Source organism: Artemia franciscana, chromosome 18 (genome assembly GCF_032884065.1).
Source record: "Artemia franciscana chromosome 18, ASM3288406v1, whole genome shotgun sequence".
Classification (NCBI taxonomy): Eukaryota; Metazoa; Arthropoda; class Branchiopoda; order Anostraca; family Artemiidae; genus Artemia; species Artemia franciscana.
Window position 1 is genome coordinate 25,310,774 of NC_088880.1, and position 144,179 is coordinate 25,454,952.

The 144,179-nt window shown below is 34.9% G+C and overlaps 9 protein-coding genes across 9 annotated transcripts; 5 read left to right on the forward strand and 4 right to left on the reverse strand.

The window, feature by feature from the left end:
* Nucleotides 1-12,327: 12,327 nt before the first annotated feature.
* On the forward strand, nucleotides 12,328-70,709 carry LOC136038802 (probable ATP-dependent RNA helicase DDX27). The gene is made up of 15 exons (XM_065722185.1): nucleotides 12,328-12,418; nucleotides 21,147-21,262; nucleotides 23,905-24,102; nucleotides 25,467-25,536; nucleotides 26,881-27,041; nucleotides 30,619-30,797; nucleotides 34,600-34,723; nucleotides 39,351-39,676; nucleotides 43,540-43,684; nucleotides 46,039-46,173; nucleotides 50,067-50,244; nucleotides 61,567-61,773; nucleotides 63,519-63,791; nucleotides 67,690-67,768; nucleotides 70,539-70,709. The coding sequence occupies exons 2-15, from the start codon at nucleotides 21,173-21,175 to the stop codon at nucleotides 70,669-70,671; spliced, it is 2,298 nt and encodes a 765-aa protein (XP_065578257.1). The 5' UTR covers nucleotides 12,328-12,418; nucleotides 21,147-21,172; the 3' UTR covers nucleotides 70,672-70,709.
* A 10,127-nt stretch (nucleotides 70,710-80,836) lies between these two features.
* On the reverse strand, nucleotides 80,837-81,397 carry LOC136038407 (uncharacterized). The gene has a single exon (XM_065721480.1). It carries the CDS (start codon nucleotides 81,395-81,397, stop codon nucleotides 80,837-80,839), a length of 561 nt encoding a protein of 186 aa, XP_065577552.1.
* Nucleotides 81,398-84,700: 3,303 nt separating this feature from the next.
* LOC136038408 (serine/threonine-protein phosphatase 6 regulatory ankyrin repeat subunit B-like) lies at nucleotides 84,701-86,317 on the reverse strand. The gene has a single exon (XM_065721481.1). The coding sequence runs from the start codon at nucleotides 86,315-86,317 to the stop codon at nucleotides 84,701-84,703; it is 1,617 nt and encodes a 538-aa protein (XP_065577553.1).
* A 1,417-nt stretch (nucleotides 86,318-87,734) lies between these two features.
* On the forward strand, nucleotides 87,735-89,300 carry LOC136038409 (serine/threonine-protein phosphatase 6 regulatory ankyrin repeat subunit B-like). Its single transcript, XM_065721482.1, has one exon. The coding sequence runs from the start codon at nucleotides 87,735-87,737 to the stop codon at nucleotides 89,298-89,300; it is 1,566 nt and encodes a 521-aa protein (XP_065577554.1).
* Nucleotides 89,301-97,308: 8,008 nt separating this feature from the next.
* Nucleotides 97,309-97,656, forward strand: LOC136038410 (uncharacterized). Its single transcript, XM_065721483.1, has one exon. The coding sequence runs from the start codon at nucleotides 97,309-97,311 to the stop codon at nucleotides 97,654-97,656; it is 348 nt and encodes a 115-aa protein (XP_065577555.1).
* Nucleotides 97,657-126,956: 29,300 nt separating this feature from the next.
* On the reverse strand, nucleotides 126,957-127,466 carry LOC136038411 (cysteine--tRNA ligase, cytoplasmic-like). Its single transcript, XM_065721484.1, has one exon. The coding sequence runs from the start codon at nucleotides 127,464-127,466 to the stop codon at nucleotides 126,957-126,959; it is 510 nt and encodes a 169-aa protein (XP_065577556.1).
* An 81-nt stretch (nucleotides 127,467-127,547) lies between these two features.
* LOC136038412 (uncharacterized) lies at nucleotides 127,548-128,105 on the reverse strand. Its single transcript, XM_065721486.1, has one exon. The coding sequence runs from the start codon at nucleotides 128,103-128,105 to the stop codon at nucleotides 127,548-127,550; it is 558 nt and encodes a 185-aa protein (XP_065577558.1).
* A 10,512-nt stretch (nucleotides 128,106-138,617) lies between these two features.
* LOC136038413 (uncharacterized) lies at nucleotides 138,618-139,175 on the forward strand. Its single transcript, XM_065721487.1, has one exon. It carries the CDS (start codon nucleotides 138,618-138,620, stop codon nucleotides 139,173-139,175), a length of 558 nt encoding a protein of 185 aa, XP_065577559.1.
* An 81-nt stretch (nucleotides 139,176-139,256) lies between these two features.
* LOC136038414 (cysteine--tRNA ligase, cytoplasmic-like) lies at nucleotides 139,257-139,766 on the forward strand. The gene has a single exon (XM_065721488.1). It carries the CDS (start codon nucleotides 139,257-139,259, stop codon nucleotides 139,764-139,766), a length of 510 nt encoding a protein of 169 aa, XP_065577560.1.
* Nucleotides 139,767-144,179: the final 4,413 nt, after the last annotated feature.

Sequence of the window (144,179 nt, forward strand, 5' to 3'; positions counted from 1 at the left end):
TAGTGCTATAATCCTCTATGGATTACTTTAATCCACAGAGCTTATGTTTTGGTACATCTGTGATTGGTAGGGTGGTGAAAATAAGGTTTTAAGGATATAAGAAGAATTAGGGAGTTGTAATTAATATAGGCCTGTCTTTACACAATAGAAGAAGCGAGGTGAAAAATTGATTCTATACTATAGAAATTTGCGTGACGACAAAGTTTTGCCAAAGACGTATCTGTTGATGCAAACAAGGAACTCAGTTGGGGGGAGGGGGTAAAAAAGTCTCCGTGGACCTCTGAACGTCCACGGAATATCTCGTATTCCAAATAGTTGGCTCAAATACTGAAGCGAAACTCGATGCTCTATCATGGACAAATAAAATGATCAGAAACTGCAAACTTGCCAGTTGTAGATCGGTAAAACTAAATTTGGTCCTTCGGTACCTGGGTAAGACCTCTTTGGATCTAAAAGGCTGTCTCCTTCTCAACACCCCGCTCTTTACGCTAAAATTTGATTCTTTCTTACAACTCTACTTTTTGAAACAATATAAACTTTAGCATAAAGAGTGGGGTGTTGAGGAGAGGACAGCCCTTTTCATATACGGAATAATTTCTTTCAAACAGTTCGTGGTAACGAACTGTAGTAAGGAGCGACCCGGCTCAATAGTAACCAAAACTCTAAAAAATTTTTATATCAATAGCTACATCAAAAGAACCGCATTTTAATGCTGATTTTAAATATATAAGTTTCATCAAGTTTAGTCTTACCCATCAAAAGTTACGAGCCTGAGAAAATTTGCCTTATTTAAGAAAATAGTGGGAAACACCCCCCAAAGTCATCTTGACGAAAATGACACCATCAGATTCAGCGTATCAGAGAACTCTACTGTAGAAGTTTCAAGCTCCTATCTACAAAAATGTGGGATTTTGTATTTTTTGCCAGAAGACAAATCACGGGTGCGTGTTTATTTGTTGTTTTTTTTGTTTTTTTCCCAGGGGTCATCGTATCGACCAAGTGGTTCTAGAATGTCGAAAGAGGGCTCATTCTAACGGAAATGAAAAGTTCTAGTGCCCTTTTTAAGTGACCAAAAAAATTGGAGGGTATCTAGGCCCCCTCCCAAGCTCATTTTTTCCCGAAGTCAACGGATCAGAATTGTGAGATAGCCATTTTGTTCAACATAGTCGAAAACCATAATAACTATGTCTTTGGGGATGACTTACTCCCAAACAATCCCTGGGGGAGGGGCTGCAAGTTACAAACTTTGACCAGTGTTTACATATAGTAATGGTTATTGGGAAGTGAACAGACGTTTTCAGGGGGATTTTATTTTGTTTGGGGGTGGGGCTGAGGGGAGGGGCTATGTTGGAGGATCTTTCCTTGGAGGAATCTGTCATGGGGGAAGAAAAATTCAATGAAAAGGGTGCAGGATTTTCTAGCATTACCATAAGAAAACAATGAAAAATAAACATGAAAACGTTTTTTCAAATGAAAGGAAGGAGTAGCATTAAAGCTTAAAACGAACAGAGATTAATACGCATATGAGGGATTCTAAAAATACTTTAGCATAAAGAGCGAGGTATTTAGGAGGAGATATATACCTCGCTCTTTATGCTAAAGTATTTTTTGTAATTTCAACTATATATTCGACGGCCTTTCTGATTCAGGGGTCATTCTTAAAGAATTGGGACAAAACTTACGATTTAGTATAAAGAGCGAGGTATTAACGAGGGTACAAACCCCCTCGTATACATAATAAAAATATAAGATTATGAAAGTTTGTTATGTAAGTTAATTCTTAAGTTACGTATATTTTTTACTAATAAAAACGATCGTTAAAAATTAAAAGTTCTAGTTGCCTTTTTACGTAACCGAAAAATTGGAGGGCAACTAGACCTCCTTCTCCACCCCTTATTTCTCAAAATCATCTGATCAAAACTAAGAGAAAGCCATTTAGCCGAAAAAAGAATTAATATACAAATTTCATTTTAATAGTTTATGTGCGGAGAGCCAAAACCGAACATGCATTACTTCAAAAACGTTCAGAAATTAAATAAAAAAAACTAATTTTTTTAGCTGAAAGTAAGGAGCGACATCAAAACTTAAAACGAACAGAAATTACTCCGTATATGAAATGGGTTGTCCCCTCCGCAATCCTTCGCTCTTTACGCTAAAGTTTGACTCTTTGCCACAATTCTAATTTTTAAAACAATTAAAAACTTTAGCGCAAAGAGCGAGGGATTGCGGAGGGGACAACCCATTTCATATACGGAGTAATTTCTGTTCGTTTTAAGTTTTAATGTCGCTCCTTACTTTCAGCAAAAAAATTAGTGTTTTTTTATTTAATTCATTTAAGTTTTAATGTCGCTCCTTACTTTCAGTTAAAAAACTTGTTTTTTTTATTTAATTTCTTAATGTTTTTGAATTAATGCAGGTTTTAATTTCGGCTCACCGTAAATGAATAATTAAAACAATAATTGCATATTAATTCTACTTTTTTTGCTAAATGGCTTTCTCAAAGTTTTGATCGGACGATTTTGAGAAACAATGGGAGGGGGAGGAGGACTAATTCCCCTCTATTTTCCTGTTACTTAAAAAAGCCACTGGAACTTTTGATTTTATTTACGAACGTTTTTATTAGTAATAAATACGCATATATTACAAATTAGCTTACGTAACAAACTTCTATATTCGTATATTTTTATTACGTGTATGAGGGGATTCGCCCCCTCGTCAATATCTCGCTTTTTACACTAAAGTTCGAATTTTGTTCCAATTCTTTAAGAATGACCCCTGAATCACAAAGGCCTTTTAATCAGAATAAATAGCTCTTTTGAAAATAATACAATACCTTAGTGTAAAGAGTGAGGTACTGAGGAGGGGATGAATTCCCTCATATACGTAGTAATTTCTATTCGCTTTAATTTTTAATGTTGCTCCTTATTTTCAGTTGAAAAAACTTGTTTTTTTTTATTTAATTTCTGAACATTTTTGAATTAATGCATGTTTTAATTTTGGGTCACCATACATGAATAATTAAACGAAATATACATATTAATTTTAATTTTTTGCTAAATGACTTTTTCAAAGTTTCTATCGGATGATTTGAAAAAAAAAGGTCGGGGGAGAGCGCCTAGTTGTCCCCCTATTTTTTGTTACTTAAAAAAGCCACTGGAACTTTTGATGTTATTCAAGAACGTTTTTATTAGTAATAAATATACTTAACTTACAAATTAACTTACGTAACGAACTTCTATATTTGTATATTTTCATTACGTATATGAGGGGGTTTGCCCCCCTCCATCAATAGCTCACTCTTTACACTAAAGTTTGAATTGCATCCCAACTCTTTCAGAATGACCCCTAAACCACAAAGGCCGTTTAATTAAAATAAATAGTTCTTTTGAAATTAATAAAAATACTTTAGCGTAAAGAGCGAGGTATTGAGGAGGGGACTAGCCCCCTCATATATGTTATAATTGTATTAATTTTAAGTTTTGACGCTGCTCTTTATTTTCAGTTGAAAAAACATGTTTTTTTAAAAAAAATTTAATGTTTTTTTTTAATAAGATGGTGGTTTTAGGCTCTAGTTATAGTCTGTTTTTAGCTTATAAAACTAATAATTCCAAAAGGTTAAATCTCAAACTCAATGTGTTAAGTTGTGATCTAGTTTCTCTAAACAAGCCATAAAAAACGGGATTTGTTAATATTTTCGCATTTTTATGGCACTTGGTATTAACCAAGTGACATAATAGTAATCGTAAATTCTGTCGGTCTTTCGGTCTGTCTGTCGATCTGTCTGTCCCAGTTTTGCTAGTTTAGGTACTTCCAGATAAGCTAGGACGATGAAATTTGACAGGCATATCAGGGAACAGATCTGATTAGATTAGAAATAGTTGCTTCCCTGATTTGACCATCTGGGCGGGAGTGGGGGGACGGTTAATTCGGAAAAATTGGAAAAAATAAGGTATTTTTAACTTACGAATGGATGATCGGATCTTAATAAAATTTAATATTTAGAAGTATACCGTGTCTCAGAGCTCTTATTTTAAATCTCGACCGGATCAGGTGATATTGGGGGGGGGGGTTGGAGGGGGAAACCTAAAATATTGGAAAACGCTTAAAGTGGAGAGATCGGGATCAAACTTGGTGAGAAAAATAAAAACAAGTCCTAGATACGTGATTAACATAATCGGAACGGATCCGCTCTCTTTGGGAGAGTTGGGGAGGGTTAATTCTGAACAATTAGAAAAAAATGAGGTATTTTTAACTTACGAAGGAGTGATCTTAATGAAATTTCATATTTAGAAGGACCTCGTAACTCAGATCTCTTATTTTAAATCCCGACCGAATCCACTGATATTGGGGGGAGTTGGGTTGGGGGAACCGAAAATCTTGGAAAATGCTTAGAGCGGAGAGATCAGAATGAAACTTGGTGGGAAGAATAAGCACAAGTCCAAGATACTTGTATAACATAAACACACTGGATCCGCTTTCTTTGGGGGAGCTGGGGGTGGGGGGTAATTTCGAAAAATTAGAAAAAAATGAGGTATAAGTATAAGATCAGATCTTATTGAACTTTCACATTTAAAAAGATCTTGTGTTTCAGAGCTCTTATTCTAAATCCCGACTAGATCCGGTGACATTGGGGGGAGTTGGAAGGGGCAACCGGAAATCTTGGAAAACACTTAGAGTGGAGAGATTGGGATGAAACTTGGTGGGTAGAATAAGCAAATGTTGTAGATACGTGATCGACGTAACCGGACTGGATCCGCTCTCTTTGGGGGAGTCAGAAGGGTCCAGTGCCTTGGCGAGTTTGGTGCTTCTGTACGTGCTAGGACGATGAAAATTGGCTGGCGTATCAGGGACCTGCACAGATTGACTTGATAAACCGTTTTCCCCGATTAGACCACCTGGGGGACTGAAGGGAAAAGAAAATTTAAAAAAAGGTATTTTTAACTTACGAGTGAGTGATCGGGTTTTAATGAATTTTGATATTTAGAAGGACCTCGTGTCTCAGAGCTCTTATTTTAAATCCAGACTGGCATTAAGCCTCTGATTTTCCTTTTAAACCAATCTATTGATTCTTAAAATTTTACTAGAGCTATTGCCATATGAGCTCTTAGCTCTTGTTTAAATTTCATATTTTCATTTATAGTTTCAAAACAATATAAAACCCATATCAAACCGAAGCTTGAGCGCGCAGGAAGAGGTATAACGGTACCAGCTGGCCTGTGGACCTTAAACTGCGGGGAACAAGCAGTTCGAGTACTTGAACTTTTTACAAGCCAATCAAATTATGTATTATGTCTTGAATTGTATTTTAATGTTGCATTATATATTTTGTACAAGGTATTTTGAATGTGAGAAAGTGCCGTAGGAAGCCGAAAGGAGCCCGTTTAGGATTCCAGGTGTTCTCTTAAAAAAAAGAAGAAACCCTGCTACTCTCCTAGATTGTCTGCTCATCTACATGTGAGGCATTTTAAAATTAACCAGTGAAAATACTCTATTCAGTCAGAACATAGAGCAATAAGAATAATGAGCCAGCAATAAAAATTGATTAGTCATATTAATTTTTACTGCATGTGCTTGAAAATCATTGCCTGGAAATACAATTTAATTGGTCTTGGCAGCAATTTTGAGTGTTTTTGTCGTTATTCTCCCAATCATTAAATCAGCCTCTCCAATTGTGGGGCACTTTGTGACGATATTTACATGCATTTTTCTCATTTAAAGAAAACGACGGTCTTATAAGATTAGTAAGTTGTCGCTGATCTTCAAAGAAAACAAAGATCTTACATTTGCATGAGCAAAATAGCTTTAATCATCAGCAAATATATTTAAACTGAATATATATATCTAGACAAGGTAGACCTAATTGAAAGTAAGAAACAGATTCAAGTGAAATGATTTTTGAGCTCTTATCACCTGCTCTGAGTTCAAAATTTAAACTTTACAGACTTCAATTCCATTTGAATAGACATATTAGGCAGTCTCGTCCAGAAATGTTATAGGCTCAGCCCCATTGGCTTGAAACATATTTATTGTGCAATTTTATATTTGTTTTCCAGGGCCAGAAAACTATTTATCCACGCATCACTTTAAAGCTCATCAGGAAGCAGAAAATTTCAAATATTTGAATAACTGTGTAACTTATGCTGACGTGCAATATGTTGATTGACGTGAATTTATCTTTCTGTCTCTTTGGGGGTGCACTTTGGGGCAATAGTTATGTACACGGCCATCAACTGCCATCTTCGGGAGGCAAGTGCTTTCCACTGCCACACCATCTTGGGAAAAATTAAGATAGACACTCTTTGGAAAAGAAGTGAAGAGTTCTTATCACCTACTATGAGTACAAATTGATTAAACAACAATATCAGACTTAAATTCTATAGGGTTGGGTCCTTGGTGCCCAGGTCGATTCAGTTTTTATTCAAAGTCAGCGCAGCACTTTGCTAATTTCGATACTTAAGAAATATACATATTTTTTAAAATCGGGGAAGCAGATCACTATCTTTTAGTGCTTAGGCAAATCAATAAGGTAATGTAGATGGCACGTTTCAAATTAATCTGGAGTTTTCCACTGTCTAAAACAGGCATCAAATGGGGAATCCCTCTCCAATAATAGCACTCACAAAGACTGATATAGTATTCTAGATGGCATGATGTCAATTTTGTGTTTAGGTGCCAGAAACATGTACCTATTCATTAGTTGACACATCACCTCCACCTTCCCCACCAGGAGTCAAAACATAAGGCTATAAACTAAAAAAAAGAAGGGGATGTATTAGAGTGACACAGGCATTTTAGACGGACACAAACCTTTATTTTGTCACTAGTTTCTAATTATTCAAAACAAGAAGTTCCATAGTCGACACAGATAATAAATACAAAATGCCTATTTAAAAAGGCTAATATCTAAAGGTCCCTTGAGACAAATACATGTGGATGAACAGCAATTTATTATTTGATTAGATCCTAGCTCACAAAAAAAAAACACTTAAAGTCTAAACACTAGCTATTATGCAAGGAGACGCAACTGTACCTTCCATTTTTTTTTTCTTGGATTCTGGAATTAGCAAGTCGTTTTGGGTCGAAATCGGCAATAATCTAACTACTAAATCAAACAATTCGTGGTAACGAACTGTAGTAAGGAGCGACTCGGCTCAATAGTAAACGAAAATCTAAAAAACAGAATTTCGATGCTAAAAGATACATCAAAAGAATTGGATTTTTATGCTGATTTTAAATATATAAGTTTCATCAAATTTAGTCTTTGTCATCAAAAGTTACAAGCCTGAGAAAATTTGCCTTATTTTTGAAAATAGGAGGAAACACCCCCTAAAAGTCATAAGATCTTAGCGAAAATCACACAATCGTATTCAGCGTATCAGAGAACCCTACTGAAAAAATTTCAAGGTCCAATCTATAAAAATGTGGAATTTCGTATTTTTTGCCAGAAGACAGATCACGGGTGCGTGTTTATTTGTTTGTTTGTTTTTGTTTTTTTTCCAGGGTCATCGTATCGACCAAGTAGTCCTAGAGTTTTGCGAGAGGGCTCATTCTAAAAGAAATGAAAAGTTCTAGTGCCCTTTTTAAGTGACCAAAAAAATTGGAGGACACCTAGGCCCCCTCCCACGCTCAGTTTTTTCCCAAAGTCAACGGATCAAAATTTTGAGATAGCCATTTTGTTCCGCATAGTCGAAATCCACAATAACTATGTCTTTGGGGATGACTTACTCCCCCACAGTTTCTGGTGGAGGGGCTGCAAGTTATAAACTTTGACCAATGTTTACATACAGTAATGGTTATTGAGAAGTGTACCGACGTTTTCAGGGGGATTTTTTTTGGTTTGGGTGTGGGTTGAGGGGAGGGGGTTATGTGGGAGGATCATTCCTTTGAGGAATATTTCATGGGGGAACAGAAATTCAATGAAAAGGGCGCAGGATTTTCTAGCATTACTATTAAAAAAACAATGAAAATATAAACATGAATAAGTATTTCAATTGAAAGTAAAGAGTAGCATTAAAACTTAACACGAACAGAGATTATTATGCATATGAGGGGTTCTAAAAATACTTTAGAATAAAGAGCGAGGTATTTCGGAGGAGATTAATACTTCGCTCTTTATGCTAAAGTATTTTTAGTAATTTCAACTATTTATTCTACGTCCTTTCTGATTCAGGGGTCATTCTTAAAGAATTGGGACAAAACTTAAGATTTAGTGGGAAGACCGAGGTATTAACGAGGGGACAAACCTCCTCATATATATAATTAAAAATATAAGAATATAAAAGTTTGTTACGTAAGTTAATTCTTAAGTTACGTATATTTTTTACTAATAAAAACGTTCGTTAAAAATTAAAAGTTCTAGTTGCCTTTTCAAGTAACCGAAAAATTGGAGGGCAACTAGGCCTCCTTCCCCCCCCCCCTTATTTCTCAAAATCGTCTGATCAAAACTAAGAGAAAGCCATTTAGCCAAAAAAAGAATTAATATGCAAATTTCATTTTAATAATTTATGTACGGAGAGCAAAAATCAAACTTGCATTAATTCAAAAACGTTCAGGAATTAAATTAAAAAAACTAGTTTTTTTAACTGAAAGTAAGGAGCGACATTAAAACTTAAAACGAACAGAAATTACTTCGTATATGAAATGGATTGTCCCCTCCGCAATCCCTCGCTCTTTACGCTAAAGTTTGACTCTTTGCCACAATTCTAATTTTTAAAACAATTAAAAATTTTAGCGTAAAGAGCGAGGGATTGCGGAGGGGATAACCCATTTCATATACGGAGTAATTTCTCTTCGTTTTAAGTTTTAATGTCACTCCTTACTTTCAGTTAAATAAACTAGTTTTTTTTATTTAGTTTTTATACAGTGAGCATTAGAAAGCTTCTGCCTTGACTAGTGGTGTCTAGGGTTTGTTTAAAGCTGAAATTTCGGAAGAACAATTACCTCCCTGGAAGTTATGATGTTGGTAGACTCCAGGATGAGAATTTGAGAGATATTTTCCATGAACAGTTTAATATTAGACTTGATGGTTTAAAATTTTACAATGCGGAATATGGTTGGAATAATTTCTGAAAAACTATTTGTGAAGTTGCTGATGGTGTCTTAGGGAAAAAAGTTAAGATTGCAGCTAGGAATATTAAATAAAATGTTTCATGTTTAATAAAGAGGAGAAGGGGTTTGTACAAGAATTTTATGAGTGAAAGATCATATGAAAACAAAATAAATGCAAAGAAAGTGAAAGCTGTGTTGGCCTCAGACGGCTTGGTGCTGCGTTAAGTTGTTAGTAGTTGCAGTACTAGTATCTTGACTCTAGATGACGTTAGTACATAAAATTAAGAATAAACAAAATACTGCATTACACAAAGGGAGACGCACTTTTTTGGGTACTTCAATTATCAAGTTTCTATCAGGAATTTTGAATCTTTCGGGGTCCTGGAATTTACAATGATTCAACTTCTGGTGAGACGATGTCTTTTTTCCCTAGGGCACTGAAATTAGCAAGCTACTACCCTGACCTTAGACTCGTTTGGACCTCGAAATTAGTAAATTTTTAATCCGATTTCAGATGTAACAGAACATTGAACCGGGTATCGGAAGCTTGATTTTAATGAGAATCTCTTTTCTGTTTGGAGATACACCTTGTACAATCTCATTCAGAATGTCCTAGGTTGTGCACCTGTGGCATGATCCCTATTTATTATATCCCTATCTATATAATAATCCCTACGCTCAAGTCTTGGGGCAAATAGTTTCTACACTCTTCCAGTGCTTCAAGTTGCTCCTGGTGAAAAAAAAAATATTGGGTGCCAAAGTTACTGAACAATACATTTTTTGGTCCAAACTTGAAGTTTAAGGGATATACAAACCGTAACAAACCTCTCCAAATGGGGTGGGAGGATTTCGCGAGGAAAGATTTAGGGGAAAGTGTAAGTCCTTGGGAGGTTGTAAAGACGAAGACTTTAAATAGATTGGAATGGAAGAGGAGCGTGCGCAGCTCCGTTGGTCTCAAGTGGCTTAGCGCTACAGTAAGTTGTTAGTAGTAGTGGTAGTAGTAAGAAACATAGCTTGAGCATTACTGAGTTGATTTTTTTTTTACCATAATTGCTCTTGAAAACCTTAAAAAATAGATGGATGTATTCAACCTCAAGAAGCGTCTTCTGGCTTTATAATTATTCAAAAAAAATATGTGGCTGAGTTAGATTAAATGACCCTCTGACTTAAGTTAAGATTATATGATGACTAAAAACATAACTGCGAAGCTAGCTATTGAAGCGCTTTATAGGCTAGGATGTTTTCATCGCCTTATCCGTCTTTTTCCTGTATGTGATTAAATTTGTTTCTTTTGTATTACTTTTGCTGTTTTTCTTTTGTATTTTACTCCACTTAACCTCTGTTTTGTGAAGTGGGTGATAAATAAATTATTATTATTATTATTATTATAGCATTAACAATAAAGACTAATTTAGACATAGTTGCACGAGCAATGGCACATGTGTCAATGTGTATATTTGCACTATCATAAGTAATTGTGCATACGACAGAAAGAGAGATGCACTGGCACTAGAATTGAAGCCACTGATTTAATTCCAATGGATTCAGGAGATAGTAGCCAATGCATGTGTAACAGCAGCATACGTTTGTTGTTTTACGAAATTCCTTAGAATCCACTTCAATAAAATCTTTCTTTTAGATACCATCTCAACTCTGTAATGTCGAAAATATTGAGAAATTTAGGCATTCTTAGGAAACTCAAACATGTTTTCCGAGAATCAGTTCTAAGAAAAGTTTTGATCCGTTTATTGAGTCTTGTTTATTATGTTGTGCTATTATTTACTTCTCTATCTTTCCTTCGAAAATTGCTGGAAGGCGTCCACCAAAAAAAATTCAAAGCAAGGTAAAAACTTCTGAATCGTTTTAGTATGAAGCTGTTTTTAAATCTTCAATCGATAAATTTTCTTTCTTCTGTTTTGACCCTTTTCAAGTACTTGTGGGGCTATTATCCATTAATTTTTTCTATTTCAGCTGTCTTTTCTCATAGTGATGTTGCTATAAATTTCTTTTACTTCTGCTGTATAATATGGGTACGATCCCATTCAGGCCAAGATTAAAATGTATATATCCTTGAATCCAAAATACACCATTTCATGTCCATGGCATAATTAAAAGGCTTCTTATTGATCTTCATTAAGATGCGATGAATTTCAAGCCTTAGGTTTATATTATCTGCTTATAAATTTGAACATTGAAATTTAGTATTGCATTAGTTTGTACTTTCAATAATATATGCTATATTGATCCTTAATTATTCATGTAATCACACTTATCATTTTGTTTTTATGTCTGATGCAGCTACTCAAAATAATTTCTGTTTGTCTTGGGTTCCATTTAGTCTTTTTTTTTGTAATTTGTGCTCCACGTTTTTGGTAAAATCAAGTTTCTATAGGTTTTAACTTTTAACCGAACCTAGTGCAGAAAAAGGGTGTTTGAAACATTGTTCGAGTTCTTGCCTCTACTTCCAATATACGAGTGTAAATAAAGAAGTCACTATTTAATTTTGTTTTGAGAGCTGAGTGCTCCTATTTTTTTTATCTTTTCTTCTATTGTATTGCTCCATCATTCTCATTTTTTGTATGAGCGGACAAAACTAAAATTATTATCATTATTATACAAATTAGTTTTTGCTTATTTTTTGCTTTAATCTACCTTTGTATTTCTTTGAAAAACTATTTTTGGGGATGTCATATATTTGTTTCATAGCTGATATTGTTTTATCATTGGTTAGCTGCAAGAACTTCTGAATTTTTTTTTCTAATTGAGATTTTTGATAAAATTAGGAAATTCATTTAAAATGTCTAATCGGCTGTAGATTTGTATAATATTTTTGGTAAAGGTATCACAGTTCACAGAAAAAATGTATTATTATTTTTTTCGAACGACTGAGAAAACGGCGCTTAGAAAATGTATTATTATTTCTCGAAAACGACCGATAGCTCATACTTCAATTAAAAATTCGTCGTTTTTAAGAGCTCAAAAAGTGCTTAGATTTGAAGTTACAATAGAAGCGATTATTATATTCGCAAAGAGCATAAGAAAAGGCATCGATTGGTATGTTCACTTTATTGGTAAGTCAATAGTATGAACTGTGATACGTTTTCTATATTTTTTTTTCAATTTTGTCATCTGTGAGTTCTTTATCCACGAGGTAACAAAAAATTGATCGTAAACAGTGTTATCTAATAATACCACAATTCCTGCGTTCACATTGTTGATTTGCCTTTTGGTTTATCCGCCAAATCATGACGGGGCTTTAGTTACCCATCAAGAGTATTCCGCAAATGCCTTTATCCGCAAACGCTTAAGAAAGAAGAAGAAGAAAGACAGAAATAACGTGCATTTATCGCAGAAAATTGAAACTGAAAGAGTATTGACATTACTGTTCTTGTTTGCAATTCTTATGTCCAGTTTTTTGGTAGAAGTCTAGATTTCGTACTTTCACTATTGTTCCAGAAATTTACTGTTGTTAAATACAAGTCAAATCACTCATACACAGGCCTAGTACAGTGTAAAACACAAATATTAGGTTAATTACATCCTTTTATTACCTTAAATCACACTTCCAAGCAATAAAGGGTAAAATTCTAGTTAATTGACTTCTTGCTATTTCAGAAAGGGTTTAGGCTAGGAAAATCAAACTTTCAGGGATGGGTCTATAGGCTAAAGTATGTCCCAGAAAGAAATTTTTATGTACCCACATCTATGCCTTCTCTCTCTAGAGGGCCCTAAAATTTGTCTACATGACAGGTCTATGTCTATTGAAATTTTGACAAAACAACATTTTACCTTAATTTTCAGTTACTAGTTGCTTTTTCTCTACCTTTAGTTCTGAAAATGCAATTTCTGTTATTTGAGTAGAATTTTGAGCCATATAAATGTTTTGTTTCAAAATTTAGGAAATGTATTTGCATATCTGTAAAACTTTATAAAATGAAATTGAGCAAAGTTATGAAGTTGAAAACGATTTTGTTGTACTTCAATTAAGCAGAAGATCTATTTAGCAAGGTTTTATTATTATTATTTAAGAATTAACAATGCTTCTTGACTACTAAGGTCCCTGCGTCAGCCCTGCAGTGCATTCCTGCAGCATGATTCAATCTCTGGGTCCCATATTATCAAGCTAAGGTCAAATCTACTGTGCCACTAAGACAAAGCAAGATTTCACTTTTATAACATGCATGTTTTTAAAGGTCATCAAAAGACAGGGCCCTCTAGAGTAAGAAGGAGTAGAGGTAGTTACTTCAAAATACCTTCCATGGAGATACTTTCTGAAAGTTTCATTTTTCCTAACCTAAACCCTTTCCAAGATAGCAAGAAGTCAATTAACTAGAATTTTACCCAATAAAGTGATCTTGCTGTTATCAGCTATTGAAGGTAGTGTGCAACTGCAGGGCTCCTGGTTTTTCAATTTCCACAGTCCTACCACCCAATTACAAAAGAGTTTGCTGCTCAACTGCATGTTGGCATGCTTCTTGAAAATTCTTGGTAAATTTGAAGCTGTTTGAATTACTAGCTTGGGAATAAGGTGAAAACACCACTTAATACATTTATTGATGTTCTATTTAAATATAAACAATGGCTTTACTTACAGGTAGAATTTTAAGCCCATTATAGACCCTTGAACATGATGTCCTTTTCTCCTATTTTTAGTTGTTCTATATAAAAGGGTTAAGAAACAGTTTCTATTTCATCATATATAGTGTAATTATAGTTAATACATTTCAATTGCAGTTCCACTATGCTTCCCCCCCCCCACCACATGCAAATATATTATCCAAGTTATGTTGTTTTCTGGTTCTTAGTTTTGTCACAGTCAATTCCATTACTGGTAAACTGGTTAAAACAAGAGGAAAAATAACAGTAGGACTAGTATCATAGGCATCCAAAAGGAGGCAGCTGCCCCCCCCCCCCTAGAACTTCAAATTCAACCTAGATAGGGCTGAAAAACAGTTGAAAAAAGGTAGATGGCTAAGAAAGCAGTTGGTAAAAGGTAGATGGCTGAAAAAGCAGTTGGTAAAAGGTAGATGGCTGAAAAGGCTAGACACAAATTGGTAGAATGACAATAGAAAGTCAAACCAGAAGCAATTTTCCATAATGTCTTTGAAAGATTTAGCTCTAATTCAAGAAGATTAATACTGAAGCTTATTGATGATTTATGATTTTTTGTTGATTACTTACTAATAAAGATCTCATAAGTACAATAGAACTTGCTGGTAATGATAGGTTTTGTGTCTTCAGCCCCCCCCCTCCTAGAAAAAAAAAACTACAAATGTACATGAGTAGTATACAAGCTTTATCCAAAATAAGAGTAAAAGGTATCATCTTTGACATTATAGTAAAGGTTTAAAATTAAATTTCCAAGAAAATCAATTACTGTATTTTGAAAGAGCATAAAAAAGGTATCAAGCAGTATATTCACCTTATTCCTAGGTTAGTAATTCCAAGTGCTCCAAGTTTACAAAAGTCAATGATAATGTCCACTTTTTCTTAAAGAATTATCTAGTTGAAAGATCTTTAAGATAAGCTGTTTGTGGTTGATCAACTTGAATGTCATAATCATATATTATCTCTTGTAGCAATAAGTCATTTTGGGTAAATTCAATTTTTAAGCTGCAAGAGGTAAGGAATATCATAAATACCTTTTATGTATTTTGTTATATTCCTCTGATCTGATTAATTGGGCTGGCAATTCACATAACAAACTCTAGCTTAGGTGTAATTGAACTTTTTAAAAGCTTAGAAACAATTGATGAGGAATGACTATTGAAAGTTCTCTCAGTTATACCAAGAGTAAGAGTAATTATAATGCAATTTTCTTAATTATATACAGGAAATTATATTTTGAAATCAAGGTTATATAAAAAATTTGATAAATATCTTGTGGTTTGCTTCCAAAGGAAACATGTTAGACAAACAAAAGTAGTATCATTAGATTCCTTATTTCATGCTATCTCAAAATATTATGGTCACTTTTCTATCAAAATACCCTATCCCCCTGATGTTCCCAGATATAACCCTAATAATATATGTGTCTGTTAATTGAAGCACATGATTACCTTACCTTAAATTACAGCTTGGAGTGATATAAGGATTTTTCATCCTTGTGATGTTCCAGTGAAAAAAAAAAGATATTTTTGAATATCATATATATGAAAAAAAAAAAAAAAATGATATATGTAAGTTCTTTGTTTATTTGGGTTTCTACAGTCTTGACTAGATAAAATTTAGTTTTGTCTGATTGATCCAGTATTAGATAAAAATTAATGTTTAAAATGACTTTAAATAATAATGGAAGAAAACATTATAATGTGATTAATAGAAACATGCTGCATATTTTAAAGTAAGAGTGAGAAGGGGTGATGCTATGTCAGAAAAGTGACCACAACATTAGGAAATATCAAAGAATGAGGAATCTAGTGATACTCATTTATTTTTTTAGCATGTTTCTTCAAATATGGCCAACCACTAAATATTTAGCAAAAATTTCCAATTCCTCTTTAGTTTGTTGTAATTATTTTCTAATAAAGCAGTACAAATATTGGCACAGGTAATTGCAAATAAATAATTATGGGATTCCATAAAATTGAGGGTTCTAATTTTATCATTGACAGAGTTCTAGTTGAGGCACCTCTTGCTATGTTGGAAAATAGTTGACTTTAGTGAATCTAGATCCTAAAATATGGCTCAGGTAGGTACAGTCAATCTGCTTTCTCTACCCTTTCCTTATTTTTAAAGCTTAGGAGATTGCATTGAACATATCCATATCTGTCTAACTTTGACAACACATGTTCTACCTTAGTTTTGAGTTTTTGTTCTCTTTTTTACTGGCTCTATTTTGGAAATGAAATTCCAAGCATTTCAGTTGGATATTAAGCTATATTAAGGGTCTTCTCTAAATTTCAAAAATAGATTTAAAGATTTTCAATACCTTATAAGTCAAGATTGCTCAAAAGGTATAAGGCTTTCACTGTGTTTGTCTTGAGCAGTAAATTTATTGGTCAAGGTTTCACTGGTAGCACAGGTGAAGGTATAGCACAAAGGTAAAAGTTCTATGCCCTTTAGAGGGTAGAGGTAGGGATTTTGAAATATATTCATGGGGGATCATTAAGGCTGTGGATTCATTCCAGAAAGTTTTCTCTCACATGGTTCAGCTAGGCTACTTTTCAAGATAGACAGAAGCTCCTTATAGATTCATCCAAGGTCACCTGTCGAAAAAAGATCAAGAAAATTCTGCTTTGTTTAATTAAAAAAAAAAAAATGAAATTATCTCTATCTAATAATTTGTTTATCATTTATTTATTTATTTGAAAACCCATTATACAAAACCAAGAAGACAAAGCAGCAAGAGAAAACAAAATAAAAAGCAATAAAGACAACAATTAGACACCTCACAAAATACAAGACAAGCAAATATACAAAAGAAACCAGAAGAAAAGAAAAGACTTGTAAGAAAACGCAACATTTACTGTCTAATGTGCCTATTATCTTACCACTGCAAGATATGGCTCCATTTGTGGGACAAACTAATCATTAAAATTCACAGTACTTGTTAAAATGGCAGTATATGAATCAGTTATTCTATAGCAAATAAACACAAACGATTTTTGGGTCCAAGCTGGGAGCTGAAAGAAATAATTTAAGAAACAATAATAGCACCATCTAATTTACATAATATATGTGCAAAAAAGATTGTCAAAATGGTATGACCTAATACATATGCTACAGAACAGTAACATTAAACAATCATGCAAGAATTAAATTATTATTATTAAAAAATATTGAAAACCCCCATCACAATTAAAACACAACAAGACAGAGCATTGGAAAAAAACACAATACATTGCTGCTTAAGAATGTGGGACCAATCATTTAAGTTCCCATCAATTTTGATTATGTTTTGCTATCCTTCTAGCAACTGTAACATCTGGGTCAGCAACCATGAATTTTGTAATAGTGAGCAAATTTCTATGCTACAGAGGTAGATGAAGTAGGTACTTGGTTAAATGAAAGAACATGGATTGGATTCTACTCTTGTTAGTTTTAGTTAAGGGTTTCCGGAAGTGTGTGGTGTAGAGAATATGGGGAAGGGCAATAACATTATATAGATTTGCTAGAAAATGACAGATTAAATCAAAGTTTACATGATTCAATGGAAGCAGAAGCTGCTGAGATTCTATATCTGATTTGTTCAAGAAGGAGTTTTGGGTGTGACAGATAGAAGAAGAAATGGGCAAACCTAAATACATAAGGTGATGTATAGTTTGGACAGAGCTAGATCCAAGCATGATGGAAGAGGCAGAGGAATTTGTTTTCCAGTTAAATCAGATTTGGAGGAGTTGAATACAAGCCCAACTTTCTGACATTCTGTCTCAAGGATTCCAAGAATTATGCCAATACATTGAAGAGTTTAGGATGTCATCAGCATAACATATCAAGGAAAGGTTTACAGGAAACAAAATCAATGAAGGATGGCACAAACTTTGTGCTTCAAAAACATAAAAGAGGTGACAGACTCCTTTCTTGACTGGGATTATTTGTCTATGTGAATTAGGGAATTCCTTTATCTGGGGGTAGTTTCAGGTGGATATGAAGTCTTGAATATAAATGTCAAAGAGAACAAATAATGACCAGATTCAGTCCAAATTTACCAGCTTTCAAAAGTATTGCTGCATGGATAAGAAAGTCAAATGCATGTCTGACATTGTGTACCCCCAAAAAAACTTTCTCCAGGTGATTCCTCACCGATCAGGGCATTCACAACAGTGGATAAAGCATCAACACTCCCAGTACCTCACTTGAATCCAAACTGGTATGGAGGGGTATAGCAGACTTTCGAATTCCCTAATAAATAGTAACTCAGAGCTTGCAAAGGGATGTAGCTACAGTAATAGCGTGGAATGATGTACAATGGACTTCAAATTTTCCTTTTTTAGAAATAGGAGTCAGGTCTCCAATACAAACGGAAGAAGGGAAATACCCTGAGTTAAAATTATCTGCATAAGCAGAGACAGATGAGCCATAGGAAGTTTTCCCCTGTATTTCAAATGAATAGCACTAACTTGGTCAATACCAGATGAACATTTTGATTTTAGTTTTTGGATGGCATCTTCAACAGAACATGCACTGACCAAAAAATCTCCATCAGGTTGAGCATCCAGAAACTGAACCAGAGTTACTTCATAAGATTGCTTTATGATGGGATCAGGGGCAGAAAACTCTAAGATTCATAATACAAATATCATTCAGCTTCTGGAATATAAGTTTTATTAACACTGAATATCTGGCACAAACAAGAGAAACTGAAGGGGTCCTCTAAGATTTGGGGGAAAGTAGTTGTCAGCTTTTAGTTTTCAGTAATCCATCTTGATCTATTATCTAAGTTATGGCTAGACTGTATAACCAGTTTTAAATAGTATGGCCACACAAATTAAAAAGTTTTCAAAGGATAAGATAGGTTGATCCTGTAAGGTATTGAATCACCTTAAATAGAATCCCCAGTGACTCGTTCCTGCTTATAATTGTAATTCATGCATACTAAAATATGAAAGATATCTGAAAATTTCATCAAGTGTGGAGAAACATAGGTTTCATGATACAACTTTTATTTAGTTGAGCTGAGAAAAATGAAATCTTCATGTTCATTCAATAAGGACCCTCATACAGTCATCTAGAATAATTGTTTAATATTGTTTGATATTCATTGTTTATCCTATTGTTTAATATTCAGTCAGTCAAGCAAGACCCTAAAATTATCAATAGACAGTTCTATCGGAAAACATTTAACGGATCTTATCAGCCTTCTAAATTACGTTGCTACACTTTATCACTGTCATGACCACTACTTATTTTGCAGAATTGTCTTATTTTTTCTATTGTCAAAAAATACCCTGTATCTTGGGGTAATATACTTTTTGCATCTTTACTGTATGCATCATCTTTACTACTAATTACTGCCCTGGTAGGTGAAGCAATCAACTTTATCAATCTTCTTGCTAACCAAAATTTCCTTTTCAGTTTCATTAATTCTTTGTCTAAGTAACTTAGTCTTCTTTGCATTAATTTTCAAACCTGTCCCTGCACCCTGAACTCTTGAAATTTCTATAATTTTATTCATTTCACCAACATTTTGCTGAAAAATCCCTAGTCATCTGGATACTATAAACCCAGGAGATTTTTGCTTTCATACTTGATAGGAAAGTCCATATTCCATAGGATAAAATTATTAAAAATAATCTATATATATAGGGAGAAGAAACAACCATGCTTAACTTCTGAGTCTACACTAAACCACCTACTAACCCCACATCAATATTATTTTCACTTTAATGAACATGCATGTCATACTATATAAGTATATGACCGTTACTAAAGCTTTTTATTAAAGCTCTATCAGCTTCTAAAGGCCTTTCTCTATCAGCTTTTCTATCAGGCCTTTCTATAATCTTTAAAGTTGAGGTGTAGAGGGATATGATGATTCAGGCCTTTCTCAAGTGTTAGTTTCAAAGTGAAAATTTAACTTAAGCATCTACTCTTCTTCCTAAAAGCACACTGCTCCTCTCTAAAAGCTTTATCTGCAGTATCATCACTAGTCTAAAAGTATCATCGAAGTAATTTACTTCCTCCTTAAACCTGGCTAATGCCTTTTTAATTACCACATTCAAAATATATAATCTTTTCATAAAGGGTTTGGGTATTTATCTCTTATAACCACCTCACTCAAGAAGTGAACTTAGGTCAATTCTAATAAAATGTACCCAAATATCATGAAAATAAAATACTTTAGTGACAGAATAATGGAAATTACAACAGAGAATTATGAAAATTAGGTGCCCTGGAACACATTACATTAAATGGTTTCTATCCTAACCTAATCAAAATGTCAACTAAAATATTTGATCAAAATATAAATACATTGTAGTTTATCCCTCTCTTGCTAAGCTGATTATCTCCAAGAGCTTGGAGTGTGGTGGTTGTAAGAGATAAGTACCAGGGTTCAATTTTGGTTTTCCTGAAGTCACTATATTTTTCCCCTTTTAAAAAATTGGATGCATAATCTTCAACAATTCATCTCTAATTTTGCAACCACCATATTTTAAAATCTCATATATTATGCTATCCCTGCTGAAGCCCTATTCCTTTCAATTATTTTAATGAATAACTCCTTCCAAATTCCTGACAGATTTTTCATTCTTTTCTGCATAATTTATTCTCACCTTACTTTCCTATTATTCTCAAAAGATCTATCACTGACACAATTCTTTTATAGACCTGTTCTCTTGTCAACCAATGTTGAGGGGTTCTTGCTAATTTTCTTAGCTGTATTTTGACTTTTCTCCCTCAACCATCTTTTGCTATTTCCCAAACCATTTTTATAAAAGAATTCCATTCATCTTCTATATTTTGTTCTCAGTACTTTTTATGTTTTATGTTGTGCTTTCTTATTTGTTTGCTTATTTGTCTTTTCTCTCTCTTTTATTTGCACTCGACAGTTTTATGTGTCTGTTTGGGAAATAAATGCATCATCATTGTTATTAAATTCTAGACTGTGCAGTTTCATACCCTACTGTTTTTTGAAAAAATTATCAAAATCCAATCCTTGAGTCTGTCAATGTCATAACTACAATCCATGGAAGGTAGTTACCCTTCCTATTTTTTACCCTTTCTAAGTTACCCTACCTAATTTAAACTGACTCTAGACACAGGTGCATGTTAAATTTTACTTTTAGAATTAACAGCAATACCCATGTTTGCAATGGTGTAATCAACAAGCTGGTTGTCTTACTATCATGTTAGTACCATGTTAACTTATTGGCCTACTAACCACCTTGAATTTCTTTATGGTTTTTTGTATGCTTTTAGACACAAACTTGGCATTCTTTGCTTGTGATACTTGTTTGCAAATAAAAAATTTATTGCCCCTTTTTAATTGCCCATATATTCCCTCTAATGGCCCCTGTAATTCCCATCCCCAAAGTGCAGTACACAAGGAAGCACTCATTTTGTCATTGCCAATTTTGGGCGGTTTTGTATTTTCTTGTAATTCTATGAACTAAAAATCTAGTGATTTATGTTTTATTTGTGTATTTTAATTTCAGAACATATTGTTTTGTAAGTCATTGTGATGCCTTTACCAGTAAAAGACCCATTTCTAATTCCAACCCTGTCTAGTGATGAAGAAGCTGCCAATGAAGATTCTCATTCTGATGAAGAGGTATTTCTTGTTTCTTCATATCTCCCACATTTTATGAAACTTCTCTTAGTAAAAAAGGAAAAAAAAAACACATTTCCAGGTTACTGGTATCATCAAAAGTGTATCAGGTGGTTATCCTTTGAGTAACATCAGAACAAGAGGGACAGGGGGGGGGTAATTGCCCCCTATATCTTGATTAATACTTTATTGATATTATTATTCAAAAGTAGAAAAATGGAAAATGGAATCCCCCCCCTACATTTTGAAGAATACCTTCTTTTTATCCTCAAAAAAAAAAAAAAAAAAAATAGAAAGAAAATCTTTGCATCCCCCGTACTTTTTTGTGAATTAGCACCACTGCTCAAGAAGTATTCACATTTGCGATTCTTATGAAGGGATGGGCATTCTTATATTTCCAGAATAGGGAGGTTGAAATGACAAAAAAAAATCCCTTCCTTTTCATCAATGTTTGGGGGTGTCTGCAACTCCAATTAAAAACTGTGAATCAATTATTGTAATATTTATTTGCTATTAGGATTTTACGAGTTTCATTGAACTTCCTGGATTGGGAAATATCTTCTATTTTTAATTTTATTTCTTTAATTTTTGGTCAGTGATGCTGCCAGTGACTGTATGTGAGGCTCCAGCAGCATCTGGCACGTAGTCTGGCACGTACTGCTATAGATGAACAGATAAACCTTAAAATGGTTAGAAATTAAAATGAATAATTAAGTAAAACTGAACACAAAGAGGGCTTTGGAGTCAGTTATAAGTTATGACTAACTCCAAACATTTCACTCTTGTTTATGATAGTTTCTATTCATATAAGTTTGACTTTATTATTCGTTTTAATATCTGTTTGTTTTAAAATTATTTATTCATCTATAGCATTTTTGATGTTATTGTTCTGTTCACGTTTTGTTCGTTTTGTTTATTTATTCATTGTAATTTTTGTTTTTATTAAGTTTAAACTGTTGTAGTGTTTTATTTCTCCTTGTCTTAATTTTAATGTGATTCTTTATTTTTGGTTTGAAAACTTTGTTTTTCAAAGGAATTTCTGTTCGTTTTTCTATTGACAGTGCTTTATTTATTATTGGCTAACATTAGGAATATTTGTGAAGTTTTTCATTCTTTTGCATAAGAAGTAAAATGAGAAATAAGAAACAATAAGCAATTTAAATTTTGGATGAAATGCTCAAAGGGACTTGAAGTTCCAAAGTCTAAAACAGATTCAAGACCAGAATCTTTGGACCCTTCCCTCTGCCTCCTCACTCCAGTCAAGATTCGATGTATACCTCCCCCCAATACTCCCTGAAAATTTCAACTTGATCTTGAAAGCCGTTTCTTGACCATCTGTTAGCATAAAGCGTCATCTGATTTACCTTGCTACTTAATCATGAATTTGATTATGCTTTATGGAATGTTTAAGACAAAACGTTTAGATAAATTAGGGAAAACTTTTTTAGCCCTTCTTGCCCTCTCCTCCAGTCCACAATTAAAGGTCCAACCGACCTCCCCCCCCAAGTCTTGATTTGATACTCCAGGAATTCCCGAGATATTGCGTATATGCTGTTCTGATAACATGGCAACACATAGTCTTTTTAGTTTATTAGTTTTAGTGTATTCAGTTTTACCTTGGTACTTAATCCTTTATAAATTATAGGTGCTAAAATGAGCTTATGGTGTGAAAACGTTTTGGTGAATTGGAAATAAAATGACTTTAACCCCTTTCCCCAAAACAGACTTCGAAGTCCTTTTGTATAATCCCACCCTCTTCCTCCATCTCATAGCAGTACCCAAAACTTTCAACTCCACCCTCCAATTCGTTCGCGAGATATTGTTGATATATTTTAATGAACTAAATACACTTAGTCTATAATGATGTTCCCTTAGCTCCTTCACCATGCCGAAATTTGAGGTCTACTTGCGCTCCTTCTGCCTTCAACGCATCCTGAAAGCTTCAATTTGATCCCCCAAGAGATAAAACATGCCCATCTTCTTTGCTGAGACATATATCTAAACAATGGATTGAATACATAATATAGAGTCATTGTCCCTGAGGTTTGGAGTAGTGATGTTAGTCTTGGAAGTATACTTATTAGATCAATCGACTCTTCTGGGCAAAATTACTATCTCAAAGTTTTGACCCGGTACTATAGAGGTTAATAGGGCTAGGTAGCAGAAAAGGGCATGGAAGGAGGATGGTTGCCCTTCTATCTATTTGTGCCCTTAAAAAATCACTAGATCTTTCAATTTCTGATCGAAGGAGCCGCTTCTAAGTTGCTACGACCATTTCCTCCATAGGAAGTGGCCAGGAAAATAAATAATAATTTGAAGGCACATGGCTCTTTACTAAAGACCAGGCAAATATTGTTGCCTCTGACATTGTTGTGCGGAGCTTTGGGACTTTCCTCATTTGGTTGCGATTTGCCAAATATCAGTCAAGGTTGGAAGAAGCAAGCAGACCAGTCGTTACAAATATTTGCCCCCTCCCCTCCTAAAGTTTTGATTGCGATGCCTCAGAGCTATATTTAACGAAAAGAAACTGGAATTTAGTACCTGACATAATTTTGGTTTTAGCATTTTTATTAAATAATTGTAGGAGTATATTTATTTTTCAGGTTTTCTTTCGTTTGAAACTAAATTGAAAATTTTATTTCTAGCTACAACCTAAGAAGAAAAAGGTGAAGTCAATGAAAAAGCATAAAGACTTTGATGATGACTTCACGTTTGTTGACTCTGTTTCAGAATACAATGCTGATCCGTGGGATGACATTAGTAAATATATTAAGCGAAACGTTTCAACTCGAACTGGGGATGCCATTGCAAAAATTCGGAGTGAGAAAAAGTTGGGAAACGAAGTAAGACTGCTTAATTTTTACCCTGTCATTGATTATTTTTTTGAACAAACAGCTAAAAAGAGCGACAAAAGAGATTAGTTGCTTTGGAATATAATATTAGATATAATACTAATATTATATAACATTAATATAAATTATAACATTATAATATTATAACGTATCATTAGAGGAATTAATATTATTATATATTGTGTGTGAGTAGGGATATTGTGGTTTTTCAAACACCAAATTTAGTGTTCAGTGGCCCAGTGTGTTAATGCATGGTCACCATTGATCATATGTGTTTGGCCAAAGGAGACACTTCTAATGGTCGTCTTCTGTCAATTCAATTCTGTTGTATGTCTCTTCAAGGTATTATTTTTTGTTACGACACATTTGTTTTGGTTGTAAACAATCTCAGGGCCAGGCAAGATCCTAGACGCTGAACACTAAAGAGAACCCTTTAAAAGTAGAGTTAAAGTGTTAGTATCAAGTTAGGGTTGTTTAATCATTAAAATTGTCTGTTCCAAGATGCTGCCTAGTTTGCCTTTATCTCTCAGTATTATCTAATAAATCCTCTCATTTTTTAATGATTTCTGTTGGATTCTACTATAGGACTATATATAGGAAAGAACAGAAATATATTACCGTGACACCGGTTAGGTAGGGGCTCCCATAGTTTATTCAAGCCCTTTGTTCCCTTGGAAAACCAACTTTCAGAGTTTTTTTTCTGTGTCTGAGCATTGAGGAGGGATTTGCGAAAGTCCTTCCGAAATATCGGGTTTTGTTTTTTCGCTTCCTTTATTCAACTGGCTGAAAATCACCCTTGTTCTCTTGGTTTTCTTAGTTATTTTATATATATTTTTTTTTGCCCAAAAAAAATTTCGGGATCAACAGGCTAAAATGTGTTTTATTTCACGCGATTCACTGATTTTACTTTAGCAAGTTAAGTAAAGTAAAATAGATCCAACAGTAATGGCAAAATATTCCGTATCTTTAGGCAAAGAGTTTTCTACTCAGAGATTTTCTGAACTAACTTACCCGATTGAAAAACAGTGGCATTCAAATCCACTTATTTATGGTTTGATCCCCCCCCCCTAAAAATATTGCAAACTTATTTCTTAGGGGAATAATGGCGGGTCGTATTGGTGTATGACTGAAAATTTCTTTCAATGTGTCCTTGAACCTTCTATGTATTTTGTAAGCTTTTGTGGCATTTATGACAATTTTTTCCCTTCAAAAATTCAAGTTAAACTTATGTCATTATAAAGTCAATTGACCCTGAAAATTATTAATCGGCTTCCGAGATTTAAAAGGAGGATGGTTTCTTTAACAGTATATTTATATTCCATTTCAATCCTTAATTTCTCTTTAATACCTTGTAGACTGCAAGAGAAAGCACTGCTTCAGGCGAGAAAGACTATGAAGATGATGAAAATGAGGATCTTAAAAAAGGTAAAGTAAGATCTCTATATATTAAAAAAAAAAATGCTGACGGTGTTTATGCCTGGTTCCAGGGCTACTACAATAGAAAGTGCTCAAGTCTTAAGTCTGAGTCTTCTGAATTTTTATAATTTCAACTTTTTCTGACGCAAAATAACTCAAGCATAATGTATACAGCACAATGTGGACTTTGTATCTAGGGCGAAATCGTTTTTGAAGCTCGAAAGACTCGAACTAACTGTTTACCGAATTTGCGTGGTTTTGTGCCGTTTACTGAAAATGTATAACTTTAGTAAATTTAGCCTGCCTATCATCGGGTTTTGATTATTTTAAGAGGGAGGCCATATTGAAGCGGTGATTCCGTTATGAAAACTTTAGCATATATACTGACGCATTACTTGACCGTGGTATTTCTTTTTTTTTTGTTCTTGGTGGTTATTTCTTGGTAAGGCCTCTTGTTGAACCGCTTTTGATAATATGCCAGCCCTATCGCGGGATTTCATTTGAACGATAATATGCATTGCGTGGTCCAGTTATGTAATGTTAATTTTTTCTTTTATAGTATATAAATATATATACTAGCATACCTGTCGTGGCTTGCTGCGATCATTGCTAGTGCATAGTTTCAGTTGAGGGTCTTTTTTTACAGGAACAAGTAGCAACCATGTGGACCAGCCTTGCAGTAAGGTACTGGAAACCTTACGGGATTTATTAGTTAATCTCAGGCTAACTTTACTAATTCAGGATTCTAGAATATACCTGGATGCAATGATGTCCTCTGTTTGAAAACCCACCCGTCTATCATACAAGAAAATTAAACAAAATTAATTTCTGCGGTTGAAAAAGGTTTTATAGGATTCCTTTTCGGAAACTTTTGTCTCTTTACTGTTTGTTTCTCTTTTGGAAGCTTTTTCAGTATTTTGTCAAAATACAGTAATTAAATGACAGTTTCTGGAATTACCGATATTCGACGGAAAACACAGTTAATATGACCTACCGTCAGTACTACCGTTAGAGTTGTGATGATACAGCAAAATATTTTGCTTAATAGAATCTATCAACAATGGAGTATCTTATTCCAAGTTTCACAGCTTCTAGTTTGGTTATCATAACATATTTAGTACCAACCCTTTCCTGTACGAAAACTCTTAGTTTTGAAATAAAATCCACTAAGCCCTTTTCTTTTCATGAAAGGCTTATTTTTCATGAAAAAAAGATGAATCGATAAATGTCTACAACGTGGTCCGATATTCATTTTTGATATCGATACTGGCCCTGCTATACCTATAGTGAATGTTATGTATCGCTGACCGGTTAACACAGTCCTACTCTTCAGCTTTGTATTTATATTTATAGATATAATAAGGACAAAAGAGAACATCCTGAAAAGAGCCAAAAAGAAAACCTCAAATGAAGACGAAGAGTTGGGTGATGAAGGTTTCTTTGATGAAGAAAACGCTTTTTTTGATCTGAATTTGACCTTTGAGCAAATGAGCCTCTCTCGGCCTCTTATGAAGGTAATTTTTTTTTGTTTAGGGGCATCCGTATTATGGTTTGGGCCCCCTTTGATATAATCTGGAAATATTTTACGAATTCCAATTTTCTCTTTATTTATTTAGACAGTGCATATTGAAATACGTCATGGTAAGTTAAATAGAATATTTCTGAGCTGTGTAATATCAATAAGAGTTTATAAACAAGCCTAAACTCTTTTAACAACCCAGCATTAAAAAAACACATTTTTAATTGCAATATTATAGATTTGCTTGATTTGTTGAACTTCATCCTCCTATTGGTGAATCTGTAGCCTAAACCAAATTTGGAAACCAGAATAATGAAGAATGAACCCATCTCAAAAATGTACGAAATACAAATATGTGTTGTTGTGTTTGGTTTTACCACTTAATGCCAGACGAAAAATTGTAAAAAAAAAGGATTTGGTCTTATATTTTGGAATATGCTGTTGATAATTAGTTACTTTCTTAAATTGTAGTACCCCGTTTTTCTTTTCATATGAAGAACCATTTCCAGAGGTTCATCATATATTTTGTTGCATTTGAAATATTAATGTAGATTTATACAGAAATAATAGGCAATAGTCCACTTGACAAAATCACATTCCAGTTGATGTTTTAAAGGTGAAGACAATAATATTCAAAATATTTTTAGTCTATTATTATTGGTAACGTTTGAAATAATTAATTATAACAAGGAAAAAAAATTATATCTGTGGTGATAAGCAAAAACTAAGTGGACCAACTGTTTTCCGCGAGGTCACTTTCTCTTGTTATCTCTTTCTTTTCCCTTTTCATTTTCTCTTTCTTTTTTCAAACTTTTTCTCCAAAACTAATTCATTTTTCTATTAAGATTTTATGTGTATGTTCCATTATTAGCTTCTTCTTTACGATCATTATCGGCATACCTGACCACATAGGAAGGGGGATAGGAGGATTTTCTTCTGAGATTGCTTTGATGCATACCTCCTGAAAAATAGTTATCAAATCTGCTTTTTTTTGTGTTTTGACCTCCTCCCCAGGGAAAATTCTGCTCATGTGTGTAAGTTCCATTATTAGCTTCTTCTTTACGATCATTCTCGGTATACCTTACTGCATCTAGAAATTACACCTCTGTGCAGCTACGATCCCCACAGGAATTATGCCTCTGTACATTCCCACAGGAGATCAGAAATTGTGGAATGTTTATGCAACGGAATGCTTGTTGCAAATTTCATTAGCTTCACATTTTGTCAAAGTCTATGTAAGCAATTGAAGATCCTGAATGTTTCATGACTGCCAAAAAAAAGGTTTAAACTTTCGTCAAATTTTAGGATAAACTCTCACTTTATATAACTCTTAAATATCCGCAACACTTATCATCTAATAGCCAGTCGCGAGATTACGACCCAATGCTATATGATGGGTAACACTTTCCTCGGAGATCAGAGTAATTTGGTCTTTGGATCCTAACAAAGGGGTATGCGCTTTTTTTTCTCCTTTATCCGGGGCAATCGACTATATATCATTGTGGAGGTTGCACGAACTTGGTAGGTTCCATCCAAAGGGATGAATCTTATATACAGCTTGGTAAGTGTGCCTTGTTCTGTCTCACGATTCTGGGATCGAGTTGAAACTTAAAAAAGTGTTTTTTGGTGGTGGGAGGGGTGGTGTTAAGGGGACTCAGAACTTTGGGGGAAGGAGATGCAATAGTTTTTTCTAGTTGTCACAAACCAGTAACGCTACTGTTGTTTTTCTCTTTTTTATGACCATCGTTCGACTGGCTCTATGGCTAGTTGTGTAGTACTGAACGCTGTTAAAGCACCATCTTTCTTGAATTAAGCAAGAATAATGTTAGGTGGTGCTAGAAAAGTCTTCTCATGTGGACTATTTATTTACTAGCAATTCTTTTGTGATTCTTTAATAACTAGTAATTAGGAAAATAAACATAAATTTTTCACAAAAAGAAAATGCTTCAAGCTGTCTGTAGAATTGTAACTGTTAAATTGTTTAGTGATGGCACTTCTTCTGTCAAAATAAAAAGAAGCTGAAATCGTGAAGGTAGATTAATGCGGGGCCGCATTATAGCACACTGGTTACAAAAATGGAAATTAAGTAGGACAGCCGTGCCTGTCACTTTTCCGTCCGCAACTTCTCGAGTTGAACAACGTTTGAATTTCAAGAATAAAATTTGTGACTGATCAGTCAGAGTTAAGATTTAATACATAGTTTTTTTTTGTATTAAAGAAAATACAATCTTCGAAGAGCAATTTTTCTATCATTATGATGAATCTGCCAAAAAAAGATTGAAGACATAGTATTAGTACAATGCATGGGAACAAATTAGTGTATGTATAAACTTTTCAGATAAATTTTGCTATTTCAATATTTTACTTGTCTAACGTTAAAATAAAGAAAATTAATGCCATTCAAAAATCTTAGTTTTTATTAATTTGTGTGACTACGGCGTAGCTCAAACGTAATATGACTAACCATGACGTAATGAATATGATGTAGAATAGAGAAGTATTTTTAATAGTCCATAATTTTGAGTATCCCTTTGGCAGTACTAAGTTGATAGTCAGTCAAGGACTTTGCCAGTAAAATATTGAGAGGGTATACAAGATACACTCTCATAGGCATGGCTCAGACACGGTATCTTTTAGTCAATCAATTAGTTATAAAATAAAAAAATACTATAAAAATACAGTCACCACAAGACAAATTCATCAACGAGTGCAAAAGTTATGCGCGCATTTGTCAAAGCACACGAGCAAAGAATTTTGAAAAAATGAACAAAACTTGGCACAAAGCTTCGAGAATAACGCTGTGGCCTGGAGTAAACTTGTGTCAGTTTTGGGAATTTCATAGCCGCTTCTCTGGAGGGTGAGGATCTAAGAGGGACAAAGGGAGGCGGGAGGGGCTTTTTTTACAACTTCAAAAAGGCGTACTCGCGTTGGCGTCCAATTGGCTATCATTAAATGCTGAATAACTAATCACCTGCTGAACTGCTCATTTGAAGCTAATTACTGATTTCTGAGAAAAGTGTTTATTATGATTTTTGGTTTCGATTGCAACCAAAATCAAAATAAATAATGGGAAAAAAGCTCTTCCTGTCCGTTAACATTTCCCAGGGAGTACTTCCCTAGTTAAGCATTTGATGCATTATGTATTATCATGTCTACAGCAATATTCTGCTTTTATTATCTGTATAGTTTTATTATTTTATTTATGTTTATTCTATGATTTGACCTATTAGATATTGTTTTATTTGAAAGTACAGTCTGGTTCATCAAAATTTAGAACGAACGAAGGTTACTGGTTCGCGGTTTATGCAACATATTTTGAAAATACTGTTTGAAACAAACTAGCTCGGTGATATTTCCTTTTAATTTCTTAATTCTGAAAAAAATAGGGCTTTTCTGGAAACTAAGCTTTCTTGAGTGTTTTAGGGAGTTAAAATTGTTTCGTAATATTTAGTGATTTCATGCCCGGCAAAAGATTTATTTTCTTGTTTCTATACCTGTTTTATTGCGTCGATTTTGTGTTTTCATTAAAGCGCTAGTTTTTCAGAATTCTATTATCCATTTTTTTCTATTAGGCCATTGGCACTATGAACTATGCCCACCCCACTCCAATTCAAGCTGCCACGGTGCCGGTTGCGCTTCAAGGTCGTGACATATGTGGTTGTGCCGCAACAGGAACTGGTAAAACTGCCGCATTCATGCTTCCTGTGCTTGAGAGACTTTTTTACAGACCCAGACAAGAGACTGCCACAAGGTTCGTTGGCTTTATACTACTAAGCGCACTTCTAATTTATTGCGATATAGGCCTGCGTTATGACAGTTATCAAAGACTAGATAGTCAGTTTAAGAGTCGGCAATGTTTTGATAGTAATTTCGCGTAAAATACTTGGCATGGTTTTCAGTGAATTTTACAATATGTGCTTTTTTTACTTTAAATGCATTTTTGCATTTCTTTTATACTAAGTGAGCCATGGGTGCCAATTCACGAAAATGTTAAGGGGAGCAAACTGTAGGCTACTTTTTAAAATCTTGGGCGGGTTGGGGGGTAGTTTTGTTGTTTTTAAGTTTTTTTTTAAAATGAAAATGGCACAAAGTTTTTTTGTGTAAATGCGTAAAATACTTTGCATGATTTTCAGTGAACTTTTCAATATGTGCTTTTTTTTTACTTTTAGATGCATTTTTTGCATTTCCTTCATGCTAACAGAGCCATGGGTGCCAACTCACGAAAATGTAAAGGAGAGCAAACCGTAGGCTACTTTTAAAAATCTTGGGCGGGTTGGGGGGTATTTTGTTGTTTTTATTTTTTTTTATGAAAATGGCAAAAAGTTTTTTTTTTGTGTAAATGCGTAAGATACTTTGCTTGATTTTCAGTGAATTTTACAATATGTGCTTTTTTTATTTTTAAATGCATTTTTGTATTTCTTTTATACTAACAGAGCCATGGGTGCCAATTCACGAAAATGTAAAGGGGAGCAAACTATTGGCTACTTTTAAAATCTTGGGTGGGTTGGGGGGTAATTTTTGTTGTTTTTAGTTTCTTTTTAATGAAAATGGCGCAAAGTTTTTATTGTGTAAATGCAAAAAAAAAAGGTTTTTTTTTTAAATTTGGGGTGAAGGGCAAAAAATATAGGAAGGTGTCTCCCTCACCCCATCCCTGGCAGTCGCCCTCGGATAGATCAAAGTTAAAGGAATCGGCAAAAATTATCTTCACTGTTTAATTAGTAAAATATATTAAACACCGTAATAAGTCTCATTAGCTAAAATTCTTTGTTTATTAGTTTCTTATTAGTAAAATCCTGACCCTATTGCGTTTGATTAATAAAAATCATTGAACGTTGTGTAAGTTTCTATGGACCCTATTTGATCTGTAGTTTACAGTTTTAGCGGGAAATTCAAATAAAACAGATAATTTGATTGGGAAGGACTCAAAGGGAAAACTTGGACAAGGAGATGATACCTGCAATAATTTGAATCATAGAAAAGTTAATAATAGTTTCCTATGTATTAATAATAGATTAAGCATTTATTTTTGTTTTTGACTCCTGTTTAGATAAAGTAAAAATATTAAAAATATTTTTATTTTATCTATTTTATGTCTATAATATATATATTATTTTTTTTATTTTATTTAATATTGAATTTTTATTTATGTGAAAATTGAAATTCAGCTTCACTGAACAACCCAATTCTCTACTTTCCCAATTTATTTAAATTAGCTAATTTATTAATAATATAAATGATTTTCATAAAAGATGAAAAAATAATAATGCACTTTCAGGCAACTATTTCCCGGTTGCTTTATTCTGCTAAAGTTACTTCATCAAATTATTTTCATCAATTTTACATTAGGCTTGTCTAAACCTTCTACTCCCATTCGAACTCACCAGAATTTTATACCTGACTTGGGAAGATGATAATTAACTAATTAAACGATTACGGAAATTTTGATTAGTAAAAGCTTGATTAGTTAGAAAATTTGTAAGATTCGTAAATTAGTAGATTAGTAAGTAAGTCTATTGTAAATTAGTGAGAAAATTTGATTTGTAAGAACCTCGACTCTTTATATATCAACATATTATCACATAAACATCATTTTCTGGGGTGGTCACTTTTTGTGTGATGACAAAAAAGTCACCTTTTAGGGCCGCTTTAAGGGCTCAACATAGAATTTGCAATGGAATGAATTAGTATATTATTCTGAGGTAATAAGAAAATGGGGAAAGGGATTTACCGCTTGTATAGACACTTAACACAAAAATAATAAAGCTAAGAGGACCGTATATATAAGTATGTATATGTTTATTTCCCGTCATATTGCAAAAAAAAAAAAAAAAAAAATACAAAACTGACAGAGTAATACGAGAAAAAACAAAAGAAAAAAAAAACACTTCTAAAAATGAAATCAAACTCAGCATTTATAACATGAAAAAACTATCTGAAAACACTTTTACTGCCCAGGCGTGTTATATAACGCTCATTTCGCTTTTCTACTGTACGCACTGGACTAGCTACTCCGTAACATTACATATATTTGTTATATTTTTCTGTATTTATATTTATTCTGAATATTTGTTACAGATTTTGTGTAATCTATAATACTGCTGAAATTCTATCTTCTTCGTAATCAACATTAGTTGGTTATTATTAGCTTGTTTGTTATTAAAATTGTTCCTGCGCTCCATCACTGTTTCAGTGTTTTCATCTTCTAGCATATAATTATTTTTCTCACAAAAACTAATGTTTAATTTCTCTCTTTTCTTTCTCGTTCGCTTCTTCACAGCTCGCCTTCTCTTGCCCTTTTCTCTAGCCCTTTGCCTTATTTTAACATAAAGAGGAAAACTGATAAAACTAGCTTTTTTCTTTGTTTCAAACCTCTTTTCAGAAAGTGCGAAGAAAGCTCTCAGAAATGTACATTTTGCCCCGGTACATTGCTAAACTGAAGTACCAAATAATTTTTTAGAGCAATCACGAATAACAGGATTTTTATATTGAAGGTATGATTAAGCATAGTTACTCTGCACAATAATAACTATAAAGAATAAATATTTGTTGTTTTTTTTTCTTGCTAATTTAAAAGGAAAGAAAGTAAGCCAAGATTACAAAGAGGGAGAAAGAAGGTAGTTGAGCAAAACATGGTGGCTTGGACTTTATTTTAAATTGAAAAAAATCCTTAAACCTTTAAATTTTGCTTTACACTTCAGCAAGGTAAATTTTAAACACTTGATATCTCTGTAAAAAGCCCTCGATTAAAAAAAAAATCGATTAAAAAAGTCCATCGAAAGATGGACTTTCTGTCCATCTTAAGTTCTCTTGATTCTGACTTTGACTCCATAATATTAAAATTGAATTAAAACAAAACGCCCCTTAAAGGTACTTCAGACCCAGACCCAGACGGGAAAACCGTTTGTACGCCTAGTGGACACCTTCTCGATCGCAAGGTGTGAAGTTTTTCACAACACAAAACTAATTACGGTGGTATGTCACCGATAGTTTCCCGATCCTAATTACTTACTGTTAATTAAGATCAAATAGAAACCCTCAGGCTAGTATTGGGTTAAGCTTGCTTACAGGTTTTCTTGGAAACCCATGCTTTCAGGTAAGCATGTTAAGATCTTGAGTTGATGTTAAGAAATATTTCAATAGATGATCACTTAACCTTATGTTCAAAATCTTGCCGATAATCAGTCGTAAATAAATTAAATATTAAAATAAATGTCTCTGGTGCATAACTTTATTTGAAGTAATTAGAAATCTCAATGTGTGGATAAGCATTAGGGTGTCTTGTAGCAAAGCGTCTCCGTAATAATCCAGACAAGAAGAAGAAGAAGCATTAGGGCCTCGTTTTCACGTGGATGAGAGCTGGATGGAAGTCATCCATCCACGCGATCCGTGTCTCTTCGCGCTGGATTTGTTCAACGAATGTATGTTTTGCTTCCGTATTGCTCTCATCCATCAAGCATTAAACCTGACGAAGAGCTCTAGTTCAACTCTTGAGATTTTGGGTAGCTTTTCTATGTAACTATCAGAATCTGTATTCTAAGTGATTTTTGTTTCAGGGTATTAATATTAATTCCAACGAGAGAACTCGGTGTACAAGTTTACCAAGTTGCTAAGCAGTTATCTCAATTTACGGATATAGATGTTGCGCTCTCTGTTGGAGGTTTAGATTTGAAAGCTCAGGTAAGCATAAAGCTCTTGCGAGTCGTTTATATTTAATGTTATAGACATGCTCTTATTTGAATTTTATTATTAATTCCTGGAACACTGCACAATTGTTTATGGCCAAACTAGAAAGAACTTGCGTATGTTTCTCTCAAGCAACCAAACTTTCAAATTTCACTTAAAAGTGAAAATGAAAATGAAAATGAAAATGAAAATGTAAATGTTTGACTCCATAAAATGAAAATAAAAAGAGCTTTCTTAAAAATGAAAGCTCAGCTAACTCGTCAGAATTCATAGTTCAGAAGTAAAGTTGATTAACTGTCCTTTTTTTAAGATTATTGTATACAATCACCCGAAAAACTATGTTCGTGAGAACATGCCCCACCCCTCAAATAAGAATAAATGCCACACAAATTACACGACTGTCGAATGTTATCTTTTTGGAAGTCAGTTTGCTAAGTTTATACTAAGTTAATGAACGTACCCTCACATTGCTATTTATATACTAATATGAAATATTCACGGTATTAGTATCAAAATCAGTAATGCACCCTCTGTTTAAATTTTATCTATTCTTTGTTTATGGAGTCAATAAATATTTTAAGCGGGAAAAACAAACAAAAAATGCGAACTCGGCCATAAAGACGCAACTACAACCCTATTAATCCCAGGCGTAAAAATATCTCTTGTTTGCGTGCATTTAGTTAATTTTATCATAGAAATTAGCTGCCAATATTCCAAATATGTTGACATTTTTAGGGAGCTTTTTTTAAAAGCCTTCTCCTGAAACTAAGCGAGCCCTCGATTGGTCTAGTCCCTTTCCTTCGGTTTTATTTTTTATGAGTTCTTTTTTTTATTATCCAAAATATGCTATTTCACTATTTCTTACTCATGCAAATAATCATAAAACCTAGATTTTTATGTCAAAATATGTGTGAATGAAAAACTGATCTTGTACAAACGATCAGTCCTTCATAGCAGAAATATTTGCTTTATTTGACATTTTTAAATCTCAAAATGTTGATATTAGATATAATTTGGGAAGCCGACTTTGTAGTCCCTCTCTCGACACACGTAGGCTCCGTTATTGGTCGATAGGTTTTTTTTGCCGTTGTTTGTTTTTTTTGCCGTTTCTTACTCATATAAATAATTATGAAATGGAGATTTGTTGTGAACTTTATTGCAAATTCCTCCTTCGGCTTCCTAGATGGCACCGAAATAAAAAAAAAATTGCTCGATTTGGTTTAATGGATGTGCCTTCTCGGATTCGGTCTTCCGGTGATGATTTTTTTAAAAGACTATCAACTTTATTCACGTTTACGACCCTCTGCAGCTTTTTTTCCATATTGATACTGGTTAGTTTGAATTTTTTTTCTTTACTGTTTATCGTTTTTGTTTTTGTTTATTTATAGTACTCCGTACTTTGTGTTTTTTATACTTTTACGGGTAATAAAGTTCATTCATTCATTCATTCTTGTGAAATGTGTAATTTTTTGGGAAGCTTTTTTTGCACTCCTCCCCTCAAACTAAGCAGGCTCTGTTGATTGGTATAGTCGCTTTCCCTAGGGACTATTTTATGTATTTTATCAATTCTTATTCATGGAAATCATTATGAATTGGAGATTTTTATCAAAGTAATTTATTTTATTTTGGATGCATAAAAAACGATCTTGCAGAAACCACTGGTCCTTGTTAGCAGTAAAAAGTTTTCCCATCATTTTAAATGTTATGTATCATTGTGTCTTCTGCGCTACCCTAGCCGAAAAGTCAACAATCCGACGATGATGATGAAATTAATAAGATTAAGAAGAAAAATTAATAAAATTTATTTATAAATAAAGTACTAGAAAATAATAAAACTAATAAGGGATTAACAAGAAAAAATGAAAGAGCTCAAAACGGCATAAGTTAAATGCTAGCCAAAGACTCAGTAGATACTCCAGACCGTAGTTCAAAGTCCTTATTCATTATTACAAAAAGAAAACTGAGAACAAGAGAATATGATGAACAAAACTGCCTACGTAAAAGAACAAGAAAAGTTAAGAGATTTAAAAGTAAATAATTAAAATGAAGGCCAATAAACCAAGAAAGTTTGGAAATTGGTTTTAATTGTAAGTTTACAAATTTCCAAACGAGTCGACCGACCTTATTCCTGGGTAGAAAATTATGAATTTACGAAAATTATTATAGAAATTGAAACAATTTCTATTATCATATATAGAAATTATAAATGTTATTAATTTAGAAATTATCTAACAATTCCAGGGTAGAAGTTATAGAAAATTATGTCTCCCTTAGAAATAATCTGAAACGCTAATGAAATTGGAATTTTGGAAAATTTGGAATGTTAATTGGTAATTTTAAAGCGATCATTTCAAAAAAGTTAACCAGAGTGCTCACTCTCTCGTTAACTCAAAAAATGAATTAAGTGAAGGGCTAATTAATTAAATCAGTATTAAGAGCCATTAGCTTTCAGTAAGTATGGTAAGGAGATGGCTGAAGTCTCCTTATTGAATTCTTATTTAATATTTCATTCTACTTATACTAATAAGGAGATGCGAAACGGGTCCAAATTATCCAACAGCCTTCGTTGATATCAACTTCATGGGTACCAAAATCTCTGCTTTCCTGAGATGCATTTATTAGGTTCAGGAGGGCTGTCAAGGAGTCAGTTGTCCTTATTCAAATTTCTCATACTAACACCTTTTGTTGTGTAATTTTAAACTTAGAGTTTTTTTTTTATATACAGAATGAAGTTGATATCAACGAAGGCTGTTGGTCCAAATTATCCAACAGCCTTCGTTGATATCAACTTCATGGGTACCAAAATCTCTGCTTTCCTGGGATGCATTTATTAGGTTCAGGAGGGCTGTCAAGGAGTCAGTTGTCCTTATTCGCTTATTAGCCTTACACAAAACTAGCGTCAATAGCGGTTTAGTTTGACCCTCTTCCCCAGTTCATCACCATCATCAACAGTTGCAAATATTTATAGTAAAATTTCACAACCTGTGAGAAAAGAAATGAGAAAAGGAATAGGTGTTTTCTTTTAGGAAACGTTTATTATTCTGCTTTGCACGTTTAATATTTTTTTTTGGTCGTATAATTTGATTACAGAGGTTGTGTAGTCAATTTTGAGCTAGGGGGGGGGGGATGTTGACAGTACTAATAGTGGTTAATCTATCTATGGGCGCTGGACTGGACTGGGCTGCGTGGGCAGTAGAATAGCCAAGTTTTACTTGGGAATTGTGCTTAAGAGACTCTAAGAAACGCAACAAAAATTTAGACACAATCACAAACTAAACAAATCCTATTAGTAATTAATTAAAAAAAAGTTAATTACCCGAAGAAGAAATAAATTGAGCAAAGAAACAGTAAGAAAAAAGAAGAACGGTAAAACGAAAAACAGTGGGGAGGCAGGAGGCGCCCTTTAGGGTCGGGAAAGGGAGAGTCATGACAGGTCTCTATTTTTGTCCAGGGTGATCGAATGAGTAATTTTTTTTCGGGGAACGAATGAGTGGATATTATATGACGGAGTAGTTTTTTGAGGATAAAGAATTTGAGAAGGTTGATTCGTTGGGTTGTGGTGTATTAACTCCATTCTTTCTTGCTTAGTTGTTAATTGGAAGTGGGGGTGTATTTTGTTACTTATTTCCTTTCTTGAAATCCGAAAAAAAATTCTGTGAACAAAATTAAAGAAAATGTGTTTCATTTGAATTTGATTTTTGTACTTGTTAGTTTTTTCTATCTGTTATATTCTATCTGTTATATTTTTCTATCTGTTATGTACCATAAGCAGTCTGTTATCACTAATCATAAGCAGCCTAAGGGTTAGTTTTAAACGACGTTCCTGTCATCTGCGACCATAGAGAGGACCTATTTGGTCTCTTATCAAATTTAGTAAGGATTCGTAGCTAAAGAAAATGGTACACCTTCAGAGGATTCAAGTCTGATCCAATGGAGTTGGACAGATGAATTGTTAGAGTGACACTTCATGGATTTCTTTCTTTTTCTGCTGGAAATAGCGTATGGATCTCTACAGAGTAAAAAGTAATAGTTTCTTTAAGCTCTTTCTAAAGCAATTAGAGAAGTAATGCAATGGTGGTACTGATAGTACAATGATTTGAAACATTTTAATACGTTTTTTGGCTAAAAGGGGGTGTCAAGTTAGAAACATGACGATTTTTATTTCTTGGTTGTAGTGGCAACGCTGGTCTCAAGCGAAATTTGATGACCTCCCCTTTTTTTAAGCCTACCGAGCAAAAATAAGATTTTGCCTTTAGACAAATTGGAAATGATTTTATTTTTGATCTTGTCGTAAAAATTAAAGATTTGGTCAACCCACTCCTCTCCTGGCTTCTGCTTAATAATGTAACTTAAGTGTAAGTTATTAGCTTTAAATACAGGAGTATTAATTGTAAAAGAAAGTCTGTCTCTCAAATGAAGATTGTTTTTACCCAAGATTTGCCGAATCATTTCACTAATCTATGAAAACCTTTTTTTTTACACGGTTTATACAGACAGAATTTATCAACATGATACAACGATTTGTAGTCTTTTTAGGAATTTCAGGCAGTAATTCTTGGATTTCTACCATTTTCGAAGTCCAAAAATTGTCATTTAGTTTGAATAATACCATTTTTTATAGGAAAGAGCCTTGCTTGGCAACCCCGACATCGTTATAGCAACTCCAGGTCGTCTGATTGACCATTTGCAAAATACTCCTAGCTTTAGTCTTGATTCTGTTGAAATTCTTATATTGGACGAAGCTGATAGAATGTTGGACGAATTTTTTGGTGATCAAGTTAAGGAAATCGTCAAACAATGTCCTAAAAAACGTCAAACAATGCTGTTTTCTGCCACTATGACGGAGAAAGTTATTGACTTGGCAATGGTGTCTCTGAAGAAGCCTCTCAAAATATTTGTCAATAATAACAAAGACGTGGCATTCAATTTGCGGCAGGAATTCATCAGGTATTTTCTTCTTCTTTGTTCTTTTTTTGCTTTTTTAATGGCTGAACTCAAATTTTCTTTTTCACACACAGAAATTTTTTTCTGAAAATAGAGCAGAAAAGTCGTCCTAATATAAGAAGACGATTTGTTAGATGAAGTCTACGTGCTTGTAGCATCCCACAGGTCATTAATGGCCATAGTTGACACGTTATTTCAGAATAAAGCTACGCCCCAAAAACAATGAACGTGTTTAACGCTTTCTTAAAAAGAGAAACTTGGTCTTAAGTAGTCCCATCGAGGGACTTTATCCTCATGAAAGGCCAGGAAAATCTCGTAATTAAGATCTGACAGTCTCTTCTGTCACTTATCCTAATGACAAGAATATAGGAATCCCCCTGCCATATCCCCAATAGAGGTTGAATTGTGTCCTGAGAGCTCAAACGCAAAACTGGGTCGCTAGCTCTTGTTGTTTGTCAAGTTTTGTTGAGGTATGACAATACTTTCTGGTATATATGCAAATGTCAGTTTACTGGAAACCGGCCTCTTTTCCCCCTACCATGAATCGCATTTTGAATTGCACTTTGACTTGCTGGAGTCTACCCTTGGGTTCGAGTTTTATATTCCTGCTAGATTTCATAAAATTTGATCACTAACGAAAATTTAAAACAACGTTCGGTATTTGGGGTTTCTTGACTGGTCTTTACAGAATTATTTCCTAGAAATTTAGAACATTTGCAGAATTTTCAGTCTGAAGGCTCCAAGACATTATTTTATACTCTGCGTCAGTCCGACGTTAAATAATCCTAAATAACTTCACTTTTGGAGTTAGAGCAGCATCTTTCTGCTTATTGTTTACTATCCATTAGGCTAAAAAAAAAAAAATTATATTAGTTTTCCTGAAGTGTTATTGTAAATTTTGCCAACTTTAGCGAAACTGTTCTTCCGTTTTCTTCCTACTGGGATTTTTTTTTCTCAATTTAGCTAAGCTCTGATAGAAAATTGGGCTCTGATAGAAAAATATAAAAATTCAGTGATTGGCCACTTCTGAAGGAAACATGCTAATAAAATTTCTGAAGGAAACATGCTAAACAAATAAAAGTAGTACCTTAAGATTCCTTATTTTTCGCTCTTTTCAAACATTATGGTTGCTTTTCTGACAATGCACACCGCAGCATCATCCCTCCCCCAACCTCCTGGTTGTTCCAGATATAGTCCTAATATTACGTTCCTTCGTTAATTAAATCCCATGATGCTTCATAGGTTTGTTAAAATGGGTTTCTGCAGTCCCAACTTGAGGAAACTTGGTTTTGCCTGAGTTAGAACAATAGACCTGTAAATATAAATATTATTGGACATTAAAAAAATGAATAACAATGGAAGAAAACATGATAATTTGATAAATAGAAACATGCTGTATATTGTAAAGTAAGAATTCCACTGGTTTAATTTCTTCTGGTTTTTGTATATTCCTAAGGCTATATCTGGGAGCCTTAGCGGGGTGGGAAATAACGCATTGTCAGAAGAGCGATGATGACATTTGGAAATAGCATAAAATAAGGAATATAGTAGTACTACTTTTATCTGTTTAGTATGTTTCCTTCGGAAATAGCCAACCACTACATATTCACCGAAAATTGCAAATTTTGTTGAACAACAATGACTTGAACATGGTCGTTAAGAAAATCTGGAATTTATTTCTAATTGGAAGCTATGTCATCTTAAGTGTTCCTAGAAAATTATCTCTACTAAAAGGTAGCCATTCCAAGTACATATAGTGCGTGGAAGATGTTATTTATGTCAAACACAATTTCACTGTGCAGAGAAGAGAATTTTTTTTTTTCTTTGATCCGAATCTGATAGATTTGCACAATGGTTACAGAATTTTTACAGAAAAATAAATACATCCTCTTTACGCTTAATCAAACCGAATTCCGCATTAAGAATTGAAATCAATCTGTAGTAGCTTTTAGTTAATCAGTTTTCCTTTTCGTTCAGTTAACTATGTTTTCATGCGTATACTCGGGACCTCGTCAAATTGGAGCGGTTCGTGCTGCTGATAGGCTTCTTGGCACGAAATCGTTCCAGGCAATTCAGGTATACCGATTTTGCAAAAGTAAGCGAAATTATGAGGACGCTTTCTTCCTTTATCCCAAGTGTAACAAAATACACCCCCCACTTCCAATTAACAACTAAGCAAGAAAGAATGGAGTTAATACACCACAACCGAACGAATCAACCTTCTCAAATTTTTTATCCTCAAAAAACTACTCCGTCATATAATATCCACTCATTCGTTCCCCGAAAAAATTTACTCATTCGATCACCCTGGACAAAAATAGAGACCCGTCATGACTCTCCCCACCCTAAAGGGCGCCTCCTGCCTCCCCACTGTTTTTCGTTTTACCGTTCTCTGTTCCTTTGCTCAATTTATTTCTTCTTCAGGTAATTAACTTTTTTGAATTAATTATTAATAGGATTTGTTTAGTTTGTGATTGTGTCTAAATTTTTGTTGCGCTTCTTAGAGTCTCTTAAGCACAATTTATTATCCTACAAGGCTAAATTCAACCAATCGCACTTTCTTTAATTTAGGAGTTCCTAAATTAACCTACTTGGTTCCTCCCAAGTCGGTTGGCACATACAGTATCGTCCTCTTTGCCCTCCTCTATAGCTGTGAATGCTGGAAACTGAACCAACAGCAAGAAAAGAGGGTTCTCGCTTTCGAGAACAACTGTCCTCGCAGGATACTGAACATTAACCGGAGGGACCACATAACTAACCAGACAGTTCGCTCTATCCGGCATCAACCACTGGTGACAGATGTCATACACCAACGAAGATGGTGCTACTGGGAACACATTATCCGTATGGCGGAAGATAGACTCCCCACAACGGTACTCGAGTAGCAACCAGAGGGAATTCGAAGAAGAGGGAATCCAAAAGTACACTTCGTCGTACATACCAGCGGGACCCGAAGTTTATCAATTTGACAGTCCAATCCCTATTGGAAGACGTCTGGGCAGCAGCACAAATGAGGCATGATTTGTGGCTCTTTCTGGATGCCCTTAGTGGTTCTGGTGGCATAGGAGGAGCTAAGGTCTAAGGTAATGCCTCTCCGCTGCGACCCCTGCAGAGCTTGAGGCACAGGTCTTTGACAGCTGGTCCCACCAGTGTAGCATCCCTCTTCAGCCTGCGGCAAAGCGTTGCTCTCTGCTGTCCACGTCTTCTAATGCCGGGGGGAACCCAGCACCAGACATCATGGGGGATCCTGTAATTGCCCCTAAGGACAATGTAGCACCAGTGCCGCTATCTACTACATAGGATTTTCTAAATTATCAACGCTTGTTTTGTTTTTTGTCTTATTTACGAGTTCGTAATTCTTTCAGACCAGTTAATATCCGATAAACCAGACGCACTTATTTTCGAAACTTTGTAATTGCTACTAAAGCTGTTATATCAATGCCCTTGCCATGTATCCGTACATGACTTGAGAAATGGCATAGCTATTAAAGAATCCTAGCTGGTGCTTTAAGAACTATGCAAAGTTATTCCAGACTTCGTATTTTGCCTGTATAAGCCTGGCTTGTATAAGCAATGTCTGTTGTACTTTTTGCTTTTGACAGTATTCATTCAAAATTACTTTCATTATTGCTTGTTTATTTCACTTGCGCTCTGTCGTACCTTTCAGACTTTACAGAAATAGCTGGGAGCTATAAGAGAAAAATAATCTAATTATGCTCAATTCTTTCTTTACTGTTATAGGAAATGGGCTAAAAGTGCAGGATTTTGTCGCCATTTTTTCTCTTTTTTCTTGTAAGATACAGGTATATAATTAAACGCCTATCTTTTAAAATTCTATTTTAATAATTGTTTTTTTTCCTTAAAAGGATCCGACCGGAACATGAGAGTGACAGAGAGGCTATCCTTGCTGCGCTGGTTTGTCGAACATTCCAGGATCATGTTATGATTTTCGTTCAGACGAAGAAGCAATGCCATAGACTTCAAATTCAACTTGGTGTACTTGGTCTCAAGGTAAGACAAATTTAATTGTAGGACCTGTTTATAATCATTTTTTTTCGCGGGTGTCGAGTTTCCTTTTCTTCTTCTTTTATTTTTATTTAGCAAAAGTTGAAACTATATATTTTACAAAGATATGAAACTTACCAAAAATAATTATCAATCGGCTTTACCATTTTGGGGCACTAATACTCTAGTATCCATCGAGAAAACCGGTAAGGCAGAAAACCTATGCTTCTATATTTTTTTCTTAATAATCTAATTTGTTTTTAATAAAATTTACGTGGAAATTACCCTCTCTGGCTAAAAATCAACTGCCTTACCTTTTTCTTTCCTCTCAAGGTTTATGCTCTCTGTTTTGGCATATTATTTTCTACAGTTCTATAGTTTCTGTGTTCCAACGTAAGACAATAATTTTACTGTCATTAACTACTGTGATTCAGTTTCACCCATCTACCGCTTTAGATTTTGAACCTTTTTTTGCGTATTTTATATGTTTTGTTGTTGGGTTTTTTTTTTTTTTTTTATTGAATAATATTTTGCGACATATAGGAAGTATAGATCTTTCCCAAAGAGAAACTGTAAGTAATATTGTAATTGTGGTTCGTTGAACCACAAATAAATTTTTTTTTTTGTTAGATTTAAAAAAATGCATAAGAATTTGGAACTTTTTTTTTTTTTTTTTTTTTTTTTTTTTTTTTTTTTTTTTTTTTTTTTTTTTTTTTTTTTTTTTTTTTTTTTTTTTTTTTTTTTTTTTATAGCAAGTATAGACCTAGGATATTGTCTTGGTAATACAGAAGTTGCGGTTATTGAATGGATAGAACTGAAACTGATGAATCCAGTGGCATAAGTATCTTGTCTTTGCAGTGTAAGTATCAGTACGACCTAAAGCTGTAGGCTTTGTAGGACAAAATGCCAGAGATCAATTTTTAGGTGTTGTATACTCTCTTTTTTCGCAAAAGGAGAGTGGATCTTTTGATCCACTTTTGATCCTTTTAAGATCATTAGGATATTTAGAGGAAGTTTTAAAAAGCTAGATTTTGCCGAAGCTTTGTTTTGTTTTTTTGTTTTTTTAATTATGTCTTAGAAATCTAATATTGGCGTGGATCGCTCTTTACTTACAGTTCATTACCGCAAGCTGTTTGATAAGGTTAATTATTCTTTTAGAAGATGGGTCAATCCGTCTTCTAAGAACGGGAACGCTAATAGTATTTTTCTTTTATTTTCATTTTTTATTTGTGTTTTCTTAATTTATTTATTTCATTTTTATTATTTTTCATTTTATTTCGAAGTCCGATATTGCAGAACACTAATGGTACTTTCCTTTTGTTCTTATTGCCTTTTTTATTCTTTTTTCTTACTATAATTTCCTTCATTTCCTCTTAATTGTTTTCCTTTCATTTTTAAATTATTTAATACTACAGAACATGAATGGCATTTTTCCTTTCATCTTTGTTTAATTTTTTCCTTAATTTTATTTTTGTTATTTTCCCTTTTTTCTACGTTATTCAATATTACTCAAATGGTATTTTTACTATTATTTTTATTTCCTCTTTTATTAATTTTTTTTACTTATATTTTTAAGTCATTTAATTTTACAGAACATTAATGATATTTTTCATTCTATCTTTATTTCCTTTTCTTTGCCTCTTTTTTTGTTAAGTTCCTTTTATTTTCCTTTTTTTCAGTCACTCAATTTTATAGAACATAAATGCTATATTTTCCCTCGAGTATTTTGGAATACAAACAAATTGCCAAAATTTTTAGTTTTATACCTTTATCAGACAGGCAGTTTTTTTTTTCGAATTCGGTATTTGGCTGAAGATTCATAAATAAAATGATAGATCCCAATAAATTAAGTAGATATATAGCAATGTCATTTACAATACAATCTATTTTGACATAATCCAAGCTTTTCCATTTTTTCAGATTTCACAATTATATCGACTGTTCAAAAATTGAAAGTGAGAGTTTTCTGGTCTATTTCACTGACAAACCGAATTTAAAAATCAGAAATCTGGATTTTAATTCTGCCATTGCACTGATATTCCTGATCATAAAAATACTATTCCACTGACAACCGTGAGTTCGTATCGATCTGGAGTCCATAATCTAGATTGTGAGTTCGATTTTGAATTTTAAAACTACGTTCAAATTAGATCGTGGATTTTGCCTAGTCACGTGTCGGTTTGTAAACATTTGTTGTTCCACAGTTTGCAATTCGACGATCTAGTTTTATTAACAGATTTTATTACTTCTTTTCTTCCACTGATAATTCACAATCTTGTTTCAATAATCTATTTATCAGTGGAAAAAGCCTGTATTCATGAATAAAAGCCCTTAAGCATAATTGGTATGGTATATTACAGGTCGCGGAGTTGCATGGGAACCTTTCGCAGCCCCAGCGTCTTGATGCCTTAAAAAAATTCAAAGAAGAAGATGTGGATATCCTCATTTCAACAGATGTCGCTGCGCGTGGTCTAGATATTCCTGGTGTAAAGACGGTATGTAATTGTCGGTTGGCGTTTATTACGTAATTTGAAAAATATTTACTCGGCAAAAAAAAATTAATGCCCTCAAAATATTCTTTATTATCCGTATTTGATTCAAACTTACGCTGAATCTTAAATACCAAATGCGGATTAGAAGTAGACAAAATATTATGAATTGCTTCATAGTTAGAAGAGTTATTTGAGCATTTCAGAAAACATACCAGGTTCTTTTTTATCTCTTTTGCAGAAAGAAATTTTTTATTATTTTATTCGCTGTAGAGGTAAACCATTAGAGTATTGGATGTTTGGCTATTTGTGATATCATTCCTATGAATTTTCCCTAAATGAATTTTCCCTGGGTTTCACACCGGAAAGTGAACAATTATCTTATTACGAACAACCGTATTAAACGAATAATAATCACAGAGCAAAGCACGGTCCCCTAGTTTACAAATAATTATTGCAATTTTTTGCCGCAATGCGTAGCGTTTAATGCGAAGCGATTAATAATCCGAGACTCGCTTAACAGCTATAAAAGGGGACTTTTTTCCTCTAAAAGCTCAGAATCTACGTTTTTGTGAAAAACAAATTGCGTTTTGAAACTCCTCTTACTTATGCTCATAGCTTTCAACCTTCAGGGGTGTCTAATTTCAGTCAGCAGACAATTCATGAAAAATGTTGAGAAAGCTGGGAAGGGGTAATGAATTTTCCCAAAGTCGTAGCTTACAGGAAAAATAATCACCAAATGAAGCTTGGTATATAAATTGTTATTGAAAGGTTTCTTCCGTAATGCGTGGTATTGTGGCGAAAATACCCTACCACAATGCTTGGTAAGGGTTTCGAAACCTTAAAAGATCACCCTATTTCGCCCATTATAAACTCCTTTAGTTTTTATGGCCAAACTATTCAGAATTGATTGGATGGTTTTGCCGTAATTTTTAGAGCTTGAATAATAGATCCGAATATTGAACGAAAAATAAAAGTCGACACCTACTTTCCCAGAAATCTCGCAAAACCATTTAACTTCTCCTGTTTTGTCCCGGAGATAGAGATATTCTGTTTTAATGAAACTTATATCATTAAAAAGTATGAATTTCGGTTTTCCGATTAAATAGAGCAAAATTTTCTTTTGACGCTCAGGAAGGGAAGTCCCTAAAAATTCTCAAGTATGCCTGCTAGGAAAGCGCTAAAAACAGTTTAGAGGAAATATCATTAGAGCAGTTTGTCAGATTTGCCTGATCCCTCTGGTACTACTTTCTTTGATTGTAATCCTTCGCGTGACAGGCGATGTAAATTTCATTGTGTTTTCAATCAAATTTCCCAGTCAAACTACATCTTCTCAACGGCTCTCGATGGTGGCTAGCCCCTTGGGAGACTTCGCTAATGTGCTCTTTGTGTTTGAGACGGCTTTAAAATGATTTTGAGGAATTGAATCCCCTTAATTTGAAGCATTTAAGAATACGAGACTCCTTTTATATCTATCCAACGGGAAGGTCTTTCTTGGAAAAATCGGAATCAACTCATTAGTCAACAAAGAAATCGAGTTTTGAAACTCTTCCTGCTTATGTTCTAGGTTTTCAACCTTTAGGAGTCTCTCATTTCAGTCAGTAGAGACTAAAAAAAATATTAAAGGGATTGGGAAGCCGTGACCTATCTAGAACTTTTTTTTACACCGGAAAATGGAAGTAAGCCAATTTCAGAATTTCGGTGCCGTTTTCGAGAAATATTTACAGATATATACTATAAACAATCATTACTCGTTGAATAAGATAGATAAATAATACAAATATTCCAGCGAAATCTTACTTTCTAAGTAAATTGGTTTCTAAGTAAATTAGACTATAAAAACATTTTATAAATGAGGAATGTTGTATTTTTTTCTTCTTCTTTTTTAATTATATTTGTGTTTATTTTGTCTAGTTTTGATTTGTGTTTTCTATCCTTTTTCTCTTGTTCTTATTTTGTGTATTTTTTTTAGTTTTTATTTATTTATCTTGAATATTATTTATTTTTCTCTTTTTTCTCTTGTTTCATATAATTATTAAGTGTAGAGTAAACGGTAGAATGTTATTGTGTGTGCCAGAAATGCTCCTGTAGTTTTTTCCTTGCGCAGTAGTTTATATTAAGAAATGGTTGATGTTGTGAGTTTTGTGATAAATAAACTAACTTATATAATCGGTAAGTGCCCGTAAATCCCAGGCTATCACTCTAAAAACAATTGTGAGGCATTATATGACTGGTACCGTACCTGAAGCGAGTGTTCTTCTATTTTGCAATTGTAGTCACTAGGTTGCTGTTTTTTACAAGAGGATATGCGTTTTTTTTTTATGCCTGTCGTCTGACAGGTCTGTTCCGTCATTTCGGATTAAAAGCGAAGCTATTTTGTAAAAATGTTAATCCAAACTATTATCACGAGTTAGAACATTTAGAATTGCTTTATGCGACCAAAGAATTCCGTAAAAGAAGCACTCCGTAAAAGGAGTCTGTAGAGAAAGGACCTATAGGCCTATCCTCCCAAATGTCGATTTTTGAATATTGTTGTTAAATTCTGTCTGCTTTTATTATTTTGATTAATTCCCCTCCCCCCTGAAATATTAGTTTCGGCAATAGTAGCAAACAGTAGGGTTATTTCGCAACAGAATAATTAACTTCATTTCCATTTTACATTATTTTATCCAGATGCTTTGGTGTTCTTATCGAAGAAACTCTTCTTTTAGCTTCTGTGACCTATGTGGATCAGTTGCGACAGTTGTAGATATTAATATTAGTTGTTTTTATGGCACTTGGTATTTACCAAGTGACATATAGCGATTGCAATTTCTGTCTTTTTATCTGTCTGTCGGTCTCGGTTTTGCTGTTTCGGGCGCTTCTAGATAAGCTAGGACGATGAAAGTTGGCAGTCGTTTCCCCCATTCGACCATCTGGGGGGCTGAAGGCTCTTGGCTCTTCCGACCTCGTCACAAGTGGCATATAAGCTCTTGGCTCTTGTTATTCCTTGGTTTTGCTTTTTATTTGTTTTTAGGTTACTTTAGTTTTATCTGTTCCATCAGCGTTTAAGACGCTTCGTTATCATACCGGTAAAACATCTGCGTCGTTTTGGTTTTTATTTTTTCGTTCTACTGGCTATAGTCCCGTTTGTTTGCTCTTCATTGAGACTTCTCTCTTTGTTTGTTTTTGTCATGGCTGGCCTGTACGGCTTAAGATCTTTATTTTACCCAGAAATTAGTTCCCTCGATACCGGCATGTGCCAATAAATTAATATTGAGAGTTCTTGTTTCAATTTATCTTTTTTATAGGCAACATAATCTTGTGTTGTCATGATGAGATCACATTGTAGATTGCATCTTGTATATTACTCCATTCTGGAGGCTGTTACCTAAAACTGATTGTCTGAAAGTTCGGTCCGTTTTCTTTTGTCGGTCACGAGCGGGAAAGGGTTCCAAATCAGTATTCAATAACAAAATCAGTGACAAGCAAAAGAAGAAGTAAAAACAAACAACTTACAGCTAGGGCATACTATAAAGATAAAACGAAGAACTTTGAACATTCTCTAAAGAAAAACGTATCTTTTCCTGTTATTATTTGCCATAAAGCGCAATATTACATTTTAAAAATTAAATGAAGTGGGGGAGGGAGCATAATTCAATAGTAATGCTGAAATTGTAAGGATTTAATTTAATCTTTTTTTACGTTACGTGTTTTCTTGTATTTTTACTGGCTATCTGTCTGTTCTGTCATTTTGTGTAAACAACGATAATTATTTGGAAAATTTTATTCTTCAAGTGCTACTCCAATTTTAAATTTTTAAACAAATATTTCAAGCAGCCTGATATTTCATTGTTGTTGTTTCAATTGTGTACTTTTATTCAATTGTATAATTATAATGAAAGAAATACAAATTTTAGGTTATAAATTTTACAATGCCAGCATCAGTGGAACGATATATTCATCGAGTTGGCCGAACTGCCCGTGCTGGAAGAAGTGGAGTTTCTGTTTCACTTGCCGGAGAATCTGAACGTAAAATCGTTAAGGAGATTATTAGATCCGCTAAGAATCCTGTCAAAAGCCGAATTATTCCCCTTGGTAACCCACAAGTTTTTCTTTCTTTTGTCTCTATTTTAAACCAATTTTCCTCTTTTTGGCTGAAGAAAGATGCCTCTGTATTTGATTTAAATGAAAAAAGCTTGTTTTAATTAGGGTGATTTTTTTTTTATTAATTTTTTTAATACTTACTTTCGACTTGCTTTTACTTTTTACGGATTTAAAAGTTGTTTTCATTGCTCTTTTCTTTCTTCTGTTTGCTTTTTATACTAATTTTCGCCTTTTCATTGAAGAGATAGGCTTAATGTCGTATTCATATTTTTTGTTGTATTTAAATTAGGAAAGGTTCTTATAATTTTTTTAGTACCCTATTTGCTACTCAGTAAAATTGATTTATTAGTAAAAACAAAATTTTGGTTTTAAGTTAAGAAAATATGACATGGAGCTTCTAAAATTGTAGTTTCAGGCTTAAAACATCGTTGTTGTACACAGCCACGATTATAGAGTTTGCGGGGCCCCGGGCTCAAAATATCATGATTTTAAATACTCTTCTATAACCTATTCTGTTTTTGTATGATTCTGGATTTTTGTTTTTTTCAAATCCCCCCTCCCCTAGGAAAAAAATTCTTGTATCCGTGTCTCAGTATAAATTTACCAAAATAACAAAAGACAAAAAAAAATGTATTTTCGATGTGTTAAAGCTGGACTAATAGAGTTTTAGACAACAAATGAAAATGTAATTTTCATTGCATTCCCCCCCCCATCTCCATTAATGAACTAAATTCTTAATTTTGTGCTGTTGTTTGGCTCTAGATCAAAGAGTATAAATAATGAAAAAAAACCCCATCAACACCATTTAGTATTTGGTGACGCTTGGCATTTTTTTCAGTTTAAGAATAAGAATGATTAATTTAATTTGTGTAATTGGCAAATTAGGCTATTGCTTACTTACTTGCATGCTTGTAGCAGGACTCGAGCATCTCAGCTCTCCCTGGCGTCCAGTAGCTTCGTCATTGGGGTAAGCCAAGAATCTCGGTCGTTTGTGAATGGCTCAATAAATTCGAGCCAGGACTTACCCCATCTTTGTCCATACTTCTTGAAGCCACCGACTGGGTCTAGATCTGCCTTGATGCAGGCGAGTCGCTTTTCTTCTGACCTCCATGTCGCTTTTTCCATTCCGAAAGAGGCGCACATTTGATGGTTTTATTGGGGAAGGTTTGCTAAGGGTAGAGGTAATCATTGCTGACTTGATTACGGAGTTTGATGCCAATGGTTCTCCCTGGTCCAATGTGTTTAGGGCTTGTATGTTGGATGCTTTCAGAGCCTACGTCTCACAGCTGTATAGTAGGATAGATCGAACGAGGGCGTGATATATCTTTATTCTTGTCTTCAAAACGACTTTCTTCTGGCTCCATTGAGAGAGTCTACCAGAGAGCCTAGGTACTTGAATTTAGGGATTTCGTATATTTGCGACTGTTCTAGTAAGATTGGGGGGTCTTGAGATTATGTACCAGACACCATGACCTTTGTCTTCGAGGAGCTTATCTTTAGGTCCACCAGAGAGGATTCTTCAGCTACTTTTGATTGAATGGATTGGGCTTCTGAACGATATTTGGCTAATAAGCTAATATCGTCGGCGATGTCCAGATTGGGGATCACAAAACTGTGACTTACTTTAACGCCTGAGAAGGTCGTCATTGCTCTGGTCATGATACAGTCGATTATGAAATTTAATAAGACGGGAGACAATATACATCCCTGTCGGACGCCGAAATTAATTTGCAACATTGAGGGGAGCTCCCTACCGATCTTAATTTGGGCCCACGTACGCTGGTAGTATGTTTGAATAAGTCTGACTATCTTGTCTGGTACTTCATCCTCCGTCATGGCCTTCCAGATTCCATCCTCTAGAACAGAATGAAAAGCTGTTTGTAAAATCTATCAATAGACACATCAAGGATTTGTCTTAAGACGAATAGTTGGTCGATTGTTTTCATGCCTTTGCAGAATCCGCTTGATTGGGCCTTGTCTTCACGTTGCGCTGGACACAAAAGTGATTATGTAGTACTATGGTGAATATTTTAGAAACAATGCAAATGAGAGAGATCCCACGATAAGTGCTGCATTTTGTCTTTAGGCCTTTTTTGAAGACTGAAAGGATGATAGTCTCCCCAATCCTGTGGAACCATATCTTCTACACATAAACGACAGGTTAGTTTGTGGAGCCTTCTGACAAGTGCTAGCCCTCCATACTTGTCAGGCTCAGTCGGGATAGCATCGAGACTAGGGGCTTTATTACTTTTCAGACAATTGATCGCTTGTTGGACTTCATCTGACGTGGGGGAGCCAGGTTCACGTCTTTGTAGATACTGCTGGGTGGGTTTGGTTCCTGGAAGTCATCGGGGCTGTTGCTTGGGCTATGCCTATGCTGTTCATGGTTCGGTGCTGTGGAGAGTTGGTACTGGTTAAGTAGTTTGTCGAACTGCTCCGTCCAGCGATGGATTGTTTTGGATTTTTTTTTAGATTAACTTGCCGTTTTCATCTTTGACGGAGGTACTAGTGGATTTAAGTGATTTACTCCTAATCGATTTTAGGAGCTGATACATCTTGGTGTCGGATCTGGAGGCAACAGCTTCCATGTCTTCGGCGATTTTCTCCCAGTACTGGTTATTATAATTCTTAGCCAACTGGTAGTTTGAACAACTCCGATTTTCTATCTGAAATCTTTCACTTGCTCTCAGCCAGCTGGACTGTGCGTGTTGATACCCATTTTTTTGGATAGTCTTTTGCAGTATCCTGTTGTAGCTTCTGCAGCCTCATGGATTTTATTGCGTATGGTCACCCACTCTTCATCCGAACTCTGGATTTGCTCGTCGGTTGTTTACACTTCGAGAGCTTCAAAGCGGTTAGAGATCTTTAAGCTGAATGCCTGTCGTGTATTAGGATCATCAAAGCAATTGGAGTCAAATCTTCATGGAGGTTTTGTCTTGGGGCATGCTGCTAGTCGCAACTGTAGATCTAGCTTGACTAGGAAATGATCCGACCCATGTTTTGATACAGTATCTTCTCCAATGTATGATTTACTATTTGTAAAAATCGATTTCCGACGGAGAACATGAGGATGTAATCAATCTGGCTTTTCGCTCTACCATCTCTGGAATGCCCTGTGGCTCTATTGCTTGACTTGTGTTTGAATAAAATATTGATAATTAACCAATCATTCGTCATGGCAAAGTGAAGAAGCCTGATGAATATATGTTGAATAGGTGGCCATTGAATCGCGCTCTTGCTACTCTATTTGAGATAGCTTCCCACCAGAGAATTGACCTCGATGCAAGGGCGCTTAAAATGATGCGCACTCAACCATATGCAGATCCATCAAGGGATATGTAGTTGAAAAAGGAGAATCAAGAGTCGTCCTCAGGAGTTCTAATCTCTGAGCCTTCCACAATGCCGTTGATTCGAATTTCTGAAACGCACATGATGTCTATGTTGTAACGTAAAAATCCCCAGTGATGCGACTGGGTCGTTAGGCATTTCATCAAACAGACGTTCCATCACCCTACACTGAGGGGTTGTCTACTTTTCGGAAGGAGCACCTCAGCTTGTCAATTTTTCGGAGAAGGCGCCGATGAAATCTTCAGCCCGTCACTTGCCGGGAATGCCATAGAAAAATATTTACAGAGCTTTAAAAAATGCCAAGTATCAACGCACGGTAAGATTACAGAGTCTTATACACTTTATTACATTACATACTAGCTGTTGGGGTGTCGCTTTGTGCCACTCCAACACCTAGTTGGTCGGGGCGCTTCGCCCCCCCCCAAGCCCCCCGCGCGCGTAATTCGTTACGCGCCATTGTAGTTGTGTTCCTGTATCCCACCTGTGAATATAATTGTCCATGGGAAAAACAATCCGTATTCAGATCTATACCTCATTATTCTAATGATTGCCCTTGAGCTTTGTTGATGGTGATTGCTAATCGAACATTCCCTGTGTCCCGGTCGTCATTTATATATCCCCCCTGTGCCCCCCCCCCCCCGGCGTCCCCGTTTTAGTTGTGTTCCTGTGTACCGGTCGTTATTTATATTCCCTGTGTCCCGGTCGTTATTTGTGTCCCGGTGTCCAAGTCTGTAATTTCTCTTTGAGTATCCCGGTCGTCATTTATATCCCCTGTGTCCTGGTGTCCCGGTCGTCATTTGTGTCCCGGTGTCCCGGTCTGTAATTTCGTCAGTCGACAAATATGACGTCAGTCGACAAACAACTTCATGACGACATACAGCTCAATCCTTATAATGACGTCATTATAATCCTTATAATGGTGGGGGCGCTTCGCCCCCCCCCCCCCCCCCCCAAGTCCCCCCGCGCGCGTAAGTCGTTACGCGCCATATTAGTTACGCGCCATTGTAGTTGTGTCCCTATGTCCCACCTGTGAATATAGATAGATAGATATATATATATATATATATATATATATATATATATATATATATATATATATATATATATATATATATATATATATATATATATATATATTATATATACTAGCTGTTGGGGTGGCGCTTCGCGACCAACCCCCCCCCCCCCCCAAGCCCCCCCCGCGCGCGTAAGTCGTTACGCGCAGTTGTAGTTGTGTCCCTATGTTCCACCTGTGAATATATATATATATATATATATATATATATATATATATATATATATATATATATATATATATATATATATATATATATATATATATATATATATATATATATATATATATATATATATATATATATATATATATATATATATATATATATATATATATATATATATATATATATATATATATATATATATATATGTTTTTAACTACGTAAAACTTGCGAATATACAACATTCTTTGCTGTCCCATTGTCTGTGCATATAAATAGAATGTCAGGTTTAACGGCTCTTGAACATGCAACATATAATGGTCCATGGGAAAACAATCCGTATTCAGATCTATACCTCATGATTCTAATGATTGCCCATGAGCTTTGTTGATGGTGATTGCTAATCGACGATTCCCTGTGTCGCCATCGTCATTTATATATCCCCCTGAGCCCCCCGGCGTCCCTGTTGTAGTTGTGTCCCTGTGTCCCGGTGTCCCGGTCGTCATTTGTGTCCCGGTCTGTATATACATTCGTTTTTGAATTGGTCTTTTTTTAGGTTTTAGTTTTTTACCTTTTTTTAGTTTTTTTTCCTTTTTTTAGTTTTGTTTTCTCCTTTATTTTTCATTTTTTTTTCCTTTTTCATTTTATTTTATTTTTTATTTTTTTTTAGATTTTTAGCTTTTTTAGTTTTTTATTAGTTTTTAGTTTTTTTTTCTTTTTAGTTTTTTTGTAATTTTTACCTTTGTTTTAGTTTTTAATTTTTTTTTTTTTACTTATGTCCTGGTCGTCATTTATACTCCCTGTGTCCCGGTCGTCATTTGTGTCCCGGTGCTTTGTTGATGGTGATTGCTAATCGAACATTTCTTGTGTCCCGGTCGTCATTTATATTCCCTATGTGCCGGTGTCCCGGTCGTCATTTGTGTCCCGATGTCCCGGTCTGTAATTTCGTCAGTCGAAAACATGACGTCAGTCGACACAGAAACATGACGTCACCTGACAGATCCACAGACAGACAACTTATTTTTATAAATGTAGATATATATAAACTAGCTGTTGGGGTGGCGCTTCGCGCCACCCCAACACCTAGTTGGTGGGGCGCTTCGCGCCCCCCCAAGCCCCCCGCGCGCGTAAGTCGTTACGTGCCATATTAGTTACGCGCCATTGTAGCTGTGTCCCTGTGTCCCACCTGCGAATAGAGATAGATATAAATATATATTTTTAACTACGTAAAACATGCGAATATACAACATTCTTCGCTGTCCCATTGTCTGTGCATATAAATAGCATTTATATTTATATGTCTGTGCATATACAAAGCCTTATGTACTAATAATGACGTCATATGCAAACGCTCTTTTTACAAACAAACAAACATGCATACACACAACTCGCTTCGCGCCACCCCAACACCTAGTTGGTGGGGCGCTTCGCGCCTCCCCAAGCCCCCCCGCGCGCGTAAGTTGTTACGCGCCATATTAGTTACGCGCCATTGTAGCGCCATATTAGTTACGCGCCATTGTAGCTGTGTCCCACCTGTGAATAGAGATATATATAAATATATATTTTTAACTACGTAAAACATGCGAATATACAACATTCTTCGCTGTCCAATTGTCTGTGCATATAAATAGCATTTATATTCCCTGTGTCCCGGTCGTCATTTGTGTCCTAGTGTCCCAGTTTGTATTTTCTCTTTGAGTGTCCTGGTCGTCATTTATATTCCCTGTGTCCCAGTGTCCCGGTTGTCATTTGTGTCCCGGTCTGTAATTTCTATTCAAACAATCCCTGTGTCTCAGTCGTCAATTATATATCCCGCCTGTGCCCCCGGCGTCCCCGTTGTAGTTATTTCCCTGCGTCCCGGTCGTCATTTATATTCCCGGTCGTGATTTGTGTCCGGGTGTCCCAGTCTGTAATTTTTCTTTGAGGTTCCTGGTCGTCATTTATATTCCCTCTGTGTCGGTCGTCATTTGTGTCCCGGTCTGTAATTTATCTTTGAGTGTTTTTTCTTTTTAGTGTTTTTAGTTTTTTGCATTTTTTCAGTTTTTTTTTTCTTCTTTATTTTTCAGCGTCACTATGAAGTACATATCGCCGAACCTTTGTTTTTTAACTTAAATCTGGTAGGCATTGATGACCTGATCCAAGTCAAAATCCCAAACCCAATCATCATCGCTATCATTTTCAGTTTTGATATGTTTTGACTCTCGCTTTCCAGGTGGATTTTCATCTAACTGCGCGGTTTTGCGTTCTTTAGCCGCAAGCCTGTTTTCTTGCTGTTCTTGTGATTCCTCGGCACGCTTTCTTTTCTTACTTTCTCTATCAGCAGCAAGTTTTTTGGCATAGACTCTTTGAGCAGCTTCCTCGGCTGTTGCCATTGTAGGTTCTTCAGTCATTTTACAATTAAACATTTTTCCGTGAACGCATGTCTTAAATACCATTAATGACGTCACCGTCATAGCAAAAATGACGACAAGGTTCAAACCTGGAGCCTCTCGGACCTAGAACCTGAAACATAAAGCTTTACCAACTCAGCTACTTCGGCTTGAATACGTTCGTTTTGAACAGCTTCCTCGGGTGTTGCCATTGTAGGTTCTTCAGTCATTTTACAATTAGAAATTTCTCTTTCAACGGTCTTCTTACAATTAAAAATTTGTCTTTGAACGATATTCTTAAATACCTGTGTCCTGGTCGTCATTTATATTCCCTGTGTCCCATATATATAGATAGATATGTTTTTAACGACGTAAAACTTGTGAACATACAACATTCTTCGCTGCCCCATTGTCTGTGCATATAAATAGATTGTCAGGTTTACCGACTCTTGAACATGCAACATATAATTGTCCATGGGAAAAACAATCCATATTCAGATCTATACCTCATGATTCTAATGATTGCCCTTGAGCTTTGTTGATGGTGATTGCTAATCGAACATTGGATGTGTCCCCGTCGTCATTTATATATCCCCCCTGTGCCCCCGGCGTCACCGTTGTAGTTGTGTCCCTGCGTCCCGGTCGTCATTTATATTCCCTGTGTCCCGGTCGTCATCCCGGTGTCTCGGTCGTCATTTGTGCCCCGATGTCCCGGTCTGTATATACATTCGTTTTTGAATTGGTATATGATGAAATAAATTTTTAATTTTTTCCCTTTTTTTCTTTTTAGTTTTTTTTTATTGGTTTTTACCTTTTTTTGGGTTTTTTAGTTTTTTTCTTTTTTCTTTCTAGTTTTTTTTGAAGTTTTTATCTTTTTAGTTTTTTTATTTTTATTTTTTATTTTTCTTTTTCTCCTTTATTTTTAATTTTTTTTCCTTTTCTTAGTTTTTTTTCTTTTTTAGTTCTTTTAGTTTTTACCTTTTTTTAGTTTTTTTAGTTTTTTAGCTTTTTTTAGTTTTTTTTTATCAGTTTTTAGTTTATTTTATGGTTTTTTCCTTTTTTTAGTTTTTTTTTAGTTTTTTACCTTTTTTTTAGTTTTTTTTAGTTTTTAAGCTTTTTTAGATTTTTTTTTTTCTTTTTGTTTTTTTTTGTAGTTTTTACCTTCTTTAGATTTTTGCTTCTTTTATATTAATGCTAAAGCCAAGGTTCGAACCTGGAACCTCTTGAACCGAGAACCTGGAACATAACGCCTTATCAACTCAGCTACATCGGCTTGAATACATTCGTTTTTGAATTGGTATATGATGAAATAATTCAGATGTCATATTATATGATGAAAAAATTTTTTAGTTTTTTTTCCTTTTTTTCTTTTTAGTTTTTTTATTGGTTTTTACCGGTTTTTTTTTTTAGCTTTTTTAGTTTTTTTTTCGTTTTTTCTTTTTAGTTTTTTTTGTAGTTTTTATCTTTTTTAGTTTTTTTTTATTTTTATTTATATTTTTTAGTTTTCTTTTTCTCTTTTATTTTTCAGTTTTTTCCTTTTTTTTAGTTTTTTTCTTTTTTAGTTTTTAGTTTTTTTTAGTTTTTTACCTTTTTTTAGTTTTTTTTTAGTTTTTTAGCTTTTTTAGTTCTTTTTATTAGTTTTTAGTTTTTTTTTAGTTTTTGCCTTTTTTTTTAGTTTTTTCAGTTTTTTTTTTAGTTTTTAGTTTTTTACCTTTTTTTAGTTTTTTAGCTTTTTTAGTTTTTTTTTCTTTTTAGTTTTTTTTGTAGTTTTTACCTTTTTTAGTTTTTTTTTCTTCTTTTGTATAGTGTGAAATAATTCAGACGTCATATGCGGACAAACACGACGTCACTCGACAGACAGACATAACCCACAAACAACTTATTTATATATATATATATATATATATATATATATATATATATATATATATATATATATATATATATATATATATATATATATATATGAAATCTGTTTTTAACTACGTGAAACTAGCGAATATACAACATTTTTCGCTGTCCCATTGTCTGTGTATATAAATAGATTGTCAGGTTTACCGACTCTTGAACATGCAACATATAATGGCCCATGGGAAAACAATCCGTATTCAGATCTATACCTCATGATTCTAATGATTGCCCTTGAGCTTTGTTGATGGCGATTGCTAATCGACCATTCCCTGTGTTGCCGTCGTCATTTATATATCCCCCTGTGCCCCCCGGCGTCCCCGTTGTAGTTGTGTCCCTGTGTCCCGGTCGTCATTTATATTCCCTGTGTCCCGGTCGTCATTTGTGTCCCGGTGTCCCAGTCTGTGATTTCTCTTTGAGTGTCCCGGGCGTCATTTATATTCCTTGTGTCTCGGTGTCCCGGTCGTCATTTGTGTCCCGGTGTCCCGGTCTGTATATACAATCGTTTTTGAATTGGTCTTTTTTTTTAGTTTTTTACCTTTATTTTAGTTTTTTTAGCTATACGTCATGATTCTAATGATTGCCCTTGAGCTTTGTTGATGGTGATTGCTAATCGGACATTCCCTGTGTCCCCGTCGTCATTTATATATCCTCCTGTGCCCCCCGCCGTCCCCGTTGTAGTTGTGTCCCTGTGTCCCGGTCGTCATTTATATTCCCTGTGTCCCGGTCGCCATTTGTATCTCGGTGTCCCGGTCTGTATATACATTCGTTTTTGAAATGGTATATGATGAAATAAATTTTTGTATTTTTCCCCTTTTTTCTTTTTAGTTTTTTTTGGTTTTACTTTTTTTAGTTTTTTGTTTTTTTCTTTTTTCTTTTTAGTTTTTTTTTATTTTAATTTTTTTTTCGCCTTTATTTTTCATTTTTTTCCTTTTTTCTTTTTTTTTCTTTTTTAGTTTTCTTAGTTTTTTAGCTTTTTTAGTTTTTTTATTAGTTTTTAGTTTGTTTTTTATAGTTTTTTTGTAGTTTTTACCTTTTTTTTTAGTTTTTTTTTACTTATGTCCTGGTCGTCATTTATACTCCCTGTGTCCCGGTTGTCATTTGTGTCCCGGTGCTTTGTTGATGGTGATTGCTAATCGAACATTCTTTGTGTCCCGGTCGTCATTTATATTCCCTATGTGCCGGTGCCCCGGTCGTCATTTGTGTCCCGATGTCCCGGTCTGTAATTTCGTCAGTCGAAAACATGACGTCAGTCGACACACAAACATGACGTCACTCGACAGACACACACACACACAGACAACTTATTTTTATATATATAAGATAGATGATATGATATATGATATGATTACATACCAACACACTTTGCTTTAGATTACAAAGTGGTTGGTGGAATAATTCTAAGTCAGAATTTTTGAGTGAACTCAATAATTTCTCAGGAATTCGTGAATTGGGCAGTATTATACGTCTTAGATTATCTTCTTTTTTTTTTACAGATCTGTCCTTCGATAAAAAAAAACTTTTGTTTAGGCTTTTGTTTTGGTAGGTTGCTCCAAAATATTTTGTGTCTAAGGTAACATTGTTTGAAATAAAAAAAAAAATTGAGCCAAAATTTCACGAAATAATATATATATATATATATATATATATATATATATATATATATATATATATATATATATATATATATATATATATATATATATATAAAATAATTTACTGCCCATCAGAAATGTAAAATATAACACTGATGAAGTATAAAGAAAGAAAAAGGATCTGATTGTGACAGTAGTGACTCAAACTTTGTACAAAATTCAGGTAGGAGCTTGGATTTAGGGAAAGTAACCATTTTACATTTGATTTATTCCCATTTTCTTGGTTTTAATTACTTGAGTTTTCCTTTTAAAATCGTTCTGGTTTTTATATTTTCTTCTCGTTTTTATCCTTTTTTTTTTTTGTTGGTTTTTGTTTTTATTTTATTTTTGTCTGCACTGAAGACCCTTGTTCGATAAATGCGGAATATTTTTAGTATTTTATCTTTTATTGTCTTTTTCATTGGTCTAACTCGTTCCCTTAAAAATACTCGTTGCTCTGGAAACCAGAAAAAAAGATTGATGGTTGGTGTAGAACGATGTAGAACCGCTTGGAGGCTTCCAACTTTTTAGTTGGCTCTGGGACAGGGATTGACTCTACCCTGTCGAAGCCGTTGCACCTGACTGTGCCTCATGAAATACCTCTGTTGGTGAAATTATGGATGCCGGCCGAGGATGAGCAGTATCTAGATCCCGCCAAAAGTAAATTTCGTCAATTTCTTGATGAACCCATGGAAAACGGTTTGTTTTAACGAAAAAAAGAGCCATCATTTTTTTAATTCTCTTGTTTATTTTTAGGTAATCTTTTTCTCTATATCTATATTTATGTTTTGCTTATCTATATTTCCTCTATAGATGTTCTTCAAAGATATAAGGAAACAGTTGAAAGCGTAGAGAAAGATGTGAAAAAAGTATTAAACCAAGAGCACACAGACAGAGTATTGGGCTCGCTACAGCAAAAAATCAGTAAAATGGAAAAAATGGTGAATACTAATCCTGATGAGCTTATGAAATTGAAAAGGCAATGGTATCAAACACATAAAGAAAGGGTTGCTGAGATGGGTAAGTGTTATGGTTGTCTCTAGCTGTTCGGGTGTATTTTTTGTTTACCCACCAAGTTTGCATTAGAAAAGAAAGACAATAGTCTCTAACATAATAAAAATAATATATTGAAAGTTAAGGAAATTGCCTCCATAGAGTAAAAATGTTTTCAATTTGGTTTTTCCCCTAAATTAATATCAAAGGTCTTCTGACTGTTAAAACTGTCTAATTCCTCTTATGGGCTGAAGTAGGAGGGGGTGGGGATAATGAATAATAACTTCCTGAGATAGAATATTCCATTCATCTACAGTGTGGCGTTGAAAATCCAGCGGTCAGTGTTTGTATGAAAATTTTCCCGTCTAAAAGCAAATCGGGAGGTGGCTTTGATTTAAATGGACTAAATTGTCTACTGGGACGTTATCGTAAATGGGAAGTTGGAGCCAAAGCAAAAGACTCTAAGCCTTTGTCCAAATTTAATCCTTATTCTATGCTCTGTTTGTGCTTTTTGGTGCACAGAAATATTTCCCTGTTTTGGATTGGTATCGATGTGACTCCTTCTGTAGTTTCGTGCTTTTAATATACCTCTTTCTAATATACCTCTTTCTAACAACCAACCGAGCTCTTGTATTTGTCTCGTTATATATCCTGTTATATGAAGATAACTGTAGAATGACCCCTCTGAAGTTTACATCTCGTGTCTCTAAAGTCAAGTTCAGTCACTTTAATTTAGGCCTTGATGTAGTCTACCTCATTTTTGAATTCTTAACCGGTAATCTAAGTTGTTCTCTGGGTCCAAGTTTGTTGCTCTCTCTCTCTCTCTCTCTCTCTCTCTCTCTCTCTCTCTCTCTCTCTCTCTCTCTCTCTCTCTCTCTCTCTCTCTCTCTCTCTCTCTCTCTCTCTCTCTCTCTCTCTCTCTCTCTCTCTCCCTCTCTCTTTCTCTCTCTATCTCTCTTCCTCTCGCTTTCTCTATGTTTATGCTAAATTTAAATTGTAGTTTTTCTTATTGCAAATATCTTTAAATTTGTAATTATTAGAATTATTCACCAATAAGGGATTGTTGAATCCAAAACTGAAGCAAGTTATATGACCTGAACTGGTGGTAGGGATCGTTTATAATGTTCCTGTAAAAATAGATAAGTGAGATTTTTTGCTGCCATTACTAGGGCTATCAAGAAGAGGCAAGGAGCTGGCAGGTTAACCGTAACCCCAGGCCTCCGGTACAAGATTTTGTTTTTCAGTATAAAAATTTGCTTTGAATCGTTTATGTTCAATCGCTGTCGATTTTCAATCGTTCATGTTTTATCACTTAATAGAACATCCAAAACAAAAAGGGATCTGTAAACGTTTCAGAAAATATACGCTGTAGTATACAACCCAGAAGTATAATTGAGGTCTGGGTCTGGTTAGGTCTGAGGAATATTTAGTACAGTTTCATTTCCAATATTCAGAATTATTGCCAAAACCTGACAAACTATTAATTTAGCTTTTTCCTACTTTCTTTTATTAAATAAATCATTAACCCCACAGTAACCAAAGTCATAAATAAAGGGCAGGTTACGAGGAAATTTGTCCTTAGGCCCAATCTTGATCCGAAGCAGGCCCCATCATGAATACCGTAAATACCCTAAGGAATGTCTTAATAAATATAGCTAAAATTCCTTCGACTCAGTTCGATTTAGAGCCCAGGGGTCTTTCTGAGGCTATGACTAGTCATTTTGTCTTCTTTTCTTAACAGTAGAATTTTTGTTTTTGTTTTTTTTTTATAGAACGTTTGCGATTAACGGCTGAAGACCGAGTAGCCATTGCCCAAAAAGAGAAAGATAAAGACCAAAAGAAAAAAGAAAAACGTAAAGAAAAAAAGAAGAATCTTGAGCTGAATAAGAAGAACCACATGGAAACAGCTGAAAAGAGAATTGAGAAAGAACTAGAAAGAGCTGCTGCTTTCCAATCTCGAGTGGCGAAACGGAATAAAAAGCCTCAGAGAATGAGGGAATTGGAAGAAGATTTTGCACATAAAGTTGAGAAAAGAGTAGCCACAAGTAAGTACCACTATTATATAGAATGTTATGCGAATTGATATTCCCCCTTCCCGACCTGCGGAGAAACAATTTCAACTGAATCGTTTCAAATCTTGACGAGCATTTAATTTTTTCCCCTGTTGACTTGCAAATTTTTATATTGACAAATTACGTATTTCAATATATCCAACACAAATAATTAGATATAGGTAGAACAAGATATTCAAGCTCACCTGTTGCTATCGGTTATCATTCATCAATTTTTCAATTGATCGATATTCCTCATTAATTATTCAATTAATATAATTAATCAATACTTGTTCAATTGACAGATATTAGTCAATAAACTGGTATCATTTTCACGTTTGTTTAAATTTGAATTACACGGACGTTCATGGAGCAAGCATGCGATTCTTTGTCAATATATGGATCAAAAAATGAAATCTACAAGCGTTCAGAAGAAAATCATTGGAAAGGGAAGGGAAACAAACAGAAAAAAATTAAACAAATTTAGATTGACATATCTTTAAAGAGGCTGGAATTGCACTAATCTTGCTTTCGGGCCTCTTGAATGTATTCTACGCGTGGCAGGCACGTACGCAGGAATATTTTTCGGGGGGGGGGGGCCAAACCTTCGGAACAGCAGATATAAAGTAGCACTTTTTTATTTAGTAATGCAAAAAGCAGGTATATCGCAAAATACTGATTAACTTTAATATGTAGTATTGTAGTGGGTAAGGGGGGGGGGTGTAGAAGACTGAAGCCTCAAAAGTATGTTTTAGGCTCAGGTTATGTTCATAGCGATTTAGAACCAGTGATTAGTCTATTATATCCCACTGAAAGGGAAATTTTGGAGTTCATAGTGCAATAAGGATTCTGTGGGGGTAGTTCTTTTATTGCAAAAACGTACATTTTAATGAAAAATTATAGTTTCCAAAATTGATCCATTAAAAGCTGTACTTTATTCTGAAAGGGGGGATAAACGCCCTAATATCAAGGATAATTCTATTTTGCTGTGGAAAGCAAACTCTCTTTACAAAAAAAAATAACAGCACAATTGCTAATTACTTCAAAGAGGGTAAAAAGTTAGACAGAAAATGGGTTAATAATTGGGCAGTGACTTGACCGGATAATGGCATGCTGTAAAATCTCCCAAAAAAGGCTTCACACATGTATCTAGATTCTTAATAAATGTCCTACTTTTGCCAGAAATCCCGAGAAACCATGGGGAAATTAAACATTTTACAGAGTTTCGGGGGGCCCGGGCCCGAAGCCCCCCCCCCCTGCGTACGTGCCAGACGCGCGGCTTCAAATTTTACGTAGGCTTGCTTACGCTTTTCGGCTTTAAAATTTTAAACAGGACTAGTTTCTAGATTCCCAAAGACAAATACACCATCAGAGTGTGTATAAGGGTGAAATAACCCCTCTTTAGGTGTTAGGTGCCGTATCTTTTTCCCTTACTTTTTCTTGGTTCCACGATTCTTTTTTATTTTTTTTTTTATTTGGCGCCCTTTGCTACCAAAAATAGCATAACCGTATACGGAGGTTTTTTTTCATTATAAATTAAATTACTATTTAATTTCAACTATTAACTATTAAATTACTATTTATTTTCATTACTATTTTTTAAGTTTAATTTCATGAACTAGTTTCCACTTAATCTATTCAAACGTTCAGATATAATTTTCGTCATCCTTGGTGCTTTCAGTAAAATTTATACCCCAAACAAAAGCCTGTATTTCTCGCCTTTTTAAAAAAGTAATTGTCATGTCTTGTACTCTTAGTGACCTTTCGGACATTCTGTAGTGATATTATGGGAAGTGACATTTCCCATACTCTTAATCGACTAGCCGTATTTGTAGAGGTGCAAGGAAACTAAGCTCTCACGGGAGTGTGCCTCGGTGCACTCTTGTGAGCACTCGGTCAATTCCAAAAGCCAATTAACATCAGTTATTTATGTGAGTTGGAAAGTTAGGAAATTTGATGAAAAAATATCTTGGGTTGCATTCCAGATGCCAATTAACATTAGTTTTTTTGTTATTATCTTCATCCTAAAATCATTCATCTGCAAATCCAATCCCTTAGAAGAACCAAAACAGGCAAACATTTTATTTTTTCTTTGCAATATATAATATAAATAATGATAAATAATCAATTATTCCTAGAGCAAACCCTTGATATTTTGAGACTTGACAAATTTGAATTTCTTGTCGGATTCATTATGACGGCATCGCTTGGTCACTTTACTTGAAAAAATCGACGTCCTTTGGAAAATCGAAACTCTAGACAAAATCAAGCTTTAGGAGTCACAACTTGCATCATATTTCTTAGGGGGTAGGGAAATTGGCCAGGATTGGCGGGGAAACAATGCCTTTAGCCCCACTACCAAACATGTGGGAATATGATCAGAAAAATCTTGGAAGAGTGGTACAGATCAGAAGAGTGATACAATTATGCTTTTAAATGTGCTTTACTTGGGAAGCATACTTCACTCCTTACGTAAGCTAAAAAGCATCGTTGGGCTATGAAATAAAATAAAAGAACATAATGAGGAATTTGTTAAGACATGACAAAACACATTGAATACAACCGAAGTGACTATTTCTGTTATACAAGCAACTACCGTCTTTAGTGAAACAAATAAAAAGAAAGCTAAATTACTTAAAACAGTTCATCGAAAAAAAATTCAAACTAAAATAAGAGATTACAGTTTGAAAGAGTTTCTGGATCTTCGCCTTTCGAAGGTTCGGCCAAGCTCAATTCCAAGAACAATACTACTCAATTCCTCTTTGTATGCTTTTTACAAATTTACTAATCAATTCACTCGCAAATGCGCTCCCTCCCCACCTAAAGGTCCCATATATCGTAATAACGTATTTCTTCGTCACATCAATACAGTCATCTCATCTAGTTCCCATTTTAAACCCATTTACTGGAAAGGCAGTGTGGTCTGGTGCTCCTCATTATTTCCACTATGAAGAAACGTTTCTGTTGAGTTTAGAAGTTGTAAAGGAAAATTGAGTTCGAGTTTATTGTGTTGTGGTGAAATGCTGGTGCTTTAGTGTTTTCGATTTTCTTGTAGTCACGGGTCTGTAGCTTGGAAATGGTAATGGAAATAAATTTGAAAATTTTCGAATATGGGGACTATGAAATGGATAAGAATAGTTCTTCAGAAGCTAGTAAAATTTCTTGTAATTTTTCAGAATTTTTTTTTTATTTTTTCTTTCTGGTATTCAAAAGGTATTGCATTTCCAGAAATGTAGCTTGGACTTCAAAAATTTTAACGTTTTCATTTTATCAAAGCATCACGTCGCTGACAAAATTTTTTTTCTCTCAGCGAGACCAATCAATGACGAAAAAAGAAATAACACTTAAAAAAAGAATAATAGAAAAAAAAATTTAGTAACCATCAACTTTTAAATAAAATTTGGCCCCGAGTTGCAAGAATACTATTTTGATGGGTACCACAGGCCAATGTCTTAAAAAACGGATGATTGCTATTACATGCGTAAGGATAAGGAGTTCCCGAGTAATAATTCTCCTGTTAAATTTTCGGCTCAAATACCATAATAACCAAACTAACTAACGTAGCAAAGAAATAAAGAAAAGAACTGGCCCTAGCTCTGAAACTAAACTTCTTAGATATCATGTAACGTTCGACTCGCGAGCAATATTGAATTGGCTTTTCGAGAACCTGAAGTCTGTGTCTCCAGGATTTTATAGGGATAATCCTAGAAAACCTTGACTTGCCAAATTCCGTTTTTTTTTGTGATTTTCGATGTCGATTAGATTCTGTACTACTAACATGGAAGTTGGATTTACAAGTCAGAACCTACCAGGCTCACCTAATAGAGCCATCCGAGTAGGAGTTTTTCATAGGATTTTCAAGAATCTAATTATTTATTATGAATGTTTTTAGAGGCGAAAGGAAAGCGCTCCAACTTTGACAGAGATCTTGTCGATACTGCTCGGAAAAATGTCAAGCGACTTCGTTTTGAGTAAGTTCTCTGTTTTGTCTTCATACTTATTTTATGTATGTGTATTTTGAAGTATTTGCTAATTGGTTCGGATGTATAAATGATAAGTCAATTACTTAAAATAACAATAACCAGCATGCAACAACGTTTTGCGCCAATAGAGAGTAATTTTCAAATTTAATACAAAACAGAAAAAGTGAGTGGGAGTAAGTTGTCTGTTGCATATATAAAAAAGGTATAGAATATGGCACTGGACTTTATTGTCCCTACTGGCGGTGCTCATCTTTATTTCACGGTTCTGCATCCAGAAAGTGCAGTGGGGGGAGGAGGGGCATCCATCCTGTGGTTTCGTACACCCTTCCTGTGTACCTTCCTGAGATTTCTCCAGGCAGCCATTTAAATCTGGGGCGACTGACTGAGCTTACAAAGTCACGCCACTGACCCACGTTCCAAACCAAGCGACACCAGGACTCGAACTTCTGTCCTTACGGGTGAAGAATTTCAAGTGTAGCACGTCACCTACAAGGCTATGACCGCTGTACGTTGCATGGACTAACTGATCATTACCCCATCTACCACAAAAAACTTGTTTAACGAAGAAGTTCATATGAATTAGAAGAGGAAAATGATTGAACTCAAATGGTGGAGTCCCAATTTTACCTTTGTAGTGGGGCCATCATCAAATAGAGTATAACTTGTATGTAACTAATAGAGTATATGCATGTAACTTGGCATTTGTGTTTCCTTCTGTATGAAAGGATTGAATTTACTTTTCAAGGAATTTAAAGATTATCTCTTTGAGACTATTTCTGCAGGGAATCGGAAATGGCAAAAAAGGCAGCTGGTAACTAAAAGAAACCTTTTGACAAATATTTGCGTTTATAAGCTCCCAGGCTAATGTGACCAGTTCGTGTGAAATCAAGGTCATCTTGTTCATGAATGCTGTAGTAACCTAGAATAAATTCCAACTAGCTGAAGCTCGTCTTTATACTACAGATAAAGAAAAAACTAGACTAGTATTTATAAAAAGGATTCATGGAAAGGCACAAATGCCACATAATGTCAAATGACTATTTCAAGTCGTAACTGATCACCAATCTAAGCTTTTTGACAAATATTGTTCTGTACAAGCTCCCCGGCTAATGTGATCAGTTCATGTGACATCAGAATCAAAATCCTCTTGTTCATGAATGCTGTTGTAACAAAGAATATAATTGCAACTAGCTGAAGCTCGTATTTAGAATATACATTAAAAAAAACTGGACTAGTACTCATAAAAATGATTCAAGTGGCAACTGATAGCCAATCGAAGCTTCTGAAAAATATTAATGTCTACAAGCTTCCCGGCTAATGTGATCAGTTCGTGTGAAATCAGAGTCAAAATTATTTTCTTCATATAGGCTATCGTAGTCAATAATAAATTCCTACTAAGTCACGGTCGTCCTTATAATAATAATAAAAAAGAAACTGGTTGTTAAAAAATGACACATAATAAGACACAAATGCTTCATAATGTCAAATGACTATTTTAAGTGGCAACTGGTTACCAAAAGAAGCTTATTGATAAATATTCATGTTTATAAGTTTTTTGGCTAATCTTATCCGTTCATGGTAGATTAGAATCGAAATCATTTTGTTCATAAAAACTCCAACTAAATTGCTACAAAAGCTCAAAAAAATCCATCTAAATGATGGTCAAACATGTGAAAAGAAAAACGCTGGAATAACACTGATTAAAAAAAGACACATGATAAAGTACAATTAAATTTTCAAAGCGTTTTGTTTGAACAGTAGGTGGTGTTATTATATATCGGGATCTTGTATTTACTTTCTTCGCCACTAGGCGCGGTCTTTCTTTGTTTGTCACTGCTGACAAGAAATTGGCCAAATTTGCAGAGTAATCTCTAGTGACGCTCATGAAGGGGCGGTTGCTGTAAGGCTAAATAATGCCGGGTCATAACCTATATTGTTGTTAAATGGGACTGGCGTCCTAGGCGCCAGCAGTGGCGCTGCAAGATCTTCATCCTCTGGAGAATCTTTATCATATTGCTGGTGTACAGATAGCCCGTCGGTATCGGATGTATAAAAAAATAGTTTTAGCTCTAAGTAAAAATAGTTCCCACTTACATTCCATAAAAATGCCAAAAATATATACAATTAGAAAGTGCAAACTCAGAGATTTTGAAAGTTTATAACTTCCATATAAGCAATGTCGTCATGTAATTTTCAACTGTCCAAAGTAGATGTCACTAAACAATTATCTACTGGTATCTCCAAAAACTGCTGACATCTTGGTGTCTCACTAAGAAGAACGTTGTATTCGTGTTAAAAACTATATCGATAAGATTTTACTGGTGGAAAGATAGAACGCTGGCAACAGGTACATAAATGGAGTATTTTGACTAGTAAAAATTGTCCCACTTATAGTCAATAAACAATGAATAGTATGTACTACTGTAAATACCAATATTGAAGATTTTTGAATTTTACAACTTTCGTATATGCAGCGTTGCCATCGAATTTTTAATTGCACAACAGTAGATCATCAATGAATTACCTACCCGCGTCTCCCCAAACTTCGACAACTTGGTCTCTCGATAAAAGAAATATAGTAGTGATACACCAATAATATGTTGCCAGTTGGAAAATAGCATGTAGATAATGCTGTATTAATTTACATTATTTCCTTTTTTTCCTACTGTAGCAAAGAAAATCTGGTGTAAGCACTACAAGTATTTTTTCCAGAGAAATTTATTATTACTTATGTATTATTATATTTTTGCTCTTGCAGGGCAACAAGCCACAAAAAGCAAGAAATTCGGGAAAATCAACAGAAAAAGCGTTTCTTCAGAAAAGGAGACGTCAAAGACAAATCAAATAAAAGTAATAGCTTTGGAAAACAGTCAAGGAAAGGATATTTCTGATTATTTACAGTTTTTTGAAAATAAAAAAATAAATTGTTCACTTTTCTTTTTATGGCACTTGGTATTTACCAAGTGACATAGTGATCGCTAATTATGTCAGTCTGTCTGTCCCGATTTTTCTAGTTTGGGCACTTCCAGATAAGCTAGGACAATGAAATTTGGCAGGTGTATCAGGGACCAGACCAGATTAAATTAGGAATAGTCGTTTCTCAGATTCGACCATCTGGGGGAGGGGGCGGTTAATTCGGAAAAATTAGAAAAAAATGAGGTATTTTTAACTTACGAACGGGTGATTGGAACTTAATAAAATTTGATATTAAGAAGGATATCGAGTCTCTGAGCTCTTATTTAAATCACGATCGAATTCGGTGACATTGAGGGGGGGAGGGGGTGAAGGGGAAAACTTGAAATCTTGGAAAACGCTTAGAGTGGAGGGATCGGGATGAAACATTGTGGGAAAAATAAGCACAAGTCCTAGATACCTGATTGACATAGACGCTCTCTTTGGGGGAGTGGGGAGAGGGTTAATTCTGAAAAATTAGAAAAAAATGAGGTATTTTTAACTTACGAAGAGTGATCGGATCTTAATTAAATTTAATATTTAGAAGGACCTCGTGTCTCAGAACTCTTATTTTAAATTCTAACCGGACCCGGTGACAATGGGGGGGTTGGAGGAGGACACCAGAAATCTTGGAAAACGCTTAGAGTGGAGAGATTGAGATGATACTTGGTGGGAAGAACAAGCACAAGTCTTATATACGTGATTGACATAACCATACCGAATTAGCCGTCTTTGGGGGGGGGGGGGGGGTAATACGGAAAAATTAGAAAAAATGAGGTGTTGGTAACTTACGAACGGGAGATCAGATCTTAATGAAATTTGATATTTAGAAGGATCTTTTGCTTCGGAGCTCTTATTTTAAATCCCGACCAAATCTGGTGACATTGGGGAGATTTGGAGGGGGAAACCGGAAATCTAGGAAAACGTGAAAATTCAGGTATCTTTATCTTACAAATGAGTAATCGGATCTTAATGAAACTTGATATATGAAGATCTTATGTCGCAGATGCTCAATTTTCAATTCGAATCGGATCCGAGTTGGGGGCTGTTAATTCGGAAAATTTGAGATATTTTTTACTTACGAACGGGTGAACGGATCTTAATGAAATTTGATATTTAGAAGGAATTCTTGTCTCAGAGCTGTTGTTTTAAATCCCGACCAGATATGGTGACATCGGGGGGAATTGGAGGGGGAAACCGGAAATCTTGGAAAACACTTAGAGTGGAGAGATCGGGATGAAACTTGGTGGGTAGAATGAGAAAAGGTCGTAGATACGTGATTGACCTAACCGGACTGGATCCGCTCTCTTAATTTTGATATTTAGAAGGACCTCGTGTCTCAGAGCTCTTATTTTAAATCCCGACCGCCATTTAGCCTCTGATTTTCCTTTTAAATCAATCTGTTGATTCTTAGAATTTTGCTAGAGCTCATGCCATATGAGCTCTTGGCTCTTCCGACCTCGTCAAAAGTGCCATATGAGCTCTTAGCTCTTGTTTTCTCTGGAGTAGAAAAAGGAACTCGGCAATAAACATTAGCTCAAGAAAATAAGTTATGGGCAAATTGCAACTTCGAAATTTGATGTTTGAGACATCAAATTTCGGAATCCCCCATACGGGATTCCGTAGGCCGTATGCTTTATACGGAATTGCAATTAGGCCCCAGCCTAATTACCAATTACATTGGCTTAGACCTTTTTTTGCATCTAGGGTTATAAATAAAATCAGCTTCTCTATCTGCTCTTGATTTTAGATAAATTCATGTTCTGATCAGTATTTTTTTTTTAATTATAAATTCGTGTATGATCGTTATTCTCAAATTTAAACTAGGTTCTTGTATGCTTCAGCTTTTGCCCTATTCTAAGTTCTTTTTTAACCATATGTTTGTCATGAGTTGACCAAAAATATCGATCATCCCTTAGTTCTATAACTATCTACTTTAGTTCTGACCTAGGACAGAATGGATTGATGATAGACTGTCTATCAACGGTTATTATTTATTTATATATATATATATATATATATATATATATATATATATATATATATATATATATATATATATATATATATATATATATATATATATATATATATATATTAAAATATGAGATAGCTTAAAGTTTAAGGTTTTTGGAAAACTTTTTTTTTAACTTTCCAACTTCAGAGGTTATAATGCTGCTTGCTGGTGCAGTGTTGCACCACCGAACTAATCTTGAACTAATAGTACATCGGGCTTTTGTATTATAAGTATTTTCAAGAACCCCATATTAGACAAAAGAAAATATTTCTTAATGACAGTTTTCAATTTTTTGAATACTAAATTAAGTGATAGATTTGTATACAGCGTAGCAAAACCAAATGAAGCCACTCTTTTAGCTGAATCCATAGCCAAAGAGTCTGTAACTTGCAATGAATTACTAACACTCAAATATGGATTAAAGTTTGAAAAAATTTAATTCCAAAGTAATAGGGTTAAAATTTGTTTTTAATTTCCCCTAAAATTAAAGATAGCTCAGTGGCCACAATTCTGGTTGGACACCAAGCTGTCCCAGCAATAAAACGTGGTTTAGGTGGATTTTTATGAAATTTCGCTTCCCAATAAAAGAAAGGGAACTTGTTAGGGCTACCTGCCGCTTTTCGTTCTTTCTTCAGATAAATGGCCTGTTTTCCTTTTCTTAATTACATTTGGTTAGATTTTCTTATAATATAATTTTCAATGATAAGTTAAAGTCTCGTTGCCAAGCCAGTAACTTCGAAATAAGTGAAATTCTGGGATAAAATCTATTTCTTTCTGTCTAGACTTGGCCATTGATAATTAATGGTATTCAAAAAGTGTTTGATTTTGAAGCTCTCATTTATAGGATTGACCAGGGTCAATCTAGGGTCACTCATACACCAAATTTCTTTGTATCAAAGAACTGATTTTTGTTTTAGTCTGTTTTCAGAGTTTGTAGATGCATATTTTGTTGGAGTTGTCCTTTGGGAGATAAAGAGTGAGTTATTTTTTCCAGCCGTGTAAGATTATTTTCCCTAAACCCCGGTAGAATAGGAAAAGAGTTCGCGAGAAATACCGTTGTTAATATACCGACAGGAGGGTTCCGTTTCTCCTCCAAAGAGATGGCTAGGTATATTTGTGTTGAAACAGATTGTGGCTCATAGTTTGGATCTTTTAATATTTCGGTCAAGTTACCATACTCTAACGAAACCACCAACACCACTGGTGTGACGTTGGAGAACACAATAGTGGTGCCAGTGTTGGCTCCAGCCAACACTGGCACTATAATAGTGGTGGCAGCTATAATAGTGGTGGCAACTATAATAGTGGTGGCAGCTAGTTAAGGAAAGTTATCAGGAGATAGCTAAAAGAATTCGTGTTGTCCGAAGACACGAATTAATTAGTCTACAGCAGTAGGCTATATAAAAAATAGCGGAAAAAAGACGGAATTTCAGGGGGTGAAATAGAAAATTCTGACCCGTAAACAGTAAAAGAGGAAGGAGAACAAAATAGACTGCAGACTGAGAAGGAATTATTTCCAAATAAGGGATGCCCAGATAGAGAAACAGAAATAGCACAGAAAAGGCTTTAGATAATTCCATCCAATCGTGTTATTTTCACTTTGGCATAAAGGTAACTATCACTTTGAGGAATCCAAGATTTCACATCTTTTAAAATGAAACTATAATTTAATTGCTGAGATACATATACATTGTTTTATCTAATTTCTATATATTCTTATTTGGTCATAGAATCATCAACAATAAGCTTTTCGAATATTTCCCAATAAGAAGCAACAACTTGATGCACTCCCATTTATATGCGGAAAAAATTATGTAAATGGCGTAAAAATTATATGCGGAAAAAATATATATACACCTTTAAACTTAGCTGCTGCAAAAGGTAAACTAGACATTTGTCAGTTACTTGTTTTAAATGGTGCCTGTAAAGTCACCTTAGATCATAAGGGGCGCGCTCCTTTAGATTATGCCGCAAAAAAGGGCAAATGTCTGTAGCTAGTTATTTCTTAGAAAAAGGAGCAAACCTTGATTCAAAGGCTGCTAATTGGGAGGATTGCAGACAAACTCCTTGACACTTTGCTGCTGAAGAAGGTAAACTAGACGTGTGCCAGTTACTTGTTTCAAAGGGTGCACATATTGACGCTTTAGATGATGTAAGGCGTACTCTTTTAAATTGTGCCTTGCAAAAAGGGCAAACATATGTGGCTAGGTATCTCTTGGAAAAGGGAGCAAACCTCAGTTTGAAAGCTCAAAATTTGAAAGAGGGCAGATATAAACCTTTACACTTTGCTGTTGCACAAGCTTTAGATAATTCCATCCAATCGTGTTATTTTCACTTTGGCATAAAGGTAACTATCATTTTGAGGAATCCAAGATTTCACATCTTCTAAAATGAAACTATAATTTAATTGCTGAGATACATTTACATTGTAAATGTAATATACATTACATTTACATTCTTATTTGGTCATAGAATCATCAACAATAAGCTTTTCGAATATTTCCCAATAAGAAGCAACAACTTGATGTGCTTCCATTTATATGCGGAAAAAATTATGTAATAAATTTTGAAAGACTTTCAAACAGCTGAGACGAATCTTCGATTGTCACTGAGGGTGTAAACAAGAGCATCACTGGGGATATTGTTTAAGTCCCTACCCTAAAATTACTGCTTCCAATAAGCCTTTCCTCTGTTTATCAAGATGTTTGTTAAAATATCTCTTGTTATTTGAACTATATCTTTCAGAGATCTCACATCATTTATCTCTCTTTCATTAATCTTATTAAAACCAAATACTTAGAATCGTTCCCTGAGGAAAAAGTAAAATTGTGCTCTAATGACAAACCTTACACTACTAGTCAGTTAAAAAGGCTAATTATGCTTAAAATTAATCTTTTTCAGAATGGTAAAACATCTGAAGCTAACTCACTGCGTAAACATATAAAAAAAGAAATACGTAAATTCGCTTCTGCGTGTTACAAATGTCAAGTCAAGGATTTGTTTTCTACTAAGCCAAAACAGTGGTACGAAAGTAAAAAGAAAATTTGTGGGAAAACACATAATAATATAAATTCCCATTTACAAGAAGAGCCCCTAGTTACAGCCTATGATCTGAATAAACATCTGTACTCCACAGTTCAAGGCGCCCCTCCCCTCTCTGTTAATACTGCTTATGCTCTACACTCTCCCAATTGCCCTATTATATTGCCCTCAGATGTCGAGGCGAAAATTAAAAACATTAAAAAGTGTAGCACCTGTCCGCTAGACATCCCAAATTGTACTAATTAAAGCCTTTGCAGATATTCTTTCAGAACCTCTGTCCACACTTTTTAATGAAATTACCTCTACTGGTAAGTTCCCTGATTGTGGATAATTAGGTTTTATTACTCCCGTAAAAAAAGGGGCAGCAAACAAGATTTTGCTGGTGTCTGGCCCATTACACTTACTCCGGTATTTTCCAAGTTATATGAAAGCTTTTTAGCTGATTGGCTGAAAATAAAAATAATCCCGAATGTTGACCAAATACTATTGGGAAATTTGCGCTCTACCTCTACCATACAGTATCTGGTTCACCTATTGGACACTATATGTAATAAACCTGAAAAACCCAATATCTGGCTCAATATTATCGCAGTTGACTTACAACAAGCTTTTGATTTAATTAACCACAATACATTAGTAAAAACAACTAACCAATGACTTCCAAGTTGACCCCTATTTAATAAACAATATAAGTAAAACTAATATAGGTCATCGGATCAAAATTGGAGATAGCCATTTTGTTCAACATAGTCAAAAAATCTGAAAACTATGTATGCGAGGATGAGGATTATCCCCCACAGTCCCCGGGGGAAGGGCTGCAATTTATGAGTCTTTCTCATTTTTACATATAGGCTTGGCTATTGAAAAGTACACACACGTTTTCAGACAGGAATTTTTTGGTGGTGGTGATTATGGAAGGGGGTTACGTGGGAGGATCTTTTTATGGAGGAATTGTCATGGGGAAGGGAATTTTGTATGAAGGGGGTGTCGGATTTCCTAGCACTACTTTCTTATTTCTACGCTGAAAATGCCTTGTTGTATATGATAGAAAATCATATACTTGTCATCGTACTTGTTGTTGAATCATACTTGTTGATAGAAGTGCAACTTGTTCTTGGCATGTCCTCCATTAGATAATTGGACCGAACTGTGTGCCTTCGCGTCTGCCTTGCTGGTTGGACAAAGGGGGTAACAACGCAAGAGAGCTCGTCTGAGGGAGGTAAATTCATGTGCTTCTAGAAGACAGCCATCGACGCTACATTTAACCTTTCATTTAAAGGCTGGTGCAAGTCATGTGTAAAGGCACAGCCCGCCCTGTTTCTATAAAGATCTATCTATAATCTATATATCTGTTTCTACAAAGATCTATCTGTAGAGAAAGGGAAGGCTTGTATTGGGTTTTCGTTTTTGGAGATGGCTAAGTTTGTCGTGATATTAGAATCGGTTACCTTTGATATGACCATTTACTTTAATTTCTGTTCATTTCACTTATCCTTTAATAGCCGTTCTCGGTCCTTTTGAAATTGAATTTTTATGGAACTTTATTTCTCCCGTTCTTAGTTTAATATGGCTCTTCCCTTTTTTTGGAAAAAACTTATAGTTCGAAAAGTTTTATGGTCTTAGCTTACTTAAAAAACAGAAGCAATATAAACAATTTTGCGGAAAGTAGACATTAATTAGAAATTATCAGCCCGAAAAAACTTCAATGAAGGAACAAAAAAAAAATCTAACCAAATCCAACCTAATTTAACCCACTACAAATACAAATATCCGGGACTTTCATTTCACACCCATTACTATATCAAACAATTTTCTTCATACCCAAAAGAAAATCTCCAGTTGCGATAAAACATCAGGAGTTTCTTTTATCTTCAAATATCAGTTTTTTCAAGTGACTATTGAAACAAAAAACGTATTTTTATATTTCACACAGAGCAATCAAAGAAGTATCCAAGCATTCTATGGATCTTATTCCAGTCCAAATCCAAATTATCAGATATTACAACTGACCAAAAAATTTTTTTTAAGAAAGAGAAGAAAATTGCTCACGTTCGTGTTTGGCTGAAAGCCAATTTTTACTCTCCATGCTGTAGGTGAGATTTTCTCCAAATATTGAATTCGAGTTATAGTCTTGAACCACCATTTAGGCCCAAGCTGGGGACTTTTATTTCAATCTACTCACTTGAATCTTGAGACTATTTTGAATCTCAATACTGATACTCGATCTAACGTAAATCACCTGAAAAATAAGAAGTTAGTTATCAATTTGAAAAAAAGCAGTCGAAAAACTGATACGTACAGGATCCTTTTTAAAATTTTCAAGAAGTGCAAGTAAGGAGCACTGCAAGACAAAGCCTCCAACAATGCCTTTTTTTTTTTTAGAGAGAGAGAAAGATGGGTTTATTAATATAAATAATAAATAACAAATTATAATTCTGTTAGAGAAAGGGAGGAGGGGACCAAATTGTATTTATATAATCAAAAATTCAGGGGGCTACAAAAAAATCTTTTTATTTTTTGTAAAGTCTTTTAATGCTTGGAATACTAAAGTGCAAGAAATATACAGACATAAGGCTTTTAATTAAATATTGATCGTTGATGCTCTTAATGAATGACAACATATATTCTGGGGTATCATGATCTCACTTAGGTTTTTGCAACAGTTATCTGAGACGAAAGATTTGAATATTATTTTTAGCAAAAAATGCTTATGACCTTTATTCAATTCAAACTGTATACCCTTGCCCCAAAAAATCTGTTTACCCGATTTCTCCCTTATAATAAGAATTGTTATTCTCATTTTTTCTTTACTTAATTATAATTCTGTTAGAGAAAGGGAGGAGGGGACCAAATTGTATTTATATAATGAAAAAATTCAGGGGGCTACAAAAAAATCTTTTTATTTTTTGTAAAGTCTTTTAATGCTTGGAATACTAAAGTGCAAGAAATTTTTATTGGAACTTCAGAAGGGACTAAAGGAAGTACAAAAGGAATCAAAGAAAGATGGAAGCGACAACTAACATCAGAAGGTGCTAAAGGAAGATCAAAGGGATCAAAAAGGCTTGAGGTGATAAAAAAGGACAACAGCAAGTCCAAACAGAATATACAAATTTGACATGCCAAAGAGTCTTTGAGGGAATAGTAAAATGCAATATAGTATCTGTATATCATGATGGATAAATATAATCTTATCTTAAAGTCAACAGGAGAGCATGAAATTTCGAAGGTACTTAAGGAAGTTCAAAGCAACTGAAGAGATTCAGAAGGGACTTAAAGTCAGAAAGCACCAAATGAGGGTGGTTAAAACCAAAAATATCAGTGAAAATATAAATATAGCTAAATAAGGAAAATTATTTTTGGAAGATTTATAAGGCTTCATCATCTGTAGTATATCTCGACGATTCAAGGCCTCTAGGAGTATATTTAATTATCTCTGTTGGAAGGCAAAGTCTCAGTATTATCATAGGAAATTTTCTGAATGTGGGAAAGATGCTATGAAGACATGGTATTTGATTAATTCAGTTCTTAGACCTACTCCTCCTCTGCCTTCAGTTCCGTCAATGCTGATACTCGATGGTAAAACCGTCCAAGGAGATGCAGATGTTCAGCTAGAGCTCACCTATTATTTTGCTAATATTGGGAAGGCAACTGCTTCCTCTGCAAGCTCTGCAACTTCTCGTTGCGATTTTAGAGCCTATCTTGGACCCTCATGTTTAAAGTCGATGGTCTTGAATTATATTTCTGAATTTGAGGTAGCTCCTATCATGAATGCTCTTAAAGGATCATCCTCTTCAGGACCAGACAAAATTCCTATAAGGGTTATCCGTGTCATTCTGCCTGCTATTCTGTCACCATTGACTAAGCTTGTCAATCTGTCTTTCGAGAAAGGAATTTTCCCTGAATCTCTCAAGTGAGCTAAGGTTATAGTGCTGTATAAAAGTGGTTCTTGGAGTGATCCTGCTAATTATAGGCCAATTTCTCTCCTATCTGTGTTTAGCAAAATTTTTGAGAAGGCTATGCTATCCAAGCTTCTTAGTTTCTTGGATGCAAAAGAATTTTTGCATGATTTCCAGTTTGGTGCCGAGCGAGTCACTCTACGGAGCAGGCTTGCGTAGCTTTCTCGAATTGCATTCATTCGGCAATACATTCTGGTCATATCCCGGTAGCTTTATTTTTTGATGTTCGTAAAACTTTTGATTTCTTGACTCATCGGATTCTTCTTTGTAAACTATCGCATATTGGTATAAGATCAAACGCTTTTTCTTGGTTTGATTCATATCTTTCCGGTAGGCTTATTTCAATTGATCCACTTTTCCAGAGCCCTTCTGAAGTATATTATGGCGTCCCTCAGGGATCTGTTCTTGGTCCCATTTTATTTCTGATTTATGTTAATGATCTGATTTCGGCTGTAAAAAACAACGGGCCTCTGGCATGCTGCAAGTTATGTCATCCTGATGCTCGGTCGTGTTCCAATACTACTTCTAACGAAGATTTCTTGTTGCTTTTGCTGATGATTCCACTTTTGGGTCCATTGGGAAGACGGAATATGATATCAAGTCTAATCTTATGACATTATTCGAGAAAGTTTTTTCATGGTTTAATGCGAATTACTTAGTCGTGAATGTTGGTAAGTCGCATTTTCTAATTTTTTCTCGAATTGGTATAGCTTTCCCTGAGCTTACAAACCTTCAGCTGTCACAAGGCTCCTTGTGTAGACCAGAGAATCGGGTGGTCCGGTTTCTTGGTATTCTACTTGATGAGAATCACAGAGCTCACAGAGTTTGGGTATCATTCGAAAACTTAGACACACATTTCCTGGATCTATTCTGAAACTTCTTTTTGTCTGTCTTGTCCAGTCATATGTTTCTCTCGTTTGGGACTTCTAAAAGGCTTCTTAAGGATCATTTAATAAAAGACAAAATAAAATAACATTTTTTTCCTCTGAGCAGTTGATGGCCCCTGTGTTCTGTTCATGGTGTGTGTACCTTATTGTTGTACATTATTGTGTGTGTAATTTATTGTACCTGCAGGTACAATGTAGCAAATCAGTTGAGATGAACAACGTACCGTGGAAATATTTGTGCGGGGTTAGGGATGACAATTTCCCTTCCCCTTCCCATTTTATCTGCCTCGATACGGTTTGAGTTATACCCGTCTGCAACTGAGGACGGTTTTGATCCTTCAGGAAAATCGTGCGATTTACCTGGTAAAATAAGACATAGGATAAGGGCATTCGTTTCCCCAGCGTAGCGTAAGGCCACATCTGGGAATTCCGAAAAATAATGCCCAAATCCATAGTCATATTTTACAATATATCTATCATCGAAGTTGGACTTCAGAATATTATCAATATTAGTCATTGTAGGAGTTCCATGGAAAGCCAGAATTGCTTTCGCTTCTGGTGCTTCTTCTCCATACATTCTCATAAATTCTTCTTGTTTTGCTTGAAACCCAGTTTCAATATCTCTATTTGTATTGAGCGTTACTTCCTCGACGTTCCTGGATGTACAAAATCGTCGAAACTCCGCCTCGGCAATCCGGAAGTGTATGTCCAATGGATTTGTTGGGTCAAATGTACGTTTTTGTTGGATTTTCTCTTGGTTCATTTTTTGTAACTGTTTATTTTTAGTCGTGAAACCTCTTTATAAGCATTAAATGACATCATAGTTGCATATATGATGACGTCACTACAAATATTAAACAAGGTATAATGACGTCGTTTTGAAAGTGCTCTGCGCAAGTTTTTTTTTTTATTTTGTTAAAATTATTATTGAGATTGTACTTAATATTTATTTTATTGAAATGAAACTTTATTATTTATTTATTTCATTCATAGTTTTTCCTACTGTTGTGTATTGTCATATTAACATTTTAATTATATTCCTGTGCAATTTTTAAAGAAAGCCATGCTGGCAATTTTACTATTTTGTTTTATCTTCTTTTAGTTTATGTAAAGTGTGTCTGATTTTATCTTTCTTTATCTTATTTTACGATCATTATGCTGAAATTCAAGCTGTTGAGGAGATTTTGATGCCTGGGCTGCAAGAAAAATTGGCATTGACTGAAAGGGCCTTGAAATTGACAGAAATTGGCATTGACAGAATGATTCATTCTGGCATCCGAGGATTTGGACATCAAGTTACCACCGGTTAGTCAAAAGTAAAATATTCAATATTTGCAAGTTTTTTATGCTAAAAATATTAAAACACAAGTCCCCCCCCTCGGTAAAATATTTTTACCAGGTTGGTTTATTCATACATTTTAGTAATATTTTGAAATGTGTTTCAATATAAGAAAAAAACAGAAAGAAACAACAATCGAGGATATTTACAGCCAGTGGATTTATTTTGAATTTAATAAAAAAAATCGAGGCATCGTCGTTTAAAAATGATAAAAGTCCCTATACGGTTCAAACAAACGCCTGAAATAACTTTAAACAGCTTAAATAGCTTTTTCAACTTGGAGAAAAAGTTGAGGGTATGTGTAAAGGGGCACCATAGCAACAAAAAATGTTGAAATTATTCAAATACAACACAAGCTATTGGAAAAGTGAGTCATAGATTTGCCGTGACATTCAATAAGATCTTAGGAATCTCATTAAAAGGGAACAGACGCAAAAGCCAACTTAGGCCAGTATGAGAAATCCAAAAATAGTCAACGCAATGAAAAAAGTCCCTTATAGGAGACCTTACGCCTATCAAAATGCTTTTTATGGTTTCCTAGGGAATTTCATATCATTTCTTCTATCCCCACTTTAAATTTAAGAAAAAAATTAACTTTTTGGTACCCCTGAACTTGATAAAAAAGATAATCGAGGTATCGTCGTTTAAAAATGATAGAAGTCCCTAGACGGTTCAAATAAACATCTGAAATAAGTTTAAACTGACACAAACGATTGAAGAAATTGCAGAATTAGCTGATAGACATACTGAAATTAGGAGGGAGGCGTTCCCGCCAAGAGCAAGGCTAGGAGATGGTAGTAGGAGCAAATATCCGTGCACTGAAGATAAAAAAAAATGTTATTCAGACATGGCAAATGCTAACAGAAACAACGTACAACCACTGCAACTCCTTCGGACACTAAAGCACCAATTGCCCGAATAAAAACTTCAGAAAATACGGCCAAAAACAGGAGCATTATGATATTACCTGTTTTAACTATAGACGCGGATATGAGAAGTCAGATTGCCCGTAGCGTGAATAAAAGTCACGATAATAACTACAAAACAAGGGACAGTGGGCCCAAGGGAAAACAAGACAATCTATGAAGCGATCGAATCCGAGATAAAGCGGAAAAGAATCAGATTTATGATAGGACCGCATGGGTTAGAATTCCCAAGAATAAGAACATTTGTGCATTTGCAGAATCACACAAAGTATGTGGTGAACTAATGATAAAGCGGTGAATATATTGAAAGATTTGATAAAGGAAGCTGACATAAACTATGAAAATAAAGTGGCAGTGCTATGCTACCATATTACACAGTTATTGGACTGTGTTGTTGTTGTTGTTATTGTGCCCCTTTACTCATACCCTCAACTTTTTCTCCACGGAACAGTAAGCTGTTTAAAGTTATTTTGGGTGTTTGTTTGAGCCGCATAGAGACTTATCATTTTTAAACGACGATGCCTCGATTTTTTTTTATTAAATTCAAAATAAATCCACTGGCTGTAAATATCCTCGATTGTTGTTTCTTTCTGGTTTTTTTTTATATTGAAACACATTCGAAAAAATTACTCTATGCGGCTGAAACAAACACCCAAAATAACTTTAAACAGCTCACTGCTCCGTGGAGAAAAAGTTGAGGGTATGAGTAAAAGGGGCACAATAACAACAACAAAAAATTTTGAAATTATTCAAATGTAGCACAAGTTATTGGAAAAGTGAGTCATAGAAGTCCCAGTAGGTGACCTTGTGTCTATCAAAATATTTTCTATGGTTTTCCAGAACTTTACATTTTCTTCTGTCTCAACTTTGAATTTAAAAAAAAAATCAAATTTTTGGTACCCTTGAATTTAATAAAAAAAAAAAAAAAAAATCCAGACATCGTCGTTTAAAAATGATAAAAGTCCCTATACGGCTCAAACAAATACCTAAAATAACTTTAAACAGCTTACTTGTTCCGTGGAAAAAAGTTGAGGGTATGAGTAAAGGGGCACAATAACAACAACAAAAATGTTGAAATTATTCAAATATAGAACAAGTTATGGGAAAAGTGAATCATAGATTTGCCGTGACATTCAATAAGATCCTAGGAATCTCATTAAAAGGGAACAGACACAAAAGCCAACTTAGGCCAGTATGAGAAATCCAAAAATACCCAACTCAATGAAAAAGTCCCAGTAGGTGACCTTGTGCCTATCAAAATGTTTTTTATGGTTTCCCAGAACATTTCATTTCCTTCTGTCTCAACTTTAAATTTAAAAAAACAATGAAGTTTTTGGTACCCTTGAATTTAAAAAAAAAATCAAGGCGTCGTCGTTTAAAAATGATAAGAGTCCCTATACGGCTCAAAAAAGTACCTAAAATAACTTTAAACAGCTTACTGTTCCGGGGAAAAAAGTTGAGGGTATAAGTAAAGGAATAAAATAAGTCTTGAATTTATTAAAAAAAAATCGAGGCATCGTCGTTTAAAAATGATAAAAGTCCCTATACGGCTCAAACAAACACCTAAAATAACTTTAAACAGCTTACTTGTTCCGTGGAAAAAAGTTGAGGGTATGAGTAAAGGGGCACAGTAACAACAAAAGAAATGTTGAAATTATTCAAATATTGAACAAGTTATTGGAACATTTCATTTTCTTCTGTCTATTAGTTTTTAGTTTTTTTCTATTCAGTTTTTTTGTAGTTTTTACCTCTTTTTTGAGTTTTTTTTTTGTTTTTTTTTACTTATCTAGATTTTAGTTTTTTACCCTTTTTTAGTTTTTTTAGATATTTTCTCAAACAAATCTGTAAGTTCCTGTTTGTATATAAGGTATTCTTTCAATTCTTTTGGAATATTAACACCTTTGAAATTATTGCGTATTTTAATATGAGCTTCATCTTCTCTAATCCTTTTCCGGCAATTTGATTTCAGAGTAACTGCGCTAAAGTCATCGGTTTCAAAGATAAGGTTACATAGTCTCGAAAACCATTTTTTAGTTATTGCCCTTTCTAAACTAACCTCTTTTATCAACCAAGCAAGTATTGAAGAATATATATCCCTTTCATCGTCTCTTCCGTAAACACCGCAAGATGCTTCGTTTTCAAGAAGATATTCCGATAATTTAACATATTTTTTTGAAAAAGATAGCATTAAGGGCGTCTCATTCTCAGAGTTTAAACAGTTTACATCTCCACCCTTGGAAATAATTAGCTTACAAACAGAAAGTAGTTCGTGTCTAACAGCAAAGTGTAAATGTGTATCACGATTTGGAAAACAAGAATTATTTATTCTTGTTTTAAGGCTTGTATTAAGGGCGCCATTTTCAACCAGCAGCTTGAAAACATCAACAGTTCCTGACAAGATAGAATCATTCCTATCCAATCCTCCAATTATTTCAGTCCTTCTTTTCACGAGGAGTTCATTTTTCCAGATAGTCTCATCTAATGGTGTCTCATTTATTCTATTTAGGGTATTTATATTGGCACCCTTTGAAATCAGTAGCTTACAAACAGCTACTTTTCCTTCAGAAACAGCGCAGTGTAACGGTGTTTCATCAATACCATTGAGTGAATTTATATTGGCACCCCTTGATATCAGCAGCTCACAAATAGCTGTGTATCCTTCCTGGGCAGCATAGTTTAACGGTAGTACATTCCATCGTTTAACATTGTTTGAGGCCTTTACATTGGTACCATGTGAAATAAGCAGCTTACAAATATCTGCCTTGCCTAGAATGGCAGCACAGTCTAACGGGGTTTCATTCAATTGGTTTAAGGCATTTACATTGGCACCGTTTGAAATCAGCAGCTTACAAACAGATAATTGTCCTTTTTTAGCATCCTTTGACTCTGATAGACAAGATTGATACATCTGGCATGTCCTGAATGGTAGCTGAAGCTCACTTCGAAAACCAGATAATTCATATCTACATTTTGTAAGAACTGCCGCATGTAAAGGTGTGACCTTTGCAAAATTTTCACAATTTATTCTGGCACCATGTGAAATAAGCAGTCTACAAACATCAACCTTTCCTCGCTGAGCAGCAAAATGTAAGGCTGTGTTATTCCATTTATCGAAGGCATTTATATTGGCACCTTTTGAAATCAAAAACTTACAAGTAGCTACTTTTCCTACCTCAGCAGCATAATGTAACGGGGTTTGATCGAATTTGTTTAAAGCATTTACGTTGGCACCATTTGAAATCAACAGCTTACAAACGCCTAATTTTCCTTTGGCTCCAATGTGTAAGGGTGTGTCGCCAAATAAATCAGAAACATGTACACTAGTCCTATTTGAAAACAACAGCTTATACAAATGTAATTTTTCGTTCTCAGCACAATATGCCCGTGATCTTTTACTCAAATTATGTTTTCGATGCATTAGTATTTTAATTTTCGATTCCAATATTTATCAATAAATTGACGTGCTGAGCTCGATAAACCGAAAGAAAACCAAAACTAATTTAAAATTTTTAGGTATTTTTTTTTAGTTTGAATTAAAATTTAAATTATTAATCAGAAATCAGAAATAATTTTGCAGTTTACATACTAATCTCTTCGTTTCTGAACTGACTAAAATATATAAAATTTATTTAAAATTTTCGTTTTCACTAGAGATATAGAAAATGTTTAGGTTCGTTCTTCGGCCAAGAAAAGTTTGGTTACACAGACAATTCCAAATTTAAACCCAGAGATGAAATTAAATTATCTTTTTGAAAATTGTCAGGTGCCCCAGTCTGTAATTTCTCTTTGAGTGTCCCGGTCCCGGTGTCCCAGTCTGTAATTTCTCTTTGAGTATCCCAGTCGTCATTTATATTCCCTGTGTCCCGGTCGTCATTTGTGTCCCGGTGTCCCGGTCTGTATATATATATATATATATATATATATATATATATATATATATATATATATATATATATATATATATATATGTATAAATCTACATATATATAAATAAGTTGTTTGTCTGTCTGTCGACTGACGTCATGTTTGTGTGTCGACTGACGTCATGTTTGTCGACTGACGTCATTATAAGGATTGAGCTGTATGTCGTCATGAAGTTGTTTGTCGTCTGACGTCATGTTTGTCGACTAACGAAACTACAGACCGGGACACCGGGACACAAATGACGTGTTATGTCTGTTATAACGTAATAGAGGCAACAATCTTGACAATTTGACACACAAACATGACGTCAGTCGACAGACAGACAAACAACTTATTTTTATATATGTAGATTTATACATATATATATATATATATATATATATATATATATATATATATATATATATATATATATATATATATATATATATACAGACCGGGACACCGGGACACAAATGACGACCGGGACACAGGGAATATAAATGACGACCGGGATACTCAAAGAGAAATTACAGACTGGGACACCGGGACCGGGACACTCAAAGAGAAATTACAGACTGGGGCACCTGAAAATTTTCAAAAAGATAATTTAATTTCATCTCTGGGTTTAAATTTGGAATTGTCTGTGTAACCAAACTTTTCTTGGCCGAAGAACGAACCTAAACATTTTCTATATCTCTAGTGAAAACGAAAATTTTAAATAAATTTTATATATTTTAGTCAGTTCAGAAACGAAGAGATTAGTATGTAAACTGCAAAATTATTTCTGATTTCTGATTAATAATTTAAATTTTAATTCAAACTAAAAAAAAATACCTAAAAATTTTAAATTAGTTTTGGTTTTCTTTCGGTTTATCGAGCTCAGCACGTCAATTTATTGATAAATATTGGAATCGAAAATTAAAATACTAATGCACCGAAAACATAATTTGAGTAAAAGATCACGGGCATATTGTGCTGAGAACGAAAAATTACATTTGTATAAGCTGTTGTTTTCAAATAGGACTAGTGTACATGTTTCTGATTTATTTGGCGACACACCCTTACACATTGGAGCCAAAGGAAAATTAGGCGTTTGTAAGCTGTTGATTTCAAATGGTGCCAACGTAAATGCTTTAAACAAATTCGATCAAACCCCGTTACATTATGCTGCTGAGGTAGGAAAAGTAGCTACTTGTAAGTTTTTGATTTCAAAAGGTGCCAATATAAATGCTTTCGATCAGTGGAATAACACAGCCTTACATTTTGCTGCTCAGCAAGGAAAGGTTGATGTTTGTAGACTGCTTATTTCACATGGTGCCAGAATAAATTGTGAAAATTTTGTAAAGGTCACACCTTTACATGCGGCAGTTCTTACAAAATGTAGATATGAATTATCTGGGATTCGACGTGAGTTTCAGCTACCAATCATGACACACCGGATGTATAAATCTTGGCTACCAGAGTCAAAGGATGCTAAAAAAGGACAATTATCTGTTTGTAAGCTGCTGATTTCAAACGGTGCCAACGTAAATGCCTTAAACCAATTGAATGAAACCCCGTTAGATCGTGCTGCCATTCTAGGCAAGGCAGATATTTGTAAGCTGCTTATTTCACATGGTACCAATGTAAAGGCCTCAAACAATGTTAAACGATGGAATGTACTACCGTTAAACTATGCTGCCCAGGAAGGATACACAGCTATTTGTGAGCTGCTGATATCAAGGGGTGCCAATATAAATTCACTCAATGGTATTGATGAAACACCGTTACACTGCGCTGCTTTAGGAGGAAAAGTAGCTGTTTGTAAGCAACTGATTTCAAACGGTGCCAATATAAATACCCTGAATAGAAGAAATGAGACACCATTAGATGATACTATCCGGAAAAATGAACGCCTCGTGCGAACAAGGGCTGAAATAATTGGAGGATTGGATGAGCATGATGATTCTATTTGGTCAGGAACTGTTGATGTTTTCAAGCTGCTGGTTGAAAATGGCGCCAATATAAATAATTCTTGTTTTCCAAATCGTGATACACATTTACACTTTGCTGTTAGACATGAACTACTTTCTGTTTGTAAGCTAATTATTTCCAAGGGTGGAGATGTAAACTGTTTAAACTCTGAGAATGAGACGCCCTTAATGCTATCTTTTTCAAAAAAATATGTTAAATTAACGGAATATCTTCTTGAAAACGAAGCATCTTGCGGTGTTTACGGAAGAGACGATGAAAGGGATATATATTCTTCAATACTTACTTGGTTGATAAAAGAGGTTAGTTTAGAAAGGGCAATAACTAAAAAATGGTTTTCGAGACTATGTAACCTTATCTTTGAATATGATGACTTTAGTGCAATTACTCTGAAATCAAAGTGCCGGAAAAAGATTAGAGAAGATGAAGCTTTTATTAAAATATGCAAAAATTTCAAAGGTGTTAATATTCCAAAAGAATTGAAAGAATACCTTATATACAAACAGGAACTTAGATTTGTTTGAGGAAAATATCTGTGCAGAAATCCTATCTCAATTTCAAGTTTCGTTTGTAGAATATATATCTGCAGAAACCTCATCTCCCAGGAACAAAAAACGAAAAATGACGAATGAGGATGAACAAGTGCACAAGATGGTCAAAACTACCAGAGCAACGCAAAACCAGACATATTGCTGAAGGAGAAAGTAAAACAAAGAAGGCGTGCCGAGGAAATACCACAGCAACGCGAAACCAGGCTTTTGGCTGATAAAGAAAGTAAAAAGGGAAGGCGTGTAGCTATATTACAAAAGAAATGTGATTTCATTATAAGGTTGGTCATCCTTATAAATGAATGTTCTCTTTATTTTGATTTTACAAATGGGTGTTTGATTTGGCTATGGGGGCATTCCTCTCTCTTCAGTTGGAAAATCTTTTCATGGACTCTATTGAAACCTCTGCTACCCACAGTTTTAGGCTCTCCTTTGTTCCTGGGGTGGATTCATGTATGATGTGGTTTGCATTTGGAAAAACGGTTTAGATTCCTCAGACCTTTTTCAAAAAATATTTAAATAGTATTGATAAAAATACAAAATTTACAGTGGAGTTTGAATAAAGCCTTATATACTTATAATGACGTCATATGCAAACTCTCGTCCCCCCCGCTTCACGTAACCCACCAAGCCCCCCCCCACGCGTAAGTCGTTACGCGCCATATTAGTTACGCGCCATTGTAGTTGTGTCCCTGTGTCCCACCTCTGAATATAGATAGATAAATATTTATTTTTAACTACGTAAAACTTGCGAATATACAACATTCTTGGCTGTCCCATTGTCTGTGCATATAAATAGATTGTCAGGTTTACCGACTCTTGAACATGCAACATATAATTGTGCATGCGAAAAACAATCTGTATTCAGATCTATACCTCATTACTCTAATGATTGCCCTTGAGCTTTGTTGATGGTGATTTCTAATCGAATATTCCCTGTGTCACCGCCGTCATTTATATATCCCCCTGTGCCCCTCGGCATCCCCGTTGTTGTTGTTTTCCTGTGTCCCGGTCGTCATTTGTGTCCCGGTGTCCCAGTCTGTAATTTCTCTTTGAGTGTCGCGGTCGTCATTTATATTCCCTGTGTCGCGGTGTCCCGGTCGTCATTTTTGTCCTAGTCGTCATTTGTCGCGGTCGTCATTTATATTCCCTGTGTCCCGGTGTCCCGGTCGTCATTTTTGTCCCGGTCGTCATTTGTGTTCCGGTGTCCCGGTCTGTAATTTCTCTTTGAGTGTCATGGTCGTCAGTTATATTTCCGTGTCCCGGTCGTCATTTGTTTCCCGGTGCTTTGTTGATGATGATTGCTAATCGAACATTCCTTGTGTCCTGGTCCCTTTCTCTTTGAGTGTCCCGGTCGTCATTTATATTCCCTATGTCTCGGTGTCCCCATTTGTGTCCCGGTGTCCCAGTCTGTAATTTCTCTTTGAGTGTTGAGGTCGTAATTTATATTCCCTGTGTCCCGGTCGTCATTTTTGTCCCGGTCTTCATTTGTGTTCCGGTGTCCCGGTCTGTAATTTCTCTTTGATTGTCCTGGTCGCTATTTATATTCCCTGTGTCCCGCTAATTGTCCATGGGAAAACAATCCGTATTCAGATCTATACCGCATTTTTCTAACGATTGCCCTTGAGCTTTGTTGATGATGATTGCTAATCGAACATTTTCTGTGTCCCCGTCGTCATTTATATATCCCCCTGTGCCCCTGGCGTCCCCGTTGTAGATGTGTCCCTGTGTCCTGGTCGTCATCTATATTCCCTGTGTCCCAGTCGTCATTTGTGTCCCGGTATCCCAGTCTGTAATCACTCTTTGAGTGTCCTGGTCGTCATTTATATTCCCTCTGTCCCGGTCGTCATTTGTGGGACCACCCTGGAGGCACAGCTATTAGATCTTTTGACTAGTTTGAAGTAAATAACAATTTAGGAATCCCGATTAGTTTTGAGGAGAGGGGTACCTAAGAAGGGCAAGGAGGGGGATGTTTACCTTCCAATCACTCTTCAACATACCCTCCATATATCTTGAAAGTTTCAACCTAATACCCTGAGTTGTTCCTTTGATATTGCTGATATTCCATTTCGACAACAAGTAAGCACATGTGTGCTTCCATTGTGTTCGGTATCCCTCTCAAAATTTCCTTGAAGTTTCATCTTAATACTTTATCTTTTTATGAGCTCGGAATTCAACACGCTTTCTTATCCCATTAAAAAAAACTTTGTGTTAACAATTGGCAACATTTATAGCTCACAGACCTTGTACTGGGGGCTTAATAAACTCCAGAGGTATAGCTATTTTTACTTTTAGACCATTTTAAATAAAATGACCATCTGAAAATTTTGATTGTATGCATTTTGGGGATAAAAAGACAGTGGAAGGAGGCTAGTTGCCAACAGATTCTTAAAGAGCCCAAAAGAATTATATTTTTCCAATGAGCGCCTTAGAAACACCACAGGGGATGTTTGGGGTACTTTTTGACTATTTTGAACAAGATGGGTGTTTCAAATATTCATCAGTTATCTTTAGGTGAGGGCAGCCAAAAAGTGTATGGAGATGACTGGCTGTCATTTGATCATTGTTCAACATCCCTCTCCAATTGCGCCGAAATTTTAAGCTTAATACCCATAGCCGTTCTTGAAAAATTACAGGTACGTCTTTTGATAAACTGGCAATGCAATTTTTTTTATATACTTTAACATGCCCCTCAATATTCAAGTGGTTTCAACTTAATACCCTTAGCATTTTTGGACACACGCTGAGTTAAACAATCAGCCTCTTAAAAATTATAAATCCTACATGCAAAAAAGAGCAAATCGTATAACTTACGATCTTTGCCCTGGGGGGTTGTGTGAGGCATTGCATCCCCAGAATTATAGTTACTAGATCTATTAACTATTTGGAGCAGAATCGCCATCTTAAATTTTGGATAGTTTAAGTATTTTTTTAGCGGAATCTGAGAAAGGTAAGGAGGCGGGTTGCCCTTCGATTACCCTTCAAAATCCTCGACATATTCTGAAAATTTTAGTATAATACCCTGAGCCGTTCCTTAGATAAGATAACATGTTATTTTAAAAAAGCGGTTATCACAAGCCCAAAAGGGCCGAATTTGCACTTTTGTGTCAGTACAAAGTTATAGAATTGCAATCAATAAAAAGTCAATCGATAAAAACTCTTAAAGTTAATACAGGGAAAACAAAATCAAACAAAAGCATATCTTAACAAGCATTACAAACTATGCAATCGAAAATTAAACACTAAAACTCTAAGATAAAGGCAGAGTGAGGAGGAGGGGGGGGCTATCGATTTAAAATTTCAACTATGTGATGGGTGAACGTTCTTCTACATATTCCAATGGAAACTCTTATTGGCGCAAGAAGGGGGAATTTTCTTGAAGCAAAACGTGGGAAACAAGTTTGGGGGGGGGGGGGGTAAACGATCACTAGGGAAAAGAGAAGTAGTACGAGGGTTGTGCACGGCATTGTGGGCGAAACTGAAGGAAATGTGTGCTCTCGTTTCCTTAAGGGTGACTAGCTTTGTTCTTCGAAGAAGGGAAATGTAAGGCACTTTACCCTAATTTAAGATAATTCTTAGGCACCTTTTTTGAGCTGCCTCTATTCTGTCCGACAATTCATTAGACATTCCAGGATGCCAAACAAGACAAGCGTATTCGAGGGTAGGACGTGCAGAAGAGAGAAAAATCATCAAACAATGCAATTTATTACATTCAAATTTATTAAGGAGTTTGAGAAGAGAAAATCCAGTATTTGTACGTTTTAATAAATCATTGACGTGGCAATACCATTTTAAGTCACATGAGATGATAACACCCAGTAATTTCATAGTATTAATTGACATTTCAGCGGGGATAGGACAGGAGAAAGAAGGGGGAGTTCTTAGGAAACTAATTGTTGTAACTGTTGACTTTAAAGGGTTGACTCTCAAATCACTGGCAACAGCTTTATCTGATATTAACTCCAAGATATCCATTGGGTTACTTGTTAGGTTTTGGAAACATGTTTCTAAAGCAATTAAATCGTCAACGAATTTCTATCTATCTGGGAAATCGACACCAAGACTGTTTATCATGGTAAGAAATAAAATCGGGCCTGACGTGCACCATTATAAATTGGGAGGGGTCAGAGAAAACATTCACGTATTTGACGACTTGTGTTGTATTAGAAAGGATGGAGGAAATTATTCTTATTAAATAGGGGTCAACTTGGAAGTCATTGGTTAGTTGTTTTTACTAATGTATTGTGGTTAATTAAATCAAAATCTTTTTGTAAGTCAACTGCGATAACATTGAGCCAAGTGTTGGGTTTTTCAGGTTTATTACATGTAGTGTCCAAAAGGTGAACCGGATAGTGTGTGGTAGAGGTAGAGCGCAAATTTCCCAATAGTAATTGGTCAACATTCGGGATTATTTTGATTTTCAGCCAAGCAACTGAAAAGCTTTCATATAACTTGGAAAATACCGGAGTAAGAGAAACTGGCCAGACACCAGCAAAATCTTGTGTGCTTCCACTTTTTTTACGGGAGTAATAAAACCTAATTATCCAAAATCAGGGAACTTACCAGTAGAGGTAATTTCATTAAAAAGTGTGGACAAAGGTTCTGAAAGAATGTCTGCAAAGGCTTTAATTAGTACAATTGGGATGTCTAGCGGACAGGTGCTACACTTTTTAATGTTTTTAATTTTCGCCTCAACATCTGAGGGCAATATAATAGGGAAATCGGGAGAGTGTAGAGCATAAGCAGCATTAACAGAGAGGGAAGGGGCGCATTGAACTATGGAGTAAAGAAATTTATTCAGATCATTGGCTGTAACTAAGGGCTCTTCTTGTAAATATATTATTATGTGTTTTCCCACAAATTTTCTTTTTACTTTCGTACCACTGTTTTGGCTTAGTAGAAAACAAGTTCTTGACTTTAGTTTTGTAATGCGCAGAAGCAGATTTACGTATTTCTTTTTTTATATGTTTACGCAGTGAGTTACCTTCAGATGTTTTACCATTCTGAAAAAGGGAACCACAGCCATTAGTAAGCTAACCTAAAATTGAAAAACACACTTTTTAAACTGCCCAGTGAAAATAAATTTCCATCTGACACTGAATCAGGAATGGTAGCTATTGTTATGTTTAATCTTAAAAGTAAAAGTTTATTGCAAAAAGAAATTTATGGTGATCTTGAAAAAGAGCCTGTGTCAAAAAAATTGCACCATTGGAATCAGAATGGTCAAAAACTTATAGTAGGAAACTTAAAATCCTTCACCTTGAACACCAAGAAAAATCTTTTTTTTTGCATTACGAATAACTAAAACATCATAGAGAGATGTTTAATGGCTCATTTGAACGGAAATTTAATTTGTTAGTGCTTTTTTAAATGAATAAAAGGATTGAAGGGCTACTAGCCCCCTTTTTAAGGCCCCCTCCTACCAAAGTCATTCTTTAAAAATTACGAAATAGCCATTTTGTTTAACATAGTTCAAAGGTCCAATAAATATGGTTTTGATGATGATATAACCCTCAATAGCCCCTGTGGAAGGGCTGTACATGGTATCGGGTGTATCTTCATCACAAGTATTGACATTGGGCGTATTGCTATCACATATCCCGTATCGGGCATATCGGTATCAGTATCTATTGTATTTTTCAGTCATTTTCTAGGCTCATTTTTCAAAGCATCTCCCGAGACGGAAATCTATTTCAATATCCTGGTTGCAGCAGAGCGCAACTTCGTAAAGTGCGAACCATAGTCCATAGTAACCAAAAGTCTAAAACCGAGTTTAAAAAAAAGCTGTCCAGTGAAAAAAATTGACAGTTAACGCTGAACCAGGATTGATATCTATTGTGTCGGTTAATCTTGAAATTAAAAGTTTATCACTAAAAGAAATTAATAGTGACTTCGAAAAAGAGCCTGGAATCCATTAGAAATGGCGTCAGATCGAAACAAAAATCCAATGGAATCAGCATGGTCAAAAAACTTTATTAGGACAATTACAGTCCTCCATCTTTAGCACCCAGGAAAATCACTTTTTAACATGGGCTGCGGTGATGTCTCTTTTTTTCTTTTTCTTTTTTGTACCAGGTCTAGCAAATGACCAGAACATCATAGAGATGTTTTTTGGCTCATTTGAGCGAAAATTAAATTTACCAGTGCCTTTTTTAAGTGACCCCCCAAAAGATTGGAGGACCACTATCCCCTTTCCCTAAGGCCCTCTTCTCCGAAGTTATCCAATCAGAATTTTGAGATAGTGATTTATAAGAATAATAATAATTTATTCATAAATCCCTGCTTAAAACAATGTGAGAATAGTAGAGTAAAAAGAGAGAGAAAAAAGAAATAAACATCAGAAAAGAAAACAGCACAAGAAAAGAAAAAAAAAACACATAAGCACAACAAAATCAACAGAGCAAACGGATGAGAACAAAGGTACAAAGGTACAACAAAATAAGTACAACAAAATCAACAAGGTAAGAATTGCTGAAACTCATCGATGCTACGATGCCCTACAATATCCTATCATTTTTTGGGATGGAGCCGACGGCTATCACTTTAATAATAAATTGATAGATCCATCCACTAATAAACAAACGGATAAGAAATGCAGCGCAATGAATTATTATTCCTATAGACTAATGATTCGTCACAATGAAGATAATTATATTTTAAAATGCCGTCAATTGTTTCCCCAATACATTGTTGATATGTATGTGAAGATTGAATCAGAACGTTTGCTATTTATCCGTCTGAAACAGACCAAGTTCCGCTCTGAACAATACATTCATTTGCGAGATGCAGTTGTAAATGACAGTAATACCACTAACGTTGGAAGATTAACGATTTTAACTTCGTCATATGTTGGCAGTCCCCGTCATTTGCATGAGTATGCTCAAGATGCTATTGCGTATGTTCGTCTCAATGGTCATCCAGATTTATTTTATTACATTTACATGTAATCAATCTTGGGACGTGATACAGGAGCTTTTACTTCAAGGACAATCGGTGTTTCAAAGACATGACATTACGGCTCGTGTATTCCGGCAAAAGTTGAAATCAGTGATAAACTACATAGTAAAACTTAAAGTTTTTGGGTCAGTGCGATGCTGGATGTACTCAGTGGAATGGCTAAAACGAGAATTGCCACACGCACACATACTAATTTGGCTACATGATAAAATTACTTCTAATGAAATTGACGATGTGATTTCCGCTGAAATACCTGATGAAAATGTCGATAAGGACTAATATGGTATTGTGATAAAAAATTTAATACGTGGACCTTGCAGTGCACTGAATGAAAAATCACCATGCATGGCCAAAGAAAGGTGCACAAAGCAATATCCTCGACTTTTAGTACCCAACACAATTGCTGGCAATGATGGTTACCCACAATATAGAAGAAGATCTACTGAAGGTGGTGGTAAAACAGCAATAATAAAGAAGCGTAACGGTACCACCATCGAAGTAGATAACCAGTGGGTTGTTCCATATTCCCCTTTATTATCAAAAACAAATAATGCACACATAAACGTTAAATATTGTAACTCCGTGAAGGCAATCAAATACATATGTAAATACGTCAACAAAGGCAGTGACATGGCAGTTTTTGGCTTGCAGTCCGAAATCAGTGATATCGATGAAATTGTACAAAATCAGGGTGGAAGATACAAAGGCATTAATGAAGCTGTTTGGCGAATTCTTTCATTTCCGATACATGAACGAAGTCCAACTGTTGTTCACTGAGCGGTACATTTACAGAATGGTCAACGTGTTTATTTTATGGAATCCAACGTGCAACAAAGAGCCCCGAATCCACCGGATACAACGTTAACTGCTTTCTTTTCGTTATGCCAAAATGATTCTTTTGCAAAAAAAACTGCTGTATACTGAAGTGCCTTCGTATCACACGTGGAATGCTAAAAGTAAATCATTTGAACGTCGAAAACAGGGTAAGTCAGTCGACGACCAACCCATCATCTTCAAAGATACCACGATGGGAAGACTCTACACCATTCACCCCAATCAACATGAATGCTTCTTTCTCCGCCTGCTTTTGGTGAATGTACCCGGTCCGACGTCCTTTGAGTATTTGAGAACTGTAAATGGTACTATACGTGACACTTACATTAGTACATGCCAAGCTCTGAATTTATTGGAGAATAACAAACACTGGGATAACTGCATCAATGACACGTGCGAAACATCAACTCCAAGTCAAATTCATGCATTGTTTGGAGTCATACTAATAACTTGCTCTCCTTCAGCTCCTACAGAGTTATGGGAGAAATATAAATCGAAAATGGCTGAGGATATACTCCATCGAAAACTGTTAGAGACGTAAGATATGACTTTTGATTTTATATCAGAAATTTATAACTACACTTTAGTTATTATTGAAGACTAGCTCTTGAACATCCAACATATAATTGTCCGGGGGAAAAACAATCCGTATTCAGATCTATACCTCCTTATTCTAATGATTGCCCTTGAGCTTTGTTGATGGTGATTGCTAATTGAACATTCCCTGTGTCCCCGTCGTCATTTATATATCCCCCCCTGTGCCCCCGGCGTCCCCGTTGTAGTTTTGTCCCTGTGTCCTGGTCGTCATTTATATTCCCTGTGTCCTGGTCTTCATTTGTGTCCCGGTGTCATCTGTAATTTCTCTTTGAGTCTCCCGGTCGTCATTTATATTCCCTGTGTCCCGGTCGTCATTTGTGTCCCGGTGTTCCGGTCTGTAATTTCGTCAGTCGGCAAACATGACCTGAGTCGACAAACAACTTCATGACGTCATAATGCTCAATCCTGATAATGATATCAGTCGAGACACAAACATGACGTCAGTAAACAGACACACACAAACAATTTATTTTCATATATATAGATATATATTTGTGCCTATATATGGCAAACAAACCTCTTCTAGATTTGGGGATGCCTTCACCTAATCGTACCGCTGCTGTTTCGACATGTGTAGAATTGGATCGTGAAAAAAGTTACAACACGAGTGATCTATTGTCGTATGTATAAAATAATATTTCTAAGTTAACGTCTGAGCAAAAAGACATTTATGATACGATAATGCATTGTGTCGATAACACCGTTGGAGAAATCTTCTTTTTGGATACACAAGGTGGTACTGGTAAAACGTTTGTGACAAAACTGATTCTGGCATCAATTCGATCAAAAATTATATAGCGTTGACAATTGCGTCGTCTGGAATAGCCGCAACGTTGCTGCCTGGTGGAAGAACTGCTCTTTCTGCTTTGAAATTGCCTCTGAATTTGCATTCTACAGAAACTCCCAATTGCAATATTTCCAAATTATCTGGGATGAGTTAAGTATTGCAGCAATGCAACCTTGTTATTTGGGACGAGTGCACAATGGCACACAAAAAATCGCTCGAGGCTCTGAAGCAATCATTGCGAGATTTGCGAGGAAATTCGAAACCCTTTGGCAGCACATTAATATTGCTTGCGGGGGATTTCAGGCAAACATTACCTATAATGCCTAAATCAACCCCTGCAGACGAAATGAATGCTTGCCTGAAATATTCTAATTTATGGGCACACGTAAAGACATTAAAATTAACTACAAATATGCGTGTCCGATTGCAAAACGATGACTCTGGTCAAACATTTTCAGATCAATTGCTGGCAATTGGAAACGGAAAGCTCCCAGTAGACTCAATTTCAGGACGTATACAACTGCCTGCTGAATTCTGTAATTTAGTGACGTCCAAAAATGAATTAGTTGAAAAAGTATTTCCGAATAATCTAACCAATTATAAAAATCATAAATGGCTAAGTGAACGAGCGATTCTGTCAGCCAAGACGTCCACGAAATCAACAATATTGTTTTGACTAAGATTCGAGACCAGGCAGTCCTTTACAAGTCAGTCGACACAGTTCTAGAACCAAATGAAGCGGTTAATTATCCATCTGAATTTTTGTATTCCCCACACGGATTTCCACCACACGTGCTACAACTAAAAATAGGCGTATATTCCCCAGGGTTTCCACCACACGTGCTACAACTAAAAATAGGCATACCAATAATATTTTTATGAAATATCAACCTACCAAAGCTTTGCAATGGCACGCGACTTGCCGTCAAAAAAAAAACAATGGAAAACGTAATAGAGGCAACAATCTTGACAGGGCCTTTTAAGGGTGAGGCTGTTCTTATTCCTCGGATTCCCATGATTCCAACGGATCTACCTTTTCAATTTAAAAGATTGCAATTCCCAATTCGTTTAGCATTTGCAATCACCATCAACAAAGCTCAAGGGCAATCATTAGAAAAATGCTATAGATCTTAATACAGATTGTTTTTCCCATGGACAATTGTCCGTTGCATGTTTGAAAGTCGGTAAACCTGACAATCTATTTATATGCACCAAGAATGGGACAGCGAAGAATGTTGTATATACCCAAGTTTTACATAGTTAATTTTTATTGTATATGTATATCTATCTATCTATCTATATAAAAACTAGCTGTTGGGGTGGCGCTTCGCGCCACCCCAAGGAGGAATACGGAGACTTTATTAAGGACTTATAACATTTTTTTCCTTATTAAGTCCTTTTTTAACCCTATATTCGTCATGAGTCAACTCAAAAATATCGATCATCCCTTAGCTCTATAACTATCTCCTTTAGTTCTGACCTAGGACGGAATGGATTGATGATAGACTGTCTATAAAAAAGTGAACGACATTGTTTTTTAATTAGCAATCACCATCAACAAAGCTCAAGAGCAATCATTCGAAAAATGCTATAGATCTTAATACAGATCGTTTTTCCCATGGACAATTGTCCGTTGCATGTTTGAAGGTCGGTAAACCTGACAATCTATTTATATCACCAACAATGGGAAAGCGAAGAATTTTGTATATTTGCAAGTTTTACGTAGTTAATTTTTATTGTAGACTAGCTGTTGGGGTGGTGCTTCGCGCCACCCCAACACCTAGTTGGTGGAGGCACTTCGCGCCCCCCCCAAGTCCCCCAACGCGCGTAAGTCGTTACGCGCCATATTAGATACGCGCCATTGTAGTTATGTCCCTATGTCCCACCTGTGAATATATATATATATATATATATATATATATATATATATATATATATATATATATATATATATATATATATATATGTATATATATATATATATGTGTGTTTTTAACTACGTAAAACTTGCGAATATACAAAATTCTTTGCTGTCCCATTGTCTGTGCATATAAATAGATTGTCAGGTTTACCGACTCTTGAACATGCAACATATAATGGTCCATGGGAAAACAATCCGTATTCAGATCTATACCTCATGATTCTAATGATTGCCCTTGAGCTTTGTTGATGGTGATTGCTAATCGAACATTCCCTGTGTCCCCATCGTCATTTATATATCCCCCTGTGCCCCCCCGGCTTTATTGGTTTTTACTTTTTTTTTAGTTTTTTTAGTTTTTTTTCTTTTTTCTTTTTAGTTTTTTTCCTTTTTTAATTTTTTTCTTTTTTAGTTTTTTAGTTTTTTAGCTTTTTTAGTTTTTTTATTAGTTTTTAGTTTTTTTTTCTTTTTAGTTTTTTTGTAGTTTTTACCTTTTTTTTAGTTTTTTTAATTTTTTTTATTTATGTCCTGGTCGTCATTTATACTCCCTGTGTCCCGGTCGTCATTTGTGTCCCGGTGCTTTGTTGATTGTGATTGTTAATCGAACATTCCTTGTGTCCCAGTCGCTTTCTCTTTGAGTGTCCCGGTCGTCATTTATATTCCCTATGTGCCAGTGTCCCGGTCGCCATTTGTGTCCCGATGTCCCGGTCTGTAATTTCGTCAGTCGAAAACATGACGTCAGTCGACACACAAACATGACGTCACTCGACAGACACACACACACACAGACAACTTATTTTTATATATATACTAGCTGTTGGGGTGGCGCTTCGCGCCACCCCAACACCTAGTTGGTGGGGGCGCTTCGCGCCCCCCCAAGCCCCCCCGCGCGCGTAAGTCGTTACGCGCCATATTAGTTACGCGCCATTGTAGTTGTGTCCCTATGTCCCACCTGTGAATATAGATATATATATATATATATATATATATATATATATATATATATATATATATATATATATATATATATATATATATATATATATATATATATATATATATATATATATATATATATATATATATATATATATATATATATATATATATATATATATATATATATATATATATATATATATATATATATATATATGTTTTTAACTACGTAAAACTTGCGAATATACAACATTCTTTGCTGTCCCATTGTCTGTGCATATAAATAGATTTTCAGGTTTACCGACTCTTGAACATGCAACATATAATGGTCCATGGGAAAACAATCCGTATTCAGATCTATACCTCATGATTCTAATGATTGCCCTTGAGCTGTGTTGATGGTGATTGCTAATCGACCATTCCCTGAGTCACCATCGTCATTTATATATCCCCCTGTGCACCCCGGCGTCCCCTTTGTAGTTATGTCCCTGTGTCCCGGTCGTCATTTATATTCCCTGTGTCCCGGTCGTCATTTGTGTCCCGGTGTTCCAGTCTGTGATTTCTCTTTGAGTGCCCCGGGCGTCATTTATATTCCTTGTGTCCCGGTCGTCATTTATATCCCCCTGTGCCCCCCGGCGTCCCCATTGTAGTTGTTTCCCTGTGTCCCGGTCGTCATTTATAGTCCCCGTGTCCCGGTCGTCATTTGTATCCCGGTGTCCCGGTCTGTATATACATTCGTTTTTTAGTTTTGTTTTTCTCCTTTATTTTTTTCCTTTTTTCTTTTTTTTCTTTTTTAGTTTATTTAGATTTTTAGATTTTTTAGTTTTTTTATTAGTTTTTAGTTTTTTTGTAGTTTTTACCATTTTTTTAGTTTTTTTAGTTTTTTTTTTTTACTTATGTCCTGGTCGTCATTTATACTCCCTGTGTCCCGGTCGTCATTTGTGTCTCGGTGCTTTGTTGATTGCTAATTTATATTATATTTATATTTATATTTTTTATATTTATTAATATTTTTTTAGTTTTCTTTTTCTCTTATTGTTAAGTTTTTTCCTTTTTTTTAGTTTTTTCTTTTTTAGTTTTTAGTTTTTTTTTTGTTTTTTACCTTTTTTTAGTTTTTTTATTTTTTTTAGTTTTTTAGCTTTTTTAGTTTTTTTATTAGTTTTTAGTTTTTTTTTTAGTTTTTGTCTTTTTTTTAGTTTTTTCAGTTTTTTTTAGTTTTTAGTTTTTTACCTTTTTTTAGTTTTTTTTTAGTTTTTTAGCTTTTTTAGTTTTTTTTCTTCTTTTGTATTAGTGTGAAATAATTCAGACGTCATATGCGGACAAACACGACGTCACTCGACAGACAGACAGACAGACATAACCCACAAACAACTTATTTTTATATATATTTATTCATATTTTTTTTGTTTTCTTTTTCTCTTTGATTTTTCAGTTTTTTCCTTTTTTTTAGTTTTTTTCTTTTTTAGTTTTTAGTTTTTTTTAGTTTTTTACCTTTTTTTAGTTTTTTTTAGTTTTTTTTAGTTTTTTAACTTTTTTAGTTTTTTTATTAGTTTTTATTTTTTTTCTAGTTTTTGCCTTTTTTTATTTTTTTCAGTTTTTTTTTAGTTATTAGATTTTTACCTTTTTTTTAGTTTTTTTTAGTTTTTTAGCTTTTTTCTTTTTTTTTCTTTTTAGTTTTTTTGTAGTTTTTACCTTTTTTAGTTTTTTTCTTCTTTTGTATTAGTGTGAAATAATTCAGACGTCATATGCGGACAAACACGACGTCACACCTGATCCACAGATCCACAGATCCACAGATCCACAGACAGACAGACAACTTATTTTTATATATATAGATATATATATATATATATATATATATTTATATATATATATATATATATATATATATATATATATATATATATATATATATATATATATATATATATATATACTAGCTGTTGGGGTGGCGCTTCGCGCCACCCCAACACCTAGTTGGTGGGGGCGCTTCGCGCCCCCCCCAAGCCCCCCCGCGCGCGTAAGTCGTTACGCGCCATAATAGTTACGCGCCATTGTAGTTGTGTCCCTATGTCCCACCTGTGAATATAGATATATATATATATATATATATATATATATATATATATATATATATATATATATATATATATATATATATATATATATATATATGGTTTTAACTACGTAAAACTTGCGAATATACAACATTCTTTGCTGTCCCATTGTCTTTGCATATAAATAGATTGTCAGGTTTACCGACTCTTGAACATGCAACATATAATGGTCCATGGGAAAACAATCTGTATTCAGATCTATACCTCATGATTCTAATGATTGCCCTTGAGCTTTGTTGATGGTGATTGCTAATCGACCATTCCCTGTCCCGGTCGTCATTTATATCCCCCTGTTTCCCCCGGTGTCCCCGTTGTAGTTGTGTCCCTGTGTCCCGGTCGTCATTTATATTCCCTGTGTCCCGGTCGTCATTTGTATCCCGGTGTCCCGGTCTGTATATACATTCGTTTTTTAGTTTTGTTTTTCTCCTTTATTTTTTTCCTTTTTTTTTCTTTTTTAGTTTATTTAGATTTTTCGATTTTTTAGTTTTTTTATTAGTTTTTAGTTTTTTTTTCTTTTTAGTTTTTTTGTAGTTTTTACCTTCTTTTTAGTTTTGTTAGTTTTTTTTTTTACTTATGTTCTGGTCGTCATTTATACTCCCTGTGTCCCGGTGCTTTGTTGATTGCTAGTCGAACATTCCTTTTGTCCTGGTCGCTTTCTCTTTGAGTGTCGTCATTTATTTTTTTCTTTTTTAGTTCTTTTAGTTTTTACCTTTTTTAGTTTTTTTTAGTTTTTTAGATGAAAATTTTTTTTAGTTTTTTCCTTTTTTTCTTTTTAGTTTTTTATTGGTTTTTACCTTTATTTTAGCTTATTTTTCAGTTTTTTCCTTTTTTTATTTTTTTTTATTTTTTATTTTTTTTTATTTTTTTACCTTTTTTTAGTTTTTTTAGTTTTTTTAGTTTTTTAGCTTTTTTACTTTTTTTTATTAGTTTTTAGTTTTTTTTTGTAGTTTTTGCCTTTTTTTAGTTTTTTCAGTTTTTTTTTATTTTTTTATTGGTTTTTACCTTTATTTTAGCTTATTTTTCAGTTTTTTCCTTTTTTTTATTTTTTTTTTAGTTTTTAGTTTTTTTAGTTTTTTACCTTTTTTTAGTTTTTTTAGTTTTTTTAGTTTTTTATTTTTTTTATTAGTTTTTAGTTTTTTTGTAGTTTTTGCCTTTTTTTAGTTTTTTTAGTTTTTTAGCTTTTTTCATTTATACTCCCTGTGTCCCGGTGCTTTGTTGATTGCTAATCGAACATTCCTTTTGTCCTGGTCGCTTTCTCTTTGAGTGTCGTCATTTATTTTTTTCTTTTTTAGTTCTTTTAGTTTTTACCTTTTTTAGTTTTTTTTTAGTTTTTTAGATGAAAATTTTTTTTAGTTTTTTCCTTTTTTTCTTTTTAGTTTTTTATTGGTTTTTACCTTTATTTTAGCTTATTTTTCAGTTTTTTCCTTTTTTTATTTTTTTTTTATTTTTTATTTTTTTTAGTTTTTTACCTTTTTTTAGTTTTTTTAGTTTTTTAGCTTTTTTACTTTTTTTATTAGTTTTTAGTTTTTTTTGTAGTTTTTGCCCTTTTTTAGTTTTTTCAGTTTTTTTTTTAGTTTTTTATTGGTTTTTACCTTTATTTTAGCTTATTTTTCAGTTTTTTCCTTTTTTTTAGTTTTTTTTTTGTTTTAAGTTTTTTTAGTTTTTTACCTTTTTTTTAGTTTTTTAATTTTTTTAGTTTTTTAGCTTTTTTATTTTTTTTATTAGTTTATAGTTTTTTTGTAGTTTTTGCCTTTTTTTAGTTTTTTTAGTTTTTTAGCTTTTTTCATTTATACTCCCTGTGTCCCGGTGCTTTGTTGATTGTTAATCGAACATTCCTTTTGTCCTGGTCGCTTTCTCTTTGAGTGTCGTCATTTATTTTTTTTCTTTTTTAATTCTTTTAGTTTTTACCTTTTTTAGTTTTTTTTTAGTTTTTTAGATGAAATTTTTTTTTAGTTTTTTCCTTTTTTTCATTTTAGTTTTTATTGGTTTTTACCTTTATTTTAGCTTATTTTTCAGTTTTTTCCTTTTTTTTAGTTTTTTTTTATTTTTTATTTTTTTTAGTTTTTTACCTTTTTTTAGTTGTTTTAGTGTTTTTAGTTTTTTAGCTTTTTTACTTTTTTTTATTAGTTTTTAGTTTTTTTTTGTAGTTTTTGCCTTTTTTTAGTTTTTTCAGTTTTTTTTTAGTTTTTTATTAGTTTTTACCTTTATTCGAGCTTATTTTTCAGTTTTTTCCTTTTTTTTAGTTTTTTTTAGTTTTTAGTTTTTTTAGTTTTTTACCTTTTTTTAGTTTTTTTAGTTTTTTTAGTTTTTTAGCTTTTTTATTTTTTTATTAGTTTTTAGTTTTTTTTGTAGTTTTTGCCTTTTTTTAGTTTTTTTAGTTTTTTAGCTTTTTTATTAGTTTTTAGTTTTTTTTGTAGTTTTTGCCTTTTTTTAGTTTTTTTAGTTTTTTAGCTTTTTTATTTTTTTTATTAGTTTTTAGTTTTTTTTGTAGTTTTTGCCTTTTTTTAGTTTTTTCAGTTTTGACGTCACCTGATCCAGTTTTTTCAGGTGACGTCACCTGATCCATCCATCCACAGACAGACAGACAACTTATTTTTATATATATAGATATATATATATATACTAGCTGTTGGGGTGGCGCTTCGCGCCACCCCAACACCTAGTTGGTGGGGGCGCTTCGCGCCCCCCCCAAGCCCCCCCGCGCGCGTAAGTCGTTACGCGCCATAATAGTTACGCGCCATTGTAGTTGTGTCCCTATGTCCCACCTGTGAATATAGATAGATATATACTATATATATATATATGGTTTTAACTACGTAAAACTTGCGAATATACAACATTCTTTGCTGTCCCATTGTCTTTAAATAGATTGAATAGCATATAAATAGATTGTCAGGTTTACCGACTCTTGAACATGCAACATATAATGGTCCATGGGAAAACAATCTGTATTCAGATCTATACCTCATGATTCTAATGATTGCCCTTGAGCTTTGTTGATGGTGATTGCTAATCGACCATTCCCTGTCCCGGTGTCCCGGTCGTCATTTACATCCCCCTGTTTCCTCCGGTGTCCCCGTTGTAGTTGTGTCCCTGTGTCCCGGTCGTCATTTATATTCCCTGTGTCCCGGTCGTCATTTGTATCCCGGTGTCCCGGTCTGTATATACATTCGTTTTTTAGTTTTGTTTTTCTCCTTTATTTTTTTCCTTTTTTTTTCTTTTTTAGCTTATTTAGATTTTTAGATTTTTTAGTTTTTTTATTAGTTTTTAGTTTTTTTTTCTTTTTAGTTTTTTTGTCCCGGTCGTCATTTATATCCCCCTGTTTCCCCCGGTGTCCCCGTTGTAGTTGTGTCCCTGTGTCCCGGTCGTCATTTATATTCCCTGTGTCCCGGTCGTCATTTGTATCCCGGTGTACCGGTCTGTATATACATTCGTTTTTTAGTTTTGTTTTTCTCCTTTATTTTTTTCCTTTTTTTTTCTTTTTTAGTTTATTTAGATTTTTAGATTTTTTAGTTTTTTTATTAGTTTTCAGTTTTTTTTTCTTTTTAGTTTTTTTGTAGTTTTTACCTTCTTTTTAGTTTTGTTAATTTTTTTTTTACTTATGTCCTGGTCGTCATTTATACTCCCTATGTCCCGGTGCTTTGTTGATTGCTAATCGAACATTCCTTTTGTCCTGGTCGCTTTCTCTTTGAGTGTCGTCATTTATTTTTTTCTTTTTTAGTTCTTTTAGTTTTTACCTTTTTTAGTTTTTTTTAGTTTTTTAGATGAAAATTTTTTTAGTTTTTTCCTTTTTTTCTTTTTAGTTTTTATTGGTTTTTACCTTTATGTTAGCTTATTTTTCAGTTTTTTCCTTTTTTTTTAGTTTTTTTTTATTTTTTTTTTTTTTAGTTTTTTACCTTTTTTTAGTTTTTTTAGTTTTTTTAGTTTTTTAGCTTTTTTACTTTTTTTATTAGTTTTTAGTTTTTTTCTAGTTTTTGCCTTTTTTTAGTTTTTTCAGTTTTTTTTTAGTTTTTTATTGGTTTTTACCTTTATTTTAGCTTATTTTTCAGTTTTTTCCTTTTTTTTAGTTTTTTTTAGTTTTTAGTTTTTTTAGTTTTTTACCTTTTTTTAGTTTTTTTAGTTTTTTTAGTTTTTTAGCTTTTTTATTTTTTTTATTAGTTTTTAGTTTTTTTTGTAGTTTTTGCCTTTTTTTTAGTTTTTTTAGTTTTTTAGCTTTTTTATTAGTTTTTAGTTTTTTTTGTAGTTTTTGCCTTTTTTTAGTTTGACAACTTATTTTTATATATATAGATAGTTTTTTTTTTTACTTATGTCCTGGTCGTCATTTATACTCCCTGTGTCCCGGTGCTTTGTTGATTGCTAATCGAACATTCCTTTTGTCCTGGTCGCTTTCTCTTTGAGTGTCGTCATTTATTAGTTTTTTCCTTTTTTTCTTTTTAGTTTTTTATTGGTTTTTACCTTTATTTTAGCTTATTTTTCAGTTTTTTCCTTTTTTTAGTTTTTTTTTATTTTTTATTTTTTTTAGTTTTTTACCTTTTTTTAGTTTTTTTAGTTTTTTTAGTTTTTTAGCTTTTTTACTTTTTTTATTAGTTTTTAGTTTTTTTTGTAGTTTTTGCCTTTTTTTAGTTTTTTCAGTTTTTTTTTTAGTTTTTTATTGGTTTTTACCTTTATAGTTTTTTTAGTTTTTTAGCTTTTTTATTTTTTTTATTAGTTTTTAGTTTTTTTTGTAGTTTTTGCCTTTTTTTAGTTTTTTCAGTTTTGACGTCACCTGATCCAGTTTTTTCAGGTGACGTCACCTGACACATCCATCCACACATCCACAGACAGACAACTTATTTTTATATATAGATAGATATATATATATATATATAGAAGATAGATGTATATCTATCTATCTATCTATCTATATAAAAATAAGTTTTATGTATGCATTTTTGTTTGTTTGTAGAAAGAGCGTTTGCATATGACGTCATTATAAGTATATAAGTCTTTGTATATGCACAGACAATGGGACAGCCAAGAATGTTGTATATTCGCAAGTTTTACGTAGTTAAAAACAAAAAATTGACATTTTTCAAAACTGATAGAAAGGCCCAAACCTTTTAAACAATTAATTAAAATATTAAAGTTAGAAACAAGACTAGACTCGGACCGGCTTAGAAGGATAATGTCATCAGCATACGCAATTTAAGACATATTTCGAGATAATGAAACAAAAGAGCAGGAAATAGAATTAAGGGCAGTAGAAAATCATGAATTGAATATATAAGGAGAAATAATTCCCCCTTGTCTAATTCCTCTACCCACTTGAATTAATTCGGACTGAGATGAAGACGAACTCGGACAAATACGGATCTTTAATCCAGAATACCCCAGAGCGAAGGACTCGAATGACAGCTAGGGGCAATCCAGCATGGATTAAAGCGAGCAGTGCAGATCAATCAATCAATCAATTTATTAATACCAAAAGGAAAACTATTACAAAAGTAAAGTGGTTACTAGGCCCAAGAAGCTTTGCTTGTAATGGACCACAGAGAATAAGAATAAAACACGAAAAAAAATGCAGATGCACGAGAAATGTTATCAAAGGCCCCTTTGATATCAACCAAGAGGGCGTATAGCGGTTGACCAGAGATTCTCGCTTCTTCAATAACTTTGCTGAAAGATGTCTGAATATCTGACATATTACGTGGACAGAGCGTAACTGTTTTACTTTCGTCATGGAAAGGCAGTGTAGTCTTCGAAGTTATCTACGTAAAGGTGTCACATATCGTATTTCTTTATTACATCAATACAGTCATCTCATCTAGTTCCAAACAAATAAAAAGAAAGCTAAATTACTTAAAACAGCTCATCGAAAAAAAATTCAAACTAAAATAAGAGATTACATTTTGAAAGTTTCTGGATCTTCGCCTTTCAAAGGTTCGGCCAAGCTCAGTTCCAAGAACAATACTACTCAATTCCTCTTTGTATGCTTTTTACAAATTTACTAATCAATTCACTCGCAAATGCGCTCCCTCCCCACCTAAAGGTCCCATATATCGTAATAACGTATTTCTTCGTCACATCAATACAGTCATCTCATCTAGTTCCCATTTTAAACCAATTTACTGGAAAGGCAGTGTGGTCTGGTGGTCCTCATTATTTCCACTATGAAGAAACTTTTCTGTTGAGTTTAGAAGTTGTAAAGGAAAATTGAGTCCGAGATTATTCTGTTGTCGTGAAATGCTGGTGCTTTAGTGCTTTCGATTTTCTTGTAGTCACGGATCTGTAGCTTGGAAATGGTAATGGAAATAAATTTGAAAATTTTCGAATATGGTGACTATGAAATGGATAAAAATAGTTCTTTAGAAGCTAGTTTAATTTCTTGTAATTTTTCAGAATTTATTTTTTATTTTTTATTTCTGGTATCCAAAAGGTATTGCATTTCCAGAAATGTAGCTTGGACTTCAAAAATTTTAACGCTTTCATTTTATCAAAGCATCCCGTCGCTGACAATTTTTTTTCTCTCAGCGAGACCAAGCAAAATTTCAGAGAAAACAGTAAAAAAAAACGAAAAAGCCAGGGGGGCAACTGGACTTTATAGTCTCTATTGGCGATGCTCATCTTTATTTCATGGTCCTGCGTCCAGGAAGTGCAATGGGGGGGGGGGGGTATCCATCCCATGCTTTCGTACACCCTTCCTGAGATTTGGGTGAAGAATTTCAAGTCTAGCACGTTAACTACTAAGCTATGACCGCTTTACGTTGTATGGACTAGCTGATTATTGCTCTATCTACCACAAAAAAACTTTTTTAACGAAGAAATTTAATTATGAATTAGAGGTTAGCACAATGGCTAAACTCAAATGGTGCAGTCTCAATTTTGCCTTCACAGTGGGATACATGGGGCCATCATTAATAGAGTATAGGCATGTAACTTGGCATTTGTGCTTCCTACTGTATGAAATGATTGAAGTTACTTTTAAGGAATTCAAAGATTATCTTTTTGAGACTATTTCTGCAGGGAACCGTAAATAATAAAAAAAGGCAACTGGTAACTACAAGAAGCTTTTCTGACAAATATTCATGTTTATAGGCTATTGTGACCAGTTCATGTGATATCAAGGTCATCTTGTTCATTCGTAATCAATAATGAATTCCAATTAGCTGAAGCTCATCTTTATGATACAGATAAAGAAAAAACTAGAGTAGTATTTAGAAGAATGATACATGGTAAGGCACAAATGCCACATAATGTCAAATGACCGTTTAAAGTTGTAATTGGTAACCAATCTAAGCTTTTTGACAAATATTCATGTTTACAAGCTCCCCGGCTAATGTGATCAGTTCGTGTGACATCATAATCAAAATTACCTTGTTCATGAATGCTGTCCTAACAAAGAATAAATTCCTATTAGCTGAAGCTCATTTTTAGAATATACACAAAGAAAAAACTGGACTAGTACTTATAAAAATTATACATGATTAGGCACAAATGCCAAATAATGTCAAATGACTATTTAAAGTGGTAACTGGTCACCAATCTAAGCTCTTTGATATGTATTCGTGTCTACAAGCTCCCGGGCTAATGTGATCGGTCCATGTGGAATTAAAAAAAACAAGTTTTTTTAAATGAAAGTAAGGAGCAACATTAAAACTTAAAACGAACAGAAATTACTCCGTATATGAAAGGGGCTTTTCCTCCTCAACACCCCGCTCTTTACGCTAAAGTTTGACTATTTCTCTTAACTCTACATTTTAAAACAGTAAAATACTTTAGCGTAAACAGCGGGGCGTTGAGGAAGAAAAGCCCCTTTCATATACGGAGTAATTTCTGTTCGTTTTAAGTTTTAATGTTGCTCCTTACTTTCATTTTAAAAAAACTTTTTTTTTTTAAATTTAATTTCTGGACGTTTTTGAATTAATACATGTTTTGATCTTGGCTCTCCGCACCTAAATAATTAAAACGAAATTTGCATATTAATTAATTGCAAATAATCGGAAGATTTTGAGGAAAAAGGAGCGAGGGAGGAGGCCTAGTTGCCCCCCAAGTTTTTTGATTACCCCATGAAAAGTTTCTCCATGGATATATCCTCCCACATAACCCCCCGTCAACTCTCCCCACTAAACCAAAAAGATCCCCCTGAAAATGTCTGTACACTTCCCAGTAACCATTACTACATGTAAACACAGGTCAAAGTTTGTAACTTGCAGCCCCTCCCACGGGGACTGCGGGGGAGTAAGTCGTCATTAAAGACATAGTTATTAGGTTTTTCGACTGTGGTGAATGAAATGGCTATCTCAGAATTTTGATCTGGTGATTTTTGGGGAAAATGAGCGTAGAAAGGGGCCTAGGTGCCCTCCAATTTTTTGGTCACTTAAAAAGGGCACTAGAACTTTTAATTTCCGTTAGAATGAGCCCTCTCGCATTCAGTTGATCGTATTCAGTCTTATTCAGTCGATACGATCACCCCTGGGAAAAAAAACAAACAAATAAACACCCATCCGTGATCTGTCTTCTGGCAAAAAATGCGAAATTCCACATTTTGGTAGATAGGAGCTTGAAACTTCTACTCCGGATTTCAACAATAAATTATCTTCGGTTGAAACGAGGTCAGTATGATTAGGTTGTGTAACCTTTTTAATCCCTTTTAATAACCTTTTTGAACTGAAGAATTTTGGTAGTAAATATTTGGAGCGGAAATATCAGCTAAATGAGAAACTCTGGGTTGATTGTATCAAACGAACAATCCTAGAACATTAGGATCGATGCTCATTAGAACTGAAATTAATTTCAGAGAGGGCCCATTTGATTATAGGTTGAAAGTTCCAGTTCACTTTTAAAGAGTCAAAAAAGATTGGAGGTCAACCCTCCCTTCACCCCATCACTCCTTTTTCCTCCACAACCATCTGATAAAAATTTCGAGGCAGTAATTTTGTTAGAAATGGATCAAACATCATATAGTAACAACTCTGTGGTCGTCACCCCCCCTACCTGGACCCAGGGGCAGGCATTGTAAGTTATGCCCCAGGGGCTTATGTGGCTCTTATAGAAGCGATGCTCGTATAAACTTCAGAGGGGGCTCATTTGCTTAGAAATTGACATATCTATGTAACTGTTAAAGAGTTAAAAGATATCGGAGGGTAAGAATCCCAGGGTATATAAACTCCGGGGTCATCACAATCCCTCAGAGCTCGGGGCAAGTGTTTTAAGTTATGGTCCAGGGCATATAAGGTTTTTATGAAAGAGGAGGTTGTATTAACTTCAGAGGTGGCTCGTTTGATTGGAAATTAGAGATTCTAGTTACAATAACTTCAGTTAAATACCCCACCAGACCCAGGGAAGGGTTATAAATTATACCCTGGGGGTATATAAAGGTTTTATTGATGAAGTGGTTGTAAAAACTTTGGAGGGGACTCAAACTGTTAGAAATTGAAATTTATAATTCCAATTCTAAGAGTCAAAAGTGATCCGATGGCAACTAGCCCCTCCCTGCCAATCCTTTTTTTCCCAAATGCGTCCAATCGAATTTTTTATATAGCCATTTTGCTTAAAATAGACCAAAGATATTACAGCAAAGATTCCATGGATAGTACAACCCGCCAGAACATGGGGACAAGTGTTGTGAATTATGTCACCTGTTGCCAAATTAGGAAAGCGGCTGTCAGTGGCATTGTGTCCTCTCTTAGGAATAAAAAATCATATTTAAAAAATTCAACTGATCTTACTAATAAGTAGAAAAATTCTACATTGGAGGAGAATTCCCTGTAGTTTTGATGTGGTTTCTATGTATTCAAATTATAATATGAAAGTGCAAAGATATATTTAGGATTAAATTACAAAAGTACTTTGAGTTGATACAAGATGTGAACATGGCTAGTTTGGATATTGATGTCATTACGAAGTTGGTCATCCTTGTAAATGAATGTTCTCTTTATTTTGATTTACCAAATGGGTTTTTGGTTTGGCTATGGGGGCATCCCTCTCTCCTCTGTTGGCAAATATTTTCATGGACTCTATTGAAACCTCTGCTACACACAGTTTTAGGCTCTTCCCTTTGTTTCTGGGGCAGATTCATGGATGATGTGGTTTGCATTTGGAAACACAGTTTAGATTCCTCAGACCTTTTTCATAAACATTTAAATAGTTTTGATAAAAATACAAAATTTACAGTGGCGTTTGAAGAAATTGACAAACTATCTTTTTTTATATCTTTTTTACATCTTACAAAATTTACAGTGGAGTTTGAAGAAAATGACAAACAACCTTTTTTTTGATATTTTTTTTTCTGATGGTATAGACTAGTCAACAAAATGGCAAAAATAGCCAGTCCTTATAATAATCATCAAATGGCATACAAACTATTAGAATAGTCCACTCTGCATATTAAAAACTTCTCTAAATTCTTTTTAATGCGAGGTGCAATACTGTCCATCGAACACCACGGATCTCTTATTCTTAACAAGAAAATACACTTCCTCCTAGCTCGAGATAAATGACAATGTTGATTTTCAATCAAAAGATTCGGTCCATTAAAAAAGTGGTCTTTATATTGAATTTTTAATCCATATTTCAAAATTACAGTTTTAAAATTCGACTTGGATCAAGAATTTCAAAAAATAAAAAATGTCTGTGACCCAGATACTTATTTAGTTTTCCTAGGGTGCGCCGAAAATTGCTTAAACCCTTATTGATTTATTCTGAAGTTTTGCAGTCCTCGTAGATTTGAAGGGAGCTTAAACATCCAAACACGTGGGTAATAATAGAAGCAATCAGTTAAAGCAAAACATAAAAGTATCCATAATTTTTTAGAGAAATTCAAACTGTCATTTATCTAAACAACAAAGATTCCTCGACATAGTTGCTGAAAGTTTACTGATATGTGCTTTATATAAAGGCTTGGATTGATGTATATACCTAACATCTAAAAACTTCGACATTTAAGGACGAAGTCAGAATATTAAAATTTTAAAATAGCACACGAATCACCAACTTTGAACTCCTCCCAAAAACCATGAAATCTGACTTGTCTTGGCCTGGGATTGATCGACCGGCGCTAAAAAAAAAAAAGGCCTTTCATAAACGAACAACTGATACATTAATTTCATGAGCATTGGCTGTATTAATGATATGCGACACCTGAAGACAGACCAATAACATCTTTCCTTCAAAATATTTAGACTTATAATGTATGCAGATAAACCAGAGGGATCTCAAAGGCAATGAAAATGTTACTTGAAGATGCCGAATTCAAAATTTATTTAGTTCGCCCAAGTCATTTTACAGAAAATTCCATTGTCACTGAAGATTCAAAATCATTAATTTATACTCCCAACCTTTCAGATTATGATGAAATCATTTGGGTAAGTGTGAGAACCAAACTTTGCCTCGCCCTTTTAATTTGATTATTTTTTGCTGATTTTATTATTCCCTAGATCAAGACGCTGCACAAAGACAGCGGTTCTTCCAGCAACTGCATAATAGTGTCGACTTTGTCCTCTGCAAATTCCCAAACGCCGGTATTCTCCTAGTAGGTGATGCTAATGGCCTAAAGTTAAATTCCCTTTGCAGTTCCCTCAATTTAAAACAAATAGCAAAAATACCAACAACCAAAGGAAATACTACTCTTGATCGGATTTGCATGAATATGGACACGTTTTACAAATCACCTGTTCCTTTGCCCCCTTTAGGAGGAAGCTACCATTTTTGTTTATTAATGAAGCCTCTTCCCAAATTTAGTCATACATTTTCTGTTACCCAATTCTCTTATCGTCCAATTTCCAATGAAGACCTCTTCGAGTTTGGATCTTGGATTACAAATGAAAATTGGCCAGTTCTTAAGGGGAATGAAGACATTAATGTTAAAGTGTCTTACTTCCAAAATCTTATTAAACCAAATACTTAGAATCCTTTCCTGAGGAAAAAGTAAAATTGCGCTCTAATGACAAACCGTACACTACTAGTCAGTTAAAAAGGCTAATTAGGCTTAAAATTAATCTTTTTCAGAATGGTAAAACATCTGAAAGTAACTCACTGCGTAAACATATAAAAAAAGAAATACGTAAATCTGCTTCTGCGCATTACAAAACTAAAGTCAAGAACTTGTTTTCTACTAAGCCAAAACAGTGGTACGAAAGTAAAAAGAAAATTTGTGGGAAAACACATAATAATATATTTACAAGAAGAGCCCTTAGTTACAGCCAATGATCTGAATAAATTTCTTTACTCCATAGTTCAATGCGCCCCTTCCCTCTCTGTTAATGCTGCTTATGCTCTACACTCTCCCGATTTCCCTATTATATTGCCCTCAGATGTTGAGGCGAAAATTAAAAACATTAAAAAGTGTAGCACCTGTCCGCTAGACATCCCAATTGTACTAATTAAAGCCTTTGCAGACATTCTTTCAGAACCTTTGTCCACACTTTTTAATGAAATTACCTCTACTGGTAAGTTCCCTGATTTTGGATAATTAGGTTTTATTACTCCCGTAAAAAAAGTGGAAGCACACAAGATTTTGCTGGTGTCTGGCCAGTTTCTCTTACTCCGGTATTTTCCAAGTTATATGAAAGCTTTTCAGTTGCTTGGCTGAAAATCAAAATAATCCCGAATGTTGACCAATTACTATTGGGAAATTTGCGCTCTACCTCTACCACACACTATCCGGTTCACCTTTTGGACACTACATGTAATAAACCTGAAAAACCCAACACTTGGCTCAATGTTATCGCAGTTGACTTACAAAAAGATTTTGATTTAATTAACCACAATACATTAGTAAAAACAACTAACCAATGACTTCCAAGTTGACCCCTATTTAATAAGAATAATTTCCTCCATCCTTTCTAATACAACGCAAGTCGTCAAATACGTGAATGTTTTCTCTGACCCCTCCCAATTTATAATGGTGCACGTCAGGCCCGATTTTATTTCTTACCATGATAAACAGTCTTGGTGTCGATTTCCCAGATAGATAGAAATTCGTTGACGATTTAATTGCTTTAGAAACATGTTTCCAAAACCTAACAAGTAACCCAATGGATATCTTGGAGTTAATATCAGATAAAGCTGTTGCCAGTGATTTGAGAGTCAACCCTTTAAAGTCAACAGTTACAACAATTAGTTTCCTAAGAACTCCCCCTTCTTTCTCCTGTCCTATCCCCGCTGAAATGTCAATTAATACTATGAAATTACTGGGTGTTATCATCTCATGTGACTTAAAATGGTATTGCCACGTCAATGATTTATTAAAACGTACAAATACTGGATTTTCTCTTCTCAAACTCCTTAATAAATTTGAATGTAATAAATTGCATTGTTTGATGATTTTTCTCTCTTCTGCACGTCCTACCCTCGAATACGCTTGTCTTGTTTGGCATCCTGGAATGTCTAATGAATTGTCGGACAGAATAGAGGCAGCTCAAAAAAGGTGCCTAAGAATTATCTTAAATTAGGGTAAAGTGCCTTACATTTCCCTTCTTCGAAGAACAAAGCTAGTCACCCTTAAGGAAACGAGAGCACACATTTCCTTAAGTTTTGCCCACAATGCCGTGCACAACCCTCGTACTACTTCTCTTTTCCCTAGTGATCGTTTACCCCCCCCCCCTCCAAACTCGTTTCCCTCGTTTTGCTTCAAGAAAATTCCCCCTTCTTGCGCCAATAAGAGTTTCCATTGGAATATGTAGAAGAACGTTCACCCATCACATAGTTGAAATTTTAAATCGATAGCCCCCCCCCTCCTCCTCACTCTGCCTTTATCTTAGAGTTTTAGTGTTTAATTTTCGATTGCATAGTTTGTAATGCTTGTTAAGATATGCTTTTGTTTAATTTTGTTTTCCCTGTATTAACTTTGAGTTTTTATCGATTGACTTTTTATTGATTGCAATTCTATAACTTTGTACTGACACAAAAGTGCAAATTCGGCCCTTTTGGGCTTGTGATAACCGCTTTTTTCAAATAACATGTTATCTTATCTAAGGAACGGCTCAGGGTATTATACTAAAATTTTCAGAATATGTCGAGGATTTTGAAGGGTAATCGAAGGGCAACCCGCCTCCTTACCTTTCTCAGATTCCGCTAAAAAAAATACTTAAACTATCCAAAATTTAAGATGGCGATTCTGCTCCAAATAGTTAATAGATCTAGTAACTATAATTCTGGGGATGCAATGCCTCACACAACCCTCCAGGGCAAAGATCGTAAGTTATACGATTTGCTCTTTTTTGCATGCAGGATTTATAATTTTTAAGAGGCTGATTGTAACTCAGCGTGTGTCCAAAAATGCTAAGGGTATTAAGTTGAAATCACTTGAATATTGAGGGGCATGTTAAAGTATATAAAAAAAATTGCATTGCCAGTTTATCAAAAGACGTACCTGTAATTTTTCAAGAACGGCTATGGGTATTAAGCTTAAAATTTCGGTGCAATTGGAGAGGGATGTTGAACAATGATCAAATGACAGCCAGTCATCTCCATTCCCTTTTTGGCTGCCCTAACCTAAAGATAACTGATGAATATTTGAAACACCCATCTTGTTCAAAATAATCAAAAAGTACCCCAAACATCCCCTGTGGTGTTTCTAAGGCGCTCATTGGAAAAATATAATTCTTTTGGGCTCTTTAAGAATCTGTTGGCAACTAGCCTCCTTCCACTGTCTTTTTATCCCCAAAATGCATACAATCAAAATTTTCAGATGGTCATTTTATTTAAAATGGTCTAAAAGTAAAAATAGCTATACCTCTGGAGTTTATTAAGCCCCCAGTACAAGGTCTGTGAGCTATAAATGTTGCCAATTGTTAACACAAAAGTTTTTTTAATGGGATAAGAAAGCGTGTTGAATTCTGAGCTCATAAAAAGATAAAGTATTAAGATGAAACTTCAAGGAAATGTTGAGAGGGATACCGAACACAATGGAAGCACACTATGTGCTTACTTGTTGTCGAAATGGAATATCAGCAATATCAAAGGAACAACTCAGGGTATTAGGTTGAAACTTTCAAGATATACGGAGGGTATGTTGAAGAGTGATTGGAAGGTAAACATCCCCCTCCTTGCCCATCTTAGGTACCACTCTCCTCAAAACTAATCGGAATTCCTAAATTGTTATTTACTTCAAACTAGTCAAAAGATCTAATAGCTGTGCCTCCAGGGTGGTCCCACAAGCCTTGCCAAAAACCAGCGGCGCGCAACCAAAAATCTTATAGCGCGCCCCCACCAAAATGATCTCAGGGCCCAGATGCCGCAACTGATACGGTCGGTTGCGGCACGCAGCCGGAATTTTAAGCTGTGAAATATTTTCTAAAATTATTGAGATGCAAATATAATGCAAAATCTACTATCGAACGGTAAATGCAAAAATTTTGGATCCTTTCAAAATATTTTTGAATCTACTCGTCAACTATGGACTGTAAATTATCCTTCACTTGTTTCTGTCCTCTTTACTATGATGTAATATTTTCTAATTAAAATGAAGTTCGACTAGACATTCTTCGAATACTATAATTATAGATGTTTTACCATTTGCAAAAATGCAGCTTTTCTACAAATAGCCTGAAAGAAAGGTGACATTTTTTTTTATAAGTAACGGCTTCCCCCTCCCCCTCCCCTATCCAAAACGGTTTTGTATACATATGTACATGGAAGCATGTACAAATTGGAAAAAAAAATTACTTATACACAAACTTTTTGTCTTTCTAACAGCCTTCTCAAAAAAAAAAAATTCAATTTTAAAATAGCGGTGAATTCCTTAAAACATTTTATGATTTAGATGAGATTCTTGATTGTGATGCTCAGTTGCCCATTGTGCAGGTTGCTGATGATCTGTCTCATATGTTACCAAAATATGAACAATGCAGGTCCTTAGAACAGGGTTTCCCCAGTAGATGGAATGTAACATAAAGTATGATCCAAAGTATTATTCAATACAAAGGCCCTATAGCAAGTGTTTTGCGTCAAATTGGGAGACCTGACTGTGTTTTAGTTGATGACGAATATGAACTGATGCGTGAACTTATCTCTACTAACAAATTTTTCTACTACAGTCGAGGCTATTGAGAGAGAATCCCTTCCCATTCTATATGCTGCTCTGCTCTATCGGGGCCTCCTAAAAGGTCACCTTAAAGAGTTACCTAATTGCAGTAGCTGCATTTTGCTTATGAAAGAAATTAACGCAGCCTAACTAAAACTAGCATAACATACTCAGTCGCCTATCCCCATCCTAACCAGGCCTAACTTAGTCTAAGAATCCACTCATCCCATATGATTCTAACTAGCCTACCCACCCACGAAACCCTAATCTAACCTAGCCTTACTTACCCACCCATCCACACCCGAACCCCGTCCTAACCTAGACCCATCTTAATCTAACCATCCACCCAACTTAACCTAGCCTACCTAAGCCCAGCCTAACCTAACAACTACTACTAGTTAGCCTAACGTTATCTACCCTAAGTAAACCTTGCCTAACTAAATGTAGCCCTACTAAACACAGCCTAGCCTATCGACCCGTCCAGCCCTGTCTTAAGCTAGCCTAGCTAAACCTAGCCTTACTAAACCAAGCCGACCCACCCGTCCAATCATATACTAACCTAGCCAAACATAACCTTACCCCTCCTATCCTAGCCTTGCCTAACCTAAGAACCCACCCAGCCAACCCCACCATAACCTAGCCTACCTACCCGAAAAACCCAACTCTACCAAACCTAAAAACCCGCCCTAACATTCTTACCCACCTAACCCCATCCTAACTGAGCCTAATCCAGCCTAATATAACCTTAACAACCTATCCTAACCTATCAAACCACCCAATCCCATTCTAACCTAGCCTTACCTAACCTAAAACAAATTCACCCAACTCTAGACCACCCACCTGCCAAGCCCCATCCGAATCAACTCACCCGTGAAATATAGCTTTACCTAACTAAGAAACCAGACCTTACTTAACTACCCACTCAATCCCATTCTAACCTAGTCTATTTTAGAGTAACTATACAGAGCCTTACTAAACCTAGTCTAATATATCACAACCTAGCAGATAGACCTAGCCTTGCCAAACCTAAAAACACACTCACCCAACCCCATTCTAAACTAGCTTATCTATCCACAAAACCTAGCCTTATCGAACCTAAAACACTAACTTATCGATACTAAAACCCTAAAATACTAAGAAACAGCTAAAAAACCCTAACCAGACATATTGCATACATCCATTCAACCACACACTGCTAACCACTCACACCTAAGCCACAATATACAAACAATATAGAAGTAAAACTAAAGAGTAAAACGATAAAGCAATAATACACAACAAAATGGAAGCGTAAAACGAAAAAGAGAGCAAGAGAACCCATGTCCAGGTACAATGAAGCAAACAGCTACAAACAACTAAGCTAATTGCAGCAGGTTCAACAAAACAAAACAGCTGCAAACGACTAAGCCAACAGCTGCAGGTACAATGAAGCAAACAGCTACAAACAACTAAGTCAATAGCTGCAGGTTAAACAAAGCAAACAGCTGCAAACAACTAAGCCAACAGCTGCGGGTACAATAAAGCAAACAGCTGCAAACAACTAAGCCAACAGCTGCAGGCAACTAATCTAACAGGTGCAAGGAACTAAGCCAATAACTACAGATATAATAAAATAAATAGCTGCAGACAAATAAGCCAAAACATGCAAGCACAATATACAAGAACAACTATGTCAATAGCTCGAGAGGCAATAAAGCAAACAGTTCCAGACAACAAAGCCAAGAGCTACAAGTACAATATACAGCAACAACTAAGCCAATGGGTGCAGATGCAATAAATCAAACGCCTGCAGGTACGATAAATCAAACAGCTGCAGACAACTAAGCCAACAGCTACAAGTGCAATATATAGGAACAAGTATGCCAACAGCTGAAGGTACAATAAAGCGAAGAGCAGCAAACAACTGAGCTAACAGCTGTAAACAACTGAGCCAACAGCTGCGGGTACAATAAAGCAAACAAATGCAAGCAACAAAGCCGACAGCAGCAAGTACAATATACAGGAGCAAATGAATCATTAACTGCAGGTACAATAAGGCAAACAGCTGCAAGCAGCTGAGCCAAAAGCTACAAGAGCAATATATACTGGAACAAGTAGGCCAATAACTGCAGGTACAATAAAAAAACAAGCAGCAGAAATAAAGCTAAAAGCCCCAAGTACAAAATACAAGAACTACTAAGCCAATAACTTCTGGTACAATGAAGCAAAGAGCTGCAGACAACTGAGCCAACAGCTATAAGCAACTAAGCCAAGAGCTGTAGGTACAATAAAGCAAACAAATACAAACAAAGAAGCCGACAGCAGGAAGCACAACATACAGGAACAAATAAGTCAATACTGCAGATAGTATAAAGTAAAGCAGCCGCAGACAACTAAGCCAACAGCGACTAGTGCAATACACAAGGAACAACTAAGCCAATAGCTGCATATACAATAAAATAAATAGCTGTAGACAAAAAAGCCCAAACCTACAAGTACAATATACAAGAACAGCCATGTCAATAGCGAGAGGTACAATAAAGCAAACAGTTCAAGACAACAAAGCCAAGAGCTGCAAGTAAAATATACAAGAACAACTAAGCCAATGGCTGCAGGCACAATAAAGCAAACAATTGCATACAACTAAGCCAACAATATATAAGAACAATTATGCCAATAGCTGCTGTTACAATAAAGCGTAAGCTGCACAAACAAAGCCAATAGCACCAAATATAAAATACCGGAACTACTAAGCCAATAGCCTCAGGTACAATAAAGCAAACAGCTGAAGAAAACTAAGCCAACAGCTGCCAACAACTGAGACAGCAGCTGTGGGTACAATACACAAGAACAAATAAGCCAATAGATGCAGATACAATAAAGCAAAGCCACTGCAAAGATATATCCCAACAGCTACAAGTGCAATACACAGGAACATCTAAGCCAATAGCTGCAGATACAATAAAATAAACAGCTGCAGATCGTCCAATTTCCAATGAAGACCTCTTCGAGTTTGGATCTTGGATTACAAATGAAAATTGGCCAGTTCTTAAGGGGAATGAAGACATTAATGTTAAAGTGTCTTACTTCCAAAATCTTATTAAACCAAATACTTAGAATCCTTTCCTGAGGAAAAAGTAAAATTGCGCTCTAATGACAAACCGTACACTACTAGTCAGTTAAAAAGGCTAATTAGGCTTAAAATTAATCTTTTTCAGAATGGTAAAACATCTGAAAGTAACTCACTGCGTAAACATATAAAAAAAGAAATACGTAAATCTGCTTCTGCGCATTACAAAACTAAAGTCAAGAACTTGTTTTCTACTAAGCCAAAACAGTGGTACGAAAGTAAAAAGAAAATTTGTGGGAAAACACATAATAATATATTTACAAGAAGAGCCCTTAGTTACAGCCAATGATCTACTACAGTCGATCAGTCGATCACAAATTTTTCTACTACAGTCGAGGCTATTGAGAGAGAATCCCTTCCCATTCTATATGCTGCTCTGCTCTATCGGGGCCTCCTAAAAGGTCACCTTAAAGAGTTACCTAATGACAGTAGCTGCATTTTGCTTATGAAAGAAATTAACGCAGCCTAACTAAAACTAGCATAACATACTCAGTCGCCTATCCCCATCCTAACCAGGCCTAACTTAGTCTAAGAATCCACTCATCCCATCTGATTCTAACTAGCCTACCCACCCACGAAACCCTAATCTAACCTAGCCTTACTTACCCACCCATCCACACCCGAACCCCGTCCTAACCTAGACCCATCTTAATCTAACCATCCACCCAACTTAACCTAGCCTACCTAAGCCCAGCCTAACCTAACAACTACTACTAGTTAGCCTAACGTTATCTACCCTAAGTAAACCTTGCCTAACTAAATGTAGCCCTACTAAACACAGCCTAGCCTATCGACCCGTCCAGCCCTGTCTTAAGCTAGCCTAGCTAAACCTAGCCTTACTAAACCAAGCCGACCCACCCGTCCAATCATATACTAACCTAGCCAAACATAACCTTACCCCTCCTATCCTAGCCTTGCCTAACCTAAGAACCCACCCAGCCAACCCCACCATAACCTAGCCTACCTACCCGAAAAACCCAACTCTACCAAACCTAAAAACCCGCCCTAACATTCTTACCCACCTAACCCCATCCTAACTGAGCCTAATCCAGCCTAATATAACCTTAACAACCTATCCTAACCTATCAAACCACCCAATCCCATTCTAACCTAGCCTTACCTAACCTAAAACAAATTCACCCAACTCTAGACCACCCACCTGCCAAGCCCCATCCGAATCAACTCACCCGTGAAATATAGCTTTACCTAACTAAGAAACCAGACCTTACTTAACTACCCACTCAATCCCATTCTAACCTAGTCTATTTTAGAGTAACTATACAGAGCCTTACTAAACCTAGTCTAATATATCACAACCTAGCAGATAGACCTAGCCTTGCCAAACCTAAAAACACACTCACCCAACCCCATTCTAAACTAGCTTATCTATCCACAAAACCTAGCCTTATCGAACCTAAAACACTAACTTATCGATACTAAAACCCTAAAATACTAAGAAACAGCTAAAAAACCCTAACCAGACATATTGCATACATCCATTCAACCACACACTGCTAACCACTCACACCTAAGCCACAATATACAAACAATATAGAAGTAAAACTAAAGAGTAAAACGATAAAGCAATAATACACAACAAAATGGAAGCGTAAAACGAAAAAGAGAGCAAGAGAACCCATGTCCAGGTACAATGAAGCAAACAGCTACAAACAACTAAGCTAATTGCAGCAGGTTCAACAAAACAAAACAGCTGCAAACGACTAAGCCAACAGCTGCAGGTACAATGAAGCAAACAGCTACAAACAACTAAGTCAATAGCTGCAGGTTAAACAAAGCAAACAGCTGCAAACAACTAAGCCAACAGCTGCGGGTACAATAAAGCAAACAGCTGCAAACAACTAAGCCAACAGCTGCAGGCAACTAATCTAACAGGTGCAAGGAACTAAGCCAATAACTACAGATATAATAAAATAAATAGCTGCAGACAAATAAGCCAAAACATGCAAGCACAATATACAAGAACAACTATGTCAATAGCTCGAGAGGCAATAAAGCAAACAGTTCCAGACAACAAAGCCAAGAGCTACAAGTACAATATACAGCAACAACTAAGCCAATGGGTGCAGATGCAATAAATCAAACGCCTGCAGGTACGATAAATCAAACAGCTGCAGACAACTAAGCCAACAGCTACAAGTGCAATATATAGGAACAAGTATGCCAACAGCTGAAGGTACAATAAAGCGAAGAGCAGCAAACAACTGAGCTAACAGCTGTAAACAACTGAGCCAACAGCTGCGGGTACAATAAAGCAAACAAATGCAAGCAACAAAGCCGACAGCAGCAAGTACAATATACAGGAGCAAATGAATCATTAACTGCAGGTACAATAAGGCAAACAGCTGCAAGCAGCTGAGCCAAAAGCTACAAGAGCAATATATACTGGAACAAGTAGGCCAATAACTGCAGGTACAATAAAAAAACAAGCAGCAGAAATAAAGCTAAAAGCCCCAAGTACAAAATACAAGAACTACTAAGCCAATAACTTCTGGTACAATGAAGCAAAGAGCTGCAGACAACTGAGCCAACAGCTATAAGCAACTAAGCCAAGAGCTGTAGGTACAATAAAGCAAACAAATACAAACAAAGAAGCCGACAGCAGGAAGCACAACATACAGGAACAAATAAGTCAATACTGCAGATAGTATAAAGTAAAGCAGCCGCAGACAACTAAGCCAACAGCGACTAGTGCAATACACAAGGAACAACTAAGCCAATAGCTGCATATACAATAAAATAAATAGCTGTAGACAAAAAAGCCCAAACCTACAAGTACAATATACAAGAACAGCCATGTCAATAGCGAGAGGTACAATAAAGCAAACAGTTCAAGACAACAAAGCCAAGAGCTGCAAGTAAAATATACAAGAACAACTAAGCCAATGGCTGCAGGCACAATAAAGCAAACAATACAGGAACATCTAAGCCAATAGCTGCAGATACAATAAAATAAACAGCTGCAGATCGTCCAATTTCCAATGAAGACCTCTTCGAGTTTGGATCTTGGATTACAAATGAAAATTGGCCAGTTCTTAAGGGGAATGACAGAAAACAGCTGCAGACAAATAAGCCAAAACCTACAAGTACAATAGACAAGAACAGCCATATGAATAGCTGGAGGTACAATAAAGCAAACATTTCCAGAAAACAAAACACAGAGTTACAAGTAAAATATACAAGAACAACTTAGCCAAGGGCTGCAGGTACAATAAAGCGAACAGCTGCGGGCACAATGAAATAAACAGCCGCATACAACTAAGCCAACAGCTACACTCACAATGTACTAATAAAGCAAAGCAACTCCAGAGAACTAAGTTAACAGCTACAAGCGCAATACACAGGAATAAATAAGCCAATAGCTGCAGAAATACACAGGAACAACTAAGCCAATAGCGGCAGATACAATAAAGCTAAGCAGCTGTAGACAACTAAGCCAACAGCTATAAAAGAAATACACAGGAACAAATAAGCCAATAGCTGCAGATATAATAAAGCAAAGCAGCTGCAGACATCTAAGCCAACAGCTACAAGTGCAATACACAGGAACAACTAAGCCAATAGCTGCAGAAATACACAAGAACAACTAAGCCAATAGCGGCAGATACAATAAAGCAAAGCAGCTGTAGACAACTAAGCCAACAGCTATAAAAGAAAAACACAGGAACAAATAAGCCAATAGCTGCAGATATAATAAAGCAAAGCAGCTGCAGACATCTAAGCCAACAGCTACAAGTGCAATACACAGGAAGAAATAAGCTGATAGCTGCAAATATATTAAAGCAAAGCAGCTGGAGACAATTAAGCCAGCAGCAAGTCTTTCTTTGGTCTCTAAAAAGGTCTTCGGGACGGTTAGCTTGAAGAGCAGCTTTCTCCGTTTGCTTCGCAGCAGCTTATGCCTTCTTCCTCTTCTTCTCTTGTCGTTTCTGATCTTTTTCTGTCCTTTTAACCTCTACTTCTTTTAATAGAACTGCAGGTCATTCAATTTGTGTTGGAAATTTATCATCTTTTTCATCTTCCAGTTTGGCTCCTAGTTTTGTAAAGTGGACTTCATCACAAAGGTTGAGAAAATCCAGATTGTATTTTTTGGCATATTGCCCTATATTTATTCAAAATTGTGCAAAAGGTTCCAGGTAACTGTAGATCCGCTTTTCATTTATTTAAGTTTAGATTGTAAATCCTATAATTCATCTTTGGGTATAACACCAAACACTTGAAACATGTGTGTGATGAAAACGGCAATTTTGTTCAAAACTTGCCTATTAGGTGTTTTCATTTTTTCAACTTAAATATTAACGTCGTTTATTAGTTTTAGCATATTATCAATTGCACTTGGGGTATTAATATTGTAATTCAAAGAGCAGCATCCACTGCATTTTTCTTCATTCTAAATGTAGCTAACAAAGTCTTTTCTTCCACAGTGAATGGTTGATAGTCAACCATGAAATCCTCTGGCTTTTCTCGTAGTATAGATTTCACTTTGTTAAAAAGCTTGTCGAATATCTTTTCAGTATTCAGAACTTTCTTCATTTCTATCTCTGAGTAGTTGATGTCATTTCTCCAGTGGTGCAGTAAACAAATAAGCCGGATCTGCCTAGCCTTATGCTTTTTTAAGGCCTCTTCAATGGTCGTGAAGTTCTTTAACGATTTTGACATTTTATAATCTTGTATTTTCAAATTACCAGTGTGGAGAAAATAACGAACCCAATTATCGTTACTAAAACAGGCCTCTGATTGAGCCAACTCATTATTATGATGAGAATGATGTAATAAATCTATACCACCAGCAGGTATATCAATGGACTGTTCGAGGATGTCCGATGCCATAGCACTACACTCAATATGCCTTCCTGGCCGCCCCATCCCCCATGGAGATTCCCACGAAGGGTCACCTGGCGTACCTTAGTGTACATTATTGTGTGTGTAATTTATTGTACCACCAAATCAGTTGAGATGAATCACGTACCGGGGCCAGATTTGTTTGGGGTTAGGGATGACAATTTCCCTTCCCCTTCCCATTTTATCGGCCCCGACACGGTTTGAGTTATACCCATCTTCAACTGAAGACTGTTTTGGTCCGACAGGAACATCGTGTGATTTACCTGGCAAAATGAGACACAGGATAAGGGCATTCGTTTCCCCAGCGTAATCTAAGGCCTCATCTGGGAATTCCGTAAAATAATGCCCATATCCATAGTCACATTTCACAATATATTTATCTTTGAAATTTTTCGTCAGTATATTTTCAATATTACTGATTGTGGGAGTTCCATGGAAAGCCAGAATTGCTTTCGCTTCTGGTGCATCTTCTCCATACAATTTCATAAATTCTTCTTGTTTTGCTCGAAACTCAGCTTCAATAGCTCTATTCTGGTTCAAAGTTACTGCTACGACGTTCCTGGTTGTACAAAGCCGTCGAAACTCTGCCTCAGCAATCCGGAAGTGTATATCCAATGCATTTATTGGGTCAAATGTTCTTTTTAGTTGTATTTTCTCTGTCATTTTTTGTAACTGTTTATTTTTAGTCGTAAAACCTCCTTATATGCATTAAATGACATCACAGTTGCATATATGATGACGTCGTTACAAATATTGAATTAGGCAAAATGACGTCATTTTGAAAGTGCACGGCGCAAGTTTTTTTTTTTTAATTTTGTTAAAATTAATATTAAGATTGTACTTATTATTTATTTTATTAAATAAATAATAATTGTGTTCGGTATCCCGACAGATATAGACATTGTGTTCGGTATCCCTCTCAACATTTCCTTGAAGTTTCATCTTAATACTTTATCTTTTTATGAGCTCAGAATTCAACACGCTTTCTTATCCCATTAAAAAAACTTTTGTGTTAACAATTGGCAACATTTATAGCTCACAGACCTTGTACTGGGGCCTTAATAAACTCCAGAGGTAGAGCTATTTTTACTTTTAGACCATTTTAAATAAAATGACCATCTGAAAATTTTGATTGTATGCAATACAATATACAATATAGAATATACAATATAGATAGATATATATATATATATATATATATATATATATATATATATATATATATATATCTATATATATAAAAATAAGTTGTCTGTCTGTGGATGTGTGGATGGATGTGTGGATGGATGTGTCAGGTGACGTCACCTGAAAAAACTGGATCAGGTGACGTCAAAACTGAAAAAACTAAAAAAAGGCAAAAACTACAAAAAAAACTAAAAACTAATAAAAAAAATAAAAAAGCTAAAAAACTAAAAAAACTATAAAGGTAAAAACCAATAAAAAACTAAAAAAAAACTGAAAAAACTAAAAAAAGGCAAAAACTACAAAAAAAAACTAAAAACTAATAAAAAAAGTAAAAAAGCTAAAAAACTAAAAAAACTAAAAAAACTAAAAAAACTAAAAAAAGGTAAAAAACTAAAAAAAATAAAAAATAAAAAAAAACTAAAAAAAAGGAAAAAACTGAAAAATAAGCTAAAATAAAGGTAAAAACCAATAAAAAACTAAAAAAAAAGGAAAAAACTAATAAATGACGACACTCAAAGAGAAAGCGACCAGGACAAAAGGTATGTTCGATTAGCAATCAACAAAGCACCGGGACACAGGGAGTATAAATGACGACCAGGACATAAGTAAAAAAAAAACTATCTATATATATAAAAATAAGTTGTCTGTGGATCTGTGGATCGTGGATCAGGTGACGTCACCTGAAAAAACTGGATCAGGTGACGTCAAAACTGAAAAAACTAAAAAAAGGCAAAAACTACAAAAAAAACTAAAAACTAATAAAAAAATAAAAAAGCTAAAAAACTAAAAAAACTAAAAAAAGGCAAAAACTACAAAAAAAACTAAAAACTAATAAAAAAGCTAAAAAACTAAAAAAACTAAAAAAAAGGCAAAAACTACAAAAAAACTAAAAACTAATAAAAAAAATAAAAAGCTAAAAAACTAAAAAAACTAAAAAAACTAAAAAAAGGTAAAAAACTAAAAAAACTAAAAAAGGTAAAAACTAAAAGAACTAAAAAAGAAAAAAATAAATGACGACACTCAAAGAGAAAGCGACCAGGACAAAAGGAATGTTCGATTAGCAATCAACAAAGCACCGGGACACAGGGAGTATAAATGACGACCAGGACACAAGTAAAAAAAAAAATTAACAAAACTAAAAAGAAGGTAAAAACTACAAAAAAACTAAAAAGAAAAAAAAACTAAAAACTAATAAAAAAACTAAAAAATCTAAAAATCTAAATAAACTAAAAAAGAAAAAAAAAGGAAAAAAATAAAGGAGAAAAACAAAACTAAAAAACGAATGTATATACAGACTGGTACACCGGGATACAAATGACGACCGGGACACAGGGAATATAAATGACGACCGGGACACAGGGACACAACTACAACGGGGACACCGGGGGAAACAGGGGGATATAAATGACGACCGGGACAAAAAAACTAAAAAGAAAAAAAAACTAAAAACTAATAAAAAAACTAAAAAATCTAAAAATCTAAATAAGCTAAAAAAGAAAAAAAAAGGAAAAAAATAAAGGAGAAAAAATAAACTAAAAAACGAATGTATATACAGACCGGGACACCGGGATACAAATGACGACCGGGACACAGGGAATATAAATGACGACCGGGACACAGGGACACAACTACAACGGGGACACCGGGGGAAACAGGGGGATGTAAATGACGACCGGGACACCGGGACAGGGAATGGTCGATTAGCAATCACCATCAACAAAGCTCAAGGGCAATCATTAGAATCATGAGGTATAGATCTGAATACAGATTGTTTTCCCATGGACCATTATATGTTGCATGTTCAAGAGTCGGTAAACCTGACAATCTATTTATATGCAAAGACAATGGGACAGCAAAGAATGTTGTATATTCGCAAGTTTTACGTAGTTAAAACCATATATATATATCTATCTATATTCACAGGTGGGACATAGGGACACAACTACAATGGCGCGTAACTATTATGGCGCGTAACGACTTACGCGCGCGGGGGGGCTTGGGGGGGGCGCGAAGCGCCCCCACCAACTAGGTGTTGGGGTGGCGCGAAGCGCCACCCCAACAGCTAGTATATATATATATATATATATCTATCTATATTCACACATGGGACACAGGGACACAACTAAAATGGCGCGTAACGACTTACGTGCGTGGGGGAGCTTAGGGGGGAGGGCGCGAAGCGCCCCCCACCAACTAGTTGTTGGCTTGGCGCGAAGCGCCACATCAACAGCTAGTTTTTATATATATAGAAGATAGTGTAACAGACGGACATACAGCTTAGTTTTATATATTCAGAATAGAAGTATGTATTCAGCTGAAGACTTGCTTAATTGTTGCTTTTTTTAATATTGAGTTTTGATACTCAATAATTCTTTCAATAAATTGTTGTTGTGTTCTACCAATATAAAACTTTCCACAAGAATAAGGAATTTAATACACCCCACTTACTAAATCTCCTCAGGGTAAATCCTTCCCAGAATTAAGGAGACTACCAATTGGAAACATGTATCAATATTATGTTTACACAAAATTTGTTGAAGTATCTCCCCCAAAATAGGTGCATAAGGTAAAGAAATGAAAGTTTTTGACACATTTAATTCTGAAGACTGCAAAACTTCAATATCCCTTCTGCGATCTAATATTAGAATTTTTAGGAAAGAAAATACTTAAGACGCAATTACTTATTTAGCACAAGAGTTAAGAAATGAGAGTTAAATGCTTCTTGAATATTAATTTTACTGTGAACAACCGGGCCAAGAACCAGGTTTTGACGTATATAACTTCTAAAGGTTGTTTTTCCTTCTTCAACTTTTAAGAAGTCCGAGGGTCATAAGTGAATTCAGGAGGATAAATCTCTCAGATGTGGAACCAAAAGAGGATACAATATATTCATCGACAACGGAAATCTCTGCATTTTCATTAAAGGAGAAAAAAAAATCCCTATTTTTGTTACAAATATTTCAGGGCATCTATTACCCAAGATATAAGGATGGTTAGCTTATTCTAGTTTCTTCTTGGATATGATTTTCTTAGAGCTGAACACATAAAAGACTGAAAAATGGTCCGTTAGATTCCACTACCACAAAACTCTTCACCAAATGAATACATTTATTTTTTATTTAGCTATTTTCGAATACCTTCTAATTTTTTATTTATTTAGCACGTCTTAGTCATTGTTACATGTATTGGAATGCAAAATGTTGGTAAGGTTCTATTTTTGTTCATGAGGCTAACAAAAAATCCCTTGTCACTGAATATGCAAAATTATTTAAGTTAGGGTAGAAGATGAACTCGCATGGATAAGCTTCCTTTACAATGAGCTTATGCGGATGAGTTTATATTGTCAGCAGCTCATAAGACATCTGAAGAAAGGAGGGGACGGATCTACATGGGGATTAGCAAACATTGCCTGCATTATGCTTTCCCCTTCATATTTAATGCTAATAAATAAGGATTCCATGATCCCTTTCAGATTCCATGATAGAGCACTTCAAACACTGAACGGAAGGATATTAAATACAAAAAAAAAGCGGAGCCATATCTTATTATCGGCCAACGATTTACGCATTCCATACTGTAACCAGGTATATGCAGTAGCATGTCATTAAGATGCAAAGAAAGACGACGAACGGGTCTATGGCTAGCAAATGACTACGAAGAAAAACAACAAAAAATCAAAGGAATATTTCGATCATATACAACAAGGCATTTTCAGCGTAGAAAAAAACTTGAAACTTAAACTAAAATATATGTTTAAAACTAAAACAGATTATCCTAAAATATTTAAAATACAATTAGTTACTTTTACAAAGTAAGTAACTGTATATTATATATCTGAGTTTAATCTATCTTGCAATAGATTAACCTAAGATTGATCAATTGATGAACAGATACCCTAACCCTTAATTTAAAGATAAGAAATTGATATCCTGCTTAGTAAGCCTTTTTAGATCTAAAATCTTTGGTTAATCACAGAGTGAGAAGAATTTGATGTGTTAATTGTACCTTTAACTAGAGAATTAAAACAGCCTCAAAAAATCTTGACGGTTATTTGAAGTTTTAAAAGATACCCACTTATATGGCAGAAATCACCGCAACCAAAGAAAGAACAGTTAGAGAAAGAAATCCTGATACTAAAATCATTAGAATCAACTAGTTTGCCCTTAAACTTTTTATAGCGGCAACTGCGAGACCGCTTGACGTTTGGTCTCATTTCATCTTCTTGGGATCAAAAAATAAAACACTTATGATCATCTGATTAATTGAAAATTGTTTTTGGGTAAGTTATATTTTCAGCCCATCTCTTTAATAAATCTTTTACTCTGCATTTCAATGTATTTGGCTGACTCTCCTGAAAGATCTCGTTAGAGACAAGGAATTTTACTAAAATAGAGGAGTAGGTTCGGCACTGACTCGATTAGCTAATCAATGTAGGGCCTGAATCCGCTGTACTTAAAAAATATGAGTTAATTCTAAGAATGCTTGTGTTTCCACGAGCTAATGGGCAATTGATATTAACAGTTGTTAGTGGAATTATAAAAAAATATGAAAAATGATTAGACAAGATTGCCAATTTATTTTCAGTGCAAAATTTAAACTTTATATTTATTCAAAATGACAAATTTGAACCAATTTGGTTACCCTTCAGAAAAATGGGAACAAAATTTCACTTACATTTCGTTAACAGTGCTTTAAATAACCGCCGAACAAATTCGGTCTCTCCCTGTCATTCCTCCCTTTCCTCTTCCTTTAACCTTAACTTTCTTCTTCTGTATCAACTAAAATTCAATTTTCAATCAGACAAAATATTCAACAGGAAAATGTCCACAGCAAAAAAAAATGTTTAACAGGCTCTTTGATATCATGGCTCTTTGACTACTAAGGTCCTTGCATCGGTCTTACAGAGTGGTGCTGCAGCTAGGTTCGATCTCGGAGTTTCGTACTACCAGCTGATGTCAAACCCAACGCGCCAAAAAGAACAAAAAATATGTCTATCGAAGATCCGAACCTGGGTTAGTACGGCCAAAAACAAGTGTCCTTACCACTACCTTATCAAGTCTGTTTGGTATTGCATTTTTATACTACTTGAGAAGTTTTGAATAGTAGAGATATTTATATATATATTTTTTGCAATTGTATTGTTTTCAATAAAAATTTGTGATCGTTTAGTGATGTTTCTAAAACACACTGAACTTGATTACCTTAACCTCATTAATAAAGCAGATTAGAATGAAAAGAATAAACTTGCATAAAAATAAAAAGTATACGTTAAATTTTAGCAGAGAGTATTAGAAAATACCGAATAATTTATTCTGCAATCGAAGACTATAACAAGAATAGACACATAAATTATCATAGCTTATCAGAAGCTATCTGAAGAAGAAAGACGGGAAGGTAAGGCAAAAAATATGTCAATCTTTTTTTTCATCTTCATCTAAAATAAATGAACGAACTCTCAACCTCAATATCTTATCCCTACAGATTCTAAGCCTTCTCCTCTCCCTTAGTATTCATGCATAAAAAAATTCAATAAATAATGAATTCAGCCACAAAATCATTTCGAAATAAAGTTTTTCCATGCTTAACACCGTAGTGTGGAATTTCACTTAAACCAAGTTATGTTTAAGTAATTATCATAAAAAAAATCCCTCCCCCTCTAGATTCTGAGTTTAAAACATCCTTTCTAATGAAAAATAAGCAAAAAATCATAATGGCTAAGGGTATTTTAGTTCGTTAAAATAGAAATATTATTATTATATTATTATGGAAAATAAGTATGGTTCAAAATCTGAAAAGTGTAAAAAAGAATTGAATAGGGAAATCTGATTTTACCACTTCGATAAGAAATGACAAGCAGTCCATCGCCTTCATGATATTAACCCTTAAGTGTTGTAGCTTAATATATTTTACTCTATCTCTTCTAGGGTTATTCCAATCAAAGATAGGCATGTGCTCTGAATGAATGTGTTCTAAACGAATTCAATCAAAGATCTTTGTGTTCTGAACCAATATTTCAGAACGCAAAGAATGCCAAAAATCAGTAAAGTGTCTTTAATGATAAGTATATAAATAACAAAGATATAAAGACCATAGTTAATAAGTAGAATAATAGTATAGAAAACATAACAGAGAGCACATGAAATATAGGAAGCATGGAAAAAAGCTAAAACAAAGAAATGAAGCTTTCTTTTGTAAAAGCTTTGATTGTATTTAAGGTCCACAAGAACTTGTTTTAGAGACTTTTATTGAAATGTGATTGAATTACTGCCAGGGGTGGTTCCTTATTGGTTTTTACGTAAGTTACAAGTTATTCTTATAAAACATAACCTAGACAATAATAAACTTTAGAGGGGTCAGAAGATTACAATTTTCTGATTGTTGGGTCCAATTGAAAAACACAACAAGACATGTTGTTCGGATCAAAGGCGACTCCTCTGCCTAATCAATTGGCTATTAGTTATAACATGTCTTATGCACTCTTTATTATGCACTAAAAGGGTCAAACAAAGCTGATTGATTCTGTACAAAAACAAAACGAGGAAAAGAATATGGATATCCCACGAACTTTATTCGAAAAGAAAAGGGGGACTTTAAAAACTTTCTTAATAATAGAAGTGGATGGGTTAAAAAATAATTCGGATAAAAGTTAAATACTTATATTTTGGGATATTAAGAAAAAAAAATTTCTGAAATAACTCAAACTACAGCCTTTTCAAAATCAAGAATGTTCACAGAGGGAAAAAATGGAAATGGAAGTAGGGTAAGGGAAATTTGAATCTAGTGTTACAGAGGGGACAGAACCAAATAATCTTTTTCTTTAATTTTGACTTGAAACATGTTCCAACATTTACTTGGAAAATTCCCAAGGTTGGGAGGAAATTCCTGAGAATTTTAATATGAGAATTTTAAAATATACAAATATACAAGATTGGGGATTTGAAGATTAAAACAGCATTGACCCCAAAAATATGATTCATAAGATATTATATATTATAGCCTATAAAGGGGAGGGGGGTCATTTTTAAGTAATAACACATCACATTTTCAGGTCTAGGCGTTGAGGAGGACTCAGAGTCTCTCAGGTCTAGGCGTTTTCAGCTCTCAGGGCGTTGAGGAGGACTCAACGCCTCCTATTGGGACTCGTTTATTGTCTTAGGTATTTTTCGTTTTCTCATACGGGCCTAATTTGGCATTTATGTTTGTTCAGTTTTAACTAGATTCCTGGGATCTTATTGAATGTCAAGGCAAATCTATGACTCACTTTTCCAATACATAGCGTTATAATTGAATAATGTTAACATTTGTTGTTGTTATTATGCCCCTTTACTCATACTCTTGACTTTTTCTCCAAGGAACACTAATCAGTTCAAAGTTATTTCAGATGTTTATTTGAACCGTATAGGGACTTCTATCATTATTTAGACGACGATACCTCGATTTTTTTTTTATCAAGTTCGGGGGTACCAAAAGTTAATTTTGTTCTTAAATTTAAAGTGGAGATAGATGAAATGATATGAAATTTCCTAGGAAACTATAAAAAAAACATTTTGATAGGCGCAAGGTCTCCTATTGGGACTTTTTCATTGCGTTGGGTATTTTGGATATCTCATACTGGCCTAAGTTGGCTTTTGTGTCTGTTCCCTTTTAATGAGATTCCTAGGATCTTATTGAATGTCACGGCAAATCTATGACTTACTTTTCCAATAACTTGTGTTGTATTTAAATAATTTCAACATTTTTTGTTGCTATTGTCCCCCTTTACTCATACCCTCAACTTTTTCTCCAAGGAACAGTAAGCTGTTTAAAATTATTTCAGGTGTTTGTTTGAACCGTATAGGGACTTTTATAATTTTTAAACAACGATGCCTCGATTTTTTTTTTATTAAATTCAAGGATACGAAAAACTTAATTTTTTTAAATTTAAAGTTGAGACAGAAGAAAATGAAATGTTCTGGGAAACCATAAAAAACAGTTTGATAGGCACAAGGTCACCTACTGGGACTTTTTCATTGAGTTGGGTGTTTTTGGATTTCTCATATTGGCTTAAGTTGGCTTTTGTGTCTGTTCCCTTTTAATGAGATTCCTAGGATCTTATTGAATGTCACGGCAAATTTATGATTCACTTTTCCAATAACTTGTGCTATATTTGAATAATTTCAAAATTTTGGTGTTGTTATTGTGCCCCTTTACTCAAACCCTCAACTTTTTTCCACGGAGCATTAAGCTGTTTAAAGTTATTTTAGGTGTTTGTTTGAGCCGTACAGGGACTTCCATCATTTTTAAACGACGATGCCTGTTTTTTTTTTATTAAATTCAAGGGTACCAAAAATTTGATTTTTTTTTTTAAATTTAAAGTTGAGACAGAAGAAAATGATATGTTCTGGGAAACCATAAAAAACAGTTTGATAGGCACAAGGTCACCTACTGGGAATCTTTCATTGAGTTGGAAATTTTGGATTTCTCATACTGGCCTAAGTTGGCTTTTGTGTCTCTTCACTTTTAATGAGATTCCTAGGATCTTATTGAATGCCACGGCAAATCTATGACTCGCTTTTCCAATAGCTTGTGCTACATTTGAATAATTTCAAAATTTTTTGTTGTTTCTATTGTACCCCTTAACTCATACCCTCAATTTTTTCTCAATGGAACTCTGTTTAAAGTTATTTTAGGTGTTTGTTTGAGTCGCATAGGGACTTTCATTATTTTTAAACGACGATGCCTGGTTTTTTTTTATTAAATTCAAGGGTAACAAAAATTTGATTTTTTTTTTTTTTAATTTAAAGTTGAAACAGAAGAAAATGAAATGTTCTGGGAAACCATAAAAACAGTTTGATAGGCACAAGGTCACCTACTGGGACTCTTTCATTGAGTTGGGAATTTTGGATTTCTCATACTGGCCTAAGTTGGCTTTTGTGTCTCTTCACTTTGAATGAGATTCCTAGGATCTTATTGAATGTCACGGCAAATCTATGACTCGCTTTTCCAATAACTTGTGCAACATTTGAATAATTTCAAAATTTTTTGTTGTTGTTATTGTGCCCCTTTACTCATACCCTCAACTTTTTCTCCAAGGAACAGTAAGCTGTTTAAAGTTATTTTAGGTGTTTGTTTGAGCCGCATAGGGACTTTTATCATTTTTAAGCGACGATGCCTCGATTTTTTATTATTAAATTCAAGGATACCAAAAAATCAATTTTTTTTAAATTTAAATCGTCAACCTCTGGAGGTTTCGGCCAAAATATTTGTATTTCATTTCCACTGGCTGTAAATATCCTCGATTGTCATTTCTTTCTGGGTTTTTCTTATATTGAAAGACATTTGAAAATATTACTAAAATGTATGAATAAGCCAACCCAGTACAAATATTTTATCGAGGGGGAGGGACTTGTGTTTTAATGTTTTTAGCATAAAAAACTTGCAAAAATTGAACATTTTACTTTTGACTAACCGGTGGCAACATGATGTCCAAATCCTTGCTGCCAGAATGAATCATTCTGTCAATGCCAATTCCTGTCAATTTCAAGGCCCTTTCTGTCAATACCAATTTTTCTTGCAGCCTAGGCACCAAATCTCCTCAACAACTTGGATTTCAGCATAATGATTGTAAAATAAGATAAAGAAAGGTAAAATCGAACACACTTTATATAAAATAAAAGAAGATAAAACAAAATAGTAAAATTATCAGCATAGCTTTCTCCAAAAAATTACACAGGAATATAATTAAAATGTTAATATGACAATACAAAACAGCAGGAAAAACTATGAATGAAATAAATAAATAATAAAGTTTCATTTCAATAAAATAAATAATAAGTACAATCTTAATAATAATTTTAACAAAATTAAAAAAAAAAACTTGCGCCGTGCACTTTCAAAATGACGTCATTATGCCTAATTCAATATTTGTAACGACGTCATCATATATGCAACTGTGATGTCATTTAATGCATATAAGGAGGTTTTACGACTAAAAATAAACAGTTACAAAAAATGACAGAGAAAATACAACTAAAAAGAACATTTGACCCAATAAATGCATTGGATATACACTTCCGGATTGCTGAGGCAGAGTTTCGACGGCTTTGTACAACCAGGAACGTCGTAGCAGTAACTTTGAACCAGAATAGAGCTATTGAAGCTGAGTTTCGAGCAAAACAAGAAGAATTTATGAAATTGTATGGAGAAGATGCACCAGAAGCGAAAGCAATTCTGGCTTTCCATGGAACTCCCACAATCAGTAATATTGAAAATATACTGACGAAAAATTTCAAAGATAAATATATTGTGAAATGTGACTATGGATATGGGCATTATTTTACGGAATTCCCAGATGAGGCCTTAGATTACGCTGGGGAAACGAATGCCCTTATCCTGTGTCTCATTTTGCCAGGTAAATCACACGATGTTCCTGTCGGACCAAAACAGTCTTCAGTTGAAGATGGGTATAACTCAAACCGTGTCGGGGCCGATAAAATGGGAAGGGGAAGGGAAATTGTCATCCCTAACCCCAAACAAATCTGGCCCCGGTACGTGATTCATCTCAACTGATTTGGTGGTACAATAAATTACACACACAATAATGTACACTAAGGTACGCCAGGTGACCCTTCGTGGGAATCTCCATGGGGGATGGGGCGGCCAGGAAGGCATATTGAGTGTAGTGCTATGGCATCGGACATCCTCGAACAGTCCATTGATATACCTGCTGGTGGTATAGATTTATTACATCATTCTCATCATAATAATGAGTTGGCTCAATCAGAGGCCTGTTTTAGTAACGATAATTGGGTTCGTTATTTTCTCCACACTGGTAATTTGAAAATAAAAGATTGTAAAATGTCAAAATCGTTAAAGAACTTCACGACCATTGAAGAGGCCTTAAAAAAGCATAAGGCTAGGCAGATCCGGCTTATTTGTTTACTGCACCACTGGAGAAATGACATCAACTACTCAGAGATAGAAATGAAGAAAGTTCTGAATACTGAAAAGATATTCGACAAGCTTTTTAACAAAGTGAAATCTATACTACGAGAAAAGCCAGAGGACGTTATTGTTGACTATCAACCATTCACTGTGGAAGAAAAGACTTTGTTAGCTACATTTAGAATGAAGAAAAATGCAGTGGATGCTGCTCTTTGAATGACAATATTAATACCCCAAGTGCAATTGATAATATGCTAAAACTAATAAACGACGTTAATATTTAAGTTGAAAAAATGAAAACACCTAATAGGCAAGTTTTGAACAAAATTGCCGTTTTCATCACACACATGTTTCAAGTGTTTGGTGTTATACCCAAAGATGAATTATAGGATTTACAATCTAAACTTAAATAAATGAAAAGCGGATCTACAGTTACCTGGAACCTTTTGCACAATTTTGAATAAATATAGGGCAATATGCCAAAAAATACAATCTGGATTTTCTCAACCTTTGTGATGAAGTCCACTTTACAAAACTAGGAGCCAAACTGGAAGATGAAAAAGATGATAAATTTCAAACACAAATTGAATGACCTGCAGTTCTATTAAAAGAAGTAGAGGTTAAAAGGACAGAAAAAGATCAGAAACGACAAGAGAAGAAGAGGAAGAAGGCATAAGCTGCTGCGAAGCAAACGGAGAAAGCTGCTCTTCAAGCTAACCGTCCCGAAGACCTTTTTAGAGACCAAAGAAAGACTTGCTGCTGGCTTAATTGTCTCCAGCTGCTTTGCTTTAATATATTTGCAGCTATCAGCTTATTTCTTCCTGTGTATTGCACTTGTAGCTGTTGGCTTAGATGTCTGCAGCTGCTTTGCTTTATTATATCTGCAGCTATTGGCTTATTTGTTCCTGTGTTTTTCTTTTATAGCTGTTGGCTTAGTTGTCTACAGCTGCTTTGCTTTATTGTATCTGCCGCTATTGGCTTAGTTGTTCTTGTGTATTTCTGCAGCTATTGGCTTAGTTGTTCCTGTGTATTGCACTTGTAGCTGTTGGCTTAGATGTCTGCAGCTGCTTTGCTTTATTATATCTGCAGCTATTGGCTTATTTGTTCCTGTGTATTTCTTTTATAGCTGTTGGCTTAGTTGTCTACAGCTGCTTAGCTTTATTGTATCTGCCGCTATTGGCTTAGTTGTTCCTGTGTATTTCTGCAGCTATTGGCTTATTTATTCCTGTGTATTGCGCTTGTAGCTGTTAACTTAGTTCTCTGGAGTTGCTTTGCTTTATTAGTACATTGTGAGTGTAGCTGTTGGCTTAGCTGTATGCGGCTATTTATTTCGTTGTGCCCGCAGCTGTTCGCTTTATTGTACCTGCAGCCCTTGGCTAAGTTGTTCTTGTATATTTTACTTGTAACTCTGTGTTTTGTTTTCTGGAAATGTTTGCTTTATTGTACCTCCAGCTATTCACATGGCTGTTCTTGTCTATTGTACTTGTAGGTTTTGGCTTATTTGTCTGCAGCTGTTTATTTTATTGTATCTGCAGCTATTGGCTTAGATGTTCCTGTGTATTGCACTTGTAGCTGTTGGGATATATCTTTGCAGTGGCTTTGCTTTATTGTATCTGCATCTATTGGCTTATTTGTTCTTGTGTATTGTACCCACAGCTGCTGTCTCAGTTGTTGGCAGCTGTTGGCTTAGTTTTCTTCAGCTGTTTGCTTTATTGTACCTGAGGCTATTGGCTTAGTAGTTCCGGTATTTTATATTTGGTGCTATTGGCTTTGTTTGTGCAGCTTACGCTTTATTGTAACAGCAGCTATTGGCATAATTGTTCTTATATATTGTTGGCTTAGTTGTATGCAATTGTTTGCTTTATTGTGCCTGCAGCCATTGGCTTAGTTGTTCTTGTATATTTTACTTGCAGCTCTTGGCTTTGTTGTCTTGAACTGTTTGCTTTATTGTACCTCTCGCTATTGACATGGCTGTTCTTGTATATTGTACTTGTAGGTTTGGGCTTTTTTGTCTACAGCTATTTATTTTATTGTATATGCAGCTATTGGCTTAGTTGTTCCTTGTGTATTGCACTAGTCGCTGTTGGCTTAGTTGTCTGCGGCTGCTTTACTTTATACTATCTGCAGCTATTGACTTATTTGTTCCTGTATGTTGTGCTTCCTGCTGTCGGCTTCTTTGTTTGTATTTGTTTGCTTTATTGTACCTACAGCTCTTGGCTTAGTTGCTTATAGCTGTTGGCTCAGTTGTCTGCAGCTCTTTGCTTCATTGTACCAGAAGTTATTGGCTTAGTAGTTCTTGTATTTTGTACTTGGGGCTTTTAGCTTTATTTCTGCTGCTTGTTTTTTTATTGTACCTGCAGTTATTGGCCTACTTGTTCCAGTATATATTGCTCTTGTAGCTTTTGGCTCAGCTGCTTGCAGCTGTTTGCCTTATTGTACCTGCAGTTAATGATTCATTTGCTCCTGTATATTGTACTTGCTGCTGTCGGCTTTGTTGCTTGCATTTGTTTGCTTTATTGTACCCGCAGCTGTTGGCTCAGTTGTTTACAGCTGTTAGCTCAGTTGTTTGCTGCTCTTCGCTTTATTGTACCTTCAGCTGTTGGCATACTTGTTCCTATATATTGCACTTGTAGCTGTTGGCTTAGTTGTCTGCAGCTGTTTGATTTATCGTACCTGCAGGCGTTTGATTTATTGCATCTGCACCCATTGGCTTAGTTGTTGCTGTATATTGTACTTGTAGCTCTTGGCTTTGTTGTCTGGAACTGTTTGCTTTATTGCCTCTCGAGCTATTGACATAGTTGTTCTTGTATATTGTGCTTGCATGTTTTGGCTTATTTGTCTGCAGCTATTTATTTTATTATATCTGTAGTTATTGGCTTAGTTCCTTGCACCTGTTAGATTAGTTGCCTGCAGCTGTTGGCTTAGTTGTTTGCAGCTGTTTGCTTTATTGTACCCGCAGCTGTTGGCTTAGTTGTTTGCAGCTGTTTGCTTTGTTTAACCTGCAGCTATTGACTTAGTTGTTTGTAGCTGTTTGCTTCATTGTACCTGCAGCTGTTGGCTTAGTCGTTTGCAGCTGTTTTGTTTTGTTGAACCTGCTGCAATTAGCTTAGTTGTTTGTAGCTGTTTGCTTCATTGTACCTGGACATGGGTTCTCTTGCTCTCTTTTTCGTTTTACGCTTCCATTTTGTTGTGTATTATTGCTTTATCGTTTTACTCTTTAGTTTTACTTCTATATTGTTTGTATATTGTGGCTTAGGTGTGAGTGGTTAGCAGTGTGTGGTTGAATGGATGTATGCAATATGTCTGGTTAGGGTTTTTTAGCTGTTTCTTAGTATTTTAGGGTTTTAGTATCGATAAGTTAGTGTTTTAGGTTCGATAAGGCTAGGTTTTGTGGATAGATAAGCTAGTTTAGAATGGGGTTGGGTGAGTGTGTTTTTAGGTTTGGCAAGGCTAGGTCTATCTGCTAGGTTGTGATATATTAGACTAGGTTTAGTAAGGCTCTGTATAGTTACTCTAAAATAGACTAGGTTAGAATGGGATTGAGTGGGTAGTTAAGTAAGGTCTGGTTTCTTAGTTAGGTAAAGCTATATTTCACGGGTGAGTTGATTCGGATGGGGCTGGGCAGGTGGGTGGTCTAGAGTTTGGTGAATTTGTTTTAGGTTAGGTAAGGCTAGGTTAGAATGGGATTGGGTGGTTTGATAGGTTAGGATAGGTTGTTAAGGTTATATTAGGCTGGATTAGGCTCAGTTAGGATGGGGTTAGGTGGGTAAGAATGTTAGGGCGGGTTTTTAGGTTTGGTAGAGTTGGGTTTTTCGGGTAGGTAGGCTAGGTTATGGTGGGGTTGGCTGGGTGGGTTCTTAGGTTAGGCAAGGCTAGGATAGGAGGGGTAAGGTTATGTTTGGCTAGGTTAGTATATGATTGGACGGGTGGGTCGGCTTGGTTTAGTAAGGCTAGGTTTAGCTAGGCTAGCTTAAGACAGGGCTGGACGGGTCGATAGGCTAGGCTGTGTTTAGTAGGGCTATATTTAGTTAGGCAAGGTTTACTTAGGGTAGATAACGTTAGGCTAACTAGTAGTAGTTGTTAGGTTAGGCTGGGCTTATGTAGGCTAGGTTAAGTTGGGTGGATGGTTAGATTAAGATGGGTCTAGGTTAGGACGGGGTTCGGGTGTGGATGGGTGGGTAAGTAAGGCTAGGTTAGATTAGGGTTTCGTGGGTGGGTAGGCTAGTTAGAATCAGATGGGATGAGTGGATTCTTAGACTAAGTTAGGCCTGGTTAGGATGGGGATAGGCGACTGAGTATGTTATGCTAGTTTTAGTTAGGCTGCGTTAATTTCTTTCAGAAGCAAAATGCAGCTACTGTCATTAGGTAACTCTTTAAGGTGACCTTTTAGGAGGCCCCGATAGAGCAGAGCAGCATATAGAATGGGAAGGGATTCTCTCTCAATAGCCTCGACTGTAGTAGAAAAATTTGTTAGTAGAGATAAGTTCACGCATCAGTTCATATTCGTCATCAACTAAAACACAGTCAGGTCTCCCAATTTGACGCAAAACACTTGCTATAGGGCCTTTGTATTGAATAATACTTTGGATCATACTTTATGTTACATTCCATCTACTGGGGAAACCCTGT

Bases quoted from the DNA above. Each gene is read 5' to 3' on its own strand.
- LOC136038802 (XM_065722185.1), top strand. From the start codon at position 21,173: ATGCCTTTACCAGTAAAAGACCCATTTCTAATTCCAACCCTGTCTAGT. The intron at 21,263-23,904 runs GTATTTCTTGTT...TTTTATTTCTAG, and splicing joins ATTCTCATTCTGATGAAGAG to CTACAACCTAAGAAGAAAAA. The intron at 63,792-67,689 runs GTAAGTACCACT...GAATGTTTTTAG, and splicing joins TGAGAAAAGAGTAGCCACAA to AGGCGAAAGGAAAGCGCTCC.
- LOC136038413 (XM_065721487.1), top strand. From the start codon at position 138,618: ATGACAGAGAAAATACAACTAAAAAGAACATTTGACCCAATAAATGCA.
- LOC136038407 (XM_065721480.1), bottom strand. From the start codon at position 81,397: ATGAACCAAGAGAAAATCCAACAAAAACGTACATTTGACCCAACAAAT.
- LOC136038408 (XM_065721481.1), bottom strand. From the start codon at position 86,317: ATGCATCGAAAACATAATTTGAGTAAAAGATCACGGGCATATTGTGCT.
- LOC136038409 (XM_065721482.1), top strand. From the start codon at position 87,735: ATGCACCGAAAACATAATTTGAGTAAAAGATCACGGGCATATTGTGCT.
- LOC136038414 (XM_065721488.1), top strand. From the start codon at position 139,257: ATGGGGCGGCCAGGAAGGCATATTGAGTGTAGTGCTATGGCATCGGAC.
- LOC136038410 (XM_065721483.1), top strand. From the start codon at position 97,309: ATGGGAAGACTCTACACCATTCACCCCAATCAACATGAATGCTTCTTT.
- LOC136038411 (XM_065721484.1), bottom strand. From the start codon at position 127,466: ATGGGGCGGCCAGGAAGGCATATTGAGTGTAGTGCTATGGCATCGGAC.
- LOC136038412 (XM_065721486.1), bottom strand. From the start codon at position 128,105: ATGACAGAGAAAATACAACTAAAAAGAACATTTGACCCAATAAATGCA.